The sequence below is a fragment of the Rhizophagus irregularis genome, chromosome 24 (assembly GCF_026210795.1).
Source record: "Rhizophagus irregularis chromosome 24, complete sequence".
In the NCBI taxonomy this organism is placed as follows: domain Eukaryota; kingdom Fungi; phylum Glomeromycota; class Glomeromycetes; order Glomerales; family Glomeraceae; genus Rhizophagus; species Rhizophagus irregularis.
The window spans coordinates 1,788,891-1,911,428 of record NC_089452.1 but is presented as its reverse complement, the minus strand read 5'-3'; the positions used below and the strand labels follow the sequence as shown (position 1 = coordinate 1,911,428).

Here is a 122,538-nt window from a genome sequence, read left to right as displayed (position 1 = left end):
GCCCTAGGGTTAATATGAATATTACCTTTCAGAGGTTCATGATGAATATTACAAATTTTAATCAAAATTTTGTTTATTTTGAAAGTCTGTTTAAGAAAATTAATATAATCAATTCATAAAATTTCCAAAATGGAAATTTATTTTATTTTATTTTATTTTTACTTTAGAAAGGCAGGCAAACTGCTGATTTTGATACAAGCAAAATTACAGAGGTAGGTAAACAAATACATGATAATAAGGCGTACTATCTATCAACTAGAAATGCATATCCCATACAGGACCACCCTTCAAGGAAAAGATCTGGAGATCAGTAACGTAGTTGCTGCTCCAGCATGCCTCAAGGGGCTAAATGTCAATGAAATAATATAGTGAACAAAAGGGGGGAGAAAAGAATTCTAACTACACTAATGACTAATCATCTGTATTTTTCTTTCACTCTATTAATCTGGTGCTATACGTAAATACCGTCAGGTATATAATGGTATAAACATGTAAAGGTCCGTAATTGTTATTAAATAATGTTGATTAATCATGGGCCGGTGTTGGTGGGTAAATTACGGGTCCGCACATATGCAACATTTGGAACATTGACCGTCACCTCGTGATTAGGCCGAATTTGGTCACGTGATCAATCGTCTGCTATAATATACGAATAAAGTATTGCCTCAAGATCCCACTTTTACATAAAATAAATAAGTATTGCCTCAAGATTTATCTGGGGCCTCATATTTTGGTTAATTGAATCGAAACATCTCATAGTTTCGCTCAAGAAAGTTAAAGCTCACTCTGCTGGCGACACATTCAACGAAATAGCCGATCGCCTCGCTTCATTTGGTGCTCAGATACCAGATCCTATAATTGTCAATTACAAATTTTTTAATAAAACATCCATAGGTTTCATTAATTGAAGCAGCATATATGTCGTCAACCAGAATATTCGACAATGGAGCAACACAGGACCTAGAAATATACATACAGGGGTAGGGTACACAGATGCGTCGGCATTGCGTCGCCATCATGGAATTAGACGGAGTAAAGTTTTGATTTGCGTACAATTTAAGAATTTTTCATCCATCAAGATTGTGTATTTTTTATCAAAATTTTTATATGTAAAAATTAGTTTGCGTATTTTTGGGCTAATCCTATATATATATATAATATATTTACTGTACGTTAACCACATTGTAATACATATTTAGTATTAATTGAAAGAAATTTCTAAGGGTTAAAAAGTGAAATTTTAGAAAAATATTATTGAAAAAATGGTAAATTAGAATAAATTCCATTTTTTTCACATTAGTATTTGGTTTTATAAATAATATAGAAAACATGATAAAATAATTTATAACTTGATGTCTGGAATTTTATTTGCGTATTTTTGCAGGATTTTCAATATCAGGTGTCAATTATGCGTACTACTCATAAAAAAGTCTCTGCGTACAGCTCATAGTAAAAAAATTTTTCGCCACCTGACCCTTATATATATATTTCTGGATCCTAGCAACACGCCTATTCAAGCTCACATCTTCAACTCATTGGTTAATAACAAATCACTTCAACGCATACATCATCAAGTTACAAATGGAAATATCGATTGATACTACACCAAACGCTGGTTACATCATAATCCAATGGATTCTCCAACTAGTCCAAATACCAAAGATCAAAAATTAGAAAATCTTGATTTATTTACCCGACCGCAGACATTCTTCACCAAAATTATATCCTACAGGTCAAATATCCTGTGTTTGAATGCAAAGATGCTACGGATCCAGAACGTCTTAAAAAAACACAAATAAATTCGTCGATCTTTTAACAGAGCACACTACAACGACATAAGCGATCAATCCTCATCGCCACTTTTAAATTTACCACTAACCGAGAGTTCACCCATTGCACTGGATAGTCAACACCCGTGCATACTCCTCATTCATCAATACATACCAGCTGATTTATTTTATTTTTATTTTTATTTTATGTTTCAGATGAACCAAATCGAAGTACAAATTACAAGGACAACAAATTAATTGAGTATACCAGCTGATTTAACATATTTATTTTACAATTACATTGGCAAAAAGATCATCACGTGATCCTTTATTAATTACTTTCCTCTAGGGGTGTAGCTTTCCTAAGAATTTTATTTCTGATCTCAATTCCGTGACCTGGAATCAACGCGCATATCATTTCGAGCTTCACAAAACATCACTAAAAGAAAGAAGAAAATTACCACCTCCATAATAATTCTCACAAACAAAAAGACAAACGCAAAAATTCTTTGGACGCTCTTCACAATCAACGTATCTGGGACTTAAATAGAAATTTGGCGACTAAAATACTGTCAAATATTCATTTAATTTGACATGACGGACAAATTTCATAAATCCGCAATGATGAAAAGAGAGATTTCAAATATAAATACAGCGTGAGTTAGTATAAATGACAATGATTATATTTTGTTTTTTATTAATCGAAGGTTCTATTTTATTTTCGTGTAATACAAAAATGTATTATATACTTATTATTTTATTTTATTTATTTATTTTTGTTTTTGTAATAATAACGATCGATAAATAGCAAATTGACCCTGTTTTCTATAAATTTTCTAATATAGACGTACATACTGTATATATATACTTGTTATAAATCAAAACTAAGGTGGAAATGATAAGACGGGTTTTTCCGAAAAAAGTATCTTAGATAATTTTATTTATACAAACAAAAAATTTCGATCCTTTTATTTATAAGACATGCGTTCCTATGGAGGGAGGGTAAGGCGAAATAATCCATAATCTCAAAAGAGATTAGGAATAGAATTTATAAACACTAAACATTAATTGGGCCCATCAATTCCGAACTTGTATTCGGAGGAATAACAGAAACAGTAGGTCCACCACCTTGGCGTTTCTGATATTTGCCGTTATCGCAACTCTTTTCATTTTTTGCAAAAATACTGTCTGGACCACAGTTAATGTTGAGATCTTTAAACACTTTTCTGAAAGATTTCGTGCCACTATCGGATGTTGGTTGTACATTCAACTCTGAGAGGTCAAAGAGTTCTCTACCGCAGTGATCTTTGATCACAATTTTTGGACACTTGATGACATTTGTGAAGCCTGATTTGAAAATTCCAGCGATATTGGTTTCTCCTTGTTCATTTTGAGAGAAGATCATAAAACCAACAGCTCCATTCGACCCGGTTGAACGTTTCGAGTCATGTTCACCTCCAAATTCCGCGAAGAAGACATTACACGAACACTCGTTTCGCTTAATAAGCGTGTTAACTAATTCATTATTTGCTGGCAAAGCAGATGATAAACCAGCAAGAAAAATCAAAATTACGAATAAAGTCTTAAACATAATTGATTTTGATGGATAAAGAATAGAAATTTTTTAAAATCTTGATATTAAAATATTTTAATATTTCGATTGGATGGTGAAAGAAGAGCGGAAAAGCTTTGCCTTTATATTGAAAAAAAAAATCATTTTTTCCATCAGTAGTGTTTCTATTAACGCATCATTTTTTTCTCATAAACTGTGATTTTTTTATTAACATGGCTTCTTATTTCCGATTTTGTAATTTGCACATTGTGCTAACTTGAATTTCATACACTTCATACATTGCCTGCTGTGTACCGGGTATACGCAGGTGTTTTGGGCAGTGCTCTACGGTATTGTACAAAAAAGGCATAACGTCAATCGATCAAAGGCGTTATCCTTAATTGGGATTGGAATCGATTCAATCGAAAATCGAATCTAAACCGAATTTATATATAATAGTTTCACGGGCAATCATTTCTTAAATGTATTTGTGGCGCAGCAATTTCGATGACCTTGCAGTACAAAATTTTAAGTAACTTATACATGTTGCCGAAACTCAGTAATTTCGGCATAATTTCAGGTTTCGGTTTCGGCCAGTCATTCCCGAAACTGAAACTCTGACGAAATTGTCTGGCCAGCACTATACATTTCGGCCCGCATTATGAATTTTGTTTAATATTCCACAAATTTGGCCAGAATTACCAAATAATTTCGGCCATGTTCTAAAATTTCGGCCAGAGTTTCGCTTCGGATTTTGGCTTCATGTAAAATATAACTAATCTATTTATTTATTTTATAATAAATTTTTATTTATTTAGATATATTGAATTGTTTATTACAAATATCAAAAAAAATCAAGGTTTTAAAATTCGTTTTCAAACCAATCAGTTATTTTTTCACCCCAAATCTATCTACGTGTTTTCTATTTCTTTTTAAAAACATAAGTTTATTAATGATGCTTGAATCTAGGCGATTTCTTTGAAGAGTAACTGATGGTACTGAGGTAGCCGGAATGTAAAGATATTTCATTGCCATTTTATGCAATATAGGATATTGGGCTTTGTTTGTTGCCCACCATGCAAGGGAATCATACTCCTCAAGACCTGGAAATTTTCCAATTTTTGTCTTTCTGTTTCTTCGACTGTAGTGGTAGCCATGTTTTTCGTAATGGTGAGAAAAAAGTGATTTATGTGTTGATCATCAAATGTTGATCATTTTTCAGCAATTTTGATAATTCCGATATTATTTTTTTTACCGTAACGGCGTAAAGTTATAGAAATGACATGATCACTTTTGTTGCACCATAATATAAAAAATTGATTTATTGAGATTCGATTTTTAGATACGATTTTCGATTAATTCGATTTTGGGTAGAATTGATTCCAATCCCTAATCCTTAAAAGTAAAATCCGAATTTTGATGCTTAAAAGATCGGCCTAAATTAGTGATCGATTCGGAAATCAAAAGAAAAATAAAACAACTCTTGGCTTTTTTCGATGTTTCACGCGTTATTGATTTGTTGTTGAGTAACATTTAATTTAAAAATATAATCGGCCACGCCACGACGACCAGAAGTAATTCTGAGGATATCCTACTTTCAAACAAAGCCGCATTGCGTAATTACGAGTAAAAGTCTTATGACCAGAAAAACTTTATATAATTTCATTTTTTTTTTATCCGTCGACCGTCGTTTTTTTTATTTCAAATTTTATTAAATTTTACGAAATGAAATTAAATTATTTTTTAATTATTTTTTTAGTTGTTTTATTTGTAATATTACCAATATTACCAATAGAATCAGATTCTATTATTAGTTTCGACGAGAAGCAAAATGAAAATGACAAAACACCTCTTGTATTTAATATAATAAAATTGATGATGACACGATGGTTGCTCGTATAATTAATTCGTCCAATTAATAAAATTGCTAATTATATTTATTTAGAACAAAAGTTATCGTTTCGAACAATTTATTCAAATGGATCTATTAATGCAATTGATATTTCAATGGAAAAATTAGATATACGAAAAGTTAATTTTCGTATGATTTAGAGTTATAATCCTATGGAGTTGTATGCTATAAAAAGTAATTTTTGTTAGTTACCTACATGGTAACTGATAATGAAAATGATTTATCTACTTACCAAAAACGCGCAATACTTGTTGATTTAAGTGGAAAGATCCAAGTTTCCAGGTTAGTTTTTTTTTAAAAAAAAACATAATACCTGATACTATATGTGTATACTGCTGATATATCTTTTTTTATAGTAAAATTCAGCTGGGTCTTTCTTTCTATAATAATGTCCCTCTCCCTTCTTACTTTAAAACAAACATTGAACAAGACAAGGGATTCATCTGTGTTAAACTTACGCCTTTCGGTATCATTATTAATTCTAAATTCCTACAGTTTAAAGTGTAATTTTATCATATAATTAATAAAAAATTTTTGATTTTAATTTTTTTATGTATGGTCTAATTTATTTGTTATCTCTTTTTTTTATGAGGAGCTGACAATGGGACTTTTAAGCATTTTGGTTTGATTCAATTGTAAGAGGAATAAAATCTTACATCTCAAAATCATATGACTGTCACTCCAACGATTGATGAAGGATACGCATTCATATTTGCTAATTGTACTAGTTCAACAAATCCCTTGGATCTCTTTACTTCACTGGGGAAATCTACGGCGTTTTCTTTGGATATGGAGAATTACCTGTTCGAGAACCATCTATTCTTTATCATCCGTAGTATATATAAAGAAAATGCCAATTCTACGATAGCATGTAATGGTACTATTATTGATACCGATAATAGATTTCCTTGGAATCTTCAAAAATTCCGTCTCGTTAAGTACATTTCTTGTTAATGTTGTACCGGACTATTATTATATCATCTATATCTATAAAAAAAAAGGCATTGTGCGACCGTGACGTTAAGACTACCTTGCATAAAAAGGTGGATTTACATTGGATCGTCCAGCATCATGTGTCTGCGCCCTGTGCTACAGATTTTTTCGGAGTGGCGCATCATTTGACATTGATTAGCTTAATTGGGCAGCCCTAATCCCAATACAATTTTGAATTAGGCTGCATAAATGATTGGCGTAAAACTTCTTCACATGAGAAATCATCATTGTCTTTTTAGAAATCGTCATTGTTTTTTTTAAAAAAAAAATTTCAGTTTTTTGATTTTCCCATACAACGAATTTTCTTTTTTTTTTTAAAAAAAATATTTTTCAGTTTCTGAATTTTCCCACATGACGAAAAAAAAATCCCTTTCTTTTAAAAAAAATACACCTTTTCTTTTACATTTAATTTTTAATTTCTAATGCCTGCACAGCTCTCAAAATTTTTAAGCACAAGGATTTTACTGGGAGAATTGAACATTTCTAATAACAGCAATTACAGATATTTAATAACTGTGCAAAAAACACAAAAAAAACCAAAAAAATAAAGTCTTCTTTTTTTAGGTTTCAGTGGTTTTCTTGGTTTGTCTTCAGACGCGTGGAAATTTGGTAATACATTTCTTTTAATTTTTCATTTTTTTTAGATGGCTGAATAAAAGGAATAATTTATACATGAACAGAATTGTGGTGAGTATTTTTTCTCTGAAAAATTTTTTAACAAAACATTTACTGACATCACATTTCTTCCTTTTTTATATGGTTTATTCATGATTCTGGACGCGTGAAATTTAGTAGGTTCTTTTAAATGCTTCTTTTAACATAATGTTAGTTGACGAAATGTTTACTAATGTTTATTTTGCATTCTGTAGGGTGGCTCTTTGGGTCTTTCCGGACATGGAATTTGTAAGTGTTTTTCATTAATTTTTTTTTATTTCTTAATGAAATGAAATGTTAACTAACATTTCGTATTCTATATTTTGTGGTTTAGACAGTATTGCAACACCTTGGACAGATGTAAATTTTGGTAAATAAAATTTTCATAACATTATTTCTTTAACGATGTTTCATTTTTTTCTTTTTTAGTAGACGATCAATTTTTGAGAACTTGGATAAGTTCTGAAAATGAATTTTAAACTTTAAAAAAATGTCACTAATTAACTTTTTTTTGTAGGGAACAACCCTTTTCTCTTTTTTAGGTTTTGGTGATACCTTTCAGAGTGAAGGTTAGTCTGAATTATATTTTTGATTTTTTTTAAAGAATTCTTTTTCGTAATTACTAATCATTTTTTCTTTTCTTTTTTTAAAGTTTAGTACCTTTTTTTAGGTCTAATGATTCTTTGGATGTTGTTTTGGGTTTGCCCAGGCAGCCCAGCTTCCTAATGAACCACTATAACTATTATAATGACTATTATAATAAAAAAATGTATTACATATTATTATATTTTATTATTATTTTATTTTGTCAATGTAAAATGTAAAATCACTTGCCACACTATGCATGTAAATTACGCAGACTTATTCCCTATTTACCACAAACTTTTAATGCTAATAACCATTCTAGACTTTATATAACAGCTTAGCGGAAAGGTAACTGTTTTAATTAGCCAGGCCCACGGGCATCCAGCTAGTTTTGTTATAAAAACAAAAAAAAATCGACTAACTTAATTTTGGCCAGTTTAATTTCGGCCGGAATTAAGACGATTTTGGCCAGAATTACGAAAATCCGGGTAACGAAAATCATGTGCCGGTCTGGACCCGGGCCGGGTGAATTTAAAGTTTGCCAGCCCAAACTCGGATCCGGGTCTATAACTCAGAATAAAATAAAAACTACACCAGTAACACCACTGTGCTCGGACCAATGCTCCGAATCTAACAATATATTTTTACCTTATTCTGAACTTTACCGAGTTTTACCAGATGTACCGAGTTGTCTCTCGGTAACTATTAGGTGCTCGTATATTATGAAATCAACTGTAAATAAATAACTTACTCCCTATATTATTTAAATAAATTAAGGATTTAGTTAGTTCAAATTATATGTAAATATTATATAAAGAAAAATTTATTCCTCACCCGTCTTAAACTTATAACCAACTTAGGAAAAATATTTGAATAATTCAATGTATTAGAATCTATTTATTTTATTTATTATTATTCTTTTGGTACTCATTTTACTCAATAAATTATTAATTTATTTGAATTAAAATCTTTATTCAAAAATCTTGTTTGTATTTACTTATTTAGAGAATTTCGGATATGGATTTGGTTATAATAATCTATTATTAAATCAACAATTTCTTCAAAAAAAAATTGATATTTTTATATATTTTATAATTACTAATTATAGCCATTTGCAAAAAGATGTAGTCGGTGGTTTTTTATCACATGTATGTACTGTATAAAGGGAAATCGGGAAATCAAAAAATCAAGATCATTAACTAAATTTAGCTCAAAATTAAACTTTATAAGCCAAAATAAAATCAAACTCAAATTTCTTAAATTATATCCAAATTATAAAAAAAATAATAGCTGATACACAATATACTAAACTTAAGTAAACAAGGAACCTGCTTTGGGTGCCGAATGTGTTTAAATATACTGTGGGATTGACTTACAACAAAAGTATAATAACTAAGCCAACAAATCATGTCGAAGATATTATATTATACGTTGTTTTAAATCCTTACTATAAACTGGAGGCATACTAAATATTTTATTTATAAAAGCCGTGAGAAAAAAGTAAATCAAAAATGGTAGGGTATTTCCTTTTTTATTTTTATAAATTTTATTATTTTTTTTTTTCAACAAAAAAAAAGTTGTTACGAAAAGAGAAAAAATTAAAGTAAAAATGGAAAGTTATTTCCTTTTTCAATCAAAAAAAAATCTAAAAAACGTTAGCTTCGCTATTTTTTTTTTTTAAGGTTCAACTCATATATTTGTTAATTTTAGAATAAAGATACAAAACGCGAGTTACAAAAATAAAGTTCTAGCTAACTAGTTACTAAATAGTTGTGGGGGGATAAGAATTAATTGCTCTACGAGACGATCTAAATCCCACTGCCGACCCATAAAACGTTGGCTTCGCTATACTAACATATATATATATAAAATTATCTGAGACTTTTTCATCCAAATTTGGATTTATGGTTAGATCAAATGCAAAATCTAATCCATAAAAATGCACTAACTAATCCATAAAAACGCACAATTTTGCACAATTTTTCATAATTTTTCATTTTAAGATATGATTGTCAATATTGTAATGCATTCCGGGATATGATCATCATTTTGGCACAAAAAAATCTATCGAATTATTTGATATGAGGGTTAATAATTAGCCAGGATGTCCCTTAAATAAACAAGTTGTGATCTAATCTGAAACTGTAGTAATAAGTAATTCATATCACTGCATAATTGTGTTCAGAAAAAATAAAATTAAATTTGGTCATGTGGCAAATTTGAAAATTTGTGTTACCTCTATAATAAACAAAAAAAACATTGCGTTTAGGATCTTCTATTCAAACATTTTTCAAATTATTGAATAATATTATAATTTAAAATAAGATTTTTACTTGAAAAACATGACAGAAATAACTGGAAAAGTTTCTGATACTTATACTGATTGGTTAGAAAAAGCAATATCAGAAAATTATATTAAATATTATGATTATGCTGAATTCACTAATAAAGAAGAAATAAATAATGGATCTTTTGGAAAAGTTTTTCGTGTAAATCGTAAAGATTCTGATACTGTCATGGCTCTAAAATATCCATTTAACTTAACTATTGAAGAAATCGTTAATGAGGTAAATTATTATTATAAACATTACAATAATGTCTTTTGTTTTGTCCTTACTAATATTATATTATTATTATATTTATAATATTAGATAAAAATGCAACGCGAAGTTGATTATCATTCAAATATTGTTCGATTTTACGGAATCTCAAGATTAGAAAACAAATATTTATTGGTTATGGAGTATGCTGATTGTGGATCATTACAATCCTATTTAAAAGAGAATTTTAATAAACTTGAATGGAATGATAAATATCAATTAGCGCTCCAACTTGCAAATGCTGTAGAATGTCTAAATAACGAAGGAATTATTCACTGTGATTTGGTAATGCAATAAATAATTTATTGAATATTGTTTTTTATTATTATTTAATGAAATTAATTAGCATTTTTGTCAAATATAGCATGCACAAAATGTACTTGTACATCAAAATAAAATAAAGCTGGCGGACTTTGGTTTATCAAGAAAAATAACTGATATATCATACAATTCAACAAATGTTCTTGGTGTTGTTCCTTATATCGACCCAAAATATTTGAATAATATTAAAGATAAAAGCCAGTCATATAAATTAAATGCAAAGTCAGATGTTTATAGTGTAGGAGTTCTTCTTTGGCAAATTTCGAGTGGACATAGACCTTTTTATGCTGAAAATGTAGAATATGATGCAAATTTGATCATGAATATTATAAAAGGACAAAGAGAAAAAATTGTCCCGGATACTCCTATTGAATATAGTAATTTATATAAGGGTAAATTTAAGTTATCATATGCATGTTATTATATTATTAATTAAAGAACACTAATTTATTTAATTTTTCTAGCATGTTGGGAAGATGATCCAACTAACCGTCCTACTATTCATCAAGTTGTTAAATTTCTTAAACAAGTAATTTTTGGAGAAAATAATGATGAGATTAATTCATTGGAAATCAAAACAGAATTATTACAAGAGAATCATCCTCAATCAATTATATCTGATTTAGCATGTATGCTTAGTAATAATTCTATAGAATATATGTTAAGTAATAATTCTGAACTATATCTAAGTAAATTGATGCTAGATCATTTAAATAATGAAATTAACTCAATTATATTAAATCAAGCAGAAAAATTATTTTCAGAAATATTTAATGTAACAGATAACATAAATATTTTAACTGATAAATTAATTATGCTTTTAATTAAAACACAAGATGAAGGAAATAATATTGATGAGACAAAGTTATTCATTAATCATTGTATATTTCTTTCAAATCAAACTTCAAATGTTATTTTTGAATGGCTTAAAGAAAACCAAACAAAGTCACCTTATATTTTTTTTCTTGGATTTTTTTATTTTAATAAATTTATTTCAGAAGAACAAAATGATGATAAGGCACTTAAATTATTTTTAAAAGCAGCAAATGACAATTATCATATTGCACAAGTGTATTTAAGCACATCTTATAGATATGGAATTGGAACTGAAATTGATTATAATTTAGCAATTTATTGGATGAATAAAGCTATAAATAATGAAAGTATTTGTGGACAGCTTTGTCTTGGTGATTATTATGAATATGGTATAGGAACTGATATAGATCTAAATAAAGCTTTTTATTGGTATAAAAAATCAGCAAATAATAACAATAAGACTGCATTATTTCACTTAGGAAAATGTTATGAACTTGGAAAAGGAGTAGAAAAAAATGAAAATAAAGCATTTGGAATGTATACAACATTATACAAAAAAGAAGACAAATATGGATATCTTCAACTTGCTATATGTTATTATTTAGGAGTTGGAACTAAAGTTAATAAGTCAAAAGCATTTGAGATATATAATGAAGCAGCTGAAAAAGGACATTGTATTGCACAAAATCATCTTGGATCATTATATGAATATGGTGAAGGAATAGAAAAAAATTTAAATATGGCCATTTATTGGTATAATAAAGCAGCAGAAAATGAATTTGAGGTAGCACAATATAACTTGGGTCAATCTTATAGATTAGGAAAGGGAGTTGAAAAAGATGAAATTAGAGCTTTTGGATATTTTAAAAAATCAGCTGAAAAAGGATATTTAAATGCTCAATTTCAGCTTGGAATTTGCTATTACTATGGAATTGGAACTGAAATTAATAAATTAAAGGCAATCAAATTATATAAAGAAGCAGCTGAAAAAGAACATATAATGGCACAAAATAGTCTTGGATTATTGTATGAATATGGTATAGGAACAGAAATAAACTTAGAAAAAGCTATTTATTGGTATAATAAAGCAGCTAGAAAAGGAGAAGCAGCAGCAAATTATAACTTGGGACAATGTTATAAATTAGGTAAAGGAGTAGAAAAAGATGAAATTAAAGCTTTTGAATATTATAATAAATCAGCTGAATCAGGATATTTGGATGCTCAATTTCAACTCGGATATTGCTATTATAATGGAATTGGAACTGAAATCATTAAAACAAAAGCAATTGAATTATATAAAGAAGCAGCTGAAAAAGAACATACTATGGCACAAAATAGTCTTGGATTATTGTATGAATATGATGTGGAAACAGAAATAAACTTAGAAAAAGCCATTTATTGGTATAATAAAGCAGCTGAAAAGGGAGAAGAAGCAGCAAATTATAACTTGGGACAATGTTATGAAATAGGAAAAGGAGTTGAAAAGGATGAAATTGAGGCTTTTAAATATTATAAAATATCAGCTGCAAAAGAACACCTTGATGCACAATTTAGACTTGGATGCTGTTATTTTAATGGAATTGGAACTGAAATTAATAAAACTAAGGCACTTGAATTTTATGAAAAGGCAGCAGAAAAAGGACATATAGTTGCACAATTTTATCTAGGATTATTATATGAATATGGTGAGGCAACAGAAGCAACAGGTAATAACTTAGAAAAAGCTTTATATTGGTATAATAAAGCAGTTGAAAATGGAAATGAGATGGCAAAATATAACTTGGGGCAATGCTATGAATTAGGTAAAGGAGTAGAAAAAGATGAAATGAAAGCTTTTGAATATTATAAACAATCAGCTGAATCAGGATATTTAGATGCTCAGTTTCAACTTGGATATTGTTATGATAATGGAATTGGAACTGAAATTGATAAAACAATGGCAATTGAATTATATGAAGAAGCAGCTGAAAAAGAACATGCTGTGGCTCAAAATAATCTTGGATTATTATATGAATATTGTGAAGAAACAGAAGAAAATTTAGGAAAAGCTGTTTATTGGTATAATAAAGCAGCAGAAAATGGATATGAAGTAGCACAGTACAACTTGAGCCAATGTTACAGATTAGGGAAAGGGGTTGAAAAAGATGATATTAAAGCCTTTAAATATTATAAAAAATCGGCCGAAAAAGAATATTTAAATGCTCAATTTCAACTTGGAAATAGTTATTATTATGGAATTGGAACTAAAATTGACAAAACAAAAGCATTTGAATTTTATGAAAAGGCAGCAGAAAATGGACATATAGTTGCACAACTTAATCTAGGATTAATGTATGAATGTTGTGAGGTAACAGGAAAAAACTTAGAAAAGGCCATTTATTGGTATGATAAAGCTGCCGAAAATGGAAATGAAGTAGCACAATATAATTTGGGTTTATGTTATGAATTTGGAGAAGGAGTTGAAAAAAATGAAATTAAAGCTTTTGAATACTATGAAAAATCGGCTGAAAAAGAATGCTTAAATGCTCAATTTCAACTTGGAAATAGTTATTATTATGGAATTGGAACTGAAATTGATAAAACAAAGGCATTTGAATTTTATGAAAAGGCGGCAGAAAACGGACATGTAACCGCACAATTTAATCTAGGATTAATGTATGAATGTGGTGAGATAACAGGAAAAAACTTAGAAAAGGCTATTTATTGGTATGATAAAGCTGCCGAAAATGGAAATGAAGTAGCACAATATAATTTGGGTTTATGTTATGAATTTGGAGAAGGAGTTGGAAAAAATGAAATTAAAGCTTTTGAATACTATGAAAAATCGGCTGAAAAAGGATGTTTAAAAGCCCAATTACGACTTGGATATTGTTATGGTTATGGAATCGGTACTGAAATTAATAAAACAAAGGCATTTGAATTTTATAGTATAGCAGCTGAAGAAGGAGATGGTGGTGCACAAGTTAATCTTGCTTATTTATATAGTTGTGGTCAGGGAGTAAAAAAGGATCAAATAAAAGCCTTTTATTGGTATCAAATGGCAGCAACAAATGGAAAAGCTATTGCATTATACAATTTAGGTGAAGCTTATGAATTAGGAACTGGGGTTGAAAAAGACGAAATTAAAGCATTTGAATATTATAAAATGTCTGCTCTAAATGGTTATTTTAATGTAAAATTTTACCTCGGATATTGCTATGTAAATGGAATTGGAACTGAAGTTAATAAAGCAAAGGGTTTTGAGTTATATAATGAAGCAGCTGGTAAAAAGAATAATAATGAACAAAATGGTCTTAGTAACGATACGAATACTATCAATGAATTAGATAATGTTTGTTATTGGTACCATAAAGCAGCAGAAAATGATAATAAAATTGCATTATATAAATTAGGTGAATTTTATGAATTAGGCCTAGGTGTTAATAAGAATGAAATTAGAGCATTCGAATTTTATAAAAAATCAGCTAATCTAGGATTTATGGATGCTCAATATAAACTTGGTTATATCTATGAACATGGAATTGAAATTGATAATAATAAAGAAGAAGCTATTAATTTCTATAAAATGGCTGCACAAGGAGGGAATGTTGAAGCACAAAAACGTCTTGCATTATTATATGAAAAAGGTGAAGGTATGCAAAAAGATATTAATGGTGCTAAAAAAAATCTGGATAATCTTTTAAATCAACAAAAAAGTGAAATAAGTTAGTATGATTTTTGTCCAATTTCTTTTTGAATTTTCTGGCAATTTATTCTTTGTTTCATGACTGTTTCATTTCATATAATTGAATGAATAATAATAACAGTATAAAATAACTTGGTCGTAAAATTTAAATTAGAAAGGACAATTTTTTTTTTTTTTTTTTTTTTTTTAAAATAGTAACGCGTTTTATTAATTATTTAAAATTGCGAACAATTACATAATTAAATATAAAAACACTTAGAGCAATACAATAAAAATAAATTGTAAAACCCTATAACTAAGTAATTTTCGAACATAAAATTATTTAAAATTCTATCTATACTAAGTTACTAATAATATTATGTAAATATTTGCTAAACTAATAAAAAGGTAATTTTAATTAGAAAGGACAATTAAAAAATATGATAATGATTTATTTTAGTTAATCATTAATTTAAGTAAACCAACTGGAAATAAATTAGTTAATATATCAAATAATTACTTATTTACATTATTAATAAATATTGATATTTAATTAATATTTTTTTCTATTCTAAATATAACAATTTCTTAACAATAATTTAAGGTGTTTAAGATTTGGACATTTTCGATAAATAGCCTGAATTAATATAATCAAATTTCATTTCAACGTTAATTAAGCTTGTAAAGATTTGACTAGAATACTATAATTTGTAATAAAGGTAAAGATAAATTCTCTGAACGATACCATGATATACTAGTTGTATAACGATGACAATTAATCCCCTATGAAAAAAGTCTGTGTGATTTTTGTTGAAAAATAATTCAATTAAATTCACTACGATTTCTGTATATTTGACCATACAATAATTGTGCTAAAAATTGCAATAAATCACACAATTATTGCATGGCAATTCATTCAATAATTATCCTATTTTTGACCTGAATTTATACAATTATTGTGTGATTTTTGAGCCAAATTTTAGGCCATATTTTAGGAATTATAGGTTAAATATTACAGTAATAACAGGCAATTTATAAAGTGAAATTATGAATTTTTATTGACTTAAAATATAAAAAATATACACAATATTTCATAAATAAAATACTAAATTTGATATAATCATAAATATAAAAATTTGTAAGAAAATAAAATAAAATAAAGTATGTTAGTATCAAAGAAGAAAGTAAATATTAGTGTAAGTAAATTATTAGTATTAAATAAAAAGTATGAAGTTAGTGAAGAAAGCAAATTGGTAGTGTTAAAAAGTAAATTATTAGTGTTAGTAATAAAAAAGTATGAAGTTAGTGAAGAAAGCAAATTAATAGTGTTAAAAAGTAAATTATTAGTGTTAGTAATAAAAAAAAAGTATGAAGTTAGTGAAGAAAGCAAGTTAGTAACATTAAAATGTAAAAAGTTAGGAAAATAAAAAGATAAAGAACACAAGTTTTTCTTACCTGATATTTTAAAAGAAAGTTGAAGAAAGGTTAAAAGGTTAAAAAAACATAAACAAAAACATTTCGCGTCGTCATATTTATTTTGACGATCAGATCACGTGATCAACATATATAATTTATCTTACCCAGTATCACCGACACTTTTTCCACCCCCACGTGATTTTGTAATATTCATCACCGGCATCACACCCCACCGCGTTTTCACTGTTTATATTTATCTGAGGGACTTAGTTTTTTTTTGCCTCGCAAAATTATTTTTTTCACATCCCATTAAATGTCACCGGTCACGTGGGGGTGGAATTTTAATTATAAAAGTGTCGGTGATACTGGGGTAAATATATAATTTTAAGAGTTGATTTTTACCGTATAATTATAATTCCAGTCAGAATTATTTGTGTAACCTAATAAAAAGTTTTTGACTTTTTTTTTTTTTTTTTTTTTTTTTTAAAACTGTAATGCATCTTTATTAGGATTTAGAGTCAGTCAAATAAACTATCCTAAGTTACAAGACACTTAGAGCTGGTCATGCTAAACATGTAACAACCCTATAACAGAGTAATCGAACCAAACAAAAAGAAACATTACAGAAAAATAATAAAATAAATATACTACCTGAAAATAAAATATCTAAAACTAGCAAACTATACTATTTTTGAAACCTAACTATTTGAATTCTAAATTTTAAAATGTAGGATTAAAGATGAAATGTGTAATAATGTTCGAGTCTGCCATGTGCAGCTTCAAAAGATGAGTCCCAACGGTCCCACACCCAAACAGTATATTCCACCAAATCCCCTTTATACCTACAAAGAATAAAAGTTAGTATTCTAAACTAAATTGAACGAGTCAAAATAAAATACTTTTTTTTTTTGTTGTTAATTTTGTTATCGGAATCTTTTTTACGTGAATCACGTGACTTCGATTAAAAATATAATTCATTTTTCCTCGTAAGTCTCTTCCTTCTCTCTTCACTTCTTGTTCTTCTTCTTCTTCTTCTTTTTCTTTCCACTATTCTTCTTTGATGTTTTTGACTTTTTTTTAGTTACAAGATGATACAAAAATTTCACCAATGGGTCTGGAAGATGCCCGTTTATAAACAAATATGCAATTGAATTTTGTGTAACCTTACTGCATAAATCACTTTACTTAGGAAAATCTATTTATAATGGTTAAAAGTGGTCTATTTGACCCTAAAAGTGGTCAAATGTAACCATACAGGTAAGATGGAAAGTAGTATAGTAGGATTATCCAAAATTGCTTTCCATATGTCTATTTTCAAGTTGTACAATAATCACAATTTTTATTGTACAAAAATTGAATGTTTTCTCAAAAATTGAACATTTTTTATATCCTAAATTTAAGTTGTACAAAAATTGCATACTTTTAATATGCTTTGAAAAACTTCATAGCTATTTTTATCCAAAAATCTGCAATAATTGTACAATTTCCACACGAACTTGAACAAATATTGTACAAAAATTGGATGATTTTTTTTCATAGGGATCTTAATACTTTTAAATTGAAGGATTTTTTAATAGATTGTTTAGTTATCATGTAAATTCTTGATCCTGCAAATTATTTTTTTGTTTCATCTGATAAATGTGAAATAACCACGTCCAATAACATTTCCGTCTTCCTTTAAGTATTTCTAAGGATTTCTCCATAAAACTGGAAATAATATTTTCACTCACGTTTAAGACATCTTATTCTATCATCTTGCAAATCCAAAAATATTAAATAAAGAACGCCTCTGATAGGGTCTTTTTTTTATTAAAACAAAAATTCCTTTTACGAATGCACATAAACTGTATATTTATAATAATAGTGCATAAATTACACAATACATTTAATGCATTTTGATCACTCTTAAATAATATTGGCGTAGCGATAGTGTATCGATTAATCAATTTGCAGCGATAAATTTATACTCACGATAATTAATTTGATTGATGCATCCCGCAGTTCCCGCACGTAGTTTTTTTTATGATACCGAAGCTTTATATACCTTATTAATAGAAACCCAAGCCCTATAAAATTAAATGACTTAAATAGACAAATAAAGAATTGAAGTGTTTTTAGTATGTTATGGAATAAATATTTTAGTTTTTAATTATAGTAATTGGGAGTTGAAGCCGGTCAAAAATAACCGATTAATTGGAACATTTAATCTTGGTTAATTTGTAATGGTAACATAAAAATTATACGTTTATAATTAGTAAAATTTTATTTTCCTTTAATTTTGCAATATTAAATTCATTAAATTGCTGCGCTGTAATAGTACATTTTAATGAAACTACAGTATATTCCGTTATTTTATTATTAATAAATAATATAAAATTGTTAGCAAGTCTCATTATTTTTATTCCTGAAAATATAAAATTTGTCGCATTATTATTGAGAAAACCTTTGTTTTATCGATTATGATCTCAGAAAAAATCAGTATACGCAAATAAGGATTATAAGTTAACCGATTTTACCGATTTTGAGATGCCTCAACCGGTTAAAAATAATAACATTTAAAATAAAAGAGGTCGATAAACATGAAAAGGTTCATTTTTTGTAAATACAAAACGGCACATTATCTTTTGAGAACGTTTAACGACCAAATCAATTCAAATAATATTTACGCGAAAGAATACTTACTAACTTAATTTGGTAAGTTCAAATGGATAAAAAAAGTTAACATATAAAAGCGTACATTTCGCACTTCAGAGATATTGTATCGTTTTATTCAAAATTGGCAAGAAAATAATTATATATATTACACTTTTTTCGTTATAAAATTCCAATTATTGGTAGTTATGTTTAATTCCGAAAAATTCATTAAACAATGCAAAAAAGGAAGTTAGTAAAATTAAAAAATTTTTTGTTTTCTTTTTTTCTTCCGCGTCAATTCATTAACTTCTTTCAATTATCGTTATTAATTAATATAGTGATATCTTTAGTCTATACAAATTATTTTATTATTTTTATTCAGAGAATTAAAGTTATTGGAAGTCAACCCTAATTTTGTAAATGTGAAATTAATAAAAGTTTTTTTCTAATAAAAACTAATATAAAGTATCAAACTCATTGCACTCTGTCCTGTGTTCGAAAGATTTATCATTTCGAAAAATAGCGCGTAATTTAAAGATCCAATAAATACATAAATAATCGCTAAGTTCAATTTAAAATCGATATTACAATAGAAAATTTGCAAAATCAGAAGTGTCAAATAATTTTTTCACACTTTGACCCTTTAAAATATTCATTTGCACATCTAAACTAATGAATACCTTTACAGTAATCATTTCAATTTTATGATTTTTTTTTTGGCGAAATATCTGGCATTATAAACAAATGTAAATTTTGTTTTTAAACTATGGACAATTTCATTTAATCACACTTAGACAGCATGATCATGATAAATATTAACTCGAGACGAAATTATTATGGTTCATTTTTAGAACACACGACGCACTACGTTGGTTTACTACGAACTTCGAAGTTAATTCTTCCGCCAAACTTAATTATCTTTTTTTATTAGATAAAAATGGAAAAAAATGATTTCTTAAAATTGTGAGTCATGAAAATAACCTAAAATATAATCTGATTCTAATTCAGAGAACACAAATAACAAAAAATGTTCGTATTGTAATAATCCCTTTATCAAGGAATTAGAATGTGACCCATATAGAAGAATTGAAGAATGGACCAGTATAAATCCGAGATGTATAATGTAAGTAAAGCAACACATTATCATGATTTTGGGCCTATTGAATAGTTATCACTTGATGAATTTACTGATACAGACGAAATTGGTGAAGGTGGATTTGCCAATGTATATTCTGCAACATAGATAGATGGTGTATCAACATATTATTGGAAAAAAGGAAATTATAAAAATAGGAACCGAAACATATGAAAGTCGCTTTGAAAATGCTAAATGAATGGGTCATAAATATGTCAGAAAAATATTTAAACAACCATCCAACCCTCAAGGAATGCGGAAAAAATCGAGTTCAAACTTCAACGTTGCCAAGTGATTTATGATCGATAACTTGTGGCAACATGCGATCCCAAAAAGCCACGTCTCTATAAAGTAAATGCCGAAGTATTTTTTTTTATTATTCTATATTGATTGTTAAATTTATTTTAGTATTTAACGAGTCTCTAAAATAGTTTTGTTTAAAATAATTTTATTTTAGTTTAGTTTTTGAGTATCAATTTAATGACATTAATATGTTTGCTAATTGCATAATTGGAAAAATCATAACGCAATTATTTTTATTTTAAAAACTTTGTTGTTAAACTTATTTAGATCTATCCATTATTTGTATATCAATTTATTCATTATTTATATGTTTTTCAGTCAATTTAAAAGATTCATATTCTTGAAATTTGTAATTAATAAATCTTCCATTATGGCATCTTCAGTTGATATTAGTGTTGGCATTGTTGGCATGACGACGTTGTTGAATAAATCGTTTATGTTCATCTTTCTTGTCTAATAACAAACGATCCCATTCTGCAATACTCAACCTCACTTCTTCTGCAAGTTTTTCTCTCTCTTTCTCTGGTAATGTTTTCGCCAATCTGCTGCTTGCATTGTGAAACAATAATGTCACAATTTTATTTTCGTCATCCATTCCCACTTCAATATCTATATCCTCAGTTTTCTCGAATGTGATAAATGAAGGCTTAGAACCAATAAAAAGAATCTCCAACTCATCGCGATCTTCATAACAAATGGGATATAGAGAGAGTGGTGGTTTATTATCTATCATTTCTGAAGTATCAAATAAGTGGCAACGCAATAAATTCGATGCATCAAAAATTTCAAATGACACTATCTTGTCATCACCGTCATAAGAAGCGAGGGTGTAATCATTTGGTCCTCTACAATCTTTAATAACGCCGGAAGTTGCCTTTGCAAAATATATTGATAACCTATCCATATCTTCATAATATTTAAAAACCGTATCATCCCTTATACTATAAAACAATGTAGAATGTTAATATTATATATTGAACTATGAAACTCTCCATAATTTATTTAGAATACGTAACCAGATATTATTTTTGGTAGATTTTGTTTGCATATTAAGTTCCTTCAAATTTTTATTTTGGAGTTAAATAATATAATAAAGGAAATAAAACAGAATAAACTAAATCTCACAAACCATACCTTCATAAATTGTATAGGAAGTTGGTTGTTACCCCAACGCTTACTTGAAGACAACATTTTTAGACTCTTCAAATCCTTGCTTTCCATAATTTCAAAAATTTCTTCTTATTTCCTGTTATAATAATAAGTAATTATTTTCTAACGAGGATTTCTTCTATCTACAATTACGGTACTAGTAAGCTTTATATGTATGGATTTAAAAATAGGACGAACTTGTCATTGGGACATCTATTACTGTCACGCTGTCTGACGAGTGACTAAAGTACTGCTAAGGTATACAAAAAATGTACTCATTTTAGAAACATAAACATCAAATGACAAATGATGTGTAATTTCACTTATCAAATGGAGAAAGGGAATTATATGTTGGTCATAATAGCCTACAAATTTTTTTTCAATTGATAAATTGTCGAATGACTAACACTTAGTAAGATTATAAAACGATCGCTGACTGACGCTGAGACGCTGAGCACCTGATCATTTGCCGATCATTTCCAAAAAGGAACAACGTAATTTTTGACGAAAAAAAAAATTTTTTTAAAAAATATTCCATTTATTCCTCACCCTGGATGATATTCGATATTCCTTACCCTCCAAGTCATAAATTGCCAAAAATGTTAAAAAATAGTATTTATAGCCTTTCTTAAGGTATTAAATAAATTTGTAGGGCAGGCAGAATCATCTATACTTATAATTTTAAAGGTTTTATTTTTTAAAAAAAAAATTTTTTTGTCAAAAATTACGTTGTGGAAATGATTGCATGACTTCATTTTTATATTAAATTCAGGGGTGAGAAATAAATTTTTTTATATTTTTCAATGTATACAATAATTTGTAATTAAAAAACTACTTTTTTTTTATTTTTTGAAAATTTTATAATATTTACAATGAAGATTATATCATACTTGATATCATTTTACCGGTATAATAACAACTTTCTATATAATCACTGGTTGTAAGGAATGCAACGGTAATAACATGAACAGCAGATGAAACTTATACTGATACAATGGTGAATGATTTGCTTCGTATTGTTGAGTTAAATACTTTTCCTTTGGCAATTAGGTGAGTAGTTATGTAGAATCTTTTTGTTTATGATGTGTTCTAAAGTTTGCATTCCTAAACTTAGAAATCACCAAACATGCAGACTGTTCATTTGGGGATATCCTTATTTGTCAGCAAATCCTGAATTTTTTGATCAAGACAATAGACACGTCCATAATTGCTGTGGAGGTCACAGTCAAAATAAATCACGTGTTAAGCCATGATACCGCAGTACGCAGTAATTCAGTAATTTTCAGCAGCCACACTGACAAAATTTTGCACACAGTCCGCACACTAACACGTGAAAATAAACAGTGACGAATAGAATAAGTTTTTGCCTATTCGAAAAAAACAAGTCCCTCAGATAAATTTGGGGGTGACGATGTGAATTAAATTTCTGGCTAATTTCTTTACAGAAACTTCCAATTTTGCCAAATATGTTAAACATATTACTGATAAATAGCATTTATATATTCAACATATTGCATAGTTCAAAATATTGCTAATATATAATTAATGCATAAATACAATATAATCATAATATGATTTTTATATGCCAAAATATATATTAAAAGCAAAATATAAACAATGTGTGAATAAAATATAATTGTTATATATTTAATATTTGCCAAAATAAATGCTAAATATAAAATGTAAACAATGTGTGAATAAAATATATTCGAAATATGGTTTTTATATGCCAAAAATACATATTAAAGTAAATATGATTAATATATGAATAAAATAAATCCAAAATATAATTTATATATGCCATAATACATATTAAAAGTAAAATATAACCAACATACGAATAAAATATATCCAAAATATGTTTTTTATATGCTGAAATTCATATTAAAAGTAGAATATGAACAATATGTGAATACAATATAATCATAATATGATTTTTATATATCAAATATATATTAAAGTAAAATATAGTTAACATATATATTTTGTGAATATAAATATATAATACAATTATCATATGATTTTATATGCCAAAATATATATACGTTGAAACTAGTACAGTATTGATTTTCATAAAATATGATAAAAATACATAGTAAAAATATAGTACTAGTATATGTGATATGTTTAAATTCGATATAATATGACAAACTAATGTAAATAAATAAGATAAAGATGTAAATAATTATGATATTACTATTCTATAAACATTTTTATTAGTGTATTAATTTTTTTATATTATATTCAGTTGTATCAATGGCTTTCTCACTACTATAGATGCTATAGGATCTCTACCTATTCCATAGAGGAGAGTCTTTTCATGAGAAAATACTAATATAATTATAAAAAAAAAATTTTTAGAAAATAAAATTAAAGAAATTTAAAGATAAAAGATAAAGAAAAATAATAAGAAAAATGCTAATTGTATGTCATATACCGTATAACATTATAAACTGTCAAAAACCATAATAAATTAGCATCATACAATAAAAATTATTACTAACAAAAAGAATTATAAAGAAAAGAATTCAAAGAAAAGGAACATTTATAAAATTATAAAAAGAATTAAAGAATAGAACTTTTTTTAAAAAAAACGCGAAAATCCTATTTTAAATTAATTGCATTTCAAAGAAAAAAAAAATTTAAAGAGAAAATTATAAATAAGGAAAGAGAAAATTGTAAAGAAAAAAATTAATAGCTTGTAAATTTCTAATAATAAAAAATTTTTTTCGTAATTATTTGAAAAAGAAAATTAAAAAAACCGTGAAAAGCTTGTAGCTTATCTGTGCATTATCACATGATAATAATAATACTATACTGTATCATGAGCTAAAATAAATTACAATAACACGTAATGATCAACATTAAACTTTTTAACGCGTCAATGTCATAACACGTGCACTATAAATTCCTTTTTATATTTATACTTTAAAGACGTCTTTTCTACCTACCACCCATTTTCTTTTGTTACAAAACTGCCTAAAATAAGCTTCCTCCCTACTATCCCTATTTAATATGTATAAAAAAAGAAATTCTTAACCACTAAAGGCTATCTTTAACTAAGTATACAGTTAGTGCTAGGTGACTTGCAAAATTACAAGATAGACATAACGAACCCAACGAACCCATAAACAACTGAATAGTAAATAAAGAATAATAAAGAAAAACGGACCATAGAGCTAAACCTTTTACTTATATGACACATTTCTATACTAAAACCAAACTAACCTAAACTAAACCCAAACAAATACTCATTAACCATCCTACAAAAACATCTACAAACTAGTTACCAATCTATCTAAACTCCCCTAAAAAAAATCCTACAGGGTGCCAGATTACTCCTTTTGTCTGGTATTGATCTTCTATAGCAGTTTTATACATCTCTTGATGCAAATCCGTCCACTACTAGTACTTTTAGTAACCACCCTAGCGAAGATGCTAGCTGTACTTTGAAATCCTTCTAAGGCTTCATCCAGAAAGATCATCTTTTCCATAGTTTGTACGCTTGCTGGTTTTCAAGGTTTACTACCAAGGCACCAACCTATCTATCACTTTCTTCAGTTTTCGAGGCTCGCTGGCAACTATTCCAAAAATCTGAAGTTATATCACAATCCAAAACTCTAAGGAACTTAACTTTATTTTGTGAAATCATGGGACTTGAAAATATATCCCATTATCCAAATACATTACGTGAATTGTTGCAGTTTTGAAATCGGTTGACAATTTTGTACCACATCAAATCATCTCAATCCTCAAAAATTTAACACTACCAATTTAGGATTCCAATCTCATGCTGAAATTTTTGCTGTGCCGACCAAAAAACAACAGCAACGAAAAATTCTTAAGAAATCACAAAGTCCAAAAAGCAATATCAACGAAAGCCTTTACTTCAAAAGGTAAATGAAGTTTCTTTGTTTTTCCTGCTCCTATGTTATCACTTCACTTTTTTAGGACGATACCTCACCCTACTTGGCCCTTTTTGGGTTATCACTATTGTCAACAAAAAGAAATAACTTTTTGGGCAAGAAATTTGAAAAATACTATTTGAAGTCCCCTAAAACTTATATTCTTCAGTTCATAAAGGAGTGAATAATCAGTTGGTAATGTTGAAAATTGAAATGCGTCAAAACTTTTCCTATATACTTAATGAACTCTTCCATTTTTTTTCTATCCTAACATTTTTGAAAATAGTGATCAGTGGAAAGAGTTCAATTCTGCTTATATTTTTTTTAATTATAGTGAAAAGAAAGGTCTAATAAAGATCACACACTTGAATTTTATTGGAAACTTCTACTACAAAAGTTCACGTGCTTGAATTTTATTGGGAAAACGAAAGATCACACGCTTGATGCATTTTATTGGAGGAAACCTTTATTACGAAAGATCATGCACTTGAATTTTATTGGCAAAAATGAAAGATCACGCGCCTGAATTTTATTGGAGAACTTTTACTACGAAAGATCACATGCAGACAGCGCTTAAATTTATCAGGAAAACTAAAATTCTTGATATTATTATGCGATTATTGTATTTTTGATATCATATTCCTATTTTATTATTATTATATTTTTGGCATGTAATTATTATATCATTTCATATTATTTTGCAATATAATTAATATATATTTGGCGCATGGTGATTATATAAAATTTAATCATATTTTTAACATATTTTTAATATATAATTGCTATATAAAAATTAAATTTCTCTAATACATGTAATACATGTTCAATATATGGTTGCCATATAAAAAATCCAAAACATATTTTTAACATATTTTTATTATATGTTTGCTATATAAATAAAATTTTATATGTTAATATGTTTGATATATTGTGAGCATATAGTTAGAACGAAAATAACAGAAATGCAAAAGTGATATGTCTGTTATATTGTAAAAATATTGCTAACATATTTGGCAAAATCGGAAGTTTCTGTAAAGTTAACAAGTCATGATTCTGCGACTTAATAAAGTACTATACAATTACAACGTAATAATATTGCGCATCAGTAGTATTTTTTATTCATGTGTTACAAAAATAGCGGAGTATTTATTAAGTATTGTAATATAAACAATTACGATACATTTGATACATTTGAAACTTATTATCTGTTATACCGCAAAATGAGATCCACAAATTACGTTTCTACCAGCTTCCGGTTTGTAAGTTTTGCCAAATCACCCAGTCTATAATTTTAACCTGATTGGTTCTTTTTTCCACGTGAGTAACCATACGCAGAAAAAATTTTTTTTATTTAAACACAAAATCAACAAGACAGAAAAACACAAAAATATTGAGAGTTGCATTATAAGTATTCATCACTAAAATCTGGTTTGGTCATCCATTGAGTATGTATATACATATACATATATAGTGTATAGCAAAAATCAAAAATTTTTTTTTTTACTGCGGAATATTATCAAAATGAGAAAAGGTTTAAGTACGGTAATTTTCAATATAATAAATTGCTCACGGCACTTAAAATAAAACAACTGAATTTTACCAATATATATTATTCAACATTATATGATTAAAGTTTCATTAAATAATGAAAAAATATATGAATAACTATGTAAATCAAATTTAATTGAAAAAAAAAGATAACTAAGTAAATTAAGATTATTACCTAAGAAATGATCGTTATGTTTGTAGCAATTTTAAATGGAGGCATAATATTCGCAGAATATGATTAATATGGTTATAAAAAGAAAAAAGGCTATATGATGAATTATTAATTTTAACATATTTATCCATGTATATTAAACTAGTAATATCAAACTAGGAATAGCATGAATTTGAAATAAAAAATAATATCTGCATTAATTTTATATGCGTGATAAATTCAGGATATTTACGTCGTGTTATTCGCAATATTTGTAAGGATTAAATGTCCAATCAAACGTAAAACCACGAATATCATAGCAGACATCAGCCACAAATGGCCACGATGCTTTGTTTTCTTAGCACTAGCTTTAACATGTGCATTAAGATAGTATGCATCACTCGATCCTGTATCAATACTAATCTAGTGTCTAGGTCGCATCTATGGTAATTTTTATTACCAGCTACATAATTACCATTTACATCTGTAACCTAAATCTTACAAAATCTGCCCATATGTCTATTAACTTTAGCGATATATACTAGTAACCAATTAAGTTTTTAAAGAAAGAATATAATATTTTGCTTGAAGTTTATATTTTGTATATGCGAACATGTTCAATATTTCAAGATTTTATCTTCAGTGACCGGTACAAAAGCCGTAGCAAATAAAATGATAATGAGCGTTAAAAAATAGGAAATAATACGTGAAATATTTTGATTAGGATTAAGGTGATTATATTTCTACAAATTTGTAATTACCAGAAACAATAATAATTGAATCATAATTTTAAATTAAAATAAGTCATAATTTTGATGCCTATATGTTTAGTTCTGACAAGTATTTAAGAAAGTTTAAAATTGTGTTTGATCGTTTACTAATATTATTACGTCAGGAATTTGGGATATATATATACTTATTTTTTTATATGTAAATATTTTGACTATACATATTTTATATTTATTTGTTTGCATGTGAATAAATAAACAAAAAGAAAGAATTTATCGCGTGAAATTATTAATCAATAAATGCCCCTATAAAAAGTGTTCATACTAAATTTATACCAAATGGGTTATTTGGATCATTTTTTGCATAAATTTGAGTTGGTATAATTTAGCATAAAAATTTTTTGCAAGGTAAATGAGGGCCAATTTTATTATTTATCAACGCTAAACCTGAATAAGTAGGATAAGATGAATATTATATTACTTTATTTTAACATAAAATGAAATTCGTACAACTTTTTACTAAGGGGTGGAAAACATTTAATTTCGAACAATAAAATAATAAATAATACAATAAAGACTGATTCCAATTTTTTTAGTTAGCTAATATATAGAGGGACATGTGAATTGATTAATATATCTTGAATAGGAACAAATACGTGCGTATAATAAAACCTAAAACGGTATCGGGACTTTTCGCCAAAATCCATTTCGCTCGAAGCCATTGATATTTCGCCAAATGAACAGATATTTTGCCGAATAAAACATTCCGAAAAATTACTTATTCCATTTAGTTTTTATATTAGATACATAAAGAAATCTTTGAATTAGAAAACGGATTACAGGGGCAGTTGGCTCGTGGATCATCTTTGTTTTACTTTTTCGTAATTAAATGTTTTTGGGAAAATACAGTTATTTATTTATGTGTAACAATTAATATCAGTTACTTGAATGTCAAAAGTGATATTATTTTGGAAAAGAAAGATATTTAAAAATAAAAAGAATTTGTTTATTATTGCATGTTGAATATCTTTTATGAAAATGTTAAATGTTTATTCGGCGAAATGGAATTCGTGAAATGGACGATTTGGTGAAATGGATTCGATAAAATATACTTTCGGTAGACGAATATTGATGGGTATGGCAAAACATTCGGCCGAAGTGTACCGTAACCCAATAAAATAACGATCTCATTAACCATGCATGTTTCCGATCAACAATGAATAAATAAAACAAAAAGAAAAAGTCATAATTTATCACATAAAATTAGGGATTCATCGATGAGTGATCTCATTACTTGAATACAATCTATATATCACCGGGATGTACCTTATTTGAAATTCATATACATGTGTAACCATGCGGATCTACTACGGAATCCCCATTATAACACAAACTCGACGCAATCCTGAAAATTTAAACTCCGACACTCACTATTTCGACACTGAATTCTAATAATATTAATAATATTTATTATTACATATTAGTAGAAATATTAATCATTACAAAATTATTACGTCTAAAAAAAAAATAATGTAAAAATTAAAAAAAAAAGTTAACAAGTGCTAGGATAATGAGTCGAACTTTCGGGATTATAACGGATTTTGATCGTCGAGATTTTGGGCCCTTACATGTTGCCGATCCAAAAAGAAAAAAGTAAAGTTTATCTTTAATAATAAGAATTTTAAACAATTTCATGTCTGCTGATCATTATGATTTACCGAAATTACACCGACCGGATGTACCTTATTTTAACTTAAAATGAAATTTATAATAAAACCGATCTCATAATCTCATTTTAACCATGCTGCCGATAAATGAAATCCAATCATTCAGATTATGATAACAATTAGTTGGAAAATCCGATTTAATATTTTTTTTCAATGGGTTCAAATTTTCAAAAAAGTAATTGCTTTAAACGCCAACCAAATTCCTGCATAGGTGCATTTCTGACGAATAAAATCATGTGACAAGACAGGCAATGAACATTATGTATGAAGCGCTGTAATGCTCGAGTAGTTACCCTGGATGCATTCAGGGTACTTGGGATTTAAAAAGTCTCAGGTACTACCCACATCCAGGTTAGTACCTGGGCTTACTGATCAAAAATCTCTTGGATAGATCCCTAGTTTACCCTAGATACATCCAGGGTTCTTCATATATAAGGCTATTTGAAGTCATTCGTATTATTTTATGGTGGAATAAATTTCTCGTGACTAACATTATATTATTATTACACTAAAATACTTTGCAAAAATTCCAAAATTTTGTATTAGCATTTTAATATGGTAAATTTATTAAAAACTAGTAATATGATAGTCTACTAACAAATATAGGCTTATCACTTCCTTTTGTCTCCCATCACTCCTTTTTATCTCCCATCATGTCCTATTTCTCTTTTTTGTTTCCTATCACTTCTCGTTACTCTTTTTCATCTTCTATTACTTTCCATTATTTCATTTTTTTACTAGCATCTTTCTTCTTGATCATTGTAATTTACTTATCTTTTTTATTTATTGTTATTGTTTCTTTATTTGTACCACTTCATTAAAAATAAATTATTTGCAAATAAAATTTCATAAAATAAGGTTATTTTGAATAAATATGTTTGTAAAAAAAATTTCATAAAATAAGGTTATTTTGAATAAATATGTTTGTAAAAAAAATTTTTTTAAAAAATATCTTTTGCAATAAAATTTTAAGTTTAACCGATCAAAAATTAGCTAAGTTAAAAAAATCAGCCTTAATAAATTTACTCTATATATTGTACATCATGTGACATATTTGAAAAAAAAACCCGGGCGATGATCGCCCAGGCGACGTTTAGCAATCCCCGAGATAATCGTGTATTTTTCCTAAAAAAATTTCCTAATTCTTAGAAATTTTACACAATTCTAAATTAAATTTTTTACCTCTGAGAATCACTCTTTTTGGAATCAAAACTTAAAAATTCAATAAATAAAACCATGTCGCGATTGTCGCGATTGTCTTGTCAAACAATTTTTTGATTTTATATGCTTTAAAATTGTTTAATGATAATTCAATCATATCAATGATTATTATTATTTACAGGTTTCATAGTTTTTTTTTGATAAAAAGAAAGTACTGTCCGCTCCACTTTCTTCCAATATTCAACGTGTTGCTTAATTTGAAAATAACAAGCCACAGTTTTCATTCTAATTCTCAGGAGTATAAATTTAGAATTGTGTAAAATTCCTAAAAATTAGGAAATTTTCTAGGAAAAATACATGATTATCGGATAAAGTAAGTCTCGAGTCTCGACTTCATATAAAAAAGTTATTCTGATACTGGATATACTAGTATAGCATTTAAATTTAGTTAGTAATTCATTATCGAAAACTGTTAATTCATTTATTATTACTTCTATAATATTAATAATGAAGGTATTTTCTATTTTGAATGTTTTTTTAAAATTTTTAACTATTAAATCCATTTTGATTCTCAGGAGGAAAAAGCGTATCAGATACGGTGTGTAACAATCATAATGCAGATCAATAAAAAATTTATGGTCGGGTTTTCCGTTCTCACGATATTTGGGATTCGGGATATACAATAAAAAGTTCGGTAAGTAAAATGAATTACTAAAAGATAACCGTAAAGTTAGTTTAATTTATAATTAGAAGGAAACTTTAATTCAATAAATGATATACGTGATACGAAATTTTGTTATCATAACGCAAGTAAAAAGCGTTATTTATTTCTCTCGCGCAAAAAGTTATCGACTCCCTTCAAAAGTCTATATTAAATTAAAATTTTCGATATTTCATTTTACTTACTTTTATTTCTCCATATCAAAAAACTATGTATCAAGGATCCATTCTATTGGTATCATTTTATATTATTTATATTTTAAAGCGTGTTTTCTAAATAATATTTTACAATTACATAATACTACTAATCAAATTACGTAAAGGACTACGTAAATATTCTAAAACTTTCTAAAACTTTCTACAAATTTCTTTTTACTAACAAATTATTAATAGCCATATCACTATGTCTTATGGGTGTCGGAATAAATAATTCATTCTATAAATAAATATCAATACAATCAAAAATACAATCAAATAGTAAACAATAAAACAATTATTTTTAAATAATAAAGAATTTAATCAATAAATTATATATTAACTGTTACGCAATTTACGGTTGACCGTATTTGACTAAGTGTGGGAAAATGGGCATAAGAAAAGAATGGTCGTTGTTTATATATGACATATTTTTTATTTATCTTGATGTTGCGTATGAGGCTATTTATTCTTACTGTTATCTGGCTAGTATAGTATCATTCTAAGAAAAAAATTTCAAAATCATACCAGAAGCAAGGAAATCTCGATTATGCAATAGATTGTCGTTTGACTAATAGGGATCATTGGTTTAGTGGACGACTTTAAGCAGGGTTTCGCACAGGCTACTGACCATGCAGATGGAATCATCATTGACGTACCATAAACACAACAAAGTATGATGGATTGTAACAGATGCGGCGGAAAAATGGTATTTTATGGAATGTACACTAGACAGTGAAGGGAAACTATCGTTTAAGTTGTCGGAACAAGTGATCATTGTGTACAAAGATGATAATATGCAAACCAAGTGTGATCGGAGCATCGGACGTATTGTATGGCTGCTGGAGGAGGCGCAGAAGCCTGTGGACAATTCAGATAATTATTAGTTATTAATCAAAATAATTATTCGACTATTCTTTATTACATTAACAAGATTGACAAAAATTGAACATAGTACTAAGTATTATAGAATTCTCCATATTCACATCATGTGATTACTTAATAAATAAATAAGGTATGAATATTTCTTGCATTTGAAACCGTAATTGCCTTTAAACAGTAATGATATTAGGATTTGATCATTTGAGCGTAATATAATCCATTGTATGGTCAATCCGGATATATTAATCTATTCTAAATTACATTGTCAAACTTGTACACCTACATTATTTATTAGAATAACATTTATATGTTAAGGGAATCTAAAAATTAAAACTTATTTGTACATTGCATAATTTTCATAAATGAAGGAGATAAGGAGATATGTTGTAATTAATCTTAAACGATTTAACTAAATATATATATATTTTTTTTTTAAAAAAAAAAATGAAAAGTGATAAATTAGTCAAATAATACAATCTCTATCATACCAAATTATTCTTCTAATTATTAAATATTTTGTATCCGTCTAATTTGTTGAAAAATTGAAAAAGGATTTATAAAATATATCAAATCAAAGAAGCAAATTAATCAATTAATAAATTCGTTGACATTAAAATTAAAAGAAGTAAATTACTAAATAATATCGTATATTCGTATTCATTAAATTTTTACAAATCTCATGAAAACTTTATATTTATGTTAATATTTTAATACAAATAACAAATAAACCCGAATATGATGATTTATAACAGAAAAATGTCAAACATAAAGAAAATATTCAAGCACAAATTTTATACTTTGGTACAACGTGGACGTCAGTCAGATCACCCACACACACACATATTTTGTCACTTAACAGGCAAAGGGATTCTTCCTCATAGCGTAGTTGACTACCTGTTTTACCTGTTCATTTTCTTTCAGCAGGACAATAAATCCAAAACAAACTATTAACATATGTTGTGACTTTTTCGTTATCGTATTTTTGGATAGGTATACAAATTAATAACGCATATATAAAAATAACAAGAATTAAGTATATAAAAGTATAAGAAATGTGAAATAATAAAAATTACGTGACTATTCATATGAAATGTGAATGTATAACCCATAAAGTCATTTACTATATTCACAATTAAAAGAAATATTTAATTATTACATTAAATGCAGTATCTCTAAAACTTTTAAAATAAGATTTAAAAAATTTTAGGAAAACGTTTTGGTGGTTTACTTTTTATTTTTATGAAAGTTGGTTAAGTTGATTTTTTAGATATAATTGAGTTTGGACATTTTAATAGAATTAAAATAAAAAAATAATATATTAAAAATTAATTTTTGCTTTTAATTTATTTTTTATTATTTAATTTACATGCTTTTATTTTTATAAGCGCATTTAAGAAAAAATATATAATAATTTTAAGTAAATTAACATATTTCTTAGTCATGATTTCATTTTTACGAACTATACAGTAGGTATCAGATAGATAATATCGGAATAAAAACTTATGGTTTTCGTGATAAATTTACAGAACATTCCCATGATTTTTTTTTTTTTTGTATTTCGTTTAAAATCAATTTGGACCCGAACCGGTCTGGAATTAATAATTAACCAGTCTGAGCCGGGAGCCCGGGCTGGTCAGGTTTTAAGAACTTCATTTTAGCTTTATAATTACTTATATGATAATAGCTAGGGAGTGTTGGCTATGTAGTGTTGGTTATAAACAAGTCACATGATCTTGCGTCACAATACAGTAGGCCTTTCCTTATTTGGTAATAAATAATAGTAGTCTGTATGGTACACGTGTGAATCGTGTAACACCCTAAGCTAGGATCGCGTCATATTTTGCTGACAAATTCTAATTTTAATGAAATTGCGACATTTTTGATTATTATTGAATTTTTCCTAATAGTATACCATTATTGATACCTTCTAGTTAGTTCCATTATATTTTGTTATTATCAATGTTGTATTAATAATCAAATTGTTTTCTAAAGTATAAAATAAAGGACGAATTCTTGAGTAATTGAGTAAAAAAAATAAATATATCAACTCATTATGAGCAATTCACCATTCCATACCGTAACTATTGCTGGAGCCACCGGAAATGTGGGTTATGCTATCGCCGAAGCTTTTTTAAATGATGGGTCTTATAACGTAAAGATTCTTCGAAGAAAACTAGATGAAAATGAGAAAGCCAAATCTTTAAATTCCAAAGGCGCGGAAATTGTATATGCTGATCACAGTCAAAAAGATGATCTCGTAAAAGCTCTTAAAGGAACTGACGTTTTTGTTAGTGCTGTATTTGAATCAAGTAATAATACGTCCTTGTATGATATTCAAGTTTCATTTTTACTTGCTGCCAAAGAAGCTTCTGTTAAAAGGTTCATCCCATCCGAATTTTCCAACGGCTATAAGTACGTTTTTATTTATTTTTTTTTTTGTTATGGTAAAGACAGTATAAAAACATTTAGGTTAATTTATTTATCATTTTTATAATTAAAGAACTACAGGTCATGTATTTAACGATGAGAAGTTCAGATTTCGAGAGGAATTAGAAAAAAGTGGACTTGAATACACTTACATTCACACTGGATTATTCCAAGAATTTTTTGGCTGGTTTGGATATGATGTTAAGAATAAGAAAGCAAAGTTCTACGGGGATGGAAACACAAAGATACCCTCTACTTCTTTATCTGATATTGGAAAATACACAGTTGAGACACTTAAAATACCAGAAGCTCGAAACGCTCATATTAGAGTTATTGGTGCATACTTAACATTAAATGAGTACCTTCAAAAGTTTGAAGAAGCTACCGGTAAGAATTTTTTTTTTTTTTGAATACTTTTTTTTTAAAAAAATTATAATTTTAAAATCTTGTAACATTTATGAAGGTTCAAAATGGGAAGTTATTGAAGATAGAGATGTACGATATCGCTTCAAAAATAAGATCGATCCAATTCCCTCAATGTCTGATGATTTCATAGCTTTTGTGACGGAAAATTCGAATTTTCCAGAATATGATAATGATAAATTCAGTTTTACTCCTCAACCTGTCACCAAGGTTATTGAAACTCTTGTTAGCCAAGCGTAAAACACTATGATTTATCATATGAAAATTTATACATAGTAAACATATGACATAATATGATTATCCATTGTAATATTCATAAACGTTCTTGTATTTATTTTGATTTTAAATAAATAGAAAAAAAATAATTATATTTCATTAAAAAAATCAACATTTCCTGTGTATATTTTAAATTCGATGATGAAAAATTTTTAAATTAAACGAGTAACGACTAACGAGTATATTCTAATAATACATTTTATGTATTCTGCTCAATAATACTGTAACGTACCATAATTTAATTAACACATTTCAATCATTTTATCCATCAATTACCATTAAAATATACTTAAATATATCTCATTTAATTTAAATATATACAATTGTACAATATGCACATTGTATAATAACAAAATAAATTTCACCTCCAATAAGTACACGTGATTATTTCAAATCACATGATCAAATCTATTTTTGTCTTTAATGTTTGTGGCAGGTTCCGTACAACAAGCCACAAATGATCAACGCTATAATAAACATAGCATAACGTTTAATATTCTTTTGTCGTACTTTTCCGGAGAATAAATGAATAAATTTTAATATATTACAAATTATTATTATTATTATTTTCCTTTTTATTTTATTATTAATAAAAAAAAAAAAATGTCAAAATTAAACAGAGATGTTTTTTATATGGTATTGCATGAATTACAAGATGATAAAAAAGCTCTTTATTCATGTCTTTTAGTTAATAAAACTTGGAGTGAAATAATTATTCCAATTTTGTGGAAAGATCCATGGAAATATTTAAAGAAAGGAAATGAAAAATCATTATTAAAAGTTATAACAACAAATTTATCATTAAATTCAACTTATAATATTATAAAAAATTCATATCAAAAACCTTTATTTGATTATATTAGTTATTGTAGACATTTAAATTTATATGAAATTAGGAGAATAATTAATACTATAAATGAAGATTCTGAAATGATAATTTTTAAAGATGAAATATTAGGAATTTTTATTAATGAAAATACAAAATATACTCATCTTTATATACCTTATCAATTTGATAATCAAATACATCTTATTCCTGGAGCAAAACATTGTTTTTCAGAACTTAAATTTCTTCGTTGTAATACAAGTATAAATGATAATGTTTTATCTGGATTAACAGAAATATGTAAATCAATTAAAGAATTGGAATTATTCATTAATGTACATAATAATAATTATGGTATCGTTAAATTAATAGAATCTCAAAAAAATTTATTTGATATTCGATTTATAACTTATTCTCAAAATATGGATGGAACATTTTGTAATATTCTTGAAAATTCATTGAATAAACATTCTAATACTATTCAATATTTTAAGATGACTACACCTCCTACCACAAATATACTTTCATCTCTTATAAATTTAAAAGAATTAGAATTAAATGGTAATAAAAATTGTAATTTGGAAGATTTGGGGAATTTATTTTTACCATTTTTACGTATATTAAGAGTTAGTAACATTCAAGTTGAATATTTAACAAATTTAATTAAGAATACAAATGGATATCTTATTGAAATAAAAATAGATAATATAAATCATGATGATATTAATAATAAAAAAATTATTAAGGCTATATATCAAAATTGTCCAAAATTAAAATATCTTAAATTATTACTTAAAAATAATAATATATTTGAATTAGAAAAATTATTAATTGAATGTCAAAATTTAAATGGATTATATATTCTTACTGATTATTATATAGATACTATATTTTATTGGAATGATTTATTTGAAATTTTAACTACTTCATCACCAAAAAGTTTATTTAAATTTAAATTTAATTTTAATTCTAGTAAACCAATTAAATTAGAATCATTAAAATTATTTTTTGATAATTGGAAAGGTAGAAATCCTATGTTATTACAATTAAGTAATAGTTATTATTGTATAAATAATGGTGATATGAAAAAATATATTGATCTAATTAAAAAATATAAAGTAGAAGGTATAGTTAAAAAATATAATAATGATTGGTATGGACGTACTTATAAAGATTTTGAATGGTTTTAAAAAAATTTTAGTTATTATTTTTTTATTAGGATTATGTAGACTATTAGTTTTTTTTTTTAGTATAAATAAAACATATAATATTGGGATTGTATATATGTATATGTTAAAATGAGTTTTTATCAGATATCTTAATAATATTTTCATTAAACTGACCATGTGATCAGTATTTTGGTACTGTAATCTATAAATTTCATATGTATTAAATTATTTTTACTTACTATAATTTCAGTAGTGATGTGTGCTGTCTGTGCATGTGCACGAACAATATGTCTATTTACCGCAATAATGGGAGCGTCCTAAAATAATATTTGCAAGTAGATTTAGATACTAAAATATCAGTACTGTAAAAAACTGTTCAAGAATTTACTTATGTCATATGAGTTCTTTCATTGGTATCCAATTAATTTTACGCAGTAATTATTAACAAATTATGACTCATTGTTTTAGCTACTTGCATACTTATTATTTTATAAAATCGTTCATTCAAAATACATGTTTCTGTCTTTTACTATTAAACGTTAATACTTTCTTCCTTTTTCCTTCTATCTCGTTCTTTCTCATTCCCTATTTCTTGTCCTTTCCCGTGTGTGTGTCTTCTCGTCCATTATATATATTATTCTATTACAAAAAGAAAGAAGAAAAAAGAAAAAAATCGTGATTGATGACTGTAAGATTCGAACTCACGCCTCTTTCGAGACCGCAACTTGACTGCGGCGCCTTAGACCGCTCGGCCAAGTCATCTATTTATGTAAATACATAAAATTTATTATATAAATAATTTCTTTCCATAATTAGATTGCACAATGCATGATTGTTTAATTTGATGATTTTATTCAATTTTATACTATGGTATCTTTAATAATTAGATTAGGAAAATATAGGAATTTAAAAAAGAATAATATTATAATTAAAGTATTAAGCTTTATAGACTTCACAATTAATATATTTTTATACTAATCTGTGTGTGTCTTTTCGTACATTATATATATTATTCTATTACAAAAAGAAAAAAAAAAAAGAAACAAATCGTGATTGATGACTGTAAGATTCGAACTCACGCCTCTTTCGAGACCGCAACTTGACTGCGGCGCCTTAGACCACTCGGCCAAGTCACCTATTTATGAAAATACATAAAATTTATAATATAAATAATTTCTTTCCATAATTAGATTGCACAATGCATGATTGTTTAATTTGATGATTTTATTAAATTTTTTACTATGGTATCTTTAATTAGATTAGGAAAATATAGAAATTTAAAAAAGAATAATATTATAATTAAAGTATTAAACTTTATAGATTTCACAATTAATATGTTTTTATACTAATAATAAATCAATATTACATTTTAACATTATCAGATCTTTTAACATTTTTTATTTTTTTTTCATTTTAATAACATTCCTTGCTTTTCTTTTTAAATCATCCAGCAATATACTATCAAATAATGGTTTTCAACAAATTAATAATAAAATTCTTTTCATTACTCTTATTATTTATTTAAACCAAACAGTATATTTCTAAATTTTTCAAATTAATAATCCTCATTATCATGATATTATCCCCAGTTTTTTAAGAAATAAATGAAAAAATTTTTTTTTGGTTAACGATTTAATAAAAAAAATATAATAATTTTATAATTGTAGCTTCTTAAATACAGACCTACTTAGCAAATTTTAAGAAGGTACATAAGTCAATTTGTTTACTTTATTAATTTATTAAATTGATTTCATATAAATACTGTATAACTAATAAATAATTTGATATTATCTGATTTTTAAGACTATCCATTTGATTTTGAATTATTGTGCAAAGTTTTTCTATAATAAAATTCTGAATGTCAGTTTTATTGCTTTTTGCATTTTTTTGCAAAATTAATTTATCCTTTTTTTTGGAAATAACATCCCAGAATTTGTTCTGAATTTTTTTTTGTCCAGATTTATCTGTTCAGAATTTGTCCAAAATTTTATATTAGACAAGTTCTGGACAAGTTCTGGACAACTTATGAACAAAGTTCAGATATGCCAAATTTTTAAGTATCAAATTTGTAGCAAAAAATAGGCATTTTTTTGGACATTTATTGTTTGTAGGGGTTAGGGATGGCAACGGTCGGTCACGGTCAGTTATCGGTCGGTCATAACCGGTTAAGGGTCTTTGACCGACCGACCATTTTGGCTGACCGTTTTTCTGACCGTTTAACCGACCGTTTAACCGATCACTTTTTTCTTTTTAACAAATTTTAATCAAGAAAAAACGTTAAAAAGTGTAATTTAATCAAAAAAAAAACGTTATTTAACTTTTTTTATTGATTAAATTCGTAAAAAAAGTGTTAAGTGAATAAATATGGCTAAATAATCGGTTAAATGGTCGGTTAAATGGTCAGTCAAACGGTCAGTCAAACCGGTCAGTTAAACGGTCAGTCAGAAGCCTTTGACTGACCGATATCGGTCACGGTCATAACTGGTCATGACTGGTTAATAACCGTGACTGTTGCCATCCCTAGTAGGGGTGTATGGCAAAATATTATTAATTTAAAGTTATAAAAAAGATTTATTTAAATTACAAACTAAGAAACTTGTAAAATATTACTACTCTAGCCTTAGTGTTTAAATAATTCTAAGTAAAATAAAAAAATAAAGAAATATAATACTTGGATGAGCTATAAAAAAAGGAATTATTTAAATTACAAACTAAGAAACTTATAAATATTTTACTACTCTAGTCTTAGTGTTTAAATAAATATAAAAATAAAATAAAAAACAATTTTTGCTGAATACATCACGTCAAATATCACTTAAAAAAATCTATGAATCTTCTAATAATTAGTTAGTTTCATCTGTTTCAATATCTAAATAATTAATAAATTAAAATTAATCCATATAAATAATTTGCAAAATTAGTTTTTTCTTTAGTACTATATTACATACAACATACCTAATTACTTGTATCTTTAATTATACAATCATCCAAATCTTCAGTTATAACAGTAGAAGAATAGCTTGCATGATAAGTTTGTGAATCTTCACTTTCAAGAATTTCATTCAACTTTTTACTATTATTCTCATCTGTTTTAACGATTAAATAAATAAATTAATTTCATATAAATAATTTGCAAGATTAATAAGATATAATTTTTTTTATATATCATAATACATACCTAATGACTCCAAATCCTTAATTATATAATCATCCAAATTTTCACTTACTAATGTTTCATTTACTTTCACACTAGCTTGTAAATCTTCGCTTTCAAGAATTTCATTCAAGTTTTCACTAGTATTTTCATCTAAATAATTAAGTAAATAAATTATCTTCACATAAATAATTTGCAAGATTAAATTTTATATGCACTATATTGTATACCTAATGACTTCAAATCTTTAATTAAATAATTATCCAAATTTTCACTTTCAAGAATTTCATTTAATTTTTTACTAGTAAAATCAAGTAAGCGACTTGTAAAACATGCTTTAGGATGAGATTTAGTAGCAAGCTGCCCAATTGGTGCATTTATAAATTCCATAATGTTGTTTTTTAATTCTTCATTAAATTCATTATTACGAGGACGGAAAATCCAACTAACAAAAGCATCTATTACTTCTGATGTAGATGGTCTTTTTAATGGATCTTCATTCCAACATTTTTTCATTAAATCTACATAACGTTGTGGAGTATTTTCAATAATTTCAGGACGTTCACCTTTACAAATACTTAAACTAAGATGAAGATCATGTGCTCTATTATTAAATGGTGGTATTCCTGATGTAAATTCCCACATAATCATAGCAAAACTATATATATCACTAGCTGGAGTATAAGGTTTGCCTCTTAAAACTTCAGGAGCCATAAATGGTATAACACCATAAATATCATACTTTTTCAAACCCGATTTTACAGGTTGGCATAATCCTAAATCACTAATATAAATTACACTCTCATTATGATTTAAAATATTGCCATCATGAAAATCACAATGAGTAAGCTTTTGATTATGTATCCTTTTAAGTCCAGAAATCATCTTATACAACATAAGTAATTTTTGATTCCAATTATTTTTGACTATTCTTGTTAAATTTTCTCTCAAATTACCTTTATTTGCATAATCCATTACTACCATATATTTTGAAGTATTTGGATCTTTTGTAAATCCATAAAATTCAATAATAGCAGAAGATGAAACTAAACACTTCATATGATATTCCCACTACAAAAGAATAATGATAATTTATTAATATAAATTATAAAAATAAAAAAATAATATATACTATCAATATGTCATACTTCTTTCAAAAATTCATCTAAATTTTCATTTAAATTCTTGTGACATTTAAGAATTACATCTCTATGTTTATAATTCTTTATTAACCAAGTAGCTTTGTATATAATGCCAAATCCTCCTTCATTAAGATATTCAACATTTTTAAATTTGTTATAAGGAATCCATCTTAATCTTTTTTTAAGAATAAAATCATCTATAATTGTATTTCCACTTTTCCCAAATCTATAAATTTAAATAATTAAAATTATATTATAGATTGTATTATAATTTACACTAAAATAATTATTACTTACTCTAAAATTTAAATAGAAATTATATAAGTCTTAGTTTTTTGATAAATACATATAATAACCTATAATTTACAACTTACCAACTAAAGAAATAGATATTTTAAATGAAAAAATTTAATTAAAAATAAATATTATACAAAATATATAACAATAGATACTTACAAACTAAATTATAATATTTTTTAAATAAAGATTTTATTAGTTTAAATTATATAAATAATGATAGAATTAAATAAATAACTTATAACTTACCAACTAAAAGAAATGACAAATAATTATTTAAATAAAAAAATTAGATAGTTTAAATTATATGTAAATATTATAAAAATAAGCAATTAAATAAATAACTTACTCTCTATATTATTTAATAAATTTTTTAAATAAAGAAATTAGATAGTTTATATTATATGTAAATATTATAATAATAAGCAATAATAGAATTAAATAAATAACTTACCAGCTATATTATTAAATAAAGAAATTAGATAGATTAAATTATATGTAAATATTATAACAATAAGCAATAATAGAATTAAATAAATAACCTACAATCTATTAAATAAATAAAGAAATTTGACAGTTTAAATTATATGTAAATATTATAACAATAAGCAATAATAGAATTAAATAAATAACTTACTCCCTATATTATATTTAATAATTTTTTAAATAAAGAAATTAGATAGTTTAAATTATATGTAAATATTATAATAATAAGTAATAATAGAATTAAATAAATAACCTATAACTTACCAACTAAAAGAAATTACAAATAATTTTTTAAATAAAGAAATTAGATAGTTTAAATTATATGTAAATATTATAACAAAAAGCAATAATTAAATAAATAACTTACGAACTATATTATATTTAATAATTTTTTAAATAAAAAAATTAGATAGTTTAAGTTATATGTAAATATTATAAAAATAAGCAATTAAATAAATAACTTACTCTCTATATTATTTAATAATTTTTTAAATAAAGAAATTAGATAGTTTATATTATATGTAAATATTATAACAATAAGCAATAATAGAATTAAATAAATAACTTATAACTTACGCTCTATTAAATAAATAAAGAAATTAGATAGTTTAAATTATATGTAAATATTATAATAATAAGTAATAATAGAATTAAATAAATAACTTATAACTTACGCTCTATTAAATAAATAAAGAAATTAGATAGTTTAAATTATATGTAAATATTATAATAATAAGTAATAATAGAATTAAATAAATAACTTATAACTTACGAACTAAAAGAAATTACAAATAATTTTTTAAATAAAGAAATTTGATAGTTTAAATTATATGTAAATATAAAATATTATAATAAAAAGCAATAATAGAATTAAAATAAATAACTTACGAGCTATATTATATTTAATAATTTTTTGAATAGAGAAATTAGATAGTTTAAATTGTATGTAAATATTATAATAAAAAGCAATAATAGAATTAAAATAAATAACTTACGAGCTATATTATATTTAATAATTTTTTAAATAAAATAATTAATTATATGTAAATATTATAACAATAAGTAATAATAGAATTAAGTAAATAACTTACAATCTATAAAATAATTTTTTAAATAAAGAAATTAGATAGTTTAAATTATATGTAAATATTATACAATAAGTAATAATAGAATTAAGTAAATAACTTACAATCTATAAAATAATTTTTTAAATAAAGAAATTAGATAGTTTAAATTATATGTAAATATTATAAAATAAGCAATAATAGAATTAAATAAATGACTTACTCCCTATATTATATTTAATAATTTTTTAAATAAAGAAATAAGATAGTTTAAAATATATGTAAATATTATAATAATAAGTAATAATAGAATTAAATAAATAACTTATAACTTACGATCTATTAAATAAATAAAGAAATTAGATAGTTTAAATTATATGTAAATATTATAACAATAAGCAATAATAGAATTAAATAAATAACTTATAACTTACGATCTATTAAATAAATAAAGAAATTAGATAGTTTAAATTATATGTAAATATTATAATAATAAGTAATAATAGAATTAAATAAATAACTTATAACTTACCAACTAAAAGAAATTACAAATAATTTTTTAAATAAAGAAATTAGATAGATTAAATTATATGTAAATATTATAACAATAAGCAATAATAGAATTAAAATAAATAACTTATAACTTACGATCTATTAATAAAAAAAATTAGATAGTTTAAATTATATATAAGTATTATAATAATAGAATTAAATAAATTACTTACTATCTATATTATTTAATAATTTTTTAAATAAAGTAATTCATTATATGTAAATATTATAACAATAAGTAATAATAGAATTAAATAATTAACTTATAACTTACTCCCTATATTATGTTTAATAATTTTTTAAATAAAGAAATAAGATAGTTTAAATTATATGTAAATATATAACAATAAGCAATAATAGAATTATATAAATAACTTACTATCTATATTATTTAATAATTTTTTAAATAAAGAAATTAGATAGTTTAAATTATATGTAAATATTATAATAATACGCAATAATAGAATTAAATAAATAACTTATAACTTACTAACTAAAAAAAATTACAAATAATTTTTTAAATAAAGAAATTAGATAGTTTAAATTATATGTAAATATTATAACAATAAGTAATAATAGAATTAAATAAATAACTTATAACTTACTCCCTATATTATATTTAATAATTTTTTAAATAAAGAAATTAGATAGTTTAAATTATATGTAAATATTATAACAAAAAGCAATAATAGAATAAATAAATAACTTGTAACTTACAATCTATTAAATAAAGAAATTAGATAGTTTAAATTATGTAAATATTATAACAATCAGCAATAATATAATTAAATAAATAACTTATAACTTACCAACTAAAAGAAATTATAAACCATTTTTTAAATAAGAAATTAGTTAGTTTAAATTATATAAATAATATAAATATAGATATCATATACAGTAACTTACACCCTGTATTATTATTAATTAATTATTAATTAGTTAGATATAAAAATAATATAAGAAAGTATTTACTGTAATAAATTATATATATTACTTACAATCTAGTTATTTAAATTAAGAATATAATTAGTTGAATTATATAAAATATTAAACAAATAAATATAGTATATGTATTGTAACTTACCATCTGTAATATAATTAATTATTAAATAGTTATTTAAATAAAGAATTTGATTATTTGAATGTTATAAAATAAATAAAGTAAAGACCTAAAGTGATAACTTACCAACTATAGTATTATTATCATTAGATGAATATTGAGTTACATGAAATATAATAAAATAATAAGTAATTCCATTATTATTCAATTATAAGATAACTTATTAACTTACGAGCTAAATTATTTACATAATATAGATAGTTAAAATTATATTTGTGTATTATATAAGGTAAATTATATATAGTATTTAAATTATTTACAAACAAAATTTAATATCAGCTTGTTCAATATACCTTTAGAAATCTCAGTGCTACTTGTTTCAAATTTTTCAATACTACTGGAAACTAGTTTTATTATATTGCAAATTTATTTAAAATTTTAGAATTCTAATTGTATTGCTATATATTATTATTACCTTTATTGTTACTACAAGCCATTATTATATAATTATATTAATATGCTCTTTAACTGAAAAAGATAATGTAAATATTTTTTTTATTTTTGCAAAATGCATTATGTACAAAGTGTTGATCATCACGAGTGTAAGCATTTGCATGTATGACAAACAAATTTTGCACAACCCGAATATCTGGAATGTATATCAATTATCAAGCCTTATTGTTGTATAGCAAAAATTATAAAACAGAAATTGGGAGGGAAACACTTTCTGACAATCATTCCATCCAAAAATTCAGCAAAAAGTAAAATACATTTAACAGAGGAGCTTACTGACAAAACACTTAATTGCCAATCCGCCACTCAATGATACAAAATTTTATATGAATGACGTTGATCGGCACATTTCAACTCTAATTTTATCCTACATAAGTCATGCTTAATGCAACCATAATTTACCAATTAATAATGACAAATGTGAATATGTCACAAAAAAAAATTTTTTTTCGTTTGCTATAAAATTTAAAGAGTTTACTTTGGGGAAAGTCAATATTCCAGCTCATATTTTAGGTAACTTTACACCAAGGTTTTTTTGTACTATTATATAATATATGTTATATTCTTGCTTATATTAACAAAATAATATTTAAAAAAAAATAAAATAAAAAATTTTTTTCTTTTTTTTTTGGCAATGTTTTAGTTTTACCAGTTATATAAAACTTTACCTAAGTAATGTAACACCTTTTTTAATGTATTTTTAGGGTATTTATATTACAACAAAACGTTTTCAAATTTGTGCAAACACCATTCAGAAGCAATAGTATTTAATATAAAAATGTCTGACGAGATTAATTATTGATCATTTTGTATCACTGAGTGGTGAATCAGCAATTAAAAATAAACACAAAAATGGAGTTAACGTACAATTTTACAGAATATAGGTATAGGTTTCTTAAGGAAAGTAAGGAATTATCACAGGTCGAAAAGTGAAAAATCAGGCACCAATCAGTCACCAATCAGGTAGCTGATTGGTGCCTGATTGGTGACCGATTGGTGCCTGATTGGCATTTTCGCCAAATACCGTCACCAATCAGGCAGTTTGCTAACTTTTGATCCATTAGAAAAGAATGAAATATAGCTCATTGGAATCGTCTTAACATGACGAATCTAATGGTAGTAAAATCTCATTTCTAGGATTAATACTTGATGAGAAATTAAGTAAAATATAAAAATAAAAATGTATCATTTATATTTTATTTAATTTTTTATTAACTATTAATCCTAGAAATGCGATTTTACTACCATTAGATTCGTCTTGCTGAGACGATTCCAATGAGCTATATTTCATTCTTTTCTGATCACTGGATCAAAAGTTAGCAAACTGCCTGATTGGTAACGGTATTTGGCGAAAATGCCAATCAGGCACCAATCAGTCACCAATCAGGTACCTGTGACTGATTGATGCCTGATTTTTCATTTTTCGACCTGTGTATTTTAGGCTAGCTCCAAAGTTTCAGAGTTTACAAGGAAGAGAACTTTGAGTGGCAGTGAGCTTAATAGAGTGGAAGATACATTTCTGGAGTTGATAAGACAAGAGGTCATGCACAAAAAAATAAGTATAAAAGACATAATATTAAAGTGTGCTGGTATGTCTTATGAAGTCTATAGAGAAGAAATGAAAAGACTTTCAAGAGAAGTTTTGGAACTTTGATGTTGGCTGCAGGAGAAGCAGCAGCAAAACAGAGAAATGTCACATGATGTGATTAAAAAGTTAAAGAGACTGAAAAGAGAGAACAAATAATATTGGAGAAAATGAGAAAATTAGAAAAGTATCTCAAGAAGTTGAATCAATGAGGTTGGAGCTTAAAAAGGCAAAGTCAGGTGCCAAAAATTACAATAAAGAGGAAAGGCACAAATAGACAAAAAGGTGTGACTGAAATTCTGGTTGATCAACTGCCAATCGAAAAAATTGAGACGTCATTGTACAAGGAGACATACTTGTGTATGACATTCCAGCATGGTGTAAAGAGGATCAAATTATCAAGGTTTTTAAAATCTTGGGTCTAGTCAGAAAGATTTCTATCAAGAATCAGTTCAAGTATAAATCGGCTAAGATTTTGATGCACTACTTAAAGCTGAAGCAAGATAAGGCAGAATGGAAAAGTAGGCATAGTATAAATTTGATGATGGATGATAAAATGTATTGGTTCCGTTGGTTTCCAGCTTCCATGAAATTATCAGAAATTAGGGACAGGTTCAAGTTTGTGGCCTATAAAGAGATTAAGGAAGATTTGAGAACCACCTTGGACATGGATATTTTAGAGTATTATAAATATCAAGGATGGTTTTACACTAAAATTATTTTTATCAAAGGAAAAAAATTTATATATGCTTATTTTGCTAATCAGGATAAGTTAGAATAAGCTGTAGTTAATAGTTTAGGTATGGGATTACACGATGTCTGGATTATTCCACAAAAGAAAAAAAATTTTAATACTTTTATTTCAAGTGGGAGCGTAAATCCAGATCACTTGACAGAAAATGTTGATGTTGGAACATCTTCAAGTAAAGAAAGTAATGAGGGGAGTGGTTCTACTCTTAAATACATGGAAAAAGATGTGAAGGCGATTGTGGCAAGGGCAATTGAAGAACAGATCAAGGAGAAAGAAATGATTAAAGAAAATGTTAATCAAAGTGTAAGAGAAGTATGCAAAATGATGGGTTTGAAATTAGGTGACATTGATTTCAGTATTAGTGATGTAAATAAAGATAGACAAACGGAAGTTTTGTTCAAAGAAATACAAAAAAGCTAATGCTAAGGAAAAAATTTCAAGTTCTTCAACGGTAATGACGAGTGTGGATGAGGAAGAAATAGTAGAATTAGTGAATAGATATAGAAAGGGTGCGTTACCAGCTCGTAGTTTAGAAAAAGGGTTGGGGTGCTTGATGTGATTAAGGATTTAAGGAAGGAAAAAAAGACTGGAGAGGTGCCAGTTTCCAAAGAGGAGGTGGAGTTATATAATAAGGTAAATCAAGCTTGTTCATGACGTTTATCACCAGAAATTAAAAAAGAAGAAATTTCAGTTGATGAAAAAGTTGGACATAAGCGATATAACAAGGAAGAGTTGAGTAGAGGGTAGTTAGTAGTAATGGTACTGACGCAGAAAGTGGATTAGAAACAACGCTTACAGCAGTGGCGAAAAAAGATAAATCCGCTCAAAGAGGGAAAAGTAAAAAAAGTGGAAAATCGAAGAAAAAGAATAAGAAGGGGAGGCAACTTTGTTAGTGAAGTATCTACTGTTAATGATGGTAAGTATTAGCGTAGATTTTAATTAAAAATATCAAATTAAAATTATAAATAGCTAGTACTGTGGGTAATTTGTAGTTAGTTTAATTTTAGTTTATTTTCGTTTTCATTAATTGTTTCTTTTAGGGTAGATACTTTATTAGCAGATGCATGTCGTCTAAATTGTAACAAATTACTTCGTAATAATTGTTATAATATTAATAAAGTTAAAAAAAAAATAAAAATAAAAATAAAACAGAAATTTTCTTAATACTTAAGGTTAACATTAACTGTTGTTACTGCATATTTACCAATTTAATCAATTTGCAATAAACAGATTCGGGTCAAAATGTTTCAAAAATTTCATAAATTTTATCAATTAATGGCTTGTCGTTTATAATTGTTATTCCATAAGTATCAATGAATAACCGAAATATTCACCGATACCTTGGGGTCCCGAAGTGAGGGGAGCATTGGTGCATATGGAGTATTTATTAGATATCCATGGAATAACAGGCTTATCTCGGTGTATGACAAATACACCGATGGATTTCTACTGGTGGAGTAATTTACAAAAAAATCCATCGGTGTTTCCATAGATGAAATCTTGCGAGAAGATTAGAATAGGATAGGTGGCAAGAGTTACACAAAAAAATTCGATGTCTTTATGCAATAAAAATCCGAAATATGAACATTTTTTTACCAATATGCGCACATAAGTTAAAAAAATATAAGTCCGATAAGATTAAAACTTTATTAATGATTTTTCAGATACTGTACAATAGCGAATCAGAAAGTGATAGAGGTAGCAAGAGAAACATTATGATGCTATCAAAGAGGGAGAGAATACACAGATCCTAGGCCATTTAATGCGGGTGCCACATCACGCTTATTTCTTTGCTCTCTCACATTTCCAGTAATATCTATAGCTAATAAAATTATTCCTCTATCTATATGCTACGTTAATATGATTACATCACAAAAATCTGATCAACGGATTCACTTAAAATTATAATAAAACGCTACAAATATACAAAGATCTTTCATGTAGGATGCGATTTATTTTATCCAAGTGGGACTTTAGGTCTCACTTTTTTATTCACCATACATCTCTATTTCACGCTTGATACTATATATAGCCTTTTCGGCCGAATTCTTTATTGATGTAGTAAATAATTACATGATTCAGTTTGTAATGGCCCGTCAGCAAAACTTGCAAGAAAAATTTTTATTAATACATGCGAAAAATATCAATACAAAGCTGGGGACTGTGCCTATGATCCATGACGACTTTCCCTATGCTAATGCCCTAATTTCTGAAATATTAACTCAAGACACGTCCTAATTATCTATTTTGACTCGCTTTCCATCACCTAATGATGATTTTTGCTGATTAAAAACCCACTAACCCATTTGATTTGCCCATATAATTTCTCGATAGGTCTGACTAGTTCATCGCGAAATAATGATGGGTAGTTGATAGGTAGAGGTGTAGGAGTAGGCGAACACAAAAAACTTCGACCTCTCATCACTATTATCATTCCCATCTCCAATACCATTTTGAACTTTCGTTATTACCCAGTCAACTCTTGAAATATCAAATAAAAGAGTTAGTAATAATCGCTGTGATTTTGATCTAGTAGTAATTCAGGTCATTTTTCGAATTTGTTTTACAAGCACACCCGTTGAGACATTGCATCTTCATACAAATCAGCATCATCATAAGTACGTTTTTGCGATTGCATTGTAAAGATGCATGTGCTTGGACAGTGCTCTGGGCAACACCTTGGTTAATATCTTCTCGTTTTGCTTCAGTTACAGAAATAATTGTGTCACCCATTTTGATCACTCAATGGGTCCTTTCCATGACTTCCGGAGACTTCATACTGGGGATAAACCTTTACAGTAACATCAAAGATGGACGTCACGTTATATATAATCGCGGAAACGCGCTAGTGATGGTGGGATGCCTTATGCATTCTTAAAAATTCCTCAATCACACTGTTCCTGATCTCTTCTGGAGCTGATGAACTTCCAATCTCAATACATGGTAATTGATCATAGCCATCAGCCTTCAAACCGAAAAGAAACTTCATCTTGGGGAAAGTGTACTAAGAGAAAGGTTGTTGCGCTATAAAACAGCCAAAGGCGCCATGCATAAATTAACGGATCAGACAATTGATGGAATTGACACATGAAATATCCTAAATACATTATTGCTATATTGCTAGTACTTACACATATACACAACTATTTCCAGATCCACCTTGGGTTAGTAGTCCAAATAATGCTCAATAAACCCTCGTTAGAAGAAAATTGAATAACTTTACGCTCTGTCACAATCTCCACCATACCGTTGCATTCTGGGAACTTGAACTTATCTGGTCTAATTTCTTACGCATTTTACCTGTTGAAATCTTTCTCTTCAAGCCAGCGCCACTTATTACACGACCTATTACGATATGCTCATTTTTTGTCCTATCTGGAAACATTAAATATTCACAAAGCTTCTTCTTAAAACCTTCCAACGTCTCCATTTCTTGGGTCACTGACCACTGAAACTTTTTACATTACGCCCATACGTTGCGGTGCAGTGAAATTCTTTCGTTTAAACAGGATGCTGTGCGATTATATTTATGTGTTCGTCGGCTGGTTGATAGGGAAAATGTTTGCTAACTTTCGAAAGTGAAGGCAATTCCACACCTTCAAGTTCGTCCTTAACATTGACATTAATTTTTGTATTATTTTTTTTTTTAAAAAAAAAAAGAAAAAAAATTTTATTGACAAGGTTAAGTTTTTTGTTTTCTTCTTCGAGGGAAATGACGACCTTTCATAGCTTAATGTCATTAGGGGAAACGTTCTCAAACTTAGGGTGAGGCTTTTCCTTGATAGCTTCCCTGAAAAAATTAACCGCTTCCGTCTTATTGACTTTTACGATGAAAGCATTTTCATAAGGGTTCTAACTTCTAAGGGTAAAGCCGGAGTGAGATAAAATTTATTCTGGGAAGCGTTAATATAAAGTTTTTATGTCGCACAGGCTGACAGGCATTGCATTATTTCATGTGACTTTCTTCCACAGATAAAAAAAATTCTAATTAGTAAATTTTTTTGACTATAAATTTTACTGTTAGAATGTGATTTTTTTTTACCGTCAAAAAGTTATATTTTGCTTGATTTGTATTAAATTCATTAAAAATGAATGGTTTTATTTTTATTAGGCGCAAAAGATCCTATCCCAATAAAATTTTTAATTCGATAATATAAGGAACGGATCGACTTTTTTTTACAGGACTATTTATATGTTTTTTTAACTTTCAAGTATCAACAACTAAATTACAAATACATGAACAAACTCTGATGATTTTAATGAGAACAGAAAAATAAAATTGGCATGAACCATTTGACAAATTTTTTTTTATCCAAAACTTATCTATGACAGTACTATCGTACAATTAAGGAATTCTAATCCTGAATAAAGATGTTTGATTCCAGGAATAAGACATATTTGATAATTACTTGTGCAGGGAATATAAAAGTATATTCCTATTCGTAAAATGAATGATATTTATTTTTTGATTCATCTGCTAAGTGTGAAATAATTACATTTAATAATGTTTTCTCATTTCCCGAGTTTAATTGATGCTAAGGATTTTTTCATAAAATTTGGAATAATAATTTCACAATAAATTCTTTTTATCATAATGTAATTCTTCAATTATCAAATAAATAACATCTCTATTTATTTTTGATATTTTTTTTTCTTTTTATTAAAAAAAAAGTTGAATATTTCTTGTTAAAGTACGCAAACGTATATATTTGTGAAATTGAAGTAGCAATTACGTGCCAAATCATCACGTGAATTAATCTCATCAGAAATCACGATTTACGAATCATTTTATAAAGGTTATTAAACAATTATGCAGTATAATACTTGAAAATTTAAATTTCCTCGTATTATGATAATTATATTGACAGATGAATGTTTATAACAAATATAAATATATAAATACACATAAAAATGTCATTAATAAATATCATTTAGTTTACAATTTTTAGACGTTCGGGCTTTTACTTTTTACTTTCAAATAACAAATTTCACAATAAAATATAAAATAAAATCTGCAAAATATTTAATTTATCGAATCATCAGCATTGTTTTCGTCACAAGTATCTATTAATGTCAAAATCATTAGTATCTAATTAAAGATGTTCAAACGTAAGTTATATATACGCATCATGTTAGAAATTTCTAAGTCAGAATCATGAACTATCAATACACAAAATTAGTTTAATATTCTTCTCATATGAAGTTGAGATGTTTGGTATTTCTTTATCAGCTTCATCAAATGCTGCTTTAATTTCTTTTCCTTTATAACCAAATTCTTCTTTTTATCATTCTTATCTTTAATAGAATCATACCAAAACTCAATTGTATCAAATAACTTAAGTTATTTAAGAGAATATTTCTCAAATTCCCTCTATCAGCAAATTCTATAATCATCATAAAATCTTTAGTTTCGGTCTTTAGTTAATCCATAAATCCCTAATTCTTCTTCTCTTACAGATAAATAGAAATGCATTTTAAGCTATAGAGTATTCACAATAAATTTGTCAACATATACCGATATACAATATTTTACTATGTTAATAAACTTATTATACATTAATTATTTAAATTTATCAATTTATTTGTTATAATAATTTAAAACCAGACGATTAATTGTAATTATAAAGCATTAAAAGACAATACTTCGCATAGATATTATTCGACCTTTTACTCCTTCCGAACAAACTTAGGATTCTTTAAATAACTACAACCGCTGTTTCTGTCAGTGAGCTTCTACAGGCAAATCATTCGAAGGACTAACAACCGTAACACTAGAAGCGCAAGCTATTTTTATACTATACCCAAAAAGTTTAGGAATAATTTGAAATTAACATACGCGAACTAATTGTGTTATTGCTATTAGGGTTACATTCAATACCAGCAGGATGACACCCATGAGTTTTTCAACATATATAAGGAATAAAGATACTATTAGAAAAAAAAAATAATAAACAAATGGGAGGTATCATCCAAACACGGAGAAAAGAGATAAGAAATGACCGCGTACGAAATAATACAATTTTCTTTTATACAAATTAAATTGCGGTTCATTTAGAAAGTAACATTTCAGATACCTGATACATTAAATAAAATAGTAACTTTCTTTATTATGCATTGTGTTATACAATAAATAGTATTTCATATTTTGAAATATTAAATACCGAAAAAAATTAGTTAATACAAGATGTAACAGGACTTGGAGGGTGAACAGGTTTCTCATTTTCTTTACGATTACGTTTTGATTGACAAGACTGTACATGTCTTGATAAATGTCCATGTCGAGTGAAGCTCTTCGTACATCCATTAATTGGACAATTAAAAGGTTTTTGCCATGAAGAATTAGGATGTGAAGTTGTAGAATCGGTAAAAATATATGTTGCAATTGTACGAGACGATGGGGATGATGAATTATTTCCTTCATTTTGAACTTGATCATGGATATAAAGAGTTGTCAAATTTTTAAAAGAAACAGCAATCATCTTTTTATTTCGGTGATCTCTCTTCTTAAACGCTTTATCATGAGTTCTTTTATGTCTCGTCAATTCGTCGGATCTGGAGAATCTTTTGGAACATCCGTTCCAAGTACATTTATGGGGTTTTTCTCCAGTGTGAGTTCGGATATGTCGGTTTAAATGTTCCAGTCTGTTGAATTCACGAGTGCAATCTTGGCATTTATGAGTTTTAGGATTTCGGGATTTTGTTGGAGACCTATTATTTTGATCGCCTACTTTCGACACGATTGTTTCATCTGTTGGACCATTTATTAATTTAGCGAGGTCGTTAGACATTACGTAAGAAAAAGATTTTAGGAAAGTAACGGGTTGGAAAGGATTCGATGGAAGAAAAGGAGGGTAAATAATTAATAAAGTGTTGTTTTAAAAAAGATTTGGTAGATTTATATAAAAAAAAAATTTTTTTTTTTATTTTTCATATTTGTAACTCAAATTCTTATCTTATCTCGAAAACAGTTAGTCTATATATTATTGTTATTGTGATATTTATACAGTAAAAATAGACACTTTAATTTGTAAATCATCATTGAATCTTGGCAATTGTCATATGCTTTAGATTGATTGGCAAGATTTTCCCATGGAAAAAAAATAATTCCATTATATCGGTAAATATTGTCGGATTCAAGTAATCACATGTTATTTGACTATAATAAATTTATTATAGTATGTTCGGCTAGCATATGATTACGCAAATTCGCCGTTAAATAGATCGTTATAAGACGACTATTTTTTTTTAAATAAGAGAATTATATTTAGTCAAATTAGAACAATAAAAAATAATTTTTAATAAAAAAATCAAAAAATTTAGGTAGTTAAATTTGGGATGAAAAATTTTATTTAATATTAATAATTAGTAAGTAATGAATTATGTTAAATCGCTTTCGTATAACATTTATTTCCGCTCCGGATTACTATTTTTTTTAAAGAATAAAAGTTTTCCATTTTTCTCTATATTTTTTTGGAGGAAAAATTAAATGTGATTATTTTTAATTTGATGAAAATTTTAAATTTTGAATTGGAAATACATCAACAGGCCTCCTGGAGCTGGTTCACCTGGAACTTGAACATTTACTTCATATATAAAAATTATAAAAATAATAAAAATTAAAATGAGTTTTTTTCATCATTATTAGAGAAATTACTCTACAACGATTTATTTAAGCATGAAGTTATAAATTTGTTCATATTTAAATATATTTTATTACTCCTATTTTCGTGTAATACCAATATTGCATTACTACGTAGCGCCTTTTTCATAGTGAAGACAAATTAGTACAATAAACTTCAGAAAAATAATTTATATTATTAGTATTTGATTGATTTCATAAAATTTTTTTAAAATCAAGTCTATTTTCTTAGTATTCTTACTAATTCATTTCTTAGGATAGAATATTTTGCAACCCACAATGATTCACCAAGCATCACAATGAATCTGCATTGTCAAACGGCAAGAAAAGACAAAATGCAAAGAAATATTGACTTTGATAATCAAAAAATGATGAACGAATAAAGTAAATCATTTTTTAAGAGATAGAATCAATGAAGGATCAAATAAGTACAATCAAACCCATCCATTTTTCATTACAATTATTAAATAATAATACCTCGTTATACCGATATCATTTATCACCGATGTAGCCGCATCATGAATTATACCGGTTAAGTCACATGACTCCTATTACCTTGTGACATCGGCTTTTTAAAAATCAAGAAAGGTACTATTTTCGCGTTTATTATAAATCACAATGTCTCAGCCACACATAAAAAAGAAAAAGAGCTATTTTAACATATGTGCAGAAGCGCTAACTCTGAATTATCAAAAATCATCACGACCTACCTAAGAAGTACTTATATACAGTCAAGCAAAATACTGTTTCTGATAATTTTTCAAAAAAATATAAATGGTTGCTTATAGATCCTAATTCAGAAGAGGCGAATAAACAAATTTATTTTATATACAATATTTTTTCAGAACCATCACTTTCTTGACGATGTATATGTTTTACAACTGGTCGTCATGAACAAGTCGTACAAAAAGAGTTTGTTTTGCGTACCAATATTAATTCAACATTTTATATTGATATTTCTATTAATATGGTATATTTCTATTTTACTTGTAATTTTCTATTTAAAAGAAAATTGATTTTAGTAACTCATCATTATTTATTTATTTATTTATAGCAAATAGATTATGTTCGAAAGGGGTATAATGGAAATAAGATAACTTATATTCCTAACATAGGCGATTAATTACCAAATTTTCATAAATTTTATCTAAATGTTCCAGAAATTTTTAAAGATAAATATTCTTCAAGAAAAGAAATGGAAAACTTGCTTGAGCTGAAAGATATAATTAACCACCTATGACTGTTTTTTTTTTAAATTAATAATGTTTCATTTTATTCATTTGCTTTCATTTGTAATATTTTGAAATTAATAAATTCACTTTACTTATTATAAAAAAAACTTCAATTTAAAATAATTAAACTAATATTTTAAATGTTAGACAGCACGGACCTTGACCCAAACCTAGAAGGTGAAAGAACGAAAAAAAAACAGTAAGAAAAAAATATTGTTAAAATAAAAATCAAAGGTACTTACAGCACCATAGCATCTATCGGGTAAAAGAATGAAAAAAAAAATATTAGCAAAAAATAGATATAGAAAAAAAATTATTATTGAAATGAGGATTGAAAAAAAGGCTTACCAAGACGCCACAATATCAATCCGATCACTGATTTAGATTAAGTCTAAAAAAAAGAATAATTAATAATGTACTCATATAACAATAATAGAAAAATACAGTATATAAAATTAAATGAAAAAAATTATACAAGAAAAAAAAATATCAAAAAAATTGGTTTAAAAAAAAACCAAATAGAAAAGAAAATTAAAAGAAAAATTTTCAGTTTTAAAAACCAAACCGAAATAAAAATTGAAAAAAAAATTAAAAAAATTTCAGTTTTAAAGTTTTTAAAAAAAAAGCCGAAAAAATAAATTCGACAGAAAGACCAAACTGAAAAAAGAAGGAATATATAATTAGTTGTTTCTGTATGAAACTCACTCTATCGTGTATTAATAGATTAATCTATAAATAGTCTCTAATTTTGTAAGTAATGAATTAAAAGGTTGCATTCCGCGATGATATATAAGAAATAAATACAATTTACTTTCGTTTCTAAATATTATTTTCATTTCATGTTTTGATAAACTTTGGAATATACAACGTTTATTTATTCATTTTATAAAAGAAATTTGAATAAAAAATTATTATGAAAAATTCTTACATTTTATTTTCATTGTAGAGTTAAGTATTTTATTCTTTTAATAAACAACATGTAGAAAAAAAAATTCAAGATCTTAAAATAACAATACTCGATCATGAATCTGTTATATTTCAAAACTTTTATCATAAATACAGTATAACCATAATAATAATGTTAAACTTTTTTCATTTCCAAACCTTTTATTATACAAAAAATACTGTATGTTTCTAAAATAAGCACTTTTGTTTCAATAAATTTAATCTTATAATACTGACTTGAATTTAAACCGTATTTGTATAATTTCGGAGTAAAATTCTTTTAATTATTTTTCGTTCAATTATTTCATTGCTTCTTGGATGGATTAACTTCTCTTTTATTATCTTTTGTTAATTCATTTTATTTATTGTTGATCATGTGTTATTTCTGTTGTACAGGTTGCACAGGTGTACAAATTGCACAAACTCGAAATTTATGCACAACATATATTTGCAGTTAAAACTGTACTACTGTCTTACAACTTTCTCATTTTCAAAATTTCAAAGACTTTTTTTTTTCACAAAATTACAAAATTAAAAGACCATATTATGAATGATATTCGACAAGAAGTTGTTTGGGCTGCTTTTAATAAAGCATATTCATTATCAGATCCCACTATAAATGATTTGGATAAACAATTTGAATTTAGAAAAAAAATTGCTCTTGCTGATGAATCTCTTACAGAGGATGAAAAATCAGTAATAATAAAATTATTTAATGAAGAATATGATACTCGTAAAATTATAGATAATAAAGGAACAAAAAGAATTTGTGAAAATTGTCAAAATGAATGTTTAGCAACATTACGTTGTGAACATTGTATTCGAAATTATTTAAAAGAAGATTTTTCAAACTGGACATCTGGAAATAATGATATTGATAATTTAATACAAAAATGTCAAATGGAAACATTTCAACCGGATAGAATACTTGAATGGATTCCATATAATAATTTACAAAATGTTAAATATTTAACTAAAGGTGGATGTTCTAAAATTTATATATCGACGGAGAATATTTTGAATGGGATTCTGAAGAAAAGCAATTAACAAGATATGGAGACCAATATGTAATACTTAAAGAGTTAGAGAATGTCAAAAGTACTAATGAAAGTTGGTTTGAAGAGGTATGTAATTAAAAAATATTTTGTATCATTGTTTTTGAAATTTGTTGACGATTTTTATATAAATTTTTTAGAGCAAAGCTCATTTAACTATAATAACAAATGGGCAGATTTAGTACAATGTTATGGTTTAACGAAAAATTCATCAAGTGGAAATTATATGCTTGTAATGAATAAAATGGAAATGGATTTAAGAACATATCTAAAGCAAAGTTATAATAATCTTATATGAAAAGAAAGGATACAAATTGTTTATGACATAATAGATGGGATTTACAGCGTTCATGGTGAAAATGTAATTCATAGAGATTTGCATTCTGGAAATATATTGTATGATAAAATTAGCCAAACTTTCTATATTAGTGATCTTGGATTTTGTGGACCTGTTGATAAACCACTAAATAGTGTATATGGAAATCTTCCTTATATAGCACCAGAAGTAATTATTGGAAAAAAAGGCACTTATGTATCTGATATTTATAGTATTGGTATACTTATGTGGGAAATTTCATCTGGACAACTACCTTTTATTAATTATGAGCATAATTATGACCTTGCAATGAAAATAATAAACGGAATGAGACCAAAAATAGTACCAGGAACTCCTTTAGAATATAAGAAATTAATGGAACAGTGTTGGGATGCTGATTCAACAAAGAGACCTAATGCTTGTACATTAAGAATAGAAGTACACAAGTTATTATTAAAATTTCAAAACTATCAAGATGATAGCCAAAAACAAATAATTTCCGATCAACTTCAGCAATTAAGTAATTCAACTGATCAAACGAACATAAATTATACTAGTAAAATTTATCAATTTGAAAATTTTCCTGAACCAAAAAATGCAACAGAAGGTAGTAATATCACTTTGTAATATATTATAATATTATATTTAATAATATATTAACATTCATAATTTTCAATTAAATAAAAATACAAAATAGAAGAACAAGAAGGTATATACAATAATTTATTAATATTTAATATTTAATTTTATTTTAAATACTGTATATATGTGATATATAATTTTATAGCATTCCAAAGTAAACCTTATAGTTTGAACATTCCTAATAATGGTGGGTATTCTTAGCTTTAAATTAATATATAATTAATTTAATTTTATTTATTTATTTTTTATTTTTAGTTGATGTAAATAATGAGAAAAATGGTAACACAGAATCAAGTAAATATAAAGGTAATTACTTATTATTAAATTTGATATTATTTTAAAATAAATTAACTAACTTTTATTATATTAAATTTTGTATTTGACAAATTAGAAATCAATTCAAATTATAGTAAGTGAATCATATTAATCTAAATTATAGTGTTATTTATTTTAATAAAATAAACTTTTTTTTAGTTATGCAAGATGATCATAAAAAACAACAAACAAAAAAGCATAGTTTGGATATAAATGGTATATTATTTTTTTTAGTATTTTATAAGTAATAGTGGAGAATAATAATTTATAATTTTTGTTTTTTGCTTTACTATAGATGATGATGAAAAGCAAGATGAATTAAAAATTTCTGATAATGTATCTAAAAAAATTAAGACATCTTAAAAATTTATTAAGTATTATTTTTCAAACTTTTTTTTATATTATGCAATATTTATAAATATTCAATTAATTAAACACTAAGACTTAGAGTAGCAAAATAACTTTCAATAATAACTTGTAGTTTGAATAAGCGTTGTAATTATTATTGTTGCAATAATTATAATTTTATTTTGAAATTTGTCATAAAATAAAATAGGATGAATATCTTGGTCCTTTGTGAATTATAAGGTAATATGTAAACGTTCAGATTTATTGTTCTAGTAAAAACCATGTGATTGGACAATCTACAATCACGTTGCAACTTAGTAATTTTACCGAGAACTAATATAGCGGAATTTTTGAAATATTTAGTAAACGAAACTGGGTTTTCCCACGACTGATGGTCTACTTAACTCGGGTATTTTTTGGTCCAATGGTGTGTTCCACCTTACCCTAACAGCTAGTTCATCTTTTTTTTAATTTTGTAGCACACTTCTTTATTAAATATATGGGTAACCTATTTAATTACAGAAATACCTAGAGGCATTCGTACAAGTACGAATGATCTTATAACAAAATGATCTATCTACTAGGGTACCTAACTAAACTATCTGACGTTCTCGCACTCTAATACATAAATCTATCTAAAACTATCTAATAGTAAGATCACAAATAATTTCTATTGTATGGAAACGTGTTATATACCAAACAAAATTATTGCATTCAGTTTCACTTGTCCAGTAATATCCCCTATCCATGGAAAAGTTAGCTGCGGAATGCGGATCGTACATAAAGCTTGATTACCTATAACCCTACTTAACCTACAGAACTCCTATGTTGAGCTAAAAGCGAGTCGATTACAATAGTACGGTTGGATCGCCCAGTCCAGTATCCCAGACCACTAGGAAAACTTTACTTTTTCTCGAAAACTTTTTTACGTGTAAACACGTTACTTGAGAATAGGGATCCTAGCAACATCTCCAATCTCCCAGAGTGCGGAAAAACAACTACACGTGACTTGCATAATTTTCTGCGGTGGATTAGGCTGGAAAGTCTCGATATTCGTGAACTCCTTCTGATTTATTTTAATTTTTGACGTTTCGTTCACCCCCTAGTGTCGAATTAACTATGAATTTTGTTGACTCCTAACGTCTAATAAATCTCGTTTAACCCCTATATCTAATTATCATGACGGCTATCGGCTAAAAGTTTTACCATTTTTTTTTGTAGCCATATTTTGTACCACCTCAAATCAATTCATATATCGTGAATTTAATTTGTTCCTTCGGAAAGCCTCTATTACCATTTTGCGATCCAGTCGCGTACTAAAATTGTTGCTGTGCCAGCCGGAACACTGAAGCAATAAAAAATTCTCAAGAATCTGAAAGGTCAAAGAGCAAAAATATAGACGTCCCCTATAAAAAGTGTATGTTTTGTCGAAGAGCGCTTTTTGGTTCGTCTCTGCTAGCCAAGGAAGAGAAAAATTTTTGTTTCCGTCAAAAACATTGTGAAATCGTAGCGAGGATAAAAACTATATCCAGGTGTTCCTGCCTAAGAGAGTGAATAATCCGTTAGTTATGGTGAAATGCGCTAAAACAAATTTTTCTATATACACTTTTTGAACTTCCACCATTTGTTCCGTCCTAAAATTTGTGAACATGATGATCAGTGGAAAGAGTTCCATTCAACAGCTAGTTCATCTGTTTCGGGTCCGGTTAAGTCAAAAATAATAAACTAATGTTCTCTTAAATACTTTTTTATAATTTTGTTGCAATGATATAATCTTCCACATACTGATGTACAATTTTAGAAATATCTTCGGTTGAACCACCATTGAATAAACATAAATGTGTCGCATTTTTACGAATAACCTTTGGTACACACTAATATTTTTGCGTAACATAAATTGGTGAAATATTGTTATGACGTCCACTTAAAAAGAACGGTATTATTTGTCTCTGTACAAATGGAGTATCGGAACAAAGATCTTCAAATATAATCGCTATACTCCTTTTAGGAGAAAATTCATTTATATGTGGGATCCTATAAGTGTGATCTCTTACTAAATGTTACATCCTCATAGTACGGAGTAAATGGTTTATTCGAAATATAATTACTAGGTTTGTATGAAATGTAATTGAATGTCTCTTCTACAAGCGATCATTTCGGTTTATTTAGATGGTGGCCTACCATTATAACGTCATTGCATCTCATATATCTTGTTCCATCGTTTTCCTTCTCCCATAATCGAAGTAGTTTATATCCAAGGAAAAGATTAACAAGCATGTTAGTTTTACCTGAGTTACTCAATCCTGTCACTATCATGCGAAATGGTCACGATAAAGCAAATAGATTATCTTGACAATAATTTGAGGATTTTATTTAAAGCTTTTATTGTTTAAAATCTTTTTTCCGTTTTTTTTTTAGAAAGACATATTTTTATATTTTTTTTATTTTTGTTATTAAAAGTAAATGAAAAGAAAATCGCTTAGCCAAAGTGACTTACAAATACATAATTAAATAAATATATATATATATAATTATGTATAACAATTCACTTTTGATTTTTTTTAACGTTACAAACTTGTACGTTACACACATTCATTAATACACATATACAATTGTATATAGAAGAGATTATTGTACGATAAGAGGTTTAATAGGTACAATATTTATTATATTAATTCTTTACATGTCCTGCTTTAGGCAAGAAAAAGAAAAAATATTCTTAAAAAAATTCGTTAATTAAATAAAAATTCTTTTAAGTGAATATATAAATGAATATTTATTATTTTTTTTTAAAAAATTCTCTCTTATATAGTATTTATATACATATATACTTATCCCTTAAACTGTTTTGCAGCCAAATTTGCCTGCAATTTTGTTTTTTAATTAAAGCCACTTTTAAATACCTTAAAATATTTTATTACATAAACCAATATTTTTATAATAAATTCTATAGTATTTTCTAAATAAAAATCGAAAAAAAGTTCAATTTGATTAATGATTTTTTAAAAGTAAATGATCGACAAATTATAACAAATAGTAGCTAAATTTTTTAAATTGAAATATCTTTTTATCTATTAACCCTAGAAATATAAAATTACCACCATTTGATGCATCTTAATGAGAAGAATCTGATGGAAATAAAATTATCCTTTCACAAATATTATGTGACAGGATAACTTATAAAACCTAAAATTTTATGAATTAATATAACTTTTTATTTATCAATTTTAGAGTTATGATTTTATTACCATTAAATGCGCCTTAATAAGAGGAATCTAACAAATGTAATTTCATCTTTCTATGATCACTAGATCTTAAGATATTGTAAAAATTCAAAAATTTTTAAAATTAATTTAAGCCCCTACAGTTTAAGGGATATATACTATATTAAAATGTAAGTTTTAGGATTAATATGTAACATTGTAACATGGATGGATTAATGAGTCATATAAAAGAACATAAAATTATTACCTTTTTATATCAACGGATTTTTCGCTTATAAAAATTATTTTGATTTTTTTAAGTTGTTTACCTTTCTTAATCCAGTCTAATAAATAACTTTTATCGTACATGAATGAATGATTCACATCTCCATATAACATGAAAACCAAACTGGTTACGAAAGATGTCACTACCACAGCGAACGCTAATGTTCATTACGCCATTTTAGCACAAGATACAAAGTTAGTCAACGACCCCGACACCATTTTCCGAAGGACTCCTCCGGATAACGAATCACATAGTACCACGAGCAACGCATCCTATGTATCTGCCGCGGAGTCTATCTCGACAGTAATTTACCCGCCTACCCCGGCGTATGATTAAATACAACTATAGACCTTTCAAGGACACACTATTCTATACCTGACTGTATTTACGCATAGTACCTTGTTTTTTAGGTAAAAGAAAAATACGTATAACATAGTCACGTTTGAATTCTTTTTTTTCTATCTCTTCGGGTTTCTCTGTATTGTATAACTTATAAGTATATATAATTCAATTAAATCTTGTCAATTAACTAACAAAATTTTCTAATTCTAAATAATTACTAGTTCTAATTAATAATTTAAGATATTTTTGTATAATCTAAATAAATAATTCTTTTATTATCACCATAATCATGATTTACAGTATAACGAATAAACGAAATATAAATTCTAAAGTACGCAATTTTTTAAATTAAAAATCTTATTTTAGTAAAAAATCACTATGATATGAATGATTAATCTTTTTTATATTTACAGTTACAACAACTACAAAAAAGCAGGTGAAAAGGATTTTATCCAAACAATCAAGCGAGGATAATCTTACTTTGGGTGAACTTATTATTCTCGAAAAATTATTTAATTATGTTTAATTTCAAATATTAAATAAAGAACATCTATATTTAATTTTGACAATTTTTTCTTTTTATTTTTTATTTTTTATTTTATTAAAAAAATAAAGATGGAATATTTCTTAGTTAAAGTATGCAAACGTATATATTGGTTTTGTGATGTGAAATTGAAGTAGCGAAGTAGCGATTACGTGCCGATTCACGAATAAAATAACTGACTAAACAACATTTTATAAAAAGGTTATTAGACAACTTATATAGTATAATACTTAATAATCTAAATTTTCTCGTGATGTATTATGATACTGTAATTATATTGACAGATGAATGTTTATAACAAACATATATATATTATACATACACATGAAAATGTCATTAATAAAATATCATTTAGTTTACAGTTTTTAGACGTTCAGACTTCTACTTTTTACTTTCAAATAACAAATTTCACAATAAAACTATAAAATAAAATCTACAAAATATTTAATCTATCGAATCATCAGCATTATTTTCGTCACAAGTATCTATTAATGTCAAAAGCATCAGTATCTAATTAAAGATGTATATTTCAAACAGTAAGTTATATATACATACCTTCTAATTGCATTATGTTAGAAATTTCTAAGTCGACTAACTGAGGATCATGAACTATCGATATACAAAATTAGTTTAATAATTTTGATTATTAATAATTTAAAATATTAAACTTAGAAATACCTTCATCATTTTCTTCATTAATATATGAAGTAATAATAGATGAATTAACAGGTTTCGTTAATAGATTAGTGAAATTAAATGCTCTACTAGTATATACAGCATCAGAATTCCTTTCGTATAAAATAGAGATGTTTGGTATTTCTTTATCAGCTTCATCAAATGCTGCTTTAATTTCTTTTCCTTTATAACCAAATTCTTCTTTTTTATCATTTTTACCTTTAATAGAATCATACCAAAACTCAATTATATCAAATAATTCTTCAGCTGTCAGTCTTTCATTTGAATTAGCATTCATACATTTGTAAGCTAATTTTTTATAAAACTCTGGGGTTCCTTTTCCAAATTCTGGTCTGAGTCCATTACATATTGCTAATGCTAAATTTAAATTATGTTTTTTATTGTAAAAAGGTGGTTTTCCGGATGACAATTCAGCCATAACTACACCAAAGCTATAAATATCGGAAGATGATGTATATGATTCTCCATCCAAGACTTCTGGAGCAATATATGGCATTACTCCATATACTTTACCATCCGATTTTTGTTCATTTGCTGGTCCAGATAATCCAAAGTCTGAAATGTAAGAGTCAATACTATAATCATCTCGTTTATTTTGTAAGATATTTCCACTATGAAAATCTTTATGTAAATATCCTAACTTATGTAAATCTCTTAGGTCTATTAATGAATGATACAATAAATAAATTTTATCTTTCCACATTATATTGTTAAAGTTATTTAAGAGAATATTTCTCAAATTCCCTCTATCAGCAAATTCTATTATCATCATAAAATCTTTAGTTTCGGGGTCTTTAGTTAATCCATAAATCCCTAATCCTTCTTCTTTTTCTTCAGATAAATAAAAATGTATTTTAAGCTATAGAGTATTCACAATAAATTTAATAAATTTGTTAAAATAGAAGCATTATTAATAATTCTTAATATTAAAAAATAAAACCAAAACGAAAATAAATTAACTAGAAATAACATAGTATATAAAAACGTACTTCATTTAAATATTTGTCTGATATAGTTTGTGATCCATTTAACCTTTTCAAAGCAATTTTCATCTCAGGATTAGAATTAACCTTTCGCCAGCTTCCATAATAACTACTATATTCATATGTTGATTTCCCATCAATCCATGTTGCAGAATATACTTCTGCAAATCCACCTTCACCAATTTTTTTGATATCTGTAAATCTATCAAATGGTACCCATTCAAGAAATCTACTGACATAATAATATCTCTTTCTTGCATTATTATACATTGTATCTTTTATAAAGCTATCAATATCAGAATTTCCACTAGTCCATCCCTCCATTATTCTACATGGGTCACATTTTTTACACCATAAATTTTCAGTAAAAGGTTTATTGCAATATGAACAAATTTTGTGATTTGAGATATTTAATTTGTTATATTTGGTTTCCATTTAGATTATTTACAAAAGATATTTTATTTAGTGTATTTTATTTTTTTTTTTGGCATCTTTTAAAACAAGGAGTTACTAAAATGGAATATTTTAACCAAAAATAGAAGTTAATCCGACCATTGAACATTTTTTATTGAAATACCTATTTCCGATACAATGATCTGCGTCAACTTTACAACCGTCATTCGAAAAAAAAGGCGTAATTTAAAAGCTTTATTTTATTTGAAATATAAATATAGTAAATAACACATAAATAATACTGACTAATACTAGGAAACAGAAACCGTTGTAAGAGGACCCAGAAATATATATACAGGGGTAGGGTACACAGATGCGTCGCCATCATAGTGGAATTAGACGGAGTAAAGTTTTGATTTGCGTACAATTTTAGAATTTTTCATCTATAGTTAGGTCATCAAGATTGCGTATTTTTTATAAAATTTTTATATGTAAAAAATTAGTTTGCGTATTTTTGGCCTAAATTTGGCTAATCTTATTTATAAAATATTTTAATTGTACGTACTTATTTAATTAACCGCATTGTAATATTTAGTATTAATTGAAAGAAATTTCTAATGGTTAAAAGTGTAATTTTAGAAAAATATTATTGAAAAATGGTAAATTCTATTTTTTCACATTAGTATTTGGTTTTATAAATAATAGAGAAGCCATGATAAAATAATTAATAACTTAATGTCTGAAATTTTATTTGCGTATTTTTGCAGGATTTTCAATATCAGGTATCAATTATGCGTACTACTCATATAAAAAGTCTCTGCGTACAGCTCATAGTAAAAAAATTTTTTGCCACCTGACCCCTATATATATATTTCTGGGTCCTGTTGTAAGTCCGGAGCGAAAAAAAGGTTATAAATAAACCTTTATCTTGTTTATCTGATGTATCACAAATCTGATGTAGCACGAAATTTCAATGACGTGTCGCGTGCGGACAACCGGATATCGTCACGTGACACTATTTGACATAGTCCTTCGAAAACATATATAGTCTTCCGGACAAAAATTTAAAATATATATAAAGAAACTAATTATTTAATTCATTCAGAAGTTTTAAAGTTAGTAACCATAGTAATCATTCTTATTTCATTATTATACCTTTAGGAGTTTAGTTTAGGTTTATAATTTTGAATTAAATGATTTTAATTTTGGATTTTAAACATTCCAAATTTCTAATAGTTTATAATAAGATAGGATGTCAATTATCAAAAGAATTAATTGGTTTTGATGTAATTTAACCCAATTAAATATATCACTTATATTAATTTATAAGTATCTCTAATCCAATTAAATCTTGACTCATGATTTTATCGAAATAAAAGTTCTAAAGTACGCAATTTTTTAAATTAAAAATATATTTTACAGTAACAACAACTATAAAAAGCAGGTGAAAGGATTTTATCCAAACAATCAAGCGAAGAGATAATCTTACTTTGGGTGAACTTATTATTCTCGGAAAATTATTTAAGATCAATAGATCAATAAAATTTTGTTAACTACAATATAAATTATTTATTATACAGCTAATAGGAGTACAGACGCGTTACGTTATAGGTTTTTCATATAATAAATAGTATAAGCATGATTAAAGTTCGGTGAATATCACTTGTTTAACTAAAAGCTTACTGAGTTTGCTTATATGGAGAAATCCTTTGCAGTTTGTAACATAATTAGTTTATTATAAATACCGATCGGTAAAAAAATTCAATCGCGCTACAATCCACATGATGGATACTATTGTAATTCATACTCAGAAACTTATGATTCTATTTAATCAAATTTTTTTTCTTTTTTTTCAGAAACTAATTTCTTTTTTTCTATTTCTTTCGAAAGGTGAAAAAGGTGAACTATTTTTAAAGAAAATTTTGCACTTCGTATAAGTAGCAAAAGTGTGAAAGCCAGGCGTGAGGATACAATAGAGGACCCCTCGGGGAACCCTCCTCTTGACATATACCAAAGCGTTGTTCGCCATAACGCTGGAGCTACTTTTATGGAGAGACTGGCCTTCCCAAATGAGAGTTGGCCTATGTATCTCCAACACGAAATTTTTCTTTTCAAGTAGTTCATTCGGTTAGCTAAACTAACCTTTGTCTTTCCATAATAGGTATCTCCTCCTTTAAGAGACCCACGAGGACGGGAAGATAGCGCGCATGACCAGATAAATATTTACCACCTCTCAGCATCTATATCAAGCTCCACAAAGATTTAACCAAGTATTTTACGTTTACAATAGATGAACATGAAAAATAAAAGAGCGCTTTGGTCTAATAGGAGGTATGCTTTTTAAAGAAAATTTTGCACTTCGTATAAGTAGCAAAAGCGTGAAAGCCAGGCGTGAGGATACAATAGAGGACCCCTCGGGGAACACCCCTCTTGACATATACCAAAGCGTTGATCGCCGTAACGCTGGAGCTACTTATGAAGAGACTGGCTTTTCCAGATGAGGGTTGGCCTATGTATCTTCAACACAAAAGTTTTCTTTTCAAGTAGTTCATTCGGTTAGTTGAACTAACCGTTCTCTTTCCAAGAGACCCACGAGGACAAGAGTGAAAATAAAAGAGCTTTTTGGTCTAATAGGAGGTACGCTTTTTAAAGAAAATTTTGCACTTCGTATAAGTAGCAAAAGCGTGAAAGCCAGGCGTGAGGATACAATAGAGGACCCCTCGGGGAACACCCCTCTTGACATATACCAAAGCGTTGATCGCCGTAACGCTGGAGCTGCTTATGAAGAGACTGGCCTTCCCAAATGAGAGTTGGCCTATGTATCTTCAACACGAAATTTTTCTTTTCAAGTAGTTCATTCGGTTAGCTAAACTAATTGTTCTCTTTCTAAGAGACCTACGAGGACGAGAGGATGGCGCGTATGACCAGATAAATATTTACCACCTCTCAGCATCTATGTCAAGCTCTAGCTCTATTGAAGTATAGTCCAAAGATTTAACGTTCATACCTTTTGAGAAATTAATAGATGAACATGAAAAATAAAAGAGCTCATTGGTCTAATAGGAGGTGTAGCCGGAAACACGCTTTTAGGAAATTTTATATATACATATATATGATATGATATGATTTAAAAGAGGTCATACATGTTCTTACTAAATTGTTTTTATTTCAGGTATTTTCGCTGATAAGGAAATGAAAGGACAAAATAAAACGAAAATAGAATCGAACTTCTACCCTTATTTTCGGACCATTTAATTAAATTTGTTAAATATTTTGACTGAAACATTTCTAAAATTTAAAATTTTTAATAAAGATAATGATTAATTTTCTATATGATAAGTAGCATCCAAATCAGATAATTTTATCTTAAAAATATTTGACAATTAAAGAAATTCAAGTTCTGAAAAGTGAATGAATTACACCAGGTGAATTATGTAAAGAAAAACTTAAATAATAAGATAAAATAAGTTTGTATTTTCATTAATATAAAAAAAGCTTAATCATCCGTAATATAAATAAATTCATCAAATTCTTTTAAATTTTTTTAAATTTAAATAATTACAAATTTTATATAATTAAATAAAGGTCTATAAGAATTTGAACAAAGTATAATTTTAAAAACATTCTTCTGATAAATTTGAAATTATTATGTTAATTAAAATTGATTTTTTTTTATTTGATCCAAGTCATATTGTTAAGGATTTTTTTATAATATTGGAACAATTTCATAACAAATTCTATAAATTTTTTATTATATTGTTGTAATTCAAAAAAATAAAAGAACATCACTATTTAACTTTAACTTAAAAAAAAAAAAGATCAAAAGTTCGTTGATGAATTGGTTAAAAGTGGCTAAATATATTTCGTTAAATTTGGAATTTGATTGCGGTCACGCAGCACGTAGCACGCCAAGGGTCAACGCGACATCTATAATAATGCGTCAAAAATTCAAAAAATTCAAGCTTTAAGTTGCGTAAAAGAGTATTTATATTTAGTTAGTAGATCAAGTGTGACACGAATATATTTATAATTATAAATATCTAAATAAACTCTGATAATTCGACGAAAAAATTCGACGTGCATTAATTGGATATACCATTATGAAATGTGGAATTACAATTCGTAGCGTAGTATAATAAATTATGTAAAAAATGTGTTTGAACTTAATTGATTCTCAGTAAAAAAATGTTTTTGGACCTAATTAGTTCATTATAAACACTATAAATGAATTTTGACCTTACAATTCTTTAATATGAAAATACTAATTATTCCGTTTATACTTTTATTTTCCGTCTGAATCATCAAATATCAATCAACTTTACATCAACTTCAGTTTCTTTCTTATAAGCTTCAATACATTTCACGTTAATTTCTTCATCATCAATTAATTTCGCATCAACATCATCCCTTAATAAAGGAGCGTATTCATATTCATCATCATTTTGATGAGAATTCTCTCTATATTTTATGACCATTCTAATTATACATGAAAGGAACATTAACAAACATAAAATATAACCAATTATATGACTCGCACAGAGGATTACAGCCAATGTTACGCTTAAATCACTAAATCCATAACACATATCATCCATATTTGTAAAGAATTTAAGAGTACTTGTAATAGCTAAAGTATATAAAGAGAGATCGAAATTAAAAAAGAATGAAATCAGAAAATTATCAAGTATATTAAATAAAACTTATACTGCTTTTACCTGTAAAAAACCAACCAATCAATAATATTCTAAATAAATACACATGATAAATTATTAATAATTTTAATTTAATTAAAATTAAATAAAAATATTACGTACGAATCAAGGTTATTATCATATATTTTAAATATTCTCAAAAACTGATTTGTGAAGTGTGGATTCTCTGCCCTAAATAAATTATATGCTTTTATATTTGAAAGCGAAAAGAATTAGAAGAATTAGAAAGAATATTTTATTTTTTTTTTATGTACAAGTTATAAAACTTAATAATTATTTACCTAATGAAATTAATGAGATGGTCGCAATTACAATATAGCCATAATAGTAATCCAAATCGATGAAAGTTCTACAGTATATAAAAATAAAATCAAAAATCATTCCAAAATCGATTTTTTTTTCCTAATAAAAAAAAATAAATTATAAACTTGCTCGTTATAATAAAAGTTCGGAGGGTCGTATAAACTTGTAAGAATAATATTATCATAATCATCAGTGGTATTGGGAAAATTAGATCTGTAATAAAAAATTTATAGATTTATTTTATTTTTTTTAAGAAAAAAAAAATCTAAATAAACTTACCCGCAAAAATCAAAATCCCAAACCAAAAATGTAATGTGGTCTGGACCAATAGGATCAATAGTATAATAAGCAATATCCAAACTTTCATACGTCTCATATGAGTAAATTTTCACCTTTTCTTTTTTTTTTTTGTTTTAATGAAAAAATTTAGAATAAATATATATAAAAATTTTTTGTTAGAATAATCGACTCATTTATAATAATGTGAATTATAAATTACCAATTAGACAAATGAGAATCGCTATTACGATTTGAAAAATTCTCAAACGTCGAAAAAATTTTTCTTTGTTCATACTTTTTGAAGTTTTAACAATATTGAAAAAAAATGGATTTTTGTTTTCTTATCGGCAAAAATTTGGAATAATTTCATTTATATAATAAATTATTTTTCGTGTAACCTGAAACTTGAAAATCTTTATGGAAACAAACTCCCAAATTCCACCAAATTCGTTAATATGGTTATCACGGGATCAACTAATTTCCTAAACAGGATTAGTTAATTCGGAACACAAACAGATGAAAGACGTAATTGTCCCGCAATCTTCATAGTTAATAATTAAACTATCAATTTAACATTGAAAGATGTACTTTATTAACATTCGAGGATTACTTGTATTATGATATACATTAAATTTAATTTTTATAATTCCACTTTTCATTAAATAATTGTTCAATTCTAAAAATTCTAAACTTTTTTAACATTAGAATAATAAAGAAATTTGTGACAGGAGATTTAGTTAATCGAAAGTATTTGCATGATTAGCCGATGATTTCACATGATTCATCGTTTTTCATATCACTAGATTAGGTTGATGTGCGGCGGCTGTACCGCCGCCAGATTACCTAAGACATTTATAATACATACAGTATAATACATTGCATTTTTTATAAACTTATCATTTTGTCAATATCAGATTTCCAATTGGTCCATCCTTCCATTATTCTAAATGTAAAAGGGTTTGTAGCGATACGAACAATTTTTGTGTTGGAAACTCCATTAAAAATATTTATGAGTTACTAAAAAAGGAATATTTTGAAGTTAATCAGGACCCGAGCAAAATATATAACAAGAGATCGGCACACATTTACTATTAGCTCTACGAGTCCCTTCAGGGCCAGAATTACATAATGCGGCCTGGCGTTATCAAAAAAAGGATCTACACATTCAAGCTACGCACCACTCGGATCCGACTATCGGAATTTTTTTTTATCGGAAATAATTGGAATACTTTTTTTCCTTTACAATGATTTATCAAAACGTGTTAGCCGTTCATTGGTTAATTCATTCAAAAAAGTTTTAAGAATATCTGATATTGTGACAGCAAAAATATATATTAACTAAAATAAGATAAAAAAATATATTCACCGTATATAAAAACTAATTGTCAAAAATTTTAAAATTAGATTCATACCATTAATTATCATATTTCATTACTATAAACTTAATTTTTGATTTTCAAACTTTCTAATAGTTTGTAATAAGATGGTAACCATTCTAATTATACATGAAAGGAAATATCAAGCATAAAATATAACAATTATGTGACTCACAGCAAATTACATTAAATCCATAACAATTATCATGAAAAACGACCTTACGTCCTCACGTTGAATTCTCAAATTGAGAAATAAATGTAATATATTAAAAATTTTGAATAAAAAAAATCACACGTATCAATCGTATCAAGAGAGATCGAAATTAAAAATGAAAATGGAATGCACGCTATATGCATCAAGTATAATAAATTTATATTGCTTATAAAAACCAAAAACAAGCAATCAACAATATTCTAATATATAAATAAATATATATGTTGTGCATCAGGGTTTCGATTTGTGTCAGTTGAAAGCTAGTATGCATCAGATGTACTGGCATGCGTCACTCGTCTCAAGCACCCGAAATCATTAAAACAAAAGTCAACGGAGAAACCCAAAGTCGGTAGAGAAACTGAAACAATTAAACATTAAATTTTCAGTCTTAATAAATTTTAATGTTATTTATCACTAAAAAATATCTAAAATATTTTTTCATTCAAAATTTTTTATAAATTACAAATGTTTTCAAGTAATATTTGCTGGTCCATATTATTAATAAATTTGCGAAAGTTAAAATTAAAAATTGAATAATTAAATATTAATTATAGAATAAAAACAAATCGTTAATATTTGTTGCTGACTTAGCCAAATCTTTTTAAAAAACTTGTTATCACCTGATCACCAACGTTGAGGTGCACAACATTGATCAGGGAGGGGAAAAGCGAGAGGAAATAAAGGAAAGTGAAAGAGTGAGGGAATAAGGGGAAGGGAAATGGAGAATACCTAGTGATTTAGCAAGTTAAAACTATTTTAACAACGTTGGTTTTTGCTTCAATTATAATTTAGTAAAAACCAATCAGTTTAGTTGGTATCACTAGTCTGGAAACATCTTCGTTTTTTTTTTAAAAAAAAAGGTCGTATAAATAAATCTACATGAAGATTTTCATTAAATAAGTTAAATAATAGACTCATTTATAAAACCAAGTGCCAATTAGATAAATGAGAATAGCTATTACGACTTGAAAAATTCTCAAACGTCATAGAAGTTTTAAGAAATTTCTTCAACGTGACATGCAATTTTGATGGTTGTTTTCTCTCTTCAATAGCTTCTTGATAATTTGGAACGCAATAGCAGAAGGTACAGCCCTATAAAAAAATTGGATACGTTTTTTATAAAGTTTTTATACGATTTTTTTTCCTTAGAAATAACGTATCATAATAGGATACGGAAAAATGCACAATTCCGTATCACTAAAAATATGGTTTGGATACGGAATTTGCACGGAATTCATATGGAATTTACATGATTTGATCACTGATTTTATCACGAAATTTATACGATTTGGTCACTGAATTTACTATTTGTATTACAGTTTACTATAATTATATTTACATAAATCTAATTTTACTTTATTAAATTAAATAAAAAATAAAAAATAAACAAAATACAAATACATTATGAAAATTCCCTCCTTATTAAGGCCACCTATTGCAACCAAAATTATCTATAAGTTCAGGTTCATTTGGAGTCAAACAACCTAAAAAAAACAAAAAAGAACGTCTAACTTAATTGGAAACAAACCCCCCCTTCATATAGTATCTGCAATCGTCCAAGTCACAAAAGGTCAGCATTCCTACAAAAAAAGAAAGAGAACTCCAGAATGTCTGACTTACATAAATGAAAAGAATTATGAAGCATCTGATGAAAAAGAAACCAAAACAACAAAATAAATCCAAAACTGACCTACAAAAAAAGAAGACTCTGAAGCAACAAAACTGAAACAACCTACAAAAAGAAAAGAATCTGAACCCAACTTACAAAAAAAAAAAAGAAAATTTGAACTGACCTAAAAAAAGAAAAAAATCCTGAACAATCCTACAAAAAGGAAAAGACTCCCAAACTGATCTACAAAAAAACTGAATCTTCTCACAAAAAAAAATCTGCTGGCCTATGAAATAAAAAAAGGGATAAATATAAATAAAAAAAGAAAGGGGAATAAAGAATAAATCAAAAAAAATATTTTTTTAAAAAGAGGGTAACGAAGTTAGGAGAGTTAAAAAAAATTTTTTTTTTAAAGGAAGGACGTCAAAGTTAGAAAAATAAAAAATTTTTTATAAAGAGGAAATAGAAATAGAAAAAAGAAAATTTTTAGAAGAGTGGGAATAAAAGAATAAAATCAAAAAAATTTTTTTTTTTTAAGGGAGTGACGAAAAAAAATTTTTTTTTTAAAGGATAATGATGAAAAAGAAAAATTTTTAAAGTGAGGTACGAAAAAAAAAATTTTTTTTTAAAAGGGGGGTGACGAAAAAAGAAGAAAAATTTAGAAAAAATAACAAAAATAAGACAAGAGAAAAGAGAAGAAAAGGAAAGACAGAAAGGAAGATCGGAAGATCAAACTCATCAAAGTAAGGGTTTATATAAAAAACAAAAAACGTATCATAACAAAACAATAAACAATCACGTGATCTCGTGTTATGATACGAGATTTTTGTAAAATTATTTTCTAAAAATATTAAGTTTAAAATTCCGTATACATTCCGTATTGATTAATTTTTTCCGTATACATTAGTTTTTTTAAAAAATGTTCAAAAATGAATTGCTTATTAAATATACGGAATTTGTATACGGAATCTATAGAAACGTACATAAAATGTATACAAAACGTATCCTTTCCGTATACATATTTCTTATAGGGCAGACCCTAGAGACGCAGTATAATTACAAACCATAGATAGTGAAAAAATTTAATTGCCTCGCAAATTTTTTTTATTTTGTTGAGCAACGTGCAAGTGCATAACTCCTAAACTCGGACCGTGTGATCCACCTATTTTTTGTCGCGCAGGGACTCCGATGATCATCATCCAGCCACTGTTGTAATGCCGTAGTATACATAGTAAATTTATTAATTGTGAGGCGCAGTATTACATTTAATCTTAGTGTATAAAATTTTAATTTATTTTTAGTTGTATTAATAAATAGACCGAAAAGTCGTTAAACTATTGATCAGGTGATTCAAGGATAATTGGTCCGTGATGACCTTAAACTATTAGTCACGAGATTTAAGGATAAATGAAGATCCGAAAGATACTAAATTAAATAAAGTCAAGTGATCTGAGGTATCAAATGACTAAGTTGCTGATCATGACGTTAGTATTATAAATCATAATTCAGGAGTTAATGACGATCAGATGGATACAGAATTAAGATAATGGAAATACTTTAAAATAATGGAAATACTTTAAAATCATGGAAATACTTTAATAATTTAAATCCATGAATCGAAATTACGAATTTGGTTACACAAAAACAAACATAAAAGGGCGTGAAGATCACCTTTTGGGAGAAAAATTAGACGAATTTTGTTATGAATTATTCATTTTGTTATTTAATGTTATTAAACCAAGCATATTATTGTATTTGTTTATATTATTAATAAAGAGTCATTTTGTTAATACCTGAGGTGGCAAACATAATTCTCTATGGGCTCAGGTGTTACAAGTGGTGCATGCTCCGAGAAAGGAAAAGTGATCATCCTCACATGATCACTACAGGTTATAAGTACAGGATCTCTGAGAAAAGAAAATGATCACCCCCACGTGATCATTAGAAGTTACAAATAAAGGATCGACGAAGTTAAGGAATTATAAAAGTAAAAGTTCTAAGTTTTGGTTAAAAAGAATTTAAGGTGTATTAACGTTAAAATTTTAATAAAATAAAGTCAAATATTTTAAAGGATACGTGAAAATAATGGTTACCAATGTAAAAAGTATTAATTTGGGTAAGTATGACCATAAATGTATGAAGAAATAATGTTAAAAATTAAATTTTTGATCTAACTTGACCACCGGCTGATAAGTCAATGAAAAATTATTATTATAATAATTTTCATACATATGAACCAAATATGTATGGTAGTAATTGATTATCAAGGGAAATGCGAGGCTAATCAAGTTAGAAGGGGTTTTAATAGAATATTGTAAATAAGTTCCATGAATTAAGGATTAAAAATAATTTTTATAAATAATTGAGGTTAAGTTAAGGATAAAAAGTGTACCCAAAAACCGACACTATAAATACGATGGTAGGGTAATTCTGTGTGAACTCAATTGAGGTTTTCTGTGTGATCAATTGAGAATAGTTCTGTGTGAGCTTTTTCTGTGTGAACTCAATTGAGGTATTCTGTGTGATCAATTGAGAATAGTTCTGTGTGAACTTTCAAAAACAATTTTGTGTGAGGGTACCCAAGAAAAATCATGATTAAAAATTTTTATTAAAAATAATATTTGCTGGACAAATATATTCAAGGAAAGTTATAAAAAGGTGAGGAATTCGATCTCTCACCCATAAAATGGAATACAAAATCAATTTAACAAAAGAGGATTCAGAAAAATATTTGTGTAAAGGAAAAGGAATTAAATTAAAAATTTATAATGAAGATAATAAGGCCATCAGTCTAAAGACCATCTATGATGTTAGACCACCTAAGAAAAAAAAGAGATGTTTGACCTGTGATAATAGAGAACATGTGAAAAGAACCAAAAGTGAGAATAAAGTGGAAAGATTTATAAATGAATTGTTGACACCGGTAAATGTGGAAGACCTATTGATACCAGAAATACAAAATGTAGAAATTCATGATGTTGAAAAATTAGTAGAAAGATACATCAGTCTTGGAAATACAAATAGTAAAAACATCTTAATATGGTACAATATTGGACAAATTTTTGAACGAGAAATTAAAGCAAGAATAAATCAAACAAAGCCAGACCAGACAGCTAGAGAAGAATTATATGATGAAATGATGGAATTTATAGTTAATGAAAGTATTGATGAAAAACAAAAGAAAAAGGAAGCATTAAGGAAAAGGATGCAAGGAGCTATAAAAATATATAAACTTTTTACTGAAATTGGTCAAGATAAGATATATAGAGTAAAGGAAACATTTGTAACGACTATTATAAAATTGACAAATCCGGAAATACAACAAATAATCGGACAAATCAAATATGGATTCACACTCCAACCTTAGGTTGGGAATTTCAAGAGAAATGTAAATTTATTTGTACAAACCTGTAAACTACCATACTCAGTAATGAACAAATGAGGTAAAGGCAAGCCCAGTATAGGTCAAATAAAATATAAAAGAAGGATAAAAAAGTAAAAGACGCGAAAATTTTTAGAGAATTTTATTAAAAATGGAATGGTACCATGTTTGGAACGCTGAATATATAAACCATAAACAAAAACATGACCTAGGAGTGATAGAACCAGAGGAATGTTTAGCATGTGAAATATGTAATCCAATAGAAAGAGAAGTATCAGCAGCATTCAAGAAATTTTGGGATGCTTTATTTAAATTTGAGGATACAATACTAATGTACAATAATGTAACACATAAAGAATTATTGAATTTATTAAGTATGGACAATAGAGAAAGGGAGGATACAATACATAAGGGAAAATGTAGGAATATAGTAGATAGAATAATTGAATCGATAAGGTACAGACAACAACCAAAAATGAAGGAAAAAGGATTGAGAATAATAATTGTAGTAATTGTGAGGGATTGTATTGAAGGAAACCTAGAAAATGAAGTGTTTGATCGATTAATTGGATGTCCAGAAATAATGGAACATGGATATATTTTAGAAGATTGGGACGTTGAAAATAGATTTCAAAAATTTTGGGAATGGTATAACACAATATTAGAAAATGATACGAAAGCAAAGTATGTAGTAACAGATGCAATAATACAATTTAGAAAATTGTTATACATGGAAGAAAGAATAGTCGAATTAGGAGAAGATGAAATAGTGTACTTAATAACAAGTATTGAGTACGAAGAACCACGGTTATCAATAAAGGAACAGAACCAGAGGTTGGATAGATATATACAAAAAATAGTACAAAGATTTATTGATACCAAACAATTTACAAGGGAACCTGAGGACCCAGAAAGTGATAGTCCTGAAAGTTATGAATTAGAGGACAGTGATGGTAGTATACATTATGAAATAAAAATAGAGGATGATGTCGAATGGACAGTGGAATCATTAAAAAGAAAAATTGAAGAAATGGGTGGAAGGTTCACTGACAAAAATATACAAAGAATGTGGGACCTAAGGATAAGGATAGAATTGATATTAACAGAGGACTTTTTAGGTACATTTTTTGAATTAATGAGACTAAGTGATGAAAAATTAAAAGATGAAATAAATGAATGGTTAACAAAAGAAACATTAATATGTGGAAATTGTAGGAATAGAAAGTTACCTGATATGATAGCAGACATTGGACAATGTAAAAATTGTGAACAAAAAGAATTATTAGAATTAAAGGATGACTTAGAAAAATTAGGATACGAATTAAATGTGTCAGAAATAGAAAGAATGAGAAAATTCAGGATAAGCAATAGTATAATATTAACAATGGAATTTATGGAAAAATATTTCCAGGAAATTGATACGAATGACGAAGAACTAAGGATAAAATTATATGAATGGATAAATGAAAATACCACATTTTGTGATGAATGTGGAATAAGATGGATGAACAATAAATTTAACGAAGGAAAAACCAAGTGTAGGGATTGTGAGAATGACGAAAATGAAATTGATATCAGGGTCAAAAGATTAAAACAAATATGTGATGATAATAAAATAGAAATAACTAATGGAGAGTTATTAAGGTTAATCAGTATGGGATATACTGATGGAGAAATATTGGATCAAGAATTTATTGAAATATTTCAAGGAAATAAAAATGAAATGGAGAAAAATTTAAGGCGAATATTAGATAAATTTCTAAAACAGCAAGCTGGAATTGAGGATAGTGAAAGTAGTGGAAATGAATCTGATAATGAAAAATCTGATGGATCTGAAAAAGAATCAGATGGATCTGAAAAAAATGGAGAAATTTTAAATCCAAATGATACCGATAACAATGAAAATTTTGAAGAACCTTATGAAGAAAACATTATAAATAGACCTGGTTTTGACTCAAGTGAAAGTTCAGAATCAAACTCTGAGGATAAAAGTGAAATATCTGATTATAATATAGAAAATTTATTTGAAACACCTTTAACACCACCGATACCACCAATCCCACCAATAGTACCAATAATTATGGGAGCAACAAGAGCTGAAGTAAGGGAAGATTTTAGAGCGGCTTTACTAGCAGCAACGGGACATGATATAGGAGGTAATTGGGCTGGATTAGTCGCAGCCAACCCATTAGCAAATGCAATTGAGGATGCAGGAAATGTAGCTGGAGGAATAATTAGTATGCCACAATTTTATGGAAGGGAAGAAGAAGATATAAACGATTGGGTAAGACAATTTGAAACAGCATTTACTGCTATAGGAAAAGCAGCAGGAGTAAATGGAGCTAGACAAGCAGCAATGGCAGCTACCTGTTTGAAAGGTGCAGCAGCACAATGGTATAATGAAAAGAAGGAAGCAAACAATGGTCATTTGGTAAATTGGCAAGATAACGATAATGATAATGATTTAAAACATAGGATTAAACAAAGATTTACCAGGGAAGATGTTAGAAAAAGGAAAATGTTAGAATTAAGGAAAATAACACAAGGAGTAAATGAAAATGTTGAGGCATATACGATAAGGTTTAGACAAATATTAAGGATAGCTACCAGAGGCCATGCATTAGATGATGAATTACAAGTGGATAATTATATCGAAGGATTAACACCAACATTGGGATATCAAGTCAGAAGACAAAACCCAGCAAATTTAAATGATGCAGTGAATACAGCAAGAAGAGAAGAGGAAGCTACTAATGAATTAATAAGAAAGACACGTGGTATATCAGTTAGTACCCAAAGAAAAGGAATCGATATACAAGATGACAAACCAAAGAATATATTTGAAAAACCATTGGAGAAAAATTATGAGGATGACCTTGCCGACATGTTTAAAAAATTAGAGGTAAAACTAGTAAATCAACTTGGAGGGCAAAAGAGACCACCAAACAATAATAATAAACAAGGACCACCACCTCGAGCATGTTATAATTGTAAACAACCAGGACATTATGCAAATGAATGTAGGGTAAATAATGGTCAAAGAAACTATGGAAGACCAAATAATCAAAATTATAATAGAAGATCAAATAACTATAATGGAAGACCAAATAATTATAACAGACAACCAAATTACCAAAATAATAATCGGGGATTTAATACGATGGAATTTGATAATTATAATGATTACAATGACCAATACGATTACGATGGCCAAGATTACCAAGATGATTATGACCAAGAATACAATTATGGTGACCCATATTACCAAAACAATGATGTAGTATTTAACAATGTTGATCAAGATTTTTATACTATTCCAAGACAAACAAGGAGTAATATAAAAAATAGGTCAAGTGATCGAGATATAGATATGGAAATTGACCGAGAACAAGCACGCAGAAGAGATGATAAATATGCCAGTCAACAGGATAAGGCAGCAGCATTACCAAAAAGGGGATTTACTAGTGAGAGTTTGAGAAAAGCTCAGGAAACAAAAAGAAATAATAATACATGTGGAAATTGTGGACAAAAAGGTCACTATGCATCAGAATGTAAAAATGAACGTGTTGAAGGTATTCATAGGACAAGCGCATTTCAAAGAAACACACCAAAATATAACGTATTACAGGATATGAAAAATACCAGAGCAAATGCAACTTTTTCACAAATTATAGATATAAGCCCAGAACAAAGAAAAATATATTATGATGGTATGAGAAGATATCCACAAGTAGATTGACTACAGGAACCAATAAATAACATTGAAGCTGAACATTTGACAGCATTAAGGGGTAAATTAATAATAAATCAAGAATTGAAGGATGTAATGTTTGATACAGGGGCAGCAGTAAATGTAATAACTAGTCAAATAATGGATGAAATGGACCTAAGAATTGAAGAGCCAAGTACAGTAAGATGTGTGATGATAAATGAGGATAAAGTAGCATCAAGAGGTACCACAACAATATACATACAGTTTGGGGATAAGGAGATACCCATTAAGGTCGAAGTAATTGATTCTGGAAAGAATGAAATTGTGTTAGGGAATGGAGTATTAGATATGTTTAAGGCGAATATAGATTACACAGATAAAACAATAATACTTAAAATGGATAATGAAACCATGGATGTACCAGTAAAATATATACAAAAGACCATCAAAGGATTCGAAGAAACATTAATTGAAGATGAATTATTAGATGAATTATACCAAGACGAGTTATACAACATATATGAAGATGATTATGAGAATTATGAAAATGAAAATTTTAAAGCATAAGTCTTGGTCAGAATGATACTGAAGAGACGATAAAGAAGCATAAAAATGATCATGAAAAATTTACTGAAAAATTTAAAGTAGGGGATATAACCAATGAACAAAAGGGTAAATTAAAAGTATTAGTAGAAAAATATAAGGATATATTTGAGTACGATGGTGAAAAATATAACAGGACAAATCTGGTGAAACATGAGATAAGATTAAAGGAAGGCACTGAACCAATAGCTCAAAAGAGGTACAAAGAAAACGATGAAAAAGGTAAATTCATTAGAAAAGAGGTGGATGAAATGTTAAAATTAGGAAAAATTAGAGAATCCAGAAGCCCTTGGTCTTCACCAGTGACTTTAGCAGGAAAAAAGTCTGGAAATTATAGATTTTGCATCGATTATAGAAAATTAAATAAAGTTACAATAACAGATGCATATCCATTACCAAGGATTGATGAACAATTAGAAAGGATAAGTTCAGGAAAATGGTTTACCAGTCTAGATTTAGCATCAGGGTTTAATCAGATAGAAATGGCTGAGGAAGATATTGAGAAAACAGCATTCATATGCTCAGCAGGATTATATGAATATAATGTCATGCCATTTGGGTTAACAAATGCGCCTGCAAGTTTTCAAAGGTTAATGGATAAAGTATTAAAGGAATACCTAAATGAATTTGTGATAGTATACATTGATGATATAATGATATATTCAGAAAATTTTGAAGACCACCTAAAACACATAAAGTTAGTGTTAGAAAAATTAAAGGAAGCCAGTTTAATACTAAAGTTAAAGAAATGTATATTTGGAAAAACAGAAATAGAATTTTTAGGACATGTAGTCGGTAAAAATGGATTAAAACCAAGTCCAGGAAAGGTTGAAAAGATACAAAAATTAACAGCACCTATAAATATAAAAGGTGTAAGGTCAATATTGGGGTTATGTACGTATTATAGAAAATTTATTAAAGATTTTTCAAAAATAGTAAAACCAATAACATCTTTATTGAGAAAAGATGAAAAGTTTGAATGGGGCATCAAACAACATGAAGCATTAGAAATATTAAAAAGGAAATTAACCGAAGAACCAGTGTTAAGACAACCAGATTGGTTAAGGAAATTTATATTAATTACAGATGCTTCAGGAATAGGATTAGGGGCAGTGTTAGCTCAAAAAGATGATAAAGGTCAAGAATATGTAATAGAATATGCCAGTAAAAGTTTAAACAGGACAGAACAAAGATGGCCAATAACCGAACAGGAATGTTATGCAATTGTATGGGGTATACAACATTTCCATAAATATTTGATCAATAGAAAATTTGAAGTAGTAACAGACCATGCAGCTTTGAAGGGATTGATGACTGCAAAAGTACCAAAAGGAAAGAGATCAAGATGGGTCATGGAATTGGAACAGTATGATTTTGAAATAACCCATAGACCAGGAAAAGAAAATAAAAACGCAGATGCCTTATCAAGAATAATATAAATAGATGGGTAAAAGAGTTACTTTTCAAAAATAAAAATGGAACAAGTGGTAAGAAATACAAATCATAAAATAAAGGATATAATCGAAAATTTAGAAGGTATAACGAAAGAATTAAACAGGATAAATTATAACTATAAATACAAAACCAAAAATTTTGAAGATAGTAAAGAAAGACCATTAATATTGGAAACTCAAGAGGAAATATTACAAATAGAGGTGATATTAAGTAAAGTAAACAAGCTAAAATTATCAGAATTATGTAAAAATGGGACCTAAAATAATAATCATATGTGGAGTTGATGGTACTGGAAAAACATTCATTGTAAATAAACTTATAAAAGAATTTGAAAAAGTAGGACAAAGTGTGAGGTTTAACACCTTTAAAAGGAGAAGAGAGGACAATGATAAGTATAAAATACCAAAGAAAGGTATAGAATGGGAATTCAGGAAGGAAGTTGTCGAACAAATCAACAGGAGAATGGAAGAACATGATAATGAGGATTGGTTAATATTAGATAAAAGCCCTTATAGTGAGTATTTTTATCAACAAACACCATCATTCAACAGAGGATACATAACAAGATACGAGAACCACCTATTAGAAAAGGAAATATTTAGGAATAAAAGGATAATTGATGAATCAATAGTGATATTTTTAGAAAATGAAAAATGTTGGGAAAATTACAAAGGTAGAGAATATTCGAAAAAGGATCAAGGACATAAAACATCATACCCATTGTTAAATAAAGAAAGATATATGGAGATGGTGAAATCATTTAAAGAATATCAAGATATTTACGAAGGAGAAAAATATGCTAATATTAAAATATCAAATAATGACACAGATTGGAAAAGAGTATATAATAAAATAATAGAATTAGATGGAGATAAACCACCAATAGAGGTTAAAAATGTTGAGATTAAGGATAACATCGGAGTAACTGATGGTAAAAAGTATATAGAGAAAAATGGTAAAAACATCAGAATAATAGAAGACTTTGAAAAGATGGGAGCACTATATTTAGCTCACAGTCATGAATTATCGGCACACATGGGAATCAAAAGTACTTATGATAATTTAAAAGATAAATATTATTGGGAAAATATGCTGAATGATGTTGAAAGATATGTAAGGACATGTGATAAATGTCAGAGAAGAGGAAAACCACAAGGGAAAAATGAATTACACCCAATTAAAGTAGTAGAACCATGGTATCAAATCGGGATCGACTTTGTTGGACCATTGAACACAACAACAAATGGTAATAAATACATCATAGTAGCAATGGATTATTTTACAAAATGGCCAGAAGCCAAAGCAGTAAAAGAAGCAACTGCTAAAGAAGTATCAAAATTTATTTATGAAGATATCATCTGTAGACATGGATGTCCAATGAAGATATTGAGTGATAGAGGAAGTCACTTTAACAATGAAATGATTAAAGAATTAATGGAAAAATTCAGGATAAAATGGAATTTTTCTACCAGTTACCATCCAGAAACAAATGGATTGGTTGAAAGATTCAATCGAACATTAGGTCAAGCATTAGCAAAATTATCAACTAAGGATGATTGGGATCAAAAGATAGCACCCATATTATTCGCCTATAGAAATAAAAAGCACAGTTCAACAAAAATTCGACCATTTTATCTAACATATGGGAGAAATGTACGGACAATAATGGATGAAGATATCAAAGAAATCAACCTGAGTGATAGAATAGTTGGATTATTAGAAGAATTACCGAAAATCCGATATGAAGCCAAAGAACAAATATTAAAATCTCAAATAAAACAAAAAGAATATCATGACAGAAAAATAATTAAAGAACATACCTTTGGAATTGGAGATAAAATATTACTTTATGATAAAGCCAAAGCACAACAATTATCTGGAAAATTAGAATCAAAATGGTTGGGACCATTTTACATTCATGAAATACTACCAAATGGAGCCTACAAAATTAAAGATATTAAGGGTGTAATCAAGAAAACACCTGTGAATGGAGAATTATTAAAAATCTACCATACGCCGATGAGTAGATAACAATGGTTATCAGTCAAACTTAGAAAAATAAAATGATTTATAATCATGTGAACTAAAATCACATGATACGAAAAATAATTTTTGAAAATAGGAAAAATTAATGAAAATCTCCAAAGAAAGACCTAAGTGAAATCCGGTACAAGAAAACCGTGAAATTCAAAAGAACACATGACAAACCACGGGAACAGCCGCAGGACGCAGCTAAGTCAAGTAACAACGCATGCTTGATTTAGTGGTATAATTCGCACCTACCACTTCGAGACACGAGTTCGATTCTTAGAATAAATTTAATGAGGGCATTAAATTTTCATGCGGGGGATAGTTGTAATGCCGTAGTATACATAGTAAATTTATTAATTGTGAGGCGCAGTATTACATTTAATCTTAGTGTATAAAATTTTAATTTATTTTTAGTTGTATTAATAAATAGACCGAAAAGTCGTTAAACTATTGATCAGGTGATTCAAGGATAATTGGTCCGTGATGACCTTAAACTATTAGTCACGAGATTTAAGGATAAATGAAGATCCGAAAGATACTAAATTAAATAAAGTCAAGTGATCTGAGGTATCAAATGACTAAGTTGCTGATCATGACGTTAGTATTATAAATCATAATTCAGGAGTTAATGACGATCAGATGGATACAGAATTAAGATAATGGAAATACTTTAAAATAATGGAAATACTTTAAAATCATGGAAATACTTTAATAATTTAAATCCATGAATCGAAATTACGAATTTGGTTACACAAAAACAAACATAAAAGGGCGTGAAGATCACCTTTTGGGAGAAAAATTAGACGAATTTTGTTATGAATTATTCATTTTGTTATTTAATGTTATTAAACCAAGCATATTATTGTATTTGTTTATATTATTAATAAAGAGTCATTTTGTTAATACCTGAGGTGGCAAACATAATTCTCTATGGGCTCAGGTGTTACACTGTATTACATATTTCTCGGCGAATATCAAATATGTTAATAAGGTATGTTTGTTTTGTTGCTCGACTAGTTTCTAAAAGAACGTCATCAATGTTAATCGATTTTTCCGGCTCTATAGATGCTCAAAGTCAAAGTGGACATATTACTATTCTTGATCTTTTTATCAATTTGCGGAATATACGAGTTCGTTTGATTAATATTATTGATTACGTAAATAATGGTAAGTTTGATTATTTCGTTTGTTATTTCTTCACCTTACTTGCACAAGATAGATAAAAGAGTTCACTAATCGGGTCTCACCTTTTTATATAATTTACAGGATCAATTTTGAAATACACTTTTGGGGAGATTACGTTAATATGATCGCATCACGAAAATCTGATTAACGGATTTATAATAAAAAAAACTTTTGACGCTACCATACACAAAGACCTCTTTTTTTTATACGTAAAACTTTGAGTATATGAGAATAAATTACGTGTTCCTGGGATACAAACATTACTTATCAAATTCAGATTACATATTCGATTACAACTTTCATATAGGACGTGATTTATTTTATTGTGGGACTTTAGGTCTCACTTTTTTTATCACCATACATTTTCTATATCCCACGAAAAATATTCTTAATACAATGTATAGCCATTTCGGATGAATTATTTATTGATGTAGTAAATAAATTACATGATTCGGCTCATAGAGTCATAGCCATGATACACGACGGCCGAAAGGCGCCTTGCTAAATTTTCTACACTAATATACATGATTATTGACTATAGATTATACCGTCACATATATCTCTATTTGCCGGACTTCATTATACAATATGCTGGTCTTATAACGCTATGTTAAATAGTTGGGTGGTCAGTCAACCAAGTATGTGGTAACATAAAATAATGAAAAATGAAAACTGAAAAGATTCGAAGCAATAAGAACCGATTTAATTTCTCGAAGTGGAGTTCTCTTTGTTGCATTTCTTTCCGCTCATACCATTCTACAGGTCCCTATAAATTAGCATTGAAACCTTATGTTAGTTCTAGCTCATTCACTTCAGGCCATAATAGTGAATACCAAAATGGTATCGTAAACAGTGACCATTTTGACAAGTGGTTGTACACCATGACCCAACTACCTTAGGGATAAGCATACATTTCGGGAGTGACTATATATATGGTATCCTTCACCACCATCTATATCCTCTATTATGACCATCAGATCCTTTGCAAGAGTGACTCAAGAGCACTTGGCAGCCAACTACTATATCTTCAAGACGGTGAATTTGAACCTGATGACTTATATTCAGGTACCTTAACTAAGGCTCCACTTTCAAAGATATAACCCTGGGGTGGGTTCTCGTACGATGGGCCCCAGTCATCTATTTGCAACCCTTTAAAGCCGTTCGGTCAGCCCTCATAAACCTTCGCACGTTGCTTTCGCGGTGTGCAGTCAAGGATTATGGTCAGTGGGTGATAGAATACTCTTTACCCACCTCTTAAAAATTCCAGTAAACAGTAACATTTGTTAGACAGTAGGTTTTAATGTTTAATTTCTTCATAGGTCGGAGGCGACGTTATTATCCATAAAAGCCTTTTGTTATTCGTATGGACCGTCCCGTCATCTCTTTTTTTTATTAGGAGAGTTTAAAACTCGGGAACTACATTATTATTTGTTTTTTTTTGTTGGGAGAGTTTTTTTATTAGGTAGTGGCTTTTTTTGTTGGGAAGTACCTTTTTATATTATTTTCTTATCACGTGATATAAGTATATAATGTTGTCTATTGTTGTTATCAATCATGACTAATAGTTGTTTGATATATGAGTCATCTTTACTAACTCAGATTGTATTATGTATGATAAATAATATTAATAATATGCAATTATAAGATTTCCAACTAATAAACATATCTTTACTAGGTAATAAAAAGTGAGTTCAACACGAGATCAAATCGTAAAATAACTTACTCACAATTGATTTCTTCAGTATCGTTCAAATCGTTTGTAACAGTATAGATGTCCTCCTTAAAATCATTTTTGGATTTGTAGTTTTGTGGGTTTGATGGATTTGCGTGCCTTATATTATCATACATGTTTTTTATTTTTACATTTTCTTTTGGTAAAAAGGCGATGAATAATAAAGTCAATATAAATCTTGTGGAAGTTTTTTTTTTCCAAAAGTGTGTGGTGTGAATGATAAATCATGAAAGTAGATTCAATAAATTTTTTATATAATATCGAGCATATTGCGAAAATAGTTTCCACTACATAATTTAAAATACTTAAGATTGAATATTTTATGTTTAATATTTTTATGTACGCCATAACCTCTTTCGATTTCTTGATCATATTTCTACTTATGATAACCATTATTTATTTATTTTTACACAAATCAATTAGTAATTTATTTTATATATTCTATATTTACAGACTGTACTTTTATTATTATCCACTGTTCATGGCCACATTAAAACGAAGAAAATTTATTAACGAGCTCGTTATTGTGATCCTGAATTATTAGAGAGGAATTACAACTTCAAAGATGATCAAGATATAAAGTCAAAGTAAATTGATTAATCCAGGGACTGAATTTGTTTTAAATAATTTTCTAATCGATTTACCCTTTATGAAATAAAATATTTCTTTTATGTTAAAATATTTTTCTATAGAAAATTGAATATAAACATGACGCTTATAATAAGGTAAAAAAATATTACTCTCAAAAATAAGAATTTTAACAAGTTCATTAAAATATCACAATTTTATTATTGTTTAACCAACTTAATGAGAAAGCAAGGCGGGTTGTAACCCAAATTTAATTGTAGTATGATCAATAATAATTTCGATCTCGTAATTTTTGAGAAATTTATTTCTTTATATTTCAGTTTTGTTTACATACAGTAAATTGTCTTTCGAAATTTTTTCAAAATTTAAGTTTTTTCAATTACAGTACAATTATTATTTAGTATACACCCTATCAAATATTACATAAAAAAAAAACATTATTACGTCTTTAATAATTTTATTGGCTTGGTAAGTCGCAAACTTTTTTTATGCACAATCCATACGGTCTGATATCATCATCTCCTGGTATAACCCAATAATTATTACTATTATACATACTTAATCTTGCAGGGTTAATCCTATTCTGAAAAACAACCTTCCATCTAGCGTTATAGCGGTCAAAATGTGTAGCATATCGTTCAGCAACATTAATTTGAGGGGATGAATATATTCCCGATCCATATGCAAAGCGTACTCCTCTATCAAGCTGATAACCCTCTCTCGCAATAGAGTCTGCAAATTCCGATTTAGTTCCATGATAAGAAACTGGCCATTCATGAGAGCTAGTGCCAACACTTCCCAACCATGTCTTATCAGTTCCATACCTTCTAACATTAAGAGCAATTCTTTTCCATCCATAAGGTCGTCTGTATAATTCCATTCCACGAATGAAAGTTGCTCCATTATCTTGCAAATTTGTGAAGTCATAATCATATGTTGGTTCCAATATATCATCTCTGATAACATAAAAATCATAGTTGCCTCCAAAGACTTTAGACAAAATTTGTATTGTACAATATTTCTCTATTTTGTAAGATGTTAGAGTTCTATTATCATCCAGTTGTTTACCATTAAATGTAAGACGTATCATCTTAATATCAGATCCAAATTTTGCACAAATGGCGCCTTTAAACTCAAGAACAGTGATACTTGGATCAACAAACATTGATTGGCTATCCTTATCGAGAGGTTTGAGAGGTTTGACGAAAATTTGAATTAATTTGTTACTATCAGAAGAAGTTAAATCTTTAGGCGGAACCATATTTTTAGGTTCAATTCGTGTAAAAGATTTTTTATGAAAGGTATCAAGGTCTAAAATTTGAGAGGGATCAACTTTTAAACCTTTGATTTTGCACTCATCATATGTTTTTACGGGTTTATTAATTATAGATGAAATCGCTGAGGCAACAAGTGGTAATTGAGACATTTTCAATTTTTTCTAGTTAATTTACTAAATTTTATTAGTTTATTTTCGAAATTTATTTTACGAAAACGAAAATATTTTACATTTATTTATATCTTTTAAACAATGGTTTATACCTTAACCAAATGTGAAGTTGCTCCGACGGTCTGACCGTTTTTATCGGACTATATTTTTTCCGATAGAATGATCTTCATCAACGTGACAAAATGCGTTAGTTAATTTGAAATTGAAATAATTTTAAATACTAAATAAGTATTAACCTTATAATTTTAGACAATATAATTTAAATATCAAAACAATATTGTATTTGATATACTGTTACGATATCAAAATGATTTTCAAAATCATACCAAAATGATATCTTGTTATTGTTAACGATATCATTAAGATAATATTTATTATATAAAATATCGAATGATATCAAAAAATCATTTGATAACATTTTGTTATCAAAATGAGATGTTTGAATTTTTTGAGATTTCTGTAAAAGGTTTACGTTATCATATTTCATGATTACACCTTTTAGTTTTTATAATTTTGAGTAAAATAATTTTGAATTTTGAATTTTCAAACATTCTTTCCAAACCATTTTTTTTTTTAAAGAATAAGAAATTTAAATTTAAGTAATAGTTATTTCACGGGGAGTCATGATTTTCACGGCGCAGCCACGAAAATCATGATATTTATGCGACACGTGAAATAACTCTTTTATCTCATGGAGACTAACGTAAGAGTGGGAAAGGTATAAATAAACTATAACAACATGTGAGCATGAAAAATCAGAAAAATTACAGGCATAAATATATCATCAAAAAAATCACTGGCGACCAATTAGTAAACATGAGATAAATAAAATTAATTGATGATGATGATACTTTAAATAATTTATCTCAATTATCTCAATTATCTCAATTATATATATCACTTGAATTTATTTATAAATTTTCTAATTGTAAAATATTTAAGCTTTGTACATTTAAAATAAATAATTTGTATAATTCTTTTTTCCTCATCATCATGAGCGAGCTCTAAATTAAACGGGTAGTCATTATTGCACAATTTATAAGGAAAATTTTTAAAAATGGAGAAATTCCACATTTACTAATAAATGATAAGATGGCGTCATTTAATACACTAATACTACACTAGCATTAACTAAAATTGTGTTAAAAATGTTAGATAATTATAACAATGAAGTAACAAATTAATAAAAATGATATTTTTAAATTTATTGGTAATTTTATTTTTAGCAAAATGCACCAATTTATCATTTAAATAACTATTTTTTGATAATCTTTCTTGAAATATTATGTAATTGTTTTGCCCATTCCATCATTACCGATTTTATGTCCATTGAAACCTACAAAAGAAAGCAAAAAGAAACGTTAGTACGTTTCTTAACAATATGCGTACCCTAGAAAGCCAGAGTCATTAAAGACATAAAGAAAATTTTGAAAGTTTTATTACATCTGAAACTCGTCCACGAAGCCCTGTTGACCGGTATTTTTATAAAAAAAATAGACATTAACAAAAATATTTCTTTAATTTAACCAAATAAAGTCTGGTGAACTTACGATTTCGTTCATTCTCTACAATCTTTTTATCCTCTTTTCTAAAGTGTTATGTTGGGAATGATAATCTTCCAATTATTTCTTTAGTACCCAATTTTCACCGGAAAGCGCACTATACACTTCTGCATTTTGCTCGTTTAGTCCGAATATCCGGGCTAATTTCTCTGTGTATCTGATAACTTCCTGCTCGCTGGATGCATCAGATGAATGATTTTGATCAGTTCATCCAAGAATTCGAACCTAAAAAAAAAAAATAAATGGAACATTAATAAATGTTCGTCAGAACTTAGAAAAATAAACAAAATATTTCAAAATAAATACTTTTGAAATATTTTTAATATTGTTCAAGAAAGCAAGGTCCTACAAAATAAAAAGAAATGTCAGTGACATTTCATTATATAAAAAATTTGGAAGACAAAGAAATTCTAATCCTAACACTAATTCTAATCCCCTAACCATAATTTCCTAACCCTAATTCTAATCTCCAATTCTAAATTCCTAAATTCCTAACCCTAAAAAAATGTATGTTACCTAAGTCTGTAATCAAAGTTTAACTAAACCCGGCTTAGTATAAGTCGTGAGGGAATAGAGAAATCCTGTTTCAAGCAGATAATTTCCTAAATCCTCAACTAAAGCAATACCTCAAGATGTCGCTATAGAAACCTAAAAAATGCAAAGAAAAGAAACGTTAAACATTTCATTAAAGAAAATTAAAAAATATATACATGTATCAAAAATTAGTTACTTACATCCGAAATATTAAAGACTTGAGACCCAAGAGCATAGAGAAAAAAATAAACAATAGTACTAGATGAAATCCAAGTGGTATATAGTACTAGATGAATATTGTTTGATCAGCAAATGAATATTCCCATCATTTTTCTAGTTTTTATTCCGAAGAAACTCAGACACGTGATAATTTTTCTGAAAAATTTTTTATAGGGTACCCATCAGAAAAAGTGAAACCATTTCTAACTATATCAGGAATTTCTTTAATGTCATTAATAAGTAGCTATTTCTAACTATATCAGGAATTTCTTTAATTTCAACAATAGGTAGAATAGCGTCAGCGTGTAAAAAATCTCTAAGAAAATACCGGAAAAATCCGGAATAAATTGAAAATTCCGGATTTGCTTAAAAAAAAAAAGTATATTCACTGAATATATTCCGGTACTAATAAAATTTCCCAGAAATCTAATATACCATATTCAAAAAAATTTCTGGAATCTAAAATCTTTCTGGTTTTACAAGGAATCTTTCGGAAAATCCGGCAAATTTAGAATAGATTTTGTACGCTGGCACGAGTACTTTCCATTCGGGCAGCATATTTTGCTACACTTTTATTTGTTGAAAAATTTCCCATCCACGGATTAGGGATTAAGGATTAAGGATTAGGGATTAGGGATTAGGGATTAGGGATTAAGAATAATTATGAAACTTTGTTTTTCATATTAATAAAATTGTTAACAGGAATAAACAGTAATAAACGTCCCAGTCGTCCCATCAATAAAAAATGGTCGATTATACTGAAATCCCATTCGTCCAGATCTGCCTACAAAAGAAAGAAAAATGAAACATTAATAAACGTTTATTTAAAATAAATGAATTGAAAAACAAAAAACAAAAACAGTCGATTTTATACCTAAATCCCACTCGTCTAGACCGTCTAAAAAAAAACATCTTTTTTTTTTTTGATTCAATATTCAAATACTTTGTTTATTTGAATTGTTTTGATTATGGATAAAAGAACATAAAAATAAGGTGTATTATGAGCAATAATAAATAATATGTGATTTTATAACTATTATAATTTTGAGAAATAATTCTAACGTGTAAAAAAAATTTTGAGATTTAAAATATTTCGAGATGAAAATAAATGGTGGAGATTGGTTGAAGAATATTATGATATTAAGAGATTGGGTTAAGGTTAAAGTGAAAAGTAATAGGAATTAAGGAATAAATCAAGGAAGAATTATGAGAATGAACTTTTATATGAATTTAATTTATTGATTCTTTTTGAGTTCTTTTGTTTTTTTTTTGTAAAAAAAAATATTTTTGCCATTTCTCTAGGAATTTTCAGAGTATTTTTATAAGAAAATATTTAACAATCATGCAGTTCTATTTGGGCGTAAAACAAAGGGAATGTTTCAATATTACGTCCAAATAAAAAAAAATTAAAAGACGAATTAAAATAATGAATCGCTTTACCTTCCCAATGAAATTGATTATGATGATGTAAAATAAGTTAGATAGTAAAAAATTGAGCGATACACACTGTAATATTGGAAGCAAATTTTTAATAACAGAATAAATGATTTTTTATTATTCGGAAGTCTACATTTTCAAAAGGAAACAAATCAAAATATTAATATACGTTTTCGTTACAGTAAATTAAAAAAAAAAGTAAAAAACCCACCAACCGAATCAAGAAACATTGACAATTAGAGCTCTTGCTTTAATTTGGTCGAATTCTTTTCTTCCTTACTAATTTACTTTTTCGAGAAGGATTTGTATTTTTTCCAATCAGCTGCTGAACGTTTTTCCTTCGGGTTGATTATAAACCACTCCATTCAAGTTTTTCTTACTCCAATTAGAAACTGGATAACGAGAGGGAGAGTATTCAAGCCGCTATTGGATACTTTCCAGACACTTCAAACACTCCGTAAATCTTTCCGCTCGGTCATTTTACTGATAAAATGAGCCGCAGAATTTTAAGTTCTTAAACCTCCTTTTCTTCGTTTAAAAGATTAAAAAAATCAACCAAAAAGGAGCCGAATAGCCGCCTAAAAAAAGAATAAAAAACAAAATCATTAGTTAATATTTTTGTTAAAATAAAAATATTTAAAGGAAATAAAAAACACACACCACGACCCACACGTCCAAAGATCCTGAAGAATAAGTCGCTTAAAAAAAAATGAAACGTTGGTAAACGTTTCATCAAAGAATAGTTAAAAATGATAACCTCTCCTACCAAAACATCCCACGTTTCCAAATATTACAAAGAACTGGCCGTCTACAAAAGAAAAAAAAAGATAAATTATTAGACAAATTCGTTAAAAAAAAAATTTTCACTTACCGAGATCCAAGTCCAAACTCCAAAGAGACCGGAAGAAGCGCATAAGAAAGAAAAGAAATAAACTGTTAATAAAAGTTCGAGACACTACTAACAGTTCGGTTTCCTTCATTTTTTTAATCGGTTCTTTTGGAGTTCGGACTTGGGATTTCAGTAAGTGAAATTTGTTTTAAAGTTTGTTATAATAATAAAAAAACTATAATTATATTAATTTTACCAAATAATTACCGTCTAAAAAAAGAAAAAATAAAAACAAAACGTTACACCCAACGTTTTGTTTGAAGACATTTCGACTTTTGAAATGTCAAGTTTAAAAAAAAAGCATGAGCTGATCAACGTTTACCCTTTTTTTATCGATGTTTTCAGAATTGTGTTACCCAGGATCGTCCCATCTTTCATGTAATCAGTAATAGAATGTTTCGTATCAATAAATAAACTTGACAATAATACATTTATACTATTCATGAAAACTATTCAAGATGACATTTTTCTTTCAGACTTGAAATATTTTAATATTGTATATTCATCGCTAAAATAATTTGGTCATTAGGTTCGTTTCATGTGTGTTGATTATTTTTATTGATGATAAATTTCATTATTTGTGCATAATTTATTACATGCTTTAAGTCCATTGATCCCATTGATCCTGAACTCCCGGTAAGAAGCAATGGATAACTGCTATATAAAACTAAAAGTAGTCATAATATTAATTCCAGAGCCTTTGCCATGAATGAATAATTAATTTTTTTTTTTACTTTTATACTTTTATTTTTGCCGTTACAGTTTATTATATTTCAAATAAAAAAAATGGCTTAGGCGCTTAGCTAAACTAAACTAAATTGTAGAGCTGCGACCCGTCAAAATTTCTGGTTCCGGATCATACCCAATTCAAAAAAAAGTATTACCCGACTCCATAGCGGGTATTACCCGTTTGTACCCGTTTACCTTTTTATCAGATATGACTCGAGTAATATCCGGGTATTACCGGATAATATCAATTCTTTTTCTCAATAAATATATAAATTAAGATATTTATTTAATTTAAAAAACATTGATATTGTTTAAACTTTGAAAAATAAAAATTATCAAACAAGCGTTGTTAAAGGTGCCGGCATTAAAGTTCTGGCTTGAGACATCTTAACTTGGCAAAATTAATTTTCGGTTGGAGTAATTACCCCGGGTAATATTCGGGTATATGTGGATATTCATAAATACTCGAGTATACCCGGATTGTATCCGGGTAAACGGGTAACGGGTCGCAGCTCTACCAAATTGAGCAGATCAGAGCCCTAATAAGTCAAAGCTAGCCGTGCAAATTACCAAAGTAGAATTAAAGGAAAAGTTAAAAGAAGAAATTGAATTGGAAATCTGAGCCAAGATGGAAAAATGAAATAAACCGTGAAACATAAAGTCATTCATCTTTCAATAAAGTGGCATGGATAGTGATGAAATTGCTTATTCATGAAAGCCAATATCAAATTGTCTTATAATAAAATTTATTTCGCAAAAAAATCTTCGTTAACAGCTTACGAATATGAGATTTTTAGATGTTAAAATCTGTACTACGCTGTGAACTTTATATTTTTACTTATAAGTCAAGAAAATATCAATACAATAGAAGCAAGACTACAAATAAATAATAATTATAAATATCTAAGCACTACAATAGATTATAATAACACATGTATAAACACACGCAAATAATAAGAGAAACTCTTGAAGATTTACTGCTAAATGTCCACTATCATTATTTTAAAGCAACTTTCATAGGTACAGAATCTTCTTTTTTCCAATTTCCATCATCATCTACATAATATTTAGATACACCATCTATCCATGTTGCAGAGTATATTTTGGCGAATTCACCTTCACCAATTTCTTTTATGTCTGTAAATCTATTGAATGGTACCCGTTCAAATAATCCATTATAATACACATTTCTTACATTATATATTATATTTTTTATAAACTTATCAACATTTGGATTTCCACTGGTCCATCCTTCTATCAATTTAAATGGGTCACATTCTTTACACCATAATTCTTCAGAAAAGGGTTTATCACAATACGAACAATATTTATCTTTTACTAGATTAATAAATTCAGCTTCAGTAGGATTATTTTCATAGTCATCTACGCCCATTTTAATTATATTATAAAAAGAAAAAAAGAAAAGAATCCGTGAGAAAGTAAGGGTTTCCATTTTTCTTTCAAAAATTGAAGTTTCGTACAAAACATTTGTTTAGTAAACAACGCCGTAGCTTATGTGTGACAGGAGTGACATTTATACTATGACAGTTAATTGATCGACAGATTTTACTCATTATGTGTTTAACGGCGATTTGTTTCTAGAATAATTAACAATAATAAAAAGTGAAAGGATGTTATACAAAGTGATAATATCTTTCGGTGTTAATATCTGAAAGTATTAAAATTTGGTGATTAAAATATATACACTTATTGAACGATGTATGTATTAGAAAAAACTGTTTAAATAAATTCTGTTAATCATATTTAATAAAGAGCATGTTGATATATATTTTGTTTTAGCCGTAAAACATGAAATATTTGATAACCTGTAGTTTTTCAGATCCAGTATAACCTTTTAATTTTTTAAAGGTATTTCTGAATTTCGTATATATTGAATTCAAGGTTTTGTTTGGAAGTTATTTTTCAAAGTGAAACGATAAAATTTTGGGTTTATCACATTATAAAGAGAAGGAACATTTATGGACATTACCTTATTAATCATTTCATATTCTTCTATATGCATTTGTTCGATAGCGTTGGTAATATGTTGGCTGACATTTGTGTTGATCCTTTAGAAACCATTTTTTAACTATTTTCTTTGCCTAGAATCAATAATTTGATAATCATGTGATTAGCTTTATTTAATTTTAATCACTTGAAAGTATATATGAATATACAATAATTATATATTAAACTTATCTTGCAACTAAGAATTGGATAATAGGCAAAATTTGCGAAAGTATGAAATTAATTGACCTCACTATGTTTTACTATTTGTAAAATATTATATTTGAAATTTTCATAATGCTGCTCTATTCGTCAAATATCTACAGATTTCTTAAAAATTTTATGCCGATTTCTAACATAATTTACACTTGAACAGTTGAACTACCGATAAAAGAAATTATATTGATTATACTATTTGATAAAATAATTTTACCAATTTACAATATATCAACCGAGAGTTCGCTTAAAAGAAAATTTTATTATTATATAGTATATTATAAACCAAAACTTCGAATTGATAGTATAATATAAATTACGTCTAGTTAATTAGGAATTTCAAAATTTTATTTATTATTTCAATGGAATAATCTTTGAAAAATATATATAAATTTTATAAACAAGCTTCTGAGAATATCACTTTACACTGTATAACTTCTTTTGAGAATATTTAAATCAGACATTACTATGTCATGTATTAAATTATTTTATAAAAGATGATAAATTTGTTTTTTGTTTGATATAGGCAGCTATTTTTACTTTATCACATGATTTACGAATAGTTTTTTTAATATAATTAATGTTACCAATCTACTAATAAGGATTGGATTGCAAATAAAGTCGTTGCCAAACATATCATAGCGAATTGAAGTAGAGTTCCAATCCGAGGATCGACGAATGGGATATTTTGGCAATTTGCATGTGGATTTAATCAATAAAGGTAAGGATTTTTTTTTGGATACACTAAGTCCATATCTCAATACACAATGTAGTAAATTTATAGAGTTTTGTTAATAATAATAAAAAAAAAGAGAAATTCTATTCGGATTGAATTTTTCATCCGATCGGATGGATTTTCGATCCGAGTTGAATTTCTTGTCCATTTTATAATTGAACCGGATTTTAATTTTACTATATTGCGCATTAGAGTAGAATCCGAAGATATCTCAAAAAAAAATCTTGACTTATGTATAATCGTCCATCCGTCGATCCTCGGATTGGTGCTTTTAATCTCATGATCGACACGTACAATATCAGCCTAATGTCTCACAAACATATGTAATAGGCTTAATTTAGACTAAATTTCATAGTCCAACGCCCCAGCCGACGATCAAGTGTCTCACGCCATTTTTTATAAATAGAATGGATATGTTAAATTGTACAAAAATTTAACTTCCACGATTTCGTATTTACATTTACAATGTCTTATAACACCGAATTTAAAGTTATTGGTAATTCAAATGAATGGATTTATTGGATTGAAGAATCTATTGCGAAAAATCAAATTAGATATTACGATTACAAACATTTTAACAATATTCAAGAAATTGGTACTGGAAGGTTTGGAAAGGTCTATCGTGCAAACTGGAAAAGTTCTCATAATTTTTTGGCATTAAAATCTTTCTTTAATTTCAACGGCATGGCTAAAGAAATTGTCAACGAAGTAATTATAATAAATAAATGAATGATGTTTTCATTACTATTTTAACATTACGTTCCTAGTAGTAATATACCATTCTATTTATGTTTTAGATTAAACTTCAGCATGAAATGGATTTTCATGAAAATATTATTCGCTTTTATGGTATTACAACAACAGGTAAAATAATTATTTTAAACATTATTTATATAAAATTAATCAAAAATAATTTTTTTTTTTTCAAAAGAAAATCAAAGCGATAATTCGAAAAAATATTTGCTAGTGTTGGAATATGCTGATAGTGGCACTCTTCGAAGCTATTTAAACGAACGCTTTGAAGAACTCTCTTGGAATGATAAATTAGATTTGGCATTTCAATTAACTAACGCTATATCATACTTACACGATCAAGAAATCGTTCATCGTGATTTGGTAGGTTATTTATCTATTATCATTTTATTAAATTATACGTACTTAACATAATCATTGTTTTATAATAACAGAATTCCAACGATATTTTAGTTCATAAAAATACTATTAAATTATCTGATTTTGGTTTGTCAAAAAGGATTAAAGAATCTTACGATAATCAATCAAAATTATTTGAAATGGTTGCTTATGTTGATCCACAAATATTTAATAAAAAAAGTGATAGCAACAATCAATATCAATATTCATTAAATAAAAAGAGTGACATTTATAGTATTGGCATACTCTTATGGGAAATTTCTAGCGGACGGCCACCTTTCTGTAATGAATCTTATGATGTTGATTTGGCTATGAAAATTTTACAAGGTCTTAGAGAGACGCCTATTCCTAACACGCCTGATGATTATGTAATGACTTATACTGGTAAATACAATCAAATTTTAATTATAATTTCGTAATGATAATTGGTTTAATTGGTATATTTAATTGATTTTTTATTTAGATTGTTGGAATGACAAACCAGAAAATCGTCCAACTATCAATCAGGTTGTTACTAAATTAAATACAGTTATTATTATGAAATTATCAAGTGAACAGCAGCTTAAATCAAATGATAATTTATTACATGGGGAAACGTCTCAAATTCTTCAAAATTTTAATAAGATAAATACCAACGAAATAGAACCTTCAATTTCATCAAATATGAATAACTTTGGTTCATCTGTTAATGAAATTATTCATTGTCTTGAAAAAGTAGAAATCGGAAAGAAAAAAATTGAAGCTTATTATTATTTTAATTCTCATAATATAACTTCACAAGAAATTTATTATTGGCTATTAGATAATCAGAATGATGTAAATTCTATTTTTTTACTTGGATTGTTTAATCAATATGGAATTGAAATTGGTATTGATAAAGAAAAAGCATTTGAATTATATCAAATTGCAGCAAATTTAGGAAATGAATTTGGAGTAACTAGTTTAGGAAATTGTTATTTATATGGAATTGGAACTATTGTTAATAAAAATAAGGCATTTGAATTATATCAAGAGGCTGCAAAATTAGGAAATCCACGTGGAATAAGTAATTTAGGATATTGTTATTTTTATGGAGTTGGAACTTTAGTTAATCTTAAAAAATCAGTCGAATTATTTCAAGAAGCAGCAAATTTAGGAAATACGAATGGAATATGTAATTTAGGGCATTGTTATTTAAGGGGAATTGGAACTGTTTCTGATCATAAAAAGGCATTTGCATTGTTCCAAAAAGCAGCAAATTTAGGAAACGAATTGGCCCAATATTATCTTGCTCTTATGTATGAAATTGGACATGAAGTTGAAAAGGATATAAATCAAGCGATTTATTGGTATAAAAAAGCTGCTGAACAAGGACATAAACACGCTCAGATTAAATTGATTGAATTAAGTTTATTATATATTCAAAAGAAGAGTATTAAACAAATGGTAAAACAGATATATTTTGTATAGGATATATAGAATAAATATTTCCATAAAAAATACTGAATTTTATAACAAAGTTTTTGAATTTTTGAATTATATTAATTGTGAGATAAATTTTTCAAGATTATTTTATTTTAAGAATAAATAAATAAATAAATGTATTAATTAATTCTAATGATTTTTTTTAATGTAAAATAGTTTATTGTGAATTTACAAAAAGACATGCATTTGCACAGAGGGAATTTTTTTGCTTCGCATGGAGAATTTTTTTTAATCCAGTATAACGTGATTTTTTATAATTAAAAATGATTATTGTGTGTATGAATCAATGATCTCGCCCGGGATCAACCAATCAAATTGGATTTACCAATATAACAGTTATTCGGCACTTCGTGCTGAAAAACTATTATGTGTTTATTTCTTTTATATTTAATTTTAGAAAATTTCTAAGTTTACACGGGGTGTTTGTACACAGGTCATATAAATATAATTTTTAATAGACTAATTTTTTGTTTTTTAATTTGAAATTGAATGCTACCAACATTATACTCTTTTACTTTTTATTCTTATTATATTACAAATAAATATATATATTTTCACCTGCTCTGCAAGTTTACTTAAGACATTAAAGAAGGTTTTGAATGCCGTTTTTAATCTACTAATATGACCCGTGTTTAAACACCCCGTGTACAAATAGAAATTGCCTTAATTTTATTATAATATTAAAAATTATTATTTATTGTTTATGACTGAAACGCAACACTGATGAAAAAAAAAATATTAATCAAATGTTATCTCTCATGATTTTGATCAATAGTACATTTTTAAGTGAACTAGGTAGAAAGCTTTAATCAAAAGGACTAGAACATCGTCAATAATTTCATTTGACTACCAAGATCGTGAGCTCAGATGGGAAATCTTATTTCCGTTTGAAATTAGGAGATTCGAATCTCAAAATACTTATTTGAATATCTCATAAGATTTGAATTTCTCATGAGATTCGAACATTCGAATGTCCATGATAAAATTTGCTGATCGTCTTTGACAAGATAATTAATGAGGTTCAAATTATATTCGAATTTACATATCAAATACAATTTATATAAATATAATTATGCAACCTAAGCTGATTAGTTGAGTCACTTTTTTATTATAACGTAACATCTGTCATATTTGTTTATTTAAAAGACTATATTTAATATACAGTATAACTTACATTATTTTCAGCCCAGTAAATCATTAAAAAAGAGTAACTCATTATAAAAAGAGTGGAAATTTTCTTGTAGGATAAAATAATCGAAGAGATCGTAAAATTCTTTTTTCCATATATATATATATATTATAATTTTCTTTGATTTCTACAACCCAATCCCTCAAAATTCATTAACTCTCTTCAAAGGTTTAAATATTTTCAATATTCATATTCGCTTCTTACTTTTATTCCTAAAAAATGTATTATGTGATCATCCTAGGATCCATTATATTGGTATCGACTTTATAAAATAAAGTGTATTCGCGAACCAAAATTGGCAAGAATAATTCTAATGATTATTTTTTTAAGTTTTTTTTACAGTATTTTATTTTATTTTCTTGGAATTTGCCACCTCTTGTTCGCTATAAAATTCCAATTATCGGTCATACGTATAGTTATTTGTTTAATTTCGAAGCATTCTTTAAACAATGTAAAATCAGCGGTCAACATTAATAATAAATTTGATAATTTATGATAAAAAAAAAAAATATTATCTTGATTAACCATAGTTTGTCACGTGAATCACATTATAAAAGATTAATAGATATAGTATAATTTAGAAATTTTGTTTTGTGTTTATGTTTATGTTTATTTTTGTTTTATATTAGATACCTTTATTGATCTGATGCTATCGTGTCAAAATTGTAATTGATTTAATACGTCGAATACTAATAAAAAAAAAAAAATTTTTTTTCTACTTTTTCAACTTTGTCACACGATTTCAGAATATGCTAGTTACAATTTATAGTCCTAATGATGTACCAGGACAATTTATGATACACCTGAAGATAAACAAATAAATTAAATAAAAATATTGAATTATAATGAAAAATATGATTATGATGACGATGATGACTTTCATCGGGAAAGTTTTTATGGCGGCAGTCCAGTCTACAGACTGCGGCTTTTTATAAAAAATCTACGCAGTTTTGCAAATTAAAATTGCAGATTTTTTTGGAGATTTTTAAAGTTAAAGTTAACTCCCACCATTCTATGATAAACTTTACATAAAATAAACTTTACATAAACTTCACTTTCTTACAATAAAAAATCTTTTGCCATCAAATACAATAAAAAAATTCTTTATTTCTTTTTCATCACAATAAAAATCTTTGCATCAAAAAAATTTTTTTTTAAGTTTTGAAGTCTTGCGAGTGAAATTGGCAAGTTCATCTGGCTTCAAAAACATTTTACCGTGAGATCGAAACTAATTAAACTAATTTTTTTTTAAAAAAAAAGAAATTTATTTAAAAATAATATTTCTTTTCTTTTTTCAGAGTTTGAAGTTTCGAAGTTCATTCACCTGAGATCTTCGAATTAATCTTAAAGTAAAAAGGTTTCTTTTTTTTTCTTTTTGTATGACCCTGCTAGCTTCCATTTCGGAAGTAAATAAACACCTTCAATTTTTGTTTATTCTTTTTAACGAAACATTTTTAATGTTTCTTTTTTATTTTTGTAGCTTCAGGCATGGGTTATGCGGCAATTCAAAGTTAAATACCTTTGAAACTTTTTTTTTATTCTTTTTTACGAAATGTTTCTAACGTTTCATTTTATTATTTTAAAAGAACTTGGGGCTACCTTTCAAATTTTATTTTTTTTATTTTTTTTTGAATGAAATGTTAGTTACTAATGTCTTGTCCTTTTTTGTAGGTAATCGAAGTTCTTTGGACTGATGTCAAGTAAATACTTTCGAACTGTTTTTTTTTTTCTTCAATTTAACGAAACTTTTCTAACATTTTCGTTTTTATTCATTTCTAGGTCTTGGGCAGGCTTTTCTTATGAAATTTCGAAGGTATTTTACCTTCAAAAACAATTTTCCTTTTGCCTTTTTTAGTGAAATGATACTAATGTTTCATTTTTTTCTTTATGTAGACCCCTCAGGCTTTCATTTCGAAGGTAAATATAAAATATTTTTTTAATTAAACAATTCATGATTTTACCGATCAGTGGAGCAAAATTTTGCTGATCACTAATTAAATTTGGAAAATTATGGAAATTAGCCATTAGAAACAAAGAAATGCCAAGTAATTTGCTGTGGAGACGATGCCCAGCCTAAATGCCCCATGACTAGCTAAAAGAGCGAGCTGATTACTATGAGGAAGTTTTGACTGACTATCGGTCCAAATGCCCTAGATTACAAGAGCTTAAAAAAATGCAACGGCAAAATAATAGAGTGCAGTCAGACCTATTCCGTGAAGCACTTCCGGTCACAGAAAAATGGGAATATCTTGAAGCTGAATGGAAGCCATCAGATCGTATTTTATCAGCACATCTACTTTCCCGAAGAATTGCTTCCCAAAGATGCTTAAAACTTCATTGAGAAAAATATCCCAATGTACCGATCCCATTAATCTATAGGCCAAAAGATGGATGCAAACAAAATTGTCTTGTTCCGATCCCTGGCTCATCCAAAAAAAGGAATTAGTGAAAAATGATAAAATACACTTGCCCTTAAATACTATCCCTGACAAATTCTTAAAAGATATGTTAGCGGATAAAAAAGTCATAGATTGGGAACTTGGATATGCTATGACTATTCGCACTAGTCAAGGAATGACCCTTAAAGCTCCACAGAGTGTTTGGGTCATTGATGAAAACCTAGCTTGGGATAACCTAATATATTTAGCAGTTGGTCGTGTGGAATATTTAAGCCAACTCATTCGGGTTGAGGCGCCTCCATTACCTCCTGAAATTGCCAAGAGATTGAGGAGGCAAAAAAGAATAGACGGCTAGAGCACGAATTGAGACCATCTATTCAGGAAAAACTTATTGGATATATGAGCCAGGATAAGGAAAAAGGCCATGAATTTAATCTAACAGTTGACTATATCCTTATATTAAAACATATTCAAGAAGACAAATGCGCATTATGTCTCATTGAAATGAAATTCGAATAGGATCGGCCAGGAGATATATCCCAGTGGACAGTAGATCGAATTCACAATAGTTTGAGACATATCAAAGGGTCACCTGTCTTCTATGCAACCGAAATCACAGAGTCTAGTTCATGCCGGTGATCCAGACTAGTGAATGGCGCATATATACAATCAGGAAGAGAAGTTATAGTGTCAACATAAATATTAGATTTTTTTTTTTTATCCGATGAAGTAAATATCCAGTTAAGAAAATACAACAAAAATGGCATATTGTTAAATCAAGGGAGTCTAATAAACCGAAAAACTCTGGCTAGCCTACGAAATTCATCTCTTTCGGCTTGGCGCTCAGTATAGTCATAGGACCGGCAAACCCTGGCCAATCTAAGAAATTCACCCTTTATATCATATTGGGATAAGATATCCTGATAGTACCCGTTTAGTTCATGGTCATGTTTTAAATAATATTGTGTACGACGACTTGTAAAATAACATATAAGTCGTTTTTTATTATGAAGTAGTTGTCTTCTACCATAGCGAGAAGAATTTAAGAAACCTTTATGATTATATAGCATAGAAAGAGAAATAGTCTTTGCATATAAATGATTAAGAATATTTCTCCATATCTCACTCACGTTGCAATAGTTAACAATTTCAGTAATATTGAGATGATTATCATATAGGTGAAAAATAATATTATCACGAATGCTGGGAATATTAATAAACTCAGCTTTTCTTTTTTTCCGAATAATATGCTTAGATGCAGCATTCCATTGGTGATTTACTCTGGCGCAACTCCTATAAAGATCTTTTCTACTAAGAAAGGCAAAAATAATTTTAAGTAGCTCGGGTATTTCTAGGGTATGATACATATTTTTTTTCTTGCAGATAATCATCGACAATTGAATTGGACAAACTATCAGGTAATGGCTAAAAAATCGAGGAATAATCGGCGCAAGACCGCAGGTAAGTTTACTACCAATCCCACGCAGTACTTACCATTATGCAATCCAGCCAAATATGATCACACATATGATAGGGCAACTGGGATAGTAGGCGTGTTCGATTATCCCGAACTGTGTGATTATCTTGGAGTCCGATCCGGTGATAATTAACAGTTATTTTTTTTTCTTAATACAGACAATAATTAGACTAATTTCCGCAGATAAGGAATGGAAAACGATAAAAAAATATTCATCCCTTATTTTCCCTGATTTGGGGAAGTCAATCAAAGAATTTGAGAAAAGTCTGGCGGGGTTAGAAGCCAGTGTAAAGTTGATATAAAAAACCGTTACCGAATGATATTTCCGATTCTGATTTCTCAAACAGTCCGATTAATGCTAGTCCGGAGCGATGATCACTAGTTCGGAAGAATTACTGAGCCACAAATTGTGCGACAAATAAAATAATCAAAATGCAGGTCTGTGCGACAGGGAAATTTCAAGCGAAAAAAAATATAACTTCCTATTATTTTTTTTTTCCCAAACAAATGTGGCCGGAGGAGGAAAAAAAAATGTCTAGTTACGGTATAGGACTTACCCTAAAAGCAAATAGTGCCGACAAAAGCATATGTTATGAAAGGCTGGTGGACTCGCAATTCCGAGATCGCCAGCGTAAAGCCAAGTTTGTGTCTTGCAAGTAGATCTGATCCCGAAGGGATCTCTTCATGTGAAAAGGTTTGAAGATTCCATTTGCATGTGTTTTCATAGAACTCTTGGCATCATACAACAATACTAATTACGCCTCATACCTTTTTATCTTTTTCCCAGCAAGATATAAAGCATGTAGGAGTATGTGGAAGTTCGGCCAACTTTCCCGCGAAAAATTAAGGTATGTATTAAATATAACTGTTATTTATAACAGAATGTTTCGAAACATCTTTACATATGTAAAGTCAAAATTTTATTCACTATGGACCTTCACGTTTAGGAAAAGAAAAATGCCAGAAATCAGACTTAACTGTCTTGTTGTTCCTAGTAACTATCCAGTCGAGAGAATCACACGACATCATGTCATTACAATCAAAATAGACAATGGCGAATCTATCCATTCGCTCAGAAAACAAATTAAAGAAGAATATTCACCTCGGTTTGATGATATTCCAATTAATGAATTCATGGTCCGTGCGATCGATTTAAATTTGGATAAAAAAGAAGCAACATTTAATGCTGAATCAGTAATGAATAGTGTACAAAATAAGACTAAGATAGGAAGTGAGAAATTCCCAATGTCTGATATTATTGAACATTTTCCTGGTCAGCCTTCCCAAAAAGATATTCACATTTTAGTATATTTAGATATTCAAGCATCTCAGTAAAAAATATGATGCGATATAGTCGTGTATAGCGCCTTCGGCAAATTTTTATGTAATGTAAGCCGGTTCCGGCAACGATTTATTTCATAAATAAAGTAATATTATTATTTTATCGAATGTACATGAAAGCGGGTCACGTGAAATGATGCAATATCTGTGTGCCATAAAAACCTATATTAACACCCAGTAATTTCTTTCCCGAACAGAAATAAATTTTTATCTCACTCCGGAACGTAACACTATTTTTTTGTCCAAGCCAAACTAGCCTATATAAAAACGTAACACTATGGCTGAAACTAGTACACCTTATACTCTAGCTTCCACCTCTACTACAGTTGCTGGAAATGAGCTGGCGGAAGAAATTAAAAAATATAAAATAGAGGCACTTATCGAATATTTACAGAAGGAAGAGGACTTGGGCCTTGATGACGATGATTTGGAGATATTTCGCAAGCAAAAAATAATGGGTCGTGACTTCCTTAAGACAAGCAAGGAAGAGTTTTAGCGTTATGGAATGTTAGGTGGTCCTGCAAAAAGGCTTGCTGAGTTCGCATAAGGAGAAAAGGAAGCGTGCGTTTTCCTCATACCGAAGTTTGGAGGAAGTGTTAGAAAAATACGGAATTAAAAGTAGTAGTATAACGAGCATCCCCCAGTTCACACCAGGTAAATTATGCTCATGCCAACCTTTTTCATTACGAATACCAACTCACGTATTCTCCATTTATAGTACCTCACTCAATCGATGAAAAATCTCCAGAGTTTAAGCTCTGCATTGATGACATTTTTCGTAGGATAAAAAATATGGGGCCAGTCGTAGATAGTAATGAGGCTATGCGTTGCGAATACATTTCTACAATCCTTCATACTGCTGTCAGCATCCTAGGAGGATTGGTAATCTTGCCTCAGATGAATGTATCTGGTGAAGAAAGTTCCGGCCGTGTAGATTATGCGATCAAGAAAATACTGGATGATTTGCTCGAAGAAATAATATGCATAACCGAAGGAAAGCGAAACCAGCCGGGAAAGGTGTGGCACAAAATCCAATGCAATGTCAAAGTTCGTGCGAAGTAAGTAATACCTTTTTTTTATGTCTAGCCTCCATTCGACTATCCTTCTATCAGAATATACTAACCAATCGTCATCTGTAATCATAGTTGAATTTAGATACGCTCAAGAAAAGCGTACGGCTGATGAAGCATTCGAGGAGTATGAATATCATCACAACAGGTGAGAAGATGCTCTAGCGAATCTGTTTTTTTCTTTCTTCCTCCGCTCTTTTGCATCACTAACTTGTTTTAAAATTTCTTAGCCACGGACTGGTATTTCATTCTACATAGCACCGAGGCTATCTATTGTACGAGCAAGACTGAGTATCGCATCTCTCTGACTGAAGACACACTCAAGGACTCTACCGACTTGCGCAAGAATGTGAAGAGGATTTTAGAGGTTATAGTGGGCTTGTTAAAAGATAGGGTATCAGCTAGTGAAGAACCCGCAAATAAGAAGCGCCGTGTGGAAGAGATAATCAAGAAAAATAATTGTATAGGACACTAGCATAGATGTCATGTATCGCGGGCTACGTCCCGATCTTTGTATTTATTTTTTGCATGTATTAATAAAAAAATTTTTCTTGGCAAACACGTGATTTTTATGTATACATAATTCTCTCGGCTTATTCTTTTTTTTGCCATATGTCATGTGCAGTACGTAATAGTACGTCATTACTACACTTCTCCGCAGTAACTACATATACTGTTATGAGTGTCATATGATACTGTTCCCGCATCCCTTTTTTGTGTGCCAGGTTCGTGACGCAGCCAGCAGATTGTGATGCAACGAAAATCTTAAAGAGAAAATTTTTTTTAATAACATATAACTTCAAAAATTACTAGCTAGTTGTAATTTTGGCTGCTCTTCAAGTTTACTTAGAGCGACAAAGGCGATTTTAAATATCATTATTGACTTATTTAACAAAAATTTTTCTTTCACGAAATCCATTTTTGGAAATGATCGACAAAGACGGTAGAATCAATCATTTATATGTAAAGTCGAAATCGGCATTCATAACCTTCTTCCGAATCCTAATTAAACTTGCAGAGCATGTGAAATTGCATCTACAAAATAAGTTTAAAAACTTTGTGTTGAAGAAAAAATCCTTTAATGATGTTTTTTAAAAATTTACTGTGCCACGGACCTGGCACACAAAAAAGGGGTGCACTGTTTTCTGTGAGTTCATTTTGCATCTCACGCCACACACCTATTTTAGTGGTCAGATGAGTATTGTTGTAACCCAACACAGGGGACTGTGGCACATAATATGATGTGTGTGTTACGGTTAGCATGTCAGGCCAGAACCATCAGGCCACATTTTTATGGCCGAATTCAATCGTACATTATCAATTACCTGATCATTCAGTCATTCACGCATAACTATAAAAAGGATAATTTTTTCATATACCTTAAAGGAACAAGAGTTCACTTCACAACAAAGCATTCTTCAAAATGAATAATCGGCATTTCTTAATTTTTACCCTTGTCATCCTCTTGTTTAACTTCACATACTTGGCTTTCTCTTTATCGTGCCAAATTGATAGTGACTGTTTCTTTGGAACTGTATGTTCCGCTAACACTTCTCCAAAACAATGTGTTTATGGGTGCCATGGAGATAACGATTGTGCTATCGATACTACCACAACCCAGAATCAGAAATGCGATACGACGACACATCCCTTTTGGTCATGTACTTGCGGAAGTGATAGCGCTTGTCCGGCTGGCAAATGTGTTAACGGGCATTGTGTCCTTTCTTGTGTATTTGATAGTGATTGCGTGGATGCATATGGAGCCGGATATGTATGCTCAACTATTCAACCAACGTTGGGAACATGCACCATGTAAGGGATCTGGCAAATGTGTAACGGACATTGTAAGCTTTAGATTGTGTAAATATTTTCTGGTATATCATAGTAAATTTTGTTTATTAACCTACGCGATTTGAAATAAAATTATTCTGTTGCCCATTTTTTAAATCATATCTATTTTTAAATAAATACATACGCAATTAAACAGATGCTTTCTATTAAAGTATATTAGTAACAATGATCATATTATGAGCGGATTACATTTCTGTATAGTGACTTACTTTTGTCTCTAGTTATATTTAATAAATTTAATAATTACATTTTAATATTTTAACGCATCATGTCACGTGACCTCTAAATGAAATTTGATTGGCCAATTTAAATTGATCCGGCTCGGTGTCATATGATACTGCTCCCTAAAGGATTGGTGTCATGTGAAATATATGTATTACGTAGACTTAGGTGTCATGCGAAATATATGTATCATAATATAAATAGCATCACATGTGCAAAAAATAAATCAGATCATTTATTAGAAACTATGTAAACATGTTTGACTAATGCTTTCTATTACATATAAAAATAAAACAGATCATATATTAGGCGTAGTATAGGTGTCATCAAAATGCCATATTTATAATTATGGCATTATGGCAAAATGGGAATTTGGCCTTAAAATATAAAGGTCGGCATTCAATAATTTATAAAATAATTACGGCATAATTGTGGTAGAATGGTATTACGGTATAAGCGTAATTAATTTTGATGACACCTATAACTGATAAGGCATAGCAAATATGAATAATTGGTTCTCAATATAATCTTGTGAAAATTTAAGTTCGGCGGTTGGTGTTTTTATTTTTATTGTATTAAAAATTTTATATCAAAAAGTCACGTGAAAAATAAATGAATTATTTAACAAAATTTCTCGTGATTATTTTCTTTAAATATGCCTATTGTTAACACAAGAATTTTGCATGGAAATACACTATTTCTTAACTGAAAAATAATGAACACCAGGAAAAAAAAGATTATATAGGTGATAGTATTGAAATAAAATGTTTAATTATTGATGTAATAAAAGCTATCTAACATTTCGCATACAATCTGATAATAAATAATAAAATTTGATTGGCACAAATTTTGCATTTATTATAAAATAAAATCTGTGCCATTTTGTAAAATTAGGTCAGTGGGATCTGAAAACTAATTTTTCATATTTGTTATGCCTTAGAATCTATGTAAATTAGGGATGGCAACGGTCATGGTTATCTCTGACCAACCGTTTAACCGGTCATTTTAATCAAAATGATTAAAAAAATTATCTTATTAGTACAATACATTTAAAATTTGATTGTTTTTTAAAAAAAGTACTTAATAGATAATTCAGATAATCATTTTCTAGCAAAAATGATCAGTTAAGCGGTTGTTAAGCAGTTGGTCAGATGGTCGGCCAAAACGGTCAGTCAAAATGGTCGGTCGGTCAAAGGTTTATAACTGGTCATGATCGACCAATGACTGACCGTGATCGACCGTTGCGTAAATATGGGCTAATGATTTCTATTACATCAAAAATAAATTAGATCATTTATTAGAATCTATATATATTTAAATATGCACAGTGCCGGCCAAATGCTATTCAATCAGTTCTCTCTCTTCATTTAGATCTAAATCATCTAATTGGTTTTCAAGCCCATCCAGTCGAGAAAAAGTAGTTCTAATCCTTTCTAGAATGATCTTTCATTACTTTATCTTTAATTTTTCTAAAAGCCGATGGACTAAATTTCCTAATTCGCTTGATATCATCTCTCCTAAACCTTCTGTACTGAATATCTTGAAAATATTTATAGCTAAGCATTTCTTCATGTTAAAGACATTACGAGAAGTGATAGAGGGAAATTGACGCTTAATTTCATCATTAAGCAAGATTCGTGCCATTTGAAGAGGTTTATAAACTGTAAATTCAGCTAATTTTTTCACTAATACTTCCCTAAGAAAATAGTAAGAATTAAGGACTTTATATTCCACATAAGATACTTCCTTCAAGGATTTTCTCGGCCTGAACTATTTTGTCATATAAACTGACAAAAATTGCTTTTAAAGTTGTAGGGCTCTCTGTTTCCACACCCAGGTTCTTAGGTAACGGTTCAAAGTTTTGTGGTTCCTTAGCTAAGTTTCTAAAAAGATTTCAACCATATATTCATCTTCTGAAAGTGTCTGTTTACCATCATCATCTTCAAAATAAATAGTTGATGACAACGAGGATAGCCTGGATCATTTTTTAAAGAAATATTAATACATCTAAGATAGAAGTTATGAAGGCAGGACAATCTCATGATTGGTTCCAAGTTAGCTCCATTGGGTTCGAATAATATATCAGGTTCATTACACAAAGAACATGTTTTGGGTTCCGGTTGATGCGATGGGTTGATTCTTCTGAAGATAGGGGATACTTCTGTCAAATATACCCTCATGGGACCCAAATATTTCTTCTGCAATGTTCATTGTGGAGCGTTGCTATTTGATCTTTCTGATTCCATTAGTATTTTTTTTTTGAGATGTAATTTACGGAAAAGAGTAAAAATATAGGGTTTTTATACTTTCTGAATGCCTCCACTCGTAATCATGAAAATATAACAACTGGAACTTGCTAGAAGAAATACTCAATAGACTTTGTAGTTTACTAAGACCATTACTCGATTTGAAATTAGCAGATAAGTGAATCAGAATTAACCAGCTTTAACAAGATTTAAAAGCCCTTCTTTTGTTGATAAGGAAGTAAACCTGGACATCAGTCCATTTGAGAGAAGACATCGTTTTCACATGGTGGAAGACTAACATGGGAAGAGTGACTGTTTTCTGAAAAAAGATTGAGTGATGAAATTGAAATAAAATAATGGCTTAGTTACTGCACAAAATCTGATTGGCTGATCACCTCATGATTTAAGTTGAATTTACCTGAAAATAATTTAGCTGTTATATCGGCTCAGTTCTGATTTAGCCGATCCATGATGTCAGGAAAATGTATGAATCTATGCTCGTTTCAAATAAAAATGAATCTGATATTTTATTACAATATATCATTAAAGAAGTGCTAGAATTCACTATAAATCAATAAATTGCTATAAATCTGCCTCTTTGATCTTTGATCTGTGGAGTGATAACTTAAACATCTTTGAATATATTGTTATATAACAGTTTGTCTTTTCATCCTGAAGAAGCATAGCTTTGAAGGGGATATGGATTTAGATAGTAGAGCCTATTCTAAGCTTAGTCCAGTTAGACTTGGTAATGTAAACTTTGAAGAATATCAAAGAATATTTGAAGCATTATGTCTTTTAAGTGTTTGATATGATCATGAAACACCAGAAATGTGGTGCTCTCATATTCATGATCCATTTAGGAAAATACTAGAAGAGAATCCAAGAATCTTTTCTAAGAATGGATATATTAAAATGTATGGAAAGTATTATAAAAATGGTAGAAAAAGCCATTTTCCAACAAGTTATATATATTGTACTGTATGTGACTCCTTAGTTTTCATACCTGAAACTCCTTGTTTAGAAACTTCCTATCAAAATAACCACTTTAAGACACTGGTCAAAAACTAATATATTGAGTAGCAGATATGTATCAGATATATACTGTACCTGATTTGTGTAGTAAAAATGCAGAAAATTGGGTATCTAATATATGTAAGATATATGTAAATATATATATCATATATATATCGGGTACTGATATGTATATGATATGTAAATGATATGTAGACAATATATATATTTACACATATCTTATGTATCAGATATGTACCTGTTATGTGTAGTAAAAATGCAGAAAATTGGGTACCGATATGTGTATCTGCTACCCGATATATTAGTTTTTGACTATGAGAGATGTATTAATGGAGACATTATTTCAAATGAACATGTAAGAAGAAAAGAAATTCTCCAATCTATTGATGAAAGAGAATCTATTATCTGGGTATATAAACAATACATATTACAAGACTCATACTGTACTTCAATCTTGATAATGCATCTGCATTTTTATTTTCTTTACCGCTTCTGTATACTATTTCAAAATTATATTGCTGTAATTCTGTTGTCCATCTCACTTTTCTTCCTTTTGGAACTTTATTATCCATTAATTCTTTTAATGCTGCGTGATCAGTTACTACTTTAAATTTTCTACCAATTAGAAATTTGTGGAAATGTTATATTCCCCAAAATATTGCTAAGTATTCTAATTCTGTTCAAGAACTCCAAGATTATTTATTTTTCCCATTCTTAACAATTGTTCTACTTCCTTCTTGATAAATTTCTGCTTTTCCTCTGTTTCTTGATATCTTTTCTAAGCTATTGGTTTTTGACCTTCCTCAATTTCTATTCTATGCTGTACTACATTTACTCATCTTATTTTCTCCTCATTATACTCAAAAATATCCTTATATTCTTTTATCAATTTTTCTAAAATTTTCCTATTCTCATTACTCATTTCTCCAATCTTTAGCTTCTTATTAAATTTCTCTTGATTACTTTGCATCTTTTCAGTCTCTCCTGTTATTAGGCCAAGACTGTTTATTTTGCTGATTTCTTATTTTCCTATTTTGTTCTTCCTCTAATACTATGAATAATTCTTCTTCATTTCCTTCTTCATATTCTTTATTGCTTTCACTTTCTGATTCATCTGATCCTTCTAAATCTTCTGAATCTTCTTCATCTCACTATGTCATTACTTTTGCTACTTGATTCATCTTCCTTATTTTGTACTTTACAATCTATTGGTATTTCATTTTCTTCATCATTCATTTTAATTGTTAATAATCTTTCTTTCATATCTATTACTCCATGCTTCAATAAATCTGTTTCCAATATCAGATCCATCTGTTTTGATTCAATTACTTCCACCTTCAGTGGTATTTTTAATCCTTGATTGATTTCTACTTCCAATTCTGCTATTCCTAATGAAGCTATACTTTTTCCATTTGCTATTCTTAATATTACATTACTTTTCCTAACTATTGGTACATTCAAATCTTTTCTTAATTCATTTGATATTGCGGATGGTTCTGCTCCTATATTTATTAATACTCTAATTTTATACCATTAACTCGAACATTACATCTAGTTGCTTAAGTTCTTTCTTGATTTATGTTTCAATTTTGCCCAAGTGTAGTCAATATTTCAATTCTGACTTCAATTTCTTTTTGACATTTTGTTTCTCATTAATATATTGTGTCCAATTAATAGGTACATTTGCATTCAAACATGCATTTACTGGATTAAATTCTTCTACATTTGGTATCTTGTTATTCCTTTTTACTTGTCCACAATTTGTGTAGATATTATTATTTCTCTTTGTTTTCATTGCTTTTCTTCGTTGTTCTTCAGTAAATCCTTTCTTTTTCTTTTTAGGTGGTTCATCCATTGGAATATCATTTCGTGGTGGTTGTTCAAAAACTGGATTATTGAATTGTTGTGCTCTTTGACCTTGATTTACCCATTATTCATTTCTTCTCCTATCTCTTTCATTATTTGCTACTCTATCCTTATTCCTTTCACTTCTTCTAACTGGTACTGGATATATGTCTCATTTATTATCGCTACTATTGGATTCACTATAAATGTCATAGTTATTATTTACTTCATATCTGCTAATTTGCGGAATTTGCCAATCATCAGTTATGTGGCGCAGTACTAATTAAAATCAATCAAAACCCATTCCTACGTAAGAAAAAATGTCAAAAAATATATAAAAAAAACTTTTAAGACCTCTCCCAAAATATTTACCTCTTTAACCTGAAACCAGTAGAAGGAGTTTCTAGAAAAAAAAGGAAAAAAATATTATAAAGTTAGTTTATTAAAAAAAAAAAGAAAAACTTTACAAAATCCAGAATATTTAATGATTTAATGAAAAAAAATTAACTGAAAAATAATTAATAATAAATATCAAATAGATTTTAATTAAACAACTAATCAATACATAATCTAAATTCACTAAAACATCATTATTAATATTTAGAGTTATTTATTTATTGAAAATTTTTTTTTGAATAATTTTGCTTTCTAAATAAATTTTTTTTATAAACTATAAAAAAAAAAATAAAAAAACAGCTCCAAGTTATATCTAATATAAAATAATTACTGATATACTTGCAAAAATTCTCAACTTACTTAATGTAAAAACTGGTTGAAAAGTTGATGGGGAGTTGATGGGGAGTTTAATAGGGAGTTTACAAAAGAAAAAAAATTTTTAACGCTACTTTTTGTTGAAGTAATTTCTTGATGTCTGTCATATGATCATGTAGCACAAGTGTGATCATTTTTGCGGAACTTAATTTACCTAATTTTTATTAAATTATTGTCAAATTCCTTAATTTAGACGAATTTTGTTAATTCCGCAGATTGGCAGATATGTGATTTACTTGATACATATATTGCTCGTCATCATCACTATCTTCCTCTAAGTAATTCATTTGATTATTTCTATAATTTCTTTGATTATTATAATTCCTTTGATTATTTTGTCTTTGGTTACAAATTTTCACTGTATAACCTATTCTTTGATAACTAAAACATGCTATATCATTCCAATTTATATTGTTTTTTCCATTATTATACCCCTTTGATTATTTCCATTATTATTTCTAAATTTTTGTGGCTTCTTATTTTTAAATCCTTGATTTCCTCCTGTTTATCCATTTAATTCCCTTTTAATGAGTTAATTTCTTGTTCTAATTTCGCTAATTTTAATTTTTCTAATTTCTTAACAAGATCATCTTGATAGTTCTCTTTCAATAGTTCATTCATCTTTTCAAAAACTTGATTACCTTGTTGATTGCTTCCACTTGTTTGTGAAAGTATCATTTCTCTAATTAAATCATTTAGTGCCTTTTCTTCTGTTCTAGCCAAATTTATCGCGTTATTTAAGGTTGCTGGATTTTGTCTTACTAACTATATATTCTTCAACATTTTCATTTATTCCCTGTTGTATTATACTTAACTCCTGTAATTTTCTATTTATTATATCTTCCCTGGTAAATTTTCTTTTTATTTTATCATGCTTCAAATCATTATCATTATCTGCATCTGCCCAATTTGTCAAATTACCAATATTTGCCTCTTTCACTTCATTATACCATTGTAAATGCTGCTCCTCTCAAACAAGTTGCTGCAAATGCTGCTTGTCTTACACCATTATTTCCTGCTGCTTTTCCTATTGCTGTAAATGCAATTTCAAATTGTCTAACCCAATCATTAACATCTTCCTCTTCTTTTCCATAAAACATTGGCATACTGACTATCCCTCCTGTTTCATTTCCTGCATTTTCTATTCTTTCTGCTAAATTAACTTCTGCTCCTAGTGCATTATTCAATGCATTAGCTGGTAATTCTAAAGCATTTTCCAATGTTCTTCTTATAGCTGTCTCAACTTCCACACTAGTTGCCACCATGTTTATTATATTTTCCTGAAATAATTCTAATAATTCTTGTAAATAGTAATTGAATAATTCACTTTCAGTATCAGAATTTTGAATATTCAAACTTTCTTGATCCAATTCTTCATTCATTTCTAAAGCTCCTGTATTTATAATATTTTCTCATTTTTCTGGTTCTTTCTCTAAATTATATTCGTCTGAATATTCATCATCTTCTGGATTTAATATTTCTCCAACCTTTACTGATTCATCAGTTTCTTCTTCATTATCCATTTCATTACTGTCCTCACTATACTTACCGCCTATATAATGGAATTGGGAGAATCCCATATTCCATCCCATTCCAAATCCCATCCCAAATTTATTTATATTTTATTTTAGAATCCCATCCCAAATCCCATCCCATTTAATCCATTTGCATCAGAGTCACGTGACGTTATACAAATTTCCAAAAAAGGGCATGGCTAAAGCGGGCAGGGCTGCAGTGGCTCTAAAAATTTTGTACCGGATTCTTCTGATGGCACATAGCAGGAAAATATTTACCCACAGTGGCCCAGCTCATCACAACAGTATCGCTGTGGCATGGTAGGGCCGGTCCTTCGTGATGGTGAGGCTTGTGCCAGCACTCACTACACCCATGAAGGACCTCCCAAGCTCAGCCACAGCTCAACGTTGTGCCAGCTGGGTGCCACGGGTAAATATTTTACCGTATGTGCCACATCGGGAAAATCTGGAAAATTTTTTGAGCCACATTAGCTCCACTTTAGCCGTGCCCCAAAAAAAGGAATTTTTCTCCCGGAAAATTTTGGAATCACAAAATTTGGTTACATTAGTTTCCAAAATGGAAAATTTTATGCCGATCATTTGATTCTGGCCGGAATTAAGGAATTAAGATTTTAATTGGGATTTGGGATGGGAGCCATCCCATTTAAATGGGCGGCAAGTATAGTCACCGCCCATTTCTTCCTTCATTATTCTTTCTAAATATTCATCTAATACTTCTCTTATTTTTTTCCAATTCATTTTTATTTTCTTGGAATAATTTAATAAATTCCACATTTAAAATTTCACTATCTGTATATCTCATACTTATTAACCTTAACATTTCCCTTTCTGTTATACTTATTTCTGCTTTTTCACAAATTTCTAATAACCATTTTAATCTTTCTTCTGTTGGTATTTCTCCATCTCCTATTTCTTCAATACAATCTTTACAGATTCTACTATTTCCTTCTGTGATAAACTCATTTTTGAATAAAAAAAATGTAAAAATAAGAACTTGGATACTATTTGAGTTTATAAAACTGATACTATATATAAAATATTTTATTAAATTTAGTGAAGGTTAAAAGTTTTCAAAATTGACAGACATGACGCGTAAAAAGTGTATGGTAAAAAACTAAAAAGCCACAAAACTCCACAAGACTGATTGTCAGTAGTCATATACACAATGTATGTATATTACACTTGCAATACTGATCATCATACATTATGTATGATTTTGATGCTTACATATATGTATGGTTTAAAAACCTTAAAAAGTATCAGGACATTTCGCCGAAAGCCATTTTGCCAAAAAATAATCTCTGGCCTGAGTTATTTATAATTCTGCATAATGTTGGCCCTATTTTTTGGTGAAACGTCCTTTTGGCAAAATGGCTTTTGGTGAAATGTACCCGTAACCGGTTTAAAATAAGCCATACATTATATACTTCGTCATCCATACACTACATGTTATCTATATACTCTGTAAAAATGTGGTCGAACCTAATTGGTTCTCAATCATCTTATAATGTAAAAATAAGTGTTGGGAACTAATTGGTTTACCACATACACTATTAACGAATTTTTGTCTTATGCAATTCTTTAAATATAAAATAAAAATATCAATTTCAATTTATACTTCATGTTGTCCTTCTGAATTATCAATTTTAATTTTAATCAACTTCGCATCAACTACATCAACTTCAGTTTCTTTCTTGTCAGCTTTAATACATTTCATGTCAATTTCATCATCATCAATTAATTTTACATCAACATCAATTACATCAACTTCAGTTTCTTTCTTATCAGCTTCTATACATTTCACATTAATTTCTTTATCATCAATTAATTTCGCATCAACCTCATCATTTAATAGGAGTTTTCTCATCAACATTTTGTTGAGAATTATCTTCAGATTTGGTATCCACTCTAATTACACAAGAAAGAAACATTATCAAACATAGAATATAACCAATTATATGACTCATACATCGAATTACACTAAATTCATAACACATATCATTCCAACTTGTAAAGAATGTAAGACTAAGACTGTAAGAGTGTTTATAATAACTATAATAAAAGGGGTTTATTACAAAATCCTGACAACCATAAAATTGACAGTCTACAATCCTGAAACCAAGATCCTGACAAGCCCAAATCCTATTGAAATAACAGTTAAAAATCTTGACAGTAAAAATACCAAAGTTTTTTTTTTAAAAAAAAAAATTATATAAATTTTCCATAAAACCATAATCTTAAAAATGCAGACGCAGTAACAGGTTAATTTATTCAATATAATTAAAATATAATTTGTAAATTTTATAATACTAATGTAAATTGTTTGCAAATTTTATTAATATTAATGCAAATTAACTAACGTTGCTATATTATTAATAAAAATTAAAGAAAAAATTTTTTATCTTAGTTAAAAGGTTTATGTACTGTACAGTATATTACTAGATTACTAACTATTCCTTCTAAAATTAGAAATAATTGTCGATTATCAAGCTTTATTGTTACGCAGCAAAATCACAAATCAAAGAAAATCTTCTTAATAAATAAACTTCTAAAAGTCATTAAGTATGATAAGTAAACATATCTTTAGTTTTACAACTTACAAGTCTATTTAGAGTGGTAAAGGTAGTTTAAATATCACTTTCTTGTAATAACGAATATTTTTATTAATACGTAGTAATTTTAAAATTTTTCACAAGAATTAATGATTTTATTATATTAATTAATTAACATTTGTTTATTAATACATTGCAAAAATTAACAATTAAATAATCTTATTAATATGTAAAGATTTTCAAAAAAT

General features: G+C 27.7%; 24 protein-coding genes across 24 annotated transcripts; 13 read left to right on the top strand and 11 right to left on the bottom strand.

Moving 5' to 3' along the window:
* Positions 1–2,826: 2,826 nt before the first annotated feature.
* Positions 2,827–3,360, bottom strand: OCT59_016122 (uncharacterized protein; the record flags this gene model as incomplete). The annotated part of the gene is made up of 1 exon (XM_025329469.2): positions 2,827–3,360. The coding sequence occupies one exon, from the start codon at positions 3,358–3,360 to the stop codon at positions 2,827–2,829; it is 534 nt and encodes a 177-aa protein (XP_025168778.1).
* A 2,542-nt stretch (positions 3,361–5,902) lies between these two features.
* Positions 5,903–7,432, top strand: OCT59_016121 (uncharacterized protein; the record flags this gene model as incomplete). Its single annotated transcript, XM_066132260.1, has 6 exons — positions 5,903–6,166; positions 6,720–6,790; positions 6,871–6,913; positions 7,096–7,129; positions 7,215–7,250; positions 7,398–7,432. The coding sequence occupies 6 exons, from the start codon at positions 5,903–5,905 to the stop codon at positions 7,430–7,432; spliced, it is 483 nt and encodes a 160-aa protein (XP_066003262.1).
* A 2,375-nt stretch (positions 7,433–9,807) lies between these two features.
* Positions 9,808–14,911, top strand: OCT59_016120 (uncharacterized protein; the record flags this gene model as incomplete). Its single annotated transcript, XM_066132258.1, has 4 exons — positions 9,808–10,032; positions 10,117–10,350; positions 10,430–10,778; positions 10,851–14,911. 4 exons carry the CDS (start codon positions 9,808–9,810, stop codon positions 14,909–14,911), a joined length of 4,869 nt encoding a protein of 1,622 aa, XP_066003261.1.
* Positions 14,912–20,733: 5,822 nt separating this feature from the next.
* On the bottom strand, positions 20,734–21,575 carry OCT59_016119 (uncharacterized protein; the record flags this gene model as incomplete). Its single annotated transcript, XM_025311733.1, has 2 exons — positions 20,734–21,295; positions 21,484–21,575. The coding sequence occupies 2 exons, from the start codon at positions 21,573–21,575 to the stop codon at positions 20,734–20,736; spliced, it is 654 nt and encodes a 217-aa protein (XP_025168776.1).
* A 12,998-nt stretch (positions 21,576–34,573) lies between these two features.
* OCT59_016118 (uncharacterized protein) lies at positions 34,574–35,610 on the top strand (the record flags this gene model as incomplete). The annotated part of the gene is made up of 3 exons (XM_025321475.2): positions 34,574–34,932; positions 35,021–35,334; positions 35,411–35,610. The coding sequence occupies 3 exons, from the start codon at positions 34,574–34,576 to the stop codon at positions 35,608–35,610; spliced, it is 873 nt and encodes a 290-aa protein (XP_025168775.1).
* Positions 35,611–36,243: 633 nt separating this feature from the next.
* Positions 36,244–37,662, top strand: OCT59_016117 (uncharacterized protein; the record flags this gene model as incomplete). Its single annotated transcript, XM_025332686.2, has 1 exon — positions 36,244–37,662. Exon 1 carries the CDS (start codon positions 36,250–36,252, stop codon positions 37,660–37,662), a length of 1,413 nt encoding a protein of 470 aa, XP_025168774.1. The 5' UTR covers positions 36,244–36,249.
* Positions 37,663–40,484: 2,822 nt separating this feature from the next.
* Positions 40,485–42,080, bottom strand: OCT59_016116 (uncharacterized protein; the record flags this gene model as incomplete). Its single annotated transcript, XM_066132257.1, has 7 exons — positions 40,485–40,510; positions 40,605–40,727; positions 40,820–40,948; positions 41,026–41,316; positions 41,752–41,866; positions 41,944–41,960; positions 42,029–42,080. The coding sequence occupies 7 exons, from the start codon at positions 42,078–42,080 to the stop codon at positions 40,485–40,487; spliced, it is 753 nt and encodes a 250-aa protein (XP_066003260.1).
* Positions 42,081–48,296: 6,216 nt separating this feature from the next.
* Positions 48,297–48,665, top strand: OCT59_016115 (uncharacterized protein; the record flags this gene model as incomplete). Its single annotated transcript, XM_066132256.1, has 1 exon — positions 48,297–48,665. The coding sequence occupies one exon, from the start codon at positions 48,297–48,299 to the stop codon at positions 48,663–48,665; it is 369 nt and encodes a 122-aa protein (XP_066003259.1).
* Positions 48,666–51,474: 2,809 nt separating this feature from the next.
* Positions 51,475–51,675, bottom strand: OCT59_016114 (uncharacterized protein; the record flags this gene model as incomplete). Its single annotated transcript, XM_066132255.1, has 1 exon — positions 51,475–51,675. The coding sequence occupies one exon, from the start codon at positions 51,673–51,675 to the stop codon at positions 51,475–51,477; it is 201 nt and encodes a 66-aa protein (XP_066003258.1).
* An 8,066-nt stretch (positions 51,676–59,741) lies between these two features.
* On the top strand, positions 59,742–60,752 carry OCT59_016113 (uncharacterized protein; the record flags this gene model as incomplete). The annotated part of the gene is made up of 2 exons (XM_066132254.1): positions 59,742–59,817; positions 60,685–60,752. 2 exons carry the CDS (start codon positions 59,742–59,744, stop codon positions 60,750–60,752), a joined length of 144 nt encoding a protein of 47 aa, XP_066003257.1.
* Positions 60,753–65,556: 4,804 nt separating this feature from the next.
* On the bottom strand, positions 65,557–67,226 carry OCT59_016112 (uncharacterized protein; the record flags this gene model as incomplete). The annotated part of the gene is made up of 4 exons (XM_066132253.1): positions 65,557–65,597; positions 65,668–65,721; positions 65,791–66,667; positions 66,798–67,226. The coding sequence occupies 4 exons, from the start codon at positions 67,224–67,226 to the stop codon at positions 65,557–65,559; spliced, it is 1,401 nt and encodes a 466-aa protein (XP_066003256.1).
* A 4,188-nt stretch (positions 67,227–71,414) lies between these two features.
* On the bottom strand, positions 71,415–72,821 carry OCT59_016111 (uncharacterized protein). The gene is made up of 7 exons (XM_025321473.2): positions 72,699–72,821; positions 72,479–72,596; positions 72,329–72,412; positions 72,178–72,245; positions 71,999–72,083; positions 71,900–71,928; positions 71,415–71,811 (listed from the first exon to the last, which is right to left on the bottom strand). The coding sequence occupies exons 1-7, from the start codon at positions 72,769–72,771 to the stop codon at positions 71,486–71,488; spliced, it is 783 nt and encodes a 260-aa protein (XP_025168767.1). The 5' UTR covers positions 72,772–72,821; the 3' UTR covers positions 71,415–71,485.
* Positions 72,822–78,363: 5,542 nt separating this feature from the next.
* Positions 78,364–79,044, top strand: OCT59_016110 (uncharacterized protein; the record flags this gene model as incomplete). Its single annotated transcript, XM_066132251.1, has 1 exon — positions 78,364–79,044. One exon carries the CDS (start codon positions 78,364–78,366, stop codon positions 79,042–79,044), a length of 681 nt encoding a protein of 226 aa, XP_066003255.1.
* Positions 79,045–84,849: 5,805 nt separating this feature from the next.
* OCT59_016109 (uncharacterized protein) lies at positions 84,850–85,089 on the top strand (the record flags this gene model as incomplete). Its single annotated transcript, XM_066132250.1, has 1 exon — positions 84,850–85,089. The coding sequence occupies one exon, from the start codon at positions 84,850–84,852 to the stop codon at positions 85,087–85,089; it is 240 nt and encodes a 79-aa protein (XP_066003254.1).
* Positions 85,090–90,822: 5,733 nt separating this feature from the next.
* On the bottom strand, positions 90,823–91,791 carry OCT59_016108 (uncharacterized protein; the record flags this gene model as incomplete). The annotated part of the gene is made up of 1 exon (XM_025323408.2): positions 90,823–91,791. The coding sequence occupies one exon, from the start codon at positions 91,789–91,791 to the stop codon at positions 90,823–90,825; it is 969 nt and encodes a 322-aa protein (XP_025185990.2).
* A 280-nt stretch (positions 91,792–92,071) lies between these two features.
* OCT59_016107 (uncharacterized protein) lies at positions 92,072–92,299 on the bottom strand (the record flags this gene model as incomplete). Its single annotated transcript, XM_066132249.1, has 1 exon — positions 92,072–92,299. The coding sequence occupies one exon, from the start codon at positions 92,297–92,299 to the stop codon at positions 92,072–92,074; it is 228 nt and encodes a 75-aa protein (XP_066003253.1).
* A 3,816-nt stretch (positions 92,300–96,115) lies between these two features.
* OCT59_016106 (uncharacterized protein) lies at positions 96,116–96,544 on the bottom strand (the record flags this gene model as incomplete). Its single annotated transcript, XM_066132248.1, has 4 exons — positions 96,116–96,142; positions 96,225–96,262; positions 96,331–96,372; positions 96,436–96,544. The coding sequence occupies 4 exons, from the start codon at positions 96,542–96,544 to the stop codon at positions 96,116–96,118; spliced, it is 216 nt and encodes a 71-aa protein (XP_066003252.1).
* Positions 96,545–98,179: 1,635 nt separating this feature from the next.
* OCT59_016105 (uncharacterized protein) lies at positions 98,180–98,575 on the bottom strand (the record flags this gene model as incomplete). Its single annotated transcript, XM_025333682.2, has 1 exon — positions 98,180–98,575. One exon carries the CDS (start codon positions 98,573–98,575, stop codon positions 98,180–98,182), a length of 396 nt encoding a protein of 131 aa, XP_025185989.2.
* A 2,031-nt stretch (positions 98,576–100,606) lies between these two features.
* On the top strand, positions 100,607–102,882 carry OCT59_016104 (uncharacterized protein; the record flags this gene model as incomplete). The annotated part of the gene is made up of 5 exons (XM_025314073.2): positions 100,607–100,849; positions 100,939–101,005; positions 101,073–101,257; positions 101,329–101,677; positions 101,757–102,882. The coding sequence occupies 5 exons, from the start codon at positions 100,607–100,609 to the stop codon at positions 102,740–102,742; spliced, it is 1,830 nt and encodes a 609-aa protein (XP_025185988.2). The 3' UTR covers positions 102,743–102,882.
* Positions 102,883–105,325: 2,443 nt separating this feature from the next.
* Positions 105,326–106,287, top strand: OCT59_016103 (uncharacterized protein; the record flags this gene model as incomplete). Its single annotated transcript, XM_066132247.1, has 5 exons — positions 105,326–105,352; positions 105,618–105,646; positions 105,726–105,759; positions 105,840–105,863; positions 106,039–106,287. 5 exons carry the CDS (start codon positions 105,326–105,328, stop codon positions 106,285–106,287), a joined length of 363 nt encoding a protein of 120 aa, XP_066003251.1.
* A 164-nt stretch (positions 106,288–106,451) lies between these two features.
* Positions 106,452–106,700, top strand: OCT59_016102 (uncharacterized protein; the record flags this gene model as incomplete). The annotated part of the gene is made up of 1 exon (XM_066132246.1): positions 106,452–106,700. One exon carries the CDS (start codon positions 106,452–106,454, stop codon positions 106,698–106,700), a length of 249 nt encoding a protein of 82 aa, XP_066003250.1.
* Positions 106,701–108,779: 2,079 nt separating this feature from the next.
* On the top strand, positions 108,780–109,157 carry OCT59_016101 (uncharacterized protein; the record flags this gene model as incomplete). The annotated part of the gene is made up of 1 exon (XM_025324459.1): positions 108,780–109,157. One exon carries the CDS (start codon positions 108,780–108,782, stop codon positions 109,155–109,157), a length of 378 nt encoding a protein of 125 aa, XP_025185987.1.
* A 2,499-nt stretch (positions 109,158–111,656) lies between these two features.
* OCT59_016100 (uncharacterized protein) lies at positions 111,657–112,049 on the top strand (the record flags this gene model as incomplete). The annotated part of the gene is made up of 1 exon (XM_066132244.1): positions 111,657–112,049. One exon carries the CDS (start codon positions 111,657–111,659, stop codon positions 112,047–112,049), a length of 393 nt encoding a protein of 130 aa, XP_066003249.1.
* Positions 112,050–121,350: 9,301 nt separating this feature from the next.
* OCT59_016099 (uncharacterized protein) lies at positions 121,351–121,611 on the bottom strand (the record flags this gene model as incomplete). The annotated part of the gene is made up of 1 exon (XM_066132243.1): positions 121,351–121,611. One exon carries the CDS (start codon positions 121,609–121,611, stop codon positions 121,351–121,353), a length of 261 nt encoding a protein of 86 aa, XP_066003248.1.
* Positions 121,612–122,538: the final 927 nt, after the last annotated feature.

What these genes read in the sequence shown, in the direction of transcription:
- OCT59_016111 (XM_025321473.2), bottom strand. Translation starts at nt 72,771, where the DNA reads ATGAACAAAGAAAAATTTTTTCGACGTTTGAGAATTTTTCAAATCGTA. An exon ending in CATCTCATTAATTTCATTAG is followed by an intron (nt 72,084 to 72,177) that starts GTAAATAATTAT and finishes CAAATATAAAAG; the next exon opens with CATATAATTTATTTAGGGCA. An exon ending in TATGATAATAACCTTGATTC is followed by an intron (nt 71,929 to 71,998) that starts GTACGTAATATT and finishes GTATTTATTTAG; the next exon opens with AATATTATTGATTGGTTGGT.